Source organism: Mustela nivalis, assembly GCF_964662115.1.
Source record: "Mustela nivalis genome assembly, chromosome: 2".
NCBI classification, from domain to species: Eukaryota; Metazoa; Chordata; class Mammalia; order Carnivora; family Mustelidae; genus Mustela; species Mustela nivalis.
The window spans coordinates 140,125,633-140,247,528 of record NC_139021.1 but is presented as its reverse complement, the minus strand read 5'-3'; the positions used below and the strand labels follow the sequence as shown (position 1 = coordinate 140,247,528).

Below are 121,896 nucleotides of genomic sequence, written 5' to 3'. Positions count from 1 at the left end.
TAACGGAAAGTGGTGCACGGAATCTAAAACAAATCACTTGATGGAAGTTTGTTTCAAACTGTGCCGCCCGTGGATTCCTTTATCCTCCACTGTCCTGTCCTGTCTAGTCACTCCCAGTGCCCCTGGTTCCCTTAGCAGCCGAGTTTACCATCGTGATGTTTAATGCCATCTTGATGTCACTCAAAATAAAAACGACCAAGACAACAGCATTAATATAAAGATATATTCCATAAAAGAGTTTGGCAGTCAAAGAAAAGCATCACACTTCCTGAAAACACAAGCATTCTTCTTCCTCTAGTCTACAAAGAAAATTATAAAGAAATAAAACAAAAAACCAAAAAAAAAAAACAAAACAAAACAAAAAACAAACCCAGAAACAAAAATCGTAACATCATCCACAAACACCCACCAGTATACACCACACTAGCATGTACACTTCGGCAAGTCAGTGAAGGTAGCACTCAAGTCCCTGAACAAGGAGGACAGAACTGGTACGGGATCCAGAGAAGCGTTAGAGAGGAGCCCAGCCAAAGACGCACAGACACACCAGCCACCCCCGGCGGGGAAACCTTCGGTACATAAGACAGATTTCATTTCCAAGAGCAAGCCCCAAGATAGCCCTGCCAGGGAGGGGGGACATGATCACCACAGATCCCTGACTGGGGACAGTGGAGGGGGGAGTCACCACAAAAGTTAGCCAAAGAAGAACCATCCTGACCTTCTACCCAGCTGCAGGCTGGGGTCTCAGGCTCGACACAGGGGCCCGGCCACAGTTACGCTCTCCAGGGAGAGGCAAACACCAGGCCGGCCAGCGGCCCTTAGCATGTAGCCTCGATAGAAGCCCTGGTCACAGGTTCCAGGCTGGACGTCTCTGGCTGGGGCTCCCTGGCCTTGCAGTGGGGGGGGGGGGGGGGTAGGGAGAGTGGCAGGTGGGGTCAGGATTCAAGTTCCAGGTGATGGATTCAGTAGCACCAAGACCAGAAGACGGCGAGGCCTAGCTGGGGAAGGGAGTGGGTGCGTGTGAGCTGGGGTGCACAGAGGAAGGGAGAGCACGTGTGTGCACCTGGACTGTGAGGGATGAAAAGGAGAAGTTGAGGGGGTTGGTTCTTGAGACACACGAGGGAACTGAGAGGGATGGCTTCAGTCCCAGACATCGTGTAAGGCTGCTTGGAGGGAATGCCAGAGGAAATGAAGAAATGGTGTGAGAACATTCTTATCCCTATAAATAAACTATGTACACACTTTCAGAAAGGGAGAGCCGACTCTCAGAGGAACACCCTGCCCGTGGCCCGCTCCCCCCGTGTCATCAGGACCTGATACTGTGGAAACTGGAGGCAGGTCTTGTCCTGGAAGGGGCGGTCAAGGAGGCACTCCGTGGCACCTGTCCACACATGGCTCAGGCTTCCTTGGACATGGCAGAGGAACCCGCAAACACCCCCCAGCTTGTACAGACACACAGGCTCCGCTGGTACGGTCCCTTTGTTCCCCTTCCCCTCCCCAGTTCCAGGTGGCACCCTTCTGCGGCTGGTTGAAGCCTCGTCGTGTCTGCTGGGCTCCCACCCAGGTCCCACTCATAGCAGATGTGGCCGCCCTCCAGGCTGGCACTGACAACACGAGTGGGGAGGCCAGGGTGCCCTGCAGACACACTTAGTCTCCAGGAAAACTGAGTCAGGCCCTTTTCACAGCCATGGGAACCTTCTGTCCCTCAGAGTCCCTACCCCGCTTAAAGACATGGTCTCCGTCTCTGGGTAAACTCCGAGAGGGCGGGTCTCTGACAAAATTCCGTGCAGGTCAGAGGAGCTCCTTGGTCTTCAGCACCAGCAAACAGAAACAGGGAGGTCGCGTCACGCTGATGCCGAAGACGGGGTGCTGGCTCTGGCTGGGTGTGTCCACTTCTCTCCCTCTGGATGTCGGGTTGACAGCAGCGAAGGGCTCTGGCCTCCACGGCGTGGCTCAGCTCTGCTTGCTCACCTCTGCTCCTCAGAAGTGATGGCCTGCCTTCACCGCCTCAATGTCCGAGATCAAGGTCTTCGCCAGGAAGATGCCAAAAATCTGAAACCAAAGCCAGGGGAGGCTATCAGTGCTGGGGCCCGACAGGAGAGGGCGAGCACAGGGCAAGGTGCACAGGGCCCGCTCTGCAGACAGCGAGGATGCAGCACAGAGGATGTGCCCGCCAGTAAACAGGGAGGCCTGGGGTCTGTTTTGCTCTATCCCTGGGGCCTAAAAGTTTGGGGCAAACGGCCGGCAGCGGAGAAGGCCTGCCTCCAACAGGGCCATGCACGTCACATATCCTGCGCTGGGACACACTTTGTACCCACCGTTAACCCAAAAATAACAGTCACCTGACTGGTTCTGACGTAAAATAATAAATCTTGATGTTTCCTGTAAACCAGGATTCCATGATAAAAACAAGGTTCTCCCTGGTTTTAGCTGCGCTGCCATCCCACCGTGGTGACCAGCATCAACACTGTTATTTTTTTTACCAGGAACAGACCAATGTGAACTCGGAAATCTTGGAATTTTGCTTATTTCCCCTTTAAATTCCTGTTGTGGTTTATATCTTATGAGCCAGTTCTTCTCAAGTCTGAATGTTTTGCTCATTTGGCAAGTAAATTTGTTCTTTCCTTTTCTAGATGCTTCTGTGTCTAAGCTTCCCTTGCGATCACTCAACACACACTGGCAGGGTGAAGGAGGAAGGGGAGTGTGGATGGTCCGCAGCCCCTGGGCCGCATCAGGCACCCTCTTGATGGCAGCGTCAGAGCCGAACGATGCACCTTCCGCAAGGCGGTGATGGCCGTCCGAGAGGCTGCTTGGGGGCTGCCAGTTTCTCCTCCCAAGCCCTGGGCACCCCGGAGAACCAGTCTCTCTGACTGGCAGCGTTCTTGCCTCCCCTCCCCCTCCCCTGGGCAGCTGCTAGCTGCTAGCTGCCCAGAGTGTGTGACATCTGGTTCTGATGAACAGGTACGACCCGCAAGGACAAAGGAAGCCACAAAGGGCAGGGGGAGCAAACCTGCAGCAGGGAGATGGTGATGAAGACGCCGGCCACGATGTAAATATTGCGCGGAAGCCAGCCCTCCAGCGCCTGGATGCAGCCTTTTGTGAAGATGGACTCGTCCCACTTGCTCTTCAGCTAAAGGGAAACAGTACAGCGACCTGAGCCCAAGACATGCAGGGCATCCCCACCCCGGCTCCCCAGAGGGCTCCCCTGGCGGGCAGGGTGGAGCTCAGCAGAGGCCAGGGGGCCGGAAGTCGGGTGCCCAGGACGGACAGAACCCTCCAGGGGAACTGCCTCCACTTGCCGCAGTCTCTGCCTTCTCCCTGGGCAGTCTGCATCTTCTCCTCTGCCCAGAGGAAGGCTCCTGGCGGTGGTCTTTACCCACTCCTGGTGAGGCCTCCCCAGACTGAAAGAGGGACTAAATTCGGTACACCTCCAGAGCCCACATCTGAAGGACACAGAGGGCCCTCAAGGCTCCAAGGAGGAAGATGGGGCTTTAAAGAGAGAAACTAGAAGCATCTTCTGAGTCAGAGAAGTTGGCTGGGAAAAGAAGGGACAGTGGCTTCCCAGAGTGTGTGTCCCGTCCCCGCCCCTCCCCGCACAGCGAGGGAAGCTTGGCTCCAGGAGCCAGAGTCTCAGTCCTAAGCCAACAGGCACCTTCCAACCCTGACCCCTAGTGGAGGCTCAGGACGCACACCGGAGAACCGCCAGCACATAGAGCCCATCCTCACCCCTACGCACCATATACAGCCTCGCTCACGGCAATACTGGTGGAACAGTAATCCATTTTAGTGGGGTGAGGGGCTGCACTGTGTCCCCCTAAAACTCAGAATGTGACTGCACTTGGAGACAAGGTGTTTGAAGTGGGACTATAACCCATAACCCTAACCCTAATCCTAACCTGAATCATCCGGAGAGGTCTCTGAACAGCAGGACGCCAGCCACATACCCTAGCCCCTAACCCCTACCCCTAACGCTAACCCTAATTCTAAAGTTATCCCTCCAGACAGGTCTCTGAACTGCAGGATACTAGGCACATATCCTCACACTGTCCCCAGCCCTAACCCCCATTATGCTGGCCCTAAACCAAACCCAAACTCTAGATATGAGGGAAAAAAAGATGTGTTACATATCTATAACAGATTAGTACTGAGCCATAAAAAGAGTAAGGTCTTGCCATCTGCAACAGCGTGGCTGCAGCTACAGAGTATTATGCTAAGCAAAGTCAGTCAGTCAGAGAAAGAGAAATACTATATGGACAAAAAGGTAAACAAATTAAAATAAGGTCATCAGATAGGCCCCAATCCAATATAAAAAATGATCAGGACACCAAAAGACAGAGGGAGGACCATGTGGGGACACATACAGGAGAAGGCAGCCACCTACAAGCCCAGGGGAGGCCTCACACCAGCCCTGCCAGCACCCTGATGTCGGGCTTCTAACCTCGAGGTCTGAGGAGAGAAGTTTCCGCGTTTCAGCCACAGTCTGTGGTACTTGGTTATGACAGCCCTAGAATCTAACACAAGCAGCAATGAAAGGACGATGCTGGTACAGGCCCGTCCCTGGGTAATGGGTGGAGGTCCCTGCAGAAGGGCTTTGGGCCTCCCAAACCGGAGGCACACATCCCTGGCGTCCATGGCCAACAGAAAAGGTGCCCGTAGATTCCCCCAAGTTCCCTCCTTCAGAACAGCAGTCACTCACTCATACCACCAAAGGCCACCGAGCAGTGCCTGGGGGGAGGGGGACACTCACTTCTCTCCACCCTCACACCCCCTGTGGCCTGAAGTAACCCCTGGAGAACTGAGCCTTCCTCCCGCCCCAAGACCCATCTCCCTCCTCACTGCCACGCTGCCTCCATATGGCCTCTAAACCATGCCCTGTGCTCCTGCAGCTACACCCTGAGCTCCTACTGAACAGACACCCACGGAACTCCAAGGAGCCACTAAAAATAAAGCCTTTGTTCCCAAAACTTTCATCTGACCTCTTTCCACTAATGCAGCACCTGCCAGACTTTGTGACCGCAGTTCCCAGGCTGGGAATCACCCCCATCGCTATTCCCCGGAGTCCTGCTGCCAGCGGCTTCTACCCAGCTCGCTCCCAGCTTAGACGGCCCCTCCCCAAGTCTCACCCACTCCAATTTGCACTTGTGCTAAATCGGGAAGTTGGACCACAGGGAATAAACCTGACAAACTTAAAGTTGCACGCCTCGGGCACTCACCTGGGTCCTGACGTCATATCCACACTGTGTGTTCACAACTTTTTGCTGTAAGAAAAGCAGAAAAAAAATGGTCATTTTTGTTCTCTTGGGAAGCCAGTGGTAGAAGGTTCTAGAAAAGTCCCAACCAAACATCAGCAAACACCTGTACAAATTTCATTATAGCTCACACCCTTTAATCGCAATGCCAACTGACCTTTCACACTAGGACAAAGGTTGACCAACCGTATGTGTGAAGGAGACCCGTTTATGTAGCAACTATTCAACTCTGCTCTCGGAGCATGAAAGACACGGACAATACATAAATGAATGTGCATGGCCGCATTTCAGTAAAACTTCATTTACGGACACTGAAATTTAAATTTCAAATGATTTTCACCCATCACGAAATATTATTCTTCCTTTCACTTATTGTCAGCCATTTACAAAGGGCTGAAACTACTCTCGGCTCGCAGATCATACAAAAACAGAGAGGAGGCTGGATCTGGCCCATGGGTCACAGTTTGGCAGTGCCTGAGCGGGGAAAGTTCCACTCGCTCAGTATTTCATGGTCACGGTGGGGATATCAGGCGCTGGCTGTGTGGCCGCAGCAAACCAGAGCTTCCTGGTCTGGGAAGTGGGTCGTGTGACAGTGGCTCTGCCCTGCCGGCTCTGAGCCCTGGGGCCAAGTACTGGACACCTGCGAGCACACAGGAGCTGTAAAAGGCTCAGTTCTAGCAAATGTTCAGTGCTCCTTCACACATCACCCCAAGGGCCCTGGTTCTGGAACCCACAGATTCAGGCTATGGGCTGGGAATGAGAACAGGTGAAGAAGAAAAGCAAGATGCCTCCACTACTCCCAGATGATGAGTAACCCCCCCACCCCACCCCAGTTCTGTGCACGGGGCATTCTCTCCAGAGGGTGGTGAAGAGGGCGGCCCATGGCTCACCACATTTCTAGCATTTCGTCCAGGCACCCTAAGTGAGAGCCCCTCGAGGGAAGGACACGACTGGTTTTCTCCTGCCTCACCCAGAACACTAGAGCAAGGGCAGGTCATGCAAAATTGTGCCTGGGATTTACACACAGAGGACTTGGGAGCTGCAGACCCTGGCGTGGTGTGCAGAGGGAGCACAGAAGCAGCCCAGAACCCAGAACAGCTGCACGCCCCCCGGGCAGGCTGACTCACCGCGGGGTCTGGCACGCAACAGGAGAAGGGCACCCCACACTTCTCGCGGCTATAGCTGGCACCACTGCAGTTGAAGTAGATGTTGAGGTCCCAGTCTTCTGGCCCATATGCCCCGCAGCACTGGTTCTGGGGTCACAAAAGCCGAGAACTGTCAGGGGCTCTGGCTCTGAGCCAGGGCTGTGACCACCCCACCACAGGGCATTGGGGACACGAGGGGAAGCGCTGCTCCATGTACACACAGAGAAATCCAGCACCCACCCCACCCCCCCACTGACCTCCCACATGCACAGATGCTAAGCATGGTAACCTAGGCAGCCTTTAAGAGGGAAACCAGGAAACCTCATCTAAGATCCCACCCCCGCACCGGGGTACAGCATGCAGGACTGCCTCTGCAGTGTCCCCTGGCCTCCCCAGGGACACACCATTCAGGTCCAGACCCTCCTTCCCCTGGGGCTTCTCCTTCTTCCCCTCGCCTCAGCCCAAAGTGGATTCCTCACTCTCCGCGGAGACCCTCAGTATCTCTGATGCAGTTCTCTCGTATCCTCCAAGAGAACCCCTCCTTGTGGGCAGTGAGTGGGGCTTCCTCCCAGAGAAACATCTAAGCTGGCCTTACTTCCCTTAGGTGCCTCTTTACAAAAAACAGCTGCTAGACGTCTACTCCCAAGGCCAGAATCATGAGCAGGGTGAACAGTTAACACAATCATAGCTCAGTCCCCCTAACCTGGGGTCTCTGCACCCCCCACTGTCTGGTGTAGTTGCAAACAGAATCACCGCTCGTCTACAAACTTGTAAAACCAAACACTGAAAATGGCACAGGGATGTCAAGGGCCTCCTAGACCATGATCATAACAGATCAACCACCAGGGCTCCTGGCTGTCTTCTTTTATTTCTAAGATTAAAATCCCATGCCCCCCCACCCCTTACCCTGCTGCGGTTCCAGTTCTCTCATGACTCCCAAATATTTCAGCGTGAGGAATCTCCACAATTTACTGAATGCCTCTGGAGAGTGTATTTTCAAGAGGAAAGGACAGCACTGGAGAAGAGTGCCCTGTCCTCGAGGCTAGCGGGGGGCAGGAACACCCGGGCACGCCACGGCTCTGGGACAGCGGGGAACGGCGGGAAGGCTCAGTGAAGGCAGGAGGAAATGGCTGAGGTGGGATTTTCGAAGACAAATGCTGGTCACTATTATGACACAGGAAGTGTCTCTGGTCACATAAAGTGGGTTTTGCTGGGTCCCGGGATACACAACGTAAGGGTAAGCAAGTTTGAGTCAACATGAGAGTGAACCAGTTATTTTTAATGCGTGCTTGCTGTTTTCTCCTCAGAATCCAAGTGTTCCACGTGAAGTCCCTGGGGAAGCGAGGTTTTCCGGCAGCGCACAGACGGCCCACACGACGGCCTTGCCCCAGCTGGTGGCGGGGAACGGGCCCCCCCAGGGCAGGGACGGCAGTGGTCCAAGCCTCCAGGTGCAGCTGCACACAGAGAAGGCGGAGGCCAGATGGAGTCAAGGCCAAGGCCTGGGATGGCTTAGACAGCCCCCTGGGGACATATTCCAAGGAGGTCACATTCCTCCCCATCTGGGGAAGCTTCCTCCAGGCAGCTCTGCCCTCTTGAACAGGAAGGGGAAAAGGTCCCAGGGAGGAAGGGGACAGGAATAGCCTCAGACGGTGAGTCATGCACCGGGGAGGGGACGCTCTGCCCCTGGGTACCCAGAGTGCCTGGGGACCTGCGGCCGCCTGTGTGGCCAGGACCTGAGAAATCTGGGCCCCTGGAGGAGGGTGCCCGCGGGGGCAGCAAGACGGCCTGCCCCACGCAAATGGGGGAGGACACACTGCGAACACACCTACAGGGCCAGGCAACAGTCAACGGGCAGAGTCAAAGTGACCAGAAGCCAGAGCAGCCCCCCCACAGCCTCCCCGCCACCTGCCATGCGGAGGAGGGACACCCCGGGTTCTCCATTAGCAGAGGCCTGGGCAGCGTGCAAGGCCAGGGAAGCCCACGCTCTAGCCAGGAGGGCAGCACGGATGCAGTCCTTACCGCTTTCTGAAGGGAGTCAATGAGGTTCTGCAGGTCAATGTCGTCCCGGTAGGATCTGATGTTGCTCTCGAAGAACTCCCGGAACCGGTCCCTCACCCAGTCCTGGAAGAGGAAGGCCAGCACGGCCACGGCCAGCTCCAGGAAGAAGATGAGCACGATGGTACCGCAGAACTGCGTGGCGACAAGAACAGAGGTGAGAGTCATCACACCTCCGGCCTCCAGCCAGGCACAAAGCCTTGTCTGACCAGGGATCGATGCCTACTGCAAAGAGGGTGAGCTCCACCCCTGCGACACGAGTGCCGGAGCCCCTGGGAATCCCATGTGACTGGCTGGCAGCCCCACCCCCTCTGTAAATGGAGTGGTGCACCCCCACTCCCATCACAGCACCACTTGGAAGAGACGAGTGAAAGGACCAGAAAGCTCCAAGCCACTATGTCCCCCACTTCCTGTGAGGCAGCCTTCCTCCTCAACAAGGAAGCCCCATCCCAGGAAGGATGGGGCTAACCTACCCCACCAGGCCACCAGCTCCTCTAGGGCAGAGCCTGTGCCCCAGACACAACACCTGACCACTCTCCTCGCACACACAACTGTCCAAGTTGCTAGAAATCTACTGCCGCCCCCACTGTAGGTACAAGGAAACAGAGGCTCACTCCGGCACATGGCTTGCTTGAGGTCATGCAGCTCATGCGGGACATCTGAGTGCCCCTGTACGTGGCAAGACCTCTCCAGAAGCACAGTGCCATTGGCCACCACAGCAGTGGCCCTCTGCAAGGGCCCCCCGCAGCCGCACCCCTCCCATCCAGCAGACTTCCAGCCAGCAGTGCGTGAGTTCCCCTGCCCATTACCACCACTGGTCACCCTGTGCTCTAAGCTGGGAGGCCACGGTAGGCGAGGGTCTCAGGGTAAGACAAGGGGAAACACCTGCGCGGGTGCGCACACAGAGACACACACATACACACCAGGCCCTTCAAAACCTAACCTCCATTCACACAGAAGGAAGATACACTAAATATATTTTTAAAAGGAAAAAAAATGAGAAGAAGAAGAAAAAAAAAAACCACATGTTTTGCTTTTTAAATTAAGCCCAAGGAAGAGAAGGCTTGATCTAATAAATTCAACAAATAATATATTGCAAAACACGATTATGTGTTTTCCCCACCAGGTGCTATTTAATTTTAACTGAACGCATTTCAGCATGAATTTTTATCTAAATATAAAACTAAACCCTAAGTAACTGGCAGTTCTGCCAGGAAATTAAGGATTCTGTGTTGCACATCCCAACACACACCCCCTGGAGGAGGAGAACGGTTTCCTAACTTTACTGGCAACGTCTTTTGATCTTAGCCAAGAAGGGCAAAGGCGAGTAGCGAACAAACAATTCCTTCAGAACTTCGCAGGGAAGAGGCAAGGGAGGGGGACAGGAGCCAGCTGCTTAGCCATCGCTTCCCTCCAAAACCTGAACACCAGAGCGGCCCGACTTCTCCAGGGGTGAGCAGCCGGCTTAGCTGACTGTTTCCTGAAACCTTCCCAGTCGGTGGGCAGCCTCCTCCCCACACAGCTGGGGCCCAGGGGGCCCTGTAAGAGCTACAACCCTCTTCGGCCAGATAAGGGGTCAGCCTGCCCAGCAGAGTCCACACCCCCACCCGCCCCCGCATCTGCAGCTACTCACAAACTTGAGCAAACAGATGTTCTCCCGCAGGGCGCCCACGCAGCCCGCGAACCCCAGCGTGAACATCACCACGCCCACCATCAGGACCAGCACCACAGGGTCGATGCCATGCAGCCGGGTCACTTTGGTGAGGTCAGACAGCACCCCCTGAAAGAGGCAGAGAAAGCATCAGCTTTAGAGAGTCAAGGGAGTCAAGGGTGTCTTGGGGGGCAAGGGGGGACCTAGGTTATGTCCAGAGCTAAAGTAAGGACAGGGACCTGTATCCTGAGGCTCAGTCCTGTCCTTAACAGCCAGGCCAGAGCACAGAGCGTGGCCCCTGCCCACTTGCCCTCTTAGGGCGCCCTCTGCCCACAGATCCTTGCCAGACTCAGCTCCCAGGGCCCTTGCACGCAGCAATCCTGGGCTTCACCTTGGCTCTGAGTCCCTCCCAGGCTGACCCCATGCTTTTTTTGGAGACTGCAGGGTGCCTGTGCCAGGCCTAGAGTGCAGGGGCCCTGGGGAACCCTGTGGTCTCCGGTCAGGCACCTTAGGGCCAGAGGCTCGCCCTGGCCTCGGGCCATGTGACAGCTTACTCTGTACTCAGTTTGTAGAGAACCCCATGACCCTGAGCTGAAAACAGCTTTAGTATGCACACTGTTCTGGAAACACCCACCAAGGGCAGACGAAGCAGTGCTGTCCATAAAACCTTCTGTGATGATGGGAGGTGTTCTCTGTCTGCGCTGTGCCAAATGGTAGCCAATGGCCCCATGTCCTAATGAGCATCTGAGCTCATGTTTCATTTTAACTAACTTAAATACATATAGTCACATGTGGCTAGTAAGAACCAAAACTGACAGAAAAGTTCTACAGGATTCAAAGGAGGAAGGAGAAAGGAGCCACCAGCCAGGCCCCTAGGGACCCCTAGGGCCCCAGGGTAGCCAGGCCTCTGCTCAGGGCTCTGCCAGAGCTGCTGCTGTTCGGGAGATGGCCACATGGTGGCGATATGAGTCACAGTTTGCGCAGGCTTGTGGGGTTTGTCCACTGGACGAAGAGACATTGCACTCCAGCTCCTACCCTTTAGGGGACTCCAGGGTACCCTGAAAATACCCAAACCCCAAGGTGGGCCTTATTCAGCTCCGAAGACCATGGCAAGAAGGCCCATAGATCTAAGTGGTCCTGCCTCTATCTCCCAGAACCCAAGGCAGGTTCCACTGAAGGGATAAGAGGATTCAGGGCCTGGGTCTCAAGAGGATGCTTTAGTTCCCACCGTCTCCCTGCCTCCCCACCCCCCTGCCCCAGGCTCAGTGCACCTTACTCCACCTTTCTCCTCTTTCCCCTCTTCCGCTCTCTGGAGAGAGGGTCCTCCTAGGCTCTCACACCTCCCTGGCGTGCACCCACCAGCAGAGCAGAAGAGGGCCGCAGCTCCTAAGTCTAGTCCCCTCCTCAGAGCTTCCACCACGCCTTGTCCCGCCGCACAGAAAGAGGCCGGTCTCCCCCCCCCCCCCCCCCTCTCCTGTACAGGCTGGGCAAGGAGGCTCACAGGTGTGGAAGCCCCTGCCCTGACCCACAGGGTACCCAGGGGGATTTAACACAGCCCTGCTCCCAGTCTCAGGACAGAACTTTGGGAACAAACACGACTGTGTTCAGGGACCTGCTGGCTCCCAGAGGCACAGACAGGAGCAGAAGGTGGCCCCAGGCCCACCCCAGACTCCACCACAGACAAGCCCCCAGGTTGTCTGAGGCTTCTGGGAACAGCAGAGAGGGCTCTCCGCATTCATGGATCTCAAAAGCCCAGCCCAGCCCAGCCCAGCCCACCCGTGGCCCCTAGCAGTGACCCCACCACTGGGAAACAGAGCCAGTCCCAGGGCCCCAGGAGGTCTCATGATCAGCTCAGTAAACACTTCTCAGAGCCTCCTCTGCGACAACCATTATGGCTACAAACCTACAAACCATTGCCCCAGGCAAGATGCTTATCGGGGGAGTCTGGAGGAAGGAGCAATGAAAGCTGAAACACCTGGTCTGGGCTCCCTGATGCTTCCAGCCCAGCTAACAGTGACACCTACCTTTTCGCTCCATGCCCACAGTCCGACTCCAAGGAAGACAACTCCAGCCAGCTAAGCAGGGGAAGGGTGGAGGGAAGGGGAGAAGTGGGCAAGGAGGGAGAGAGGGAGAGAGTGAGTTAAAAAACCAGGACCATGAACACGCTCCATCGAGGAGCGTCCACACGACGAGTCAGGGATATTCCTGGCTCACGTCCATGGAGGCGGACCAGGGGCAAGGCAGGCCCTCAGCCCCTGCACATGACACGAACTCTACCCCAGAGCAAAGGGATGGCCAGGCGTTTGGGATAACTTACAGCTACCTTCCTAACATCTGGCCAAACTCCTACCCTAACGGCCCCCCATGCTCCAAAGAGCAGAGAGCCAGATCTCTGAGCAGAGTCTGCCCCCGACACTGGAGTCAGAGATATCGTGACAGCCCTGTCCTGTTTCTTCCACATTCCCAAAGCCCCTGAAATCTCTTCAGTGCAGGATCCGGTGTAAGGAAGACATAACCAACCCCCTATGACAGCCCCCCCATTCTGTTTTAAATGAAGAACTAACATGAACTAGCACCAGAAACACAGGCAGGGTGGGGGAGGGGGTCACATGTCAGATCATGGGTTCAGTGAACACTGGCCCAAGGCAGGAACTTTGGGGACCAATTCTAGAGATGAGAAGACTGAGGGAGGACCAGACAGGGGAAGTGGCCTGTCTGGGAGCTCACCCAACAGCCCTGTGAATGAGCCAGTCCAAGACACGCGCCAGCTTCACCCAGCTCCCCATGGGGCCCCTTCCCCGGATCTCTTTGGAGCAGATGGTCTGTGGGGCTGGGCTGTTGTCCCTGGCGGCCAACCATCTGGGAACGACAGTTCAGCTGGGTGCTTTCCAGCCTGAGAGTAACCTCCTTTGTCTCTCTTTTATGACCTGATTAAATCCCCTCCCAACGGATAGGGCCGGACTGCCGCTAAGCCCAAAGGGAGGCCGGCCTTGGGCCGTCAGTTCTGCCGCCCACTGTGGTCACCATAGCAGGTGGTACCACTCTTTCCTGGGTGCCAAGCCCAGCATTCAACACTTCTCGTGCTCAAAGGGCCCCTCTCAAACCCCATCACAGGTGTGTGGTACTATTACCCCCTTTATCAAACAGGAAAGCTCAGAGGTACAATGACTTGGTTTTCTGCCCAAAGGCACACAGGGAGCCAGTGGCAGAGTTCAAACCTAACCCGGGTGTCTCCGACCCTCCTGAGAGCACTTTATCCCACCACCCACGGGGGCTAGGAAGACAAGTAGCAGTCTGAGTCCCCACCGAGGGGGGCTAGGATGGGCACCTGTGGCATGGGAGTTCCGCAGAAGGGGCTTACGGGCTATGTGACTCTGAAGCCCACACCCCATATCCGCAGGTGGTGAGGGTCACTCTGTGTCCCACTCGGTGGCCAGGAAGTAGGGCTTCCCTGGGCGTCACTGTAAACATTACTGACCCCTCCCCACAAGGCAAAGGCCCCTTATTCTGGGGCCACTCTAGGCTAGAAGCCCCACGGAATCCACTCACCACGTGAGCAAGCCTGCGGCACTGCACCCAACAGGTTCAAGCGACAGCAGAAGTGCAGACACCTGTCTGGGCCCTGCTGGATGGGCAGAGGGTTCCAACACCAAGCAACTTAAAAGCAGCCCGTCATCCCTCACAGTTTAATGGCCACCGCCTCTTGCAAGACTGCATTTCGATGTATGTAAAAGGCCTTGGGCAATTCTTGCAGGCCTCAGAGGCTTTCCAGCAGGGAGCTCAAGGCAAACCACCAACAGCAATGCGACCCTCTCAGCTCCGGCCCCCTGGCCTCTAGTTGTTGCGAATCCCCTGGCTGCCAGAGGCTGACATTCAAAGGGCTGCCTATGGGAGTCCCAGAGAAAGGGCCAGAAGGAGACCCAAGAGTAAGCCAGACTCAAGACCAGAGTAGTGCTGAACACACAGCCCAAGTTGGCTGGACCTGGTTCCCGTCTCTACTTTGCATCTTCCTGGCGACCGGACTTTGTGCCAAGCCCAGGAACTCCTCTGTGCCTATGATTTCCTCTGCAAAACAGGGATGACCTTTCCTAGGTCATAGGAGGGTTGCAGAAATTGGAGGAAGTGTATCACAAGTGACATGCTTACCCCAGGACATGGAGCTGGTCCAGGGGAGCCCTGCCCTCCTGCAAGGGAGAGGGGGGAGCAGAGCAGAGACATCAAGGGGCCTTCCAGATGCCATCAGCATTTGCTGACTCTCTGCGCCGCACCCCCCAGTAATCCAGCCCTAGCCTTTGTCCTAAGACAGCAACTCTATATTCAACCTGACCCTGAGAGCCCAGGGGGCTGAGAGTGAGTCTCAAGACTTCTCTCCGGGCCAGGAAACCTCGCCCTTCAGGACTGTAGCCACTCTGAGCCCTACAGAGACAAGGGAAGGCCACTTTCAAACAGTCCCACATTCAAAGAGTAAAAACTAAGCCACTTCTCGCTAGGAGTCTGGAAGGTCTGGAGCCGGAAGGGACACTGGAGCCCAGCTTCCTCATTAGTGGGGAGCGGAGCCCAGGCCGGGTGGTGCCTCAGATGGGGTCACACAGCTATCACACGCCAGCTTTCCTCCTGCCGGAAGGGTGGCTCTGAGAATAAGAAGTGTGTGTGCCCTTTCCAGCACAGCCAGCAAACAGATGCTAGGGGCCCCGGAGAGGAGGGGTAAGACTACCCAGAGGGCTCTGGGGGCAGTTTCCACAGATGTCTCTGAGTTTCCAGATAACAGACAGCCGACCCCCACCAAGCCCCGCCCAGGAATGACTGTGTCAAGGCCTTCGAGAGGAAGGAAGGAGAAGGGCAGAGTCATCTGAGGGAAGTTAGAAGCAGCCCTCCAGGCAAGGGAGAGAAGGAACCCCAACTGAGCCTCAGCCCCACCTTCACCCCAGTCTCCACAGTCTCCACTGCCGGCACAGTTCAGTGAGGAACAGTGGGGCAAAACTGAAATACGAAGCCAGCATTGACATTTCTATAGAGGGCCAGATAGTAAACATTTTCAGCTTTGTGCTGATGTCTGTTTCAAGCACTCGACTCTGCTTTTATAGCAGAAAAGCAGCCACAGATAACATGTTAACGAATGGGCAGGGCTGTGTTCCAATAAAGCTGTACGTGCAAAACCTGGCCAAGAGCCAGCCAGGCTTGTGAGCCACAGTCTGATGAATGCTGCGCTGAACTTTCACACTAAAACCACGTAGACCTCGGGACCAAAGACATGATTTCCTTCAGCTTGGTCCCATGAACCCTGGGTATCCCTATAATTCAAGTCTCCAACCTGGTCATCTTTATGGGCCAGAACAGGTCATGATAAATAGCCTAAAACCATAAGAACAAAATCCCAAGTGATCCATCCCCACGATGGAATATTATAACTCTCAATGTGGCGGTGCCTGGAGGTGGGCCTCTGGGAGGTATTTAGGGCTGGATGTGATCACAAGGGTGGGACCTCCATGATTAGTATCCTTATTAAGAGGAAGAGAGACCAGACCTCTCTCTGCCACGTAGGACTCGGCAAGAAGGCAGCCATCTGCAAGCCAGGAAGAGAGCCTCACCAGAACCCAACCATGCTAGCACCCTGATCTCAGACTTTCAGCCTCCAGAAAAGTGAGAAATTACATTTTTGTTGTTTAAGTCAATGAGTTGATGGTATTTTGGTATGGCAGCCTGAGCTGACCAAAACAGGAGGATGTTTAAATGAGAAACTATATCTAGCATCTGATCAAAAATTACTAGACAGGGTGCCCGGCTGGTTCAGTAGGTAGAGTGTGGGACTCTTGATCTCAGGGCTGTGAGTTCAAGCCCCATGTTGGGTGTGGAGCCTACTTAAAATAAAAAATTTACCAGAAAAAATACAAAAATTTACTAGATTGGCAAGAAGGGAAATAAATGTGATCTATAACAAGGAAAAATATTCAGTAACTAGAAAAAGACACAAACATGACAGAGAAGGTGGAATTAGCTAAGACATGAAAACAGATCATTGTACACACCCTTGGGAATTTAAAAGGAAATATAAACATAATGAGGAAAGAAATAGAAAACAGAAGGTCAAATGGAACTATTACAAATAGAAAATACAACCGTGGAAATATAGAATTCACTAGATGGGTTTAACAGCAATTAGACACTATAGGAGAAAAGATCAGTCAACTTGAAGACAAAGCAAAAGAAACTATTTGAACTGAAGGGTAGGGATGGGGGAATTGAACAGAGCCTCAGTGACCCACGAAATAACAAGCAATCGGAGAAGAAAAAGGGAGAGATGTATATTTGAAGAAATATGTATATTTGAAGAAAAGGGAGAGGTGTATATTTGAAGAAATAATAGTCAAAGTAGTCTTAAATCTGATGAAAACTATAAACCCACAAACCCAAAGGCCCAATGATCCCCAAACAGAATAAACAAAGAAAACCATACCAGCCTGTATCATAAGAAAACTGCTGAAATCCAGTAATAAAGAGAAACTATGGAAGTGAGCCAGGAGGGGGAAGAAAGGACACATTACATGCAGAGTACACATACACCAGATATTTTAACCAAATGAAAGAAAATGTATCAAAATGTGTGAGATGCAGAAAAGAGTATCAAATACCCATCCTAGGAAAGAAGATCTAAAATCAATGATCTAATCTATGTTAAACAGCTAGAAAAATGGCAAAGTAATCCCAAAGTAGAAGTGAGGAAATAAAAATAGGAGCAGGGGCACCTGGGTGGCTCAGTTGGTTAAACCTCTGACTCTTGACTGAGGCTCCAGTCATGATCTCAGGGTGGTGAGATCAAGCCCTGTGTCAGGATCTGCACTCAATGGGGAGTGTGCCTAAGATTCTCTCTCTTCCTCTGCCCCACTCCCCTGATGGCACAGGCGCACTCTCTCTCTCTCTAAAAAAATTTAAAATAATAAAAATAATAGGAGCAGAAATCAATGAAACAGACTTAAGATAGATGGTGGTAACAACTGCAGGAGAATATGAATGGACCTAAGACCCCTGAACTGTGCATGGAAAAATGGCTACAATTCTAAATCGTTCTGTATGCTTTACTATAATTTTTCAAAAATAAAGTTTAAAAATACTTTTTAAAGTCTTTAAAGATATCAATGAAATTCAGAACAAAAGAACAACAGAAAAAGCACCATCTAAACTAAAAGAAGTCAGATCCAAGAGTCCATTCTAACATAGAGCGATGGGAGGCGGATGGATGGTTTTCCTGAGGATGGGGTGGGAGGGAATGACTACAGAGGGGCCCAGGACAGTTTCGGGAGTGATAGAAAGGTTTTATATGTTCACTGGGGTGCAGGGGTTCCATGGGAGTATACAGCTGTTAACTCACCGAACTACACACTGGAAGCGGGTAAGTATTATTCTATCAAATTTACACCTCAATAGAGGTGGTATTTTTAAAAGTGTTTCTGGGTGAAAAAAAAAAAAAGAGAGAGAGAGAAGAAGATGGGAAGATGGGAACCAAGATGGGAACAGAGGGTACTCCTGCGCACAAGACAAATCAGTAGACTGGGTCATGCCATCTATCTACTAGGGAAGGATGCAGTTACACACATCACTGGTTGGCTAGACTTGACCCCAATCCTGGGAGTGTATAATAGTCATGTGCACTTGGCAATGACCACCAGTGCACTGTGAACAGCTTCCATTGGAAAACCCTGCTGATGATCCTGGTTTCCCACATGCCCAAGTGAGAGCAGGAGCTGAAGCCCCGCAGGGAGTAGCACCAGGGTGTTCTAGTGGAATCCCTGATTAAGCAATCTTTGCCCTTGGCCTTGGAAAGTGCAACTATGGAAAAATACACATACACACACCCAGGAGATAAGGCGATCTATTTCCTATGAATTGGGGCAACCCTTCTAGAGAAGTAATTTTGACGGTATAAATGTGTCAGCCAGGTCAAAACAACATACACACTCTCTGACCCATTTAATCCCACTCCTGGGAATCTATCCCAGCAAATAATTTCCCTCCCTTGCCCAAAGGGAAGAATCTGTACTATACCAAACTAATCTCTGCATCCTTATCTAGGATAGTAAAAAAAATTGGAAACAACCGAAATGTCCAATATGGGAATTTCCAAAAATACAAGAAGAAGACTATGTGGCAACCTAGAACGTTCTACGCTAGCAGATGCTGACATGAAAACACAGAACTCATGACCACAAGGTTGCTCTCAAAAAGATGGGAAAGTGTCCTCGACTGCAGACAGGATGGAGCACGTGGACGGGACGGGGTAAAACTGGGGTGCCTTATGCAGTCTTCTAGAATTTCCATGCAACTACAAACGTTTGTTAAATAAAACTTGAAGAGAAACAGTTATCATTTCTCAGCAATGGAAGTGAAAATATTATTTTTATTTCACTACACACATTATTAAAGCCCTAGACTTTCTCTTTGTACTCATTACCCAGAGACAGAAGCAGAGAAACTGCGTTTGAGATCGGGCGGTCAAGCCTTGGGATGTGGTGTTACATGGAAAGAGTTCAGCTCAGATAAGGGCCATTCTAGATCAGAGTGATGCAGAGACCTGAGCTCAACACGGGATGTGGGGAGCCCCCTATCAAAGAAGGTACACCGTATAGGCCAAAGAAAATTAGATCCTCTATCCACAAAGGTGCTGGGGGCAGGGGGAGGGAGCTGACCTTTCACGCCTTCCCGGTCAGACTTGCTCTGCCTCTCAGACCTATCCCGGTCTGCCTGGGACAGGCCTGTCATTCGGGCAGAATTCTTAATAACCGCTCTTTCACTCTTAAAAGTTTCCTGACTTGTCGCCCTGCTCCTGGGAGGTCTTTGTGGCTTTGAAGGAAGGGACCCAAAGCCACGCTGGCCACAGAGTACAAACGCCTGTGGCTCCCCTTTCACCTACAGGCTGCCCCCTGGGCTCCAAAGCTAATTCCTGCACTCCCTGAGCAGCAAAACAGCGGCTCGGCTCAAACCTGCCCACGTCTCCGAGAAGGCCAGGGGCAGGGGGCTCTCCTGTCCACAGAACACAGGCTCATTGTCTGTGCCACAAGGGGCCTCAGTTCTTCACCGTTCATCCGCCTCTGAAATAGATCCAGGCAAGGGCTTCATCTGAACCTTCACAGGTCAAACTCGAAGCTGGTGGTGGGAAGCGATCCTGCGGTTGCAGACATCCTCTGAATCGTCCCCTCCAGGGGATTCACTCGGCTAGACCAGGAGGGCTCGAATTCTTGGTGGCACCAGGTGGGGCGAGAACAAAAAACAGGACCCCCCGCAGCCCTTCCTCTAGGGTATCCGTCTCCCAGCGGCCCGTCCTCTGCCAGTCAGAGGAGACAGCTTTCTAATCTGAATCGTGGGAAAGCAAAGACGGTACGGAACGAGCCGTCTGAACCATCTGTTCGAGGCCGGCTCAGTGGCACTCCGCATGGCCACAGTGTTGAGCAACAGTACCACCAAAACCGGAACTCTGTACCCCCTCAATACTGACTTCCCCTTCTCCCCTCCCCCTGCCCCTGGCAACCCCCCTCTCCTGTCCATCTCTGGGAACCGGACTACTCTCGGGACCGCCTCTAAGTGGGGCCACACAGGATCTGTCCTTCTGTGATGGGCTTATTTCACTTGCCATGAAATCCTTGGAGTTCACCCGTGCTGTAGCATGTGTGTCACAATTTCCTTCCTTTTTGAGGCGGAGAAAGATCCCGCTGCATGCACAGAGCGTGTTCTGTCTCTCTATTCATCTGTGGGTAGACACTTGAGCCGTTTCTGTCTCTTGGCTGTTATGAATAATGCTGCTGTGAACACAGGTAAGCAGACTACTCTCTGAGACCCTGCTTCTTCATTCTTCTGGGTCTATGCCCACAGTGGAATTGCTGGATCCTATGGTAATTCTATTTTTTGACATTCTGAGGAACCTCCATACTCTTTTCCAGAGTGGCTGCACCATTTTACATTCTCACCAACAGTGCCCGGGGATTCCAATTTCTCTACATCCTCGTCAACATCTGTTATTTTGGTGGGCGTTGTGTGTTTGCTTGTGTGTTTAATAATAGCCATCCCGATGGGAGCAAAATGGTATCTTCTTGCCATTTTGATCTGCATTTTCTTTTTTAAATTAATTATTTATTTGAGAGCACAAGCAGGGAGGAGGGGCAGACAGAGAGGGAAAAGCAGACCCCGGGCTGGATCCCAAGACCCTGGGACCATGAGCTGAGCCAAAGGCAGATGCTCAACTGACTAAGCCACCCAGGCACCCCTTGATTTACATTTTCTTAAGACAAAATGACACTCTGCACTTGAAACAGAGCTCACTAATAAACCAAAGAATGACTATGATTAAAAAAAAAAAAAGGCAAAGGGGCACCTGGCTGGCTCAGTTAGTGGAGCACACAGCTCTTGATCTCAGAGTCATGAGTTAAAGCCCCATGTTGGGCATGAAACCTACATACGTACATACATACATACATCGATAAATACATTTTTTTTTGATAAATACATTTTTTTAAGGAGAAAGTGCTTATGCCCTCACAACACTCCGTCATCTAGAAGTACTGTTTCCCCGATGAACCCTATGAAGCCCAGCTCCCTGCTCACCCCGTATAGACACCGACTGCGTCCCCATTTGTCCTCTCAAGAGAGTATTTAACAGTCCCTTGGGAAAATCTCAGCTGTGAACCGAGGGAGAGAGCTTTAAAAACCCTGGTAGAGTGTGCAGGTATTGGCTATGAAGTATGTCAGTATGCAAATAATTCTGAATGGGGCAAAGTGCTCAACACAGCCTTGTTTGTTCTCTGGGTCAGAGAAACGACAGGTTGCTGTCCGTGTATCTGAACCTGCTGCCAAGCCCAGGTCTGCCCGCAAAGCTGCAATGCCATCCCTCTGTTCACTGTCCCCTCGTCAAAACAAAACAAACACAAAAACTCTCTGTGCAAAATGATTATCTATGCTTTACTTCAAAATAACGGGTGGAATGGGGTGTGGGGAGGGAATATAAATTAAACAGGATCAGCTAGGAGTTGATCGATGTTGAAGCAAGGTGATGGGAACATGGGGGGGGGGCTGTTAGATCGTTTGATTTTGGTTATTTCTTCCATTTCAAAGAGAAAACTTCTCAGATGAAGTAAGGCTTGGCACATGACTGTATATGTTTCCAGCGACTCTGGGAGGCAGGAGGCAGGCCTGTGACATCAGCATTTCACCAAAACACGAAGCCTCCTCAGGACCACTCAGTGTGGGTGCAAGTCCAGCCCGGCACCTGGGTGTGGGCCTCCCACTGCACCTACCCTGTGTCTCCCAGAGGGCCCTGCACCCCGCTTCTCAGGCCTCACCACACACTTGAGCTCTGGTGCAGAAGAAGAGAGCAATCAGTGCCAAGGACCCAGAAGGGAGGCATCTGGGTTATTCTCCCCCCCAGCTCTCTTGTGCCTCATTTCCCTGACTGCTCCTTTTGTCCCTTCCTGCTTGGCCACCGGGCACACCAACTGAGAAACAGACTCTTGACCACACACTTGTCAATCCTGCAGAATGCAGTAACAAGGTAACACCCTTCACTCAAGCAAACTTGCTACCATTCCGGATCCAGGAGCTCCAGTATTCGAATCTGGTGCTGCCGAGTTGTTACTACTGGGCAAGTTGGGAAGCTTCCCAAGAGCAAAGAATCTGTTCTGAAAAGAATGTGAAAAAATGGAGATTAGTGGGCCCTCAGCCACAGCAGTGAGAAGTTTTGCTCTCGCTGCAAAATTCAGGATGACCTTCAGAGGACAGGCACAAGACCAAGTAAGCGGAGCCTGGGGGTGGGAGAGAACAACATGTCACCTGGGTGTCCAACTGTCCAAAGTGTCAGACTGCCTGCCAAGGCCAGGGGGCCCTCTGCCATACACTGGGCTGGTGGGCAGGGCCTCCAGGTGGGGCCAGGGAGGGAGCAGGGCAGGTCCAGTTAGCCATACACAGCACGAATGAGGCAGTCACAGGCCTCTCATTAGGAAAATCCCACAGGAACCACATCGACTGTCCTATATTGCCTTATTTCAAGGGAAATGATGAAGTTGCTGGTGACAGGTTATCCAGGCAAAGAAAAATATGTGGGGTGACTGGCCAAGCCACTGAAACCCACCCTGTTTCTCCAGAACAGAAACCCTCTAAAACTTTGAGATAAATCATCAGGAGTTGATGATGCTATATGAAATCAAAGGTAAAAGTTGAGAAGTCTTAGTGATCTGCCCTGTTTGCAAGAGTTCCGGTCCAAACAGGGCATTGTAACATCTGCAGTAGAAGCAAAATGTGGCATGAAGGCCGATCACTCTGTCCCTCCTTCTCTATGCACGCCGCCCCCAAATCCTGAAGCTGACCAGCAACGCTTTCTGTAGGTGCACGATCGCGTCCCCTCACCCACCCGCAAAGACTCAGTGTCTGCTTCTCCCTGGACCGGGCCCACTGGTGACACACACATGCTGTGCTACCTCCCCTGATGCCCTGACCATCTCCAGCCAGTGCCCGAGTTCTCTGATCTTCTTTAAGGCAAGAGTCCTTGAAAGAACCATCCTGAGTCACAGTCTCCACTGCCTCACATCCCGCCGGCCCCCCAGCCAACCCCAGGTGGGTTTCCATCCCCCCAACCAGGACACATAGCGGCTCTGACCAGGGTCACCAACAACCTCTACTTCTTCAAAGCCAATGCCAATTTTCTGTCCTCATCCTACGTTACTTCCCTGTGCATAGCTAACTGTTCCTCTCTACCTGGAAGGCTTCTGCAATACAGAGTCTCCTGGCCTCCCCTTAGCCCGCTTATTCACAGCCAACTCTGGAGCAGACTTTCCTCTTCAAGGAAGAGGTTGCTTCACCTCTAGCAACCCAGGACTCCATAGTCACACCTCTCCTCTTCTCAGTCAACACACTCCCCCTCCATGATCTCATCTAGCTGCCCCCACCCAACCTTCTCTGATGTGGCCAAGACTTTCATCTCTAGGATGGTCACAGACATGGGAGATGGACATGTTCATGTGGCCAAGAGACCATTCTAACACTTCTGTCCCAAAATTCTCAGGACATGGTACCAACACCCATCCCTTCACTTTCCAGAATCATTCCAAAACTCGTAACCTACCAAGACCAAGAATTACTAAAAGAAGTAGAAAATAATTCCACCTACTTACTGAGCATTGTAAGGTCCTACATGACCTGGTTCCTTCATGTCTCTGTCCTCACTTGTGTCCCCTCCCCCTGTACTCACTGAGCTCCAGCAACATGGTCTTCTCTTTGTCCCCTGCACATGCCAAGTGCATTTCTGCCTCAGGGCCTTTGCAGATGCTGCTCTTCCAGCCTGCAGCTTTCTTCCCAGACCCCTACTGGCTGTGTCTTCACGGGTACACTGGTCTCAGCCCTTAAGTCATCTCCTTGGAGTGCCCTCCCTTGACCTCCCTAGCCAAGAAGCTTCTCCCTCCCTGCTCTGTTGCTCAGGAGGTTAATGTCATTACTGGTTAAACACAAGCACCGTAAGGAAAGGGCTTTATTGCCCTTGTGCACTCTTACCTCCCAGAGCGCAGAAGAGCGCCTGGCCCATAGTCAAAGGGGCACAAAGTGCCCCGCTGCCAAGGTCTCATTGGGAGCATCCCCAGGGCAGGGAAGGCGGAAAGCAGACCTGCATGTGGGCCAGAGCTCCAAGTGTTTCTGAGCCTTCAAGGCTGGGGTAGGGGTCCATTAGCCTGGTTTCTGATCACACAAGCTATCTCCATCACAGTACTTAGCAGCCTATTGTATAGCATTAACTTGTCACTGGTTCTGCCTTGGCAGGGGCTCTTCGCCCTGCCCACCTTCTCCCCCAGAGCCTCACAGCAGGTCTTGCCAATTGGCAGTGCATGAAGAATGCGATCCACTGAATAAAGGACAAGGCAGGGGACGAAGGTTGCTCTCGGGGACTTACCCAGAAGACGATGTTGTAGCTGAAGAGCAGGTACTTGTACCAGCAGCTGACCTCGGCGTTAGAGTATCTATAATAGTGCATCTTCCGAGAAGCGGGACCTGTGGGCAGACAGGGGGTGGTAAGACGATACGTGTGGATGCAAAACCCCCAAAACTCCTCCCCCAGGAAGAGCCAAGGCGAGGCTCACACACAGACTTTAGAAGTCTCCAAATTGTTCCCGTGTTCCTGCACAAGTCCGGGCATCATTTTACTATCAGTGCCAGCTACAGACTGGGCAAGAATCACACTAAGTCAACTTTCTAAAAGCAGCCAAAAGAAGAAGAATTTTTTAAAGAATGGAGGATGCCAACTTTTATTTATTTTTTTAAAGATTTTATTTATTTGAGAGAGAGAGAGAACACAAGCACAGGAAGCAACAGGCAGAGAGAGGGTGAAGCAGGCTCCCCGCAGAGCAGGGAGTCCCGATGTGGGGCTTGATCCCAGGACCCCAGGATTATGACCTGAGCCGAAGGCAGATGCTCAACCGACTGAGCCAGCCAGGTACCCCTACTACTTTCCTTCTGGAACCCAACAGCAATCCAGGTGGGCCCTTATCCTCCACCACCCCCTGCTGCCGAAACAGAGGCTCTGTGGTGGGGAAGGGGGTGGGGGTCTCAAGTTGATCCCTGGGGGGCAGGCAGGACCTAGGGCTCCCAGGAGAATACTCACCCCAGCCTCTGTTCTCCTCCCACTTTCTGGGGCTGAGCGGGCGGTGGGGGTGCAGGGGGGAGGCAAAAACAGAAAAGGCTACTCAGGCCTTGAAGACATAACCCCACCCACAATTGCCAGGAAGAAACCAGCGGCTGCCACCTTGTCAAGAAAGGGCTGCTGCAAAATCCCTTCCTGGGAGTGGCCTCGGTGGACTGACCACGGGCTTGTAATGTTCTGAGCAAGTGATGCCAAGCAGGGACACGCAAACCCCACCCTTCTGGAATGGGTGCTGTGACCGCTCACCCTCCTGGCCACAGGGCGGCACTGACAGGCGCAGTAGCCTGGACCCACCATTCGCTCACCTCCTCCCTCAGAGGGTGATGGGAGAGTCTGGCCCATCCGGCCTCCAAAACCAGCCAGGAAGGGGACAGCGACCCAGAAGCCCCCGCCGCGCCCTCAGCACAGGACTTCCACACAAGTCCCCTTCAAGAAGGGAGTACGAATGCAATCCCAGGCACCAAGGGACACCATGGACACAGGACACACAAGAGGCCCCTGGGCAAGTTCCTGCCTTCTCAAGGCCTCAGCATCCTCAACAAACTGATCCCTAGCGTCCCTGGTGCTGAGGGACCCTGCTGGCAGCATCACATGCCTCCTTCCAAATACAGATCTGAGGGCTCTACCTCTGCAGGTCCTGAGAAGTAGGTGCAGGTTGAGGCCGAGAATTGGCATGTTTGATAAATTCCCCGGTGATTCTGACAAGCCTAACGTCCCAGGTATCAGCCCGGGCACCAAGGGCCGCCTGCAAAGGTAGAAGGACTGTGCTAGCCACAGCCCAGCACACAGACCAGAGGTAGGGTCGGGATGCCTGGCGGTAGGCAACTAACTAAAGGGAACCAACATTCACTCATTTGTGTTTCACACAAGACAAAACCCCCAAAGCACTGGGTTTTTCTCCAACTACAGGTGACTGGCTTCATGCATATAGAGAAAAAACATTTTTTAACTTAAAACTCAGGTAAGTTTAAGAGAGAGAACTGTCAGCTTGGCCAGAAATGGCCTAGAAGTCAAAAAAATGTTCTAAAAGGTAGAAACCCTGTTCCTTTTTATGGACAAGACAATCCTGCTTCTTGGAATCATCAAACACCGCCTCTTCTTCATGGTTCTTAGAGAAGCCTGGAAGGATGGCCATAACTTTCCCAAGGAACTGGACCCCACAGACTGGGGAAGGCTGCCCAGGCACGGTACCCCAAACTTCAAGAGTCCCAGAGAGTACTCCCTGGGCATCATTTAACCATGGTAAAGCTCTTAAAAGCTATGAAGCAAAGTCAGACTCCCTTCTTCCTCCACGGAGAAACCGGCTAGTTAGCACAAGTCTATCTGTTTTCCTCAGGACTGGCAACCTCATCCCTGCCCCCTGCTTGGAGCCTTTGAGAAATGATTACCCTAAGGTGATACGGGGACTCTCAACCTGGAGATCCCTGCTCTTCAGCTCTGGCCAATTAACTGTGGAGAACAGAGAAAGGTCACAGGAACCCCACGGGCTTGCAGGCTCTGGAGGGGGGAATTCTCCACAGGGCGCCTGGCCACCCTCACCATAGGTTTCACCCCCTTTCATGTGGCCCGGAAGGCCTCACCCCACAGACACAAAGCCACCCAAATAAGACTGCTTTCACAGACATAAGGGTCCATCCAAATCCACACCCAGAGAATCTCCACACCCAGGACATACCCTCCCAGCCCTCACTTCCTGGAAACTCAGACATCTGGAATTACACTAGCCAGGTCCACACCGGGGAAGGACCAGAAGCACCCTAAGCAACCGTGACGCAGTGTACCACACTCATATGTGTCCCCTACACACCTGCCATGCAAACCCAGAGCATTCACACCAGGCATCACACCATTGCTGTTGAACCAAGATAACCCTCTGGCCTCGGGGTGGGGCTGTCCCAGTGACAGCATTTCCCCATCCGACTCACAAATGAGGAAACTGGAGGGGAAACAGTTCAGTCTTTGTCCACCCCCTTGTTTATTCCTCGCTATGGGAAGATAAGGCACTCAACTAGCCACGCGGTGGGGAGAGCTCGCCCATTCCCCACCCCCGCCCCACTGTGAACCTGAGGAGCAGGGAGGAAAAGCTGCCTCTCACCCTTGCACTGCTCTCTATCCCACTGGCCGGAGGGTGGAGAGGCAGATCCTGAACTTCAATGTCACGGAAAGATCCTGTCTCCACACGGGTGCATCCCAGGGTATAAACTAAAGGAGGTAATGAGGGAAGGAGGTGATGGAAAGGTTTGGACAGTTTCCAAGTCCTGAAACTGTCTCAGTTCCCAAACTTATTAAAACAGAAGAAAGCATTTACATGACAAAGTATTTGTCAAAACATGTACATCTCAAAATAAAGGGGAAGGTTACAATCACGTCATAGTGTTGAGAGAGCTGGCTAGCAGTCTGAGAACTAACTAATAAGCCAAAATAAATCCAAATATTTAAGGTTGCAAGCATGCACAAAATAACAGAGCATTTCAGGAAATCTCCTTCGCTTTTGACCCAACAGGGAAAAAATACAAAGTATAAAAATATCAATATGAGGGGCGCCTGGGTGGCTCAGTGGGTTAAGCCTCTGCCTTCCGCTCAGGTCATGATCTCAGGGTCCTGGGATCGAGCCCCTCATCGGGTTCTCTGCACAGCAGGGATCCTGCTTCCCCCTCCCCTTCTGCCTGCCTCTCTGCCTACTTGTGATTTCTCTCTCTGTCAAATAAATAAAATCTTAAAATATATATATATGTATATATATATATCAATATGAAACAGATAAATAGTTTTCAGATTCTCATACAATTAAAAATAACATTAACATAAAAAGAAATACAAATGTTTTCAGCAGCTGCAGCAGTTATGACAAAGGGTAAAAATCTACAATATATAAAAATCTATACTTAAAAGACTCCAGTGTTAGACACAAGGACAAAGGCTATGTACATTATATGAAATGAATGGACACTATAACTATCTTGGCAAAATGCTCAACACCACTGAACGGGACACCAAAAGACAACACAGAAACACTATTTCATGTACCACCGTTTAGCAACAACACCGGCACTACTCCAGGCAAGCCCCTGGTGAGGGTGGCAAGTTCGTACCTGGTCGCTGGCAGCAGAGTTGACCATGACTACCCTTGGGCAAGCAATATGTTTAGAGATATTCAAAACCAAAAAAAAAAAAAAAGTCATACCCTTAATCCAATAAAGTCATGACTAAGAACTTGCCTCCAGAAAATAAACCAACAGAGGAAAAGGAATATGCATTAAGTATGAAATCTGAACATCATGGTTTGCAATTACGGAACAATTTGTAAGCATGTGGTTAAAGGCCAAAACGAAATATAAGAGTGTGGAAATGGCTACATGGGGCGGAGGATTCTCTAAAAACATTTCCACTGTTGTGCTCACCATTACCACCTCTGCATTATACATGCAAACTGGCCACTGCTGGTGGGGAAGGGTGGGCGGGCCTACCTCAGAGGTTACTGGCCTCCAAATGTGATGACTTTTACTGCCACTGTAGACCAGGCTTGTCTACTTTGGGATCATTTCAAGCTGTAAGAGTCCTTCTTTCTCCCTCTTGCTGTTTATTTATTTATTTTTAATATTTTGTTTATTTGAGAGAGAGAGCGCGCACACACGAGTGCATAGGGGGAGGGGCAGAGGGAGCGACTCTCAAGCAGACCCCACTGAGCATGGAGCCTGACAGCAGCTCGATCCCACAATCCTGACATCATGACCTGAGCTGAAACCAGGAGCTGGACACTTAACCGACTGAGTGAGCCAGGTGCCCGAGCTCTTCATTCATTTTCAATTTTAAAAAAAGCAGCACATGCTCAGCTGCAAAATATCTGAACAATTTAGAAGGGTGAAAAGTGAACTGGCAATGAGAAACCACTAAACACTGTTTTTCACATTTTCACCATGACCCATAGTAAGAAACACACTAACAAAATCAAGCCAGTGCCCACATACTCCCATGCACAACTGAGCCTCATGAAACCATCCCTCCCCCATTGGGTGCCTTGCGTTCTAGATTTGCTGTTCCGGTTTTTTTGTTTGTTTGTTTTTTGTATTTTGTTTTGTCTTCAAGATCATGCTTGCACATTACCTAAGAAGCAACCACTGTAAAAACTGTGTTGACAAAAAGAGCAGATCCTGGGCCATAGCCTGGGACCTTTTCAACTTCCAGCTGATCTTGGTATTTATACTGTGCACGATAGCTCTTAGAAACTTCTGTACACAACATACTTGCATTACTATTCCAGGGCTTTTCAGTTCTAGGTGTTACCTACCAACTTCCTACCCTAGAAGGCAAGGATGTAACTCTTTCTCTCTCTCTCTCTTTTTTTTTTAAAGATTTTATTTATTTGACAGAGAGAGAGCAGGGACACAAGCAGGGGGAGTGGGAGAGGGAGAGGCGGGCTCCCACTGAGCAGGGAGCCCGATGTGGGGCCTAATCCCAGAACGCTGGTGGGATCATGACCTGGGCCAAAGCCAAATGGTTATCAACTAAGCCACCCAGGCTCCCCAAGGATGTAACTCTCCTTACTCCCGTGGAAACTGCGTGTCCCCCTGATACTCCTTACTCTTCTCCTTTTCTGTATCTCTAATCCCAATTAAACTCCAGCAACGGCTGGAGTGATTTTCAGAGTTTACGTTATTATGATCTCTTCAGCCATCAGACTGAGCCATATAAACCATCATTACTGTTCCTACTTTTTGTTCTCTGGAATTAATAATCCTCTTATTTTTGTTTAATTTCCTATAAATTTATCAACATTCAACCCCAAATTCAATGCCAGTTGTTCAAGTCTCCTCTAAGTACATTCATTCACACCAGATGTTGTAGTTCTATTTCTTCTTCCAGAAGAAAACTCTCCTGGAGCTTACTGAGTTGGAGCTGGACTGGTGTGCAGAATTTCCTTTACTTCAATTTGGGATACAGCCCATGAGAGATGCAGTCTTGGCTCCACCAGGTGGAGAAACCCTTCTGTGCAAAAGGCAAGGTTTTGGGACCCTGTATGTCTGAAAGCATCTTATACTACCCTCATCCTTGAACAAAAGTTTGTGTACAGAGTTGGGAATCAATTTCACGGAGAATGACAAAGGCACCACTCCACCATCTTCTATATACCAGTGTAACGAGAAGCCATGAAACTACTCAGATTCCTGATCTGTGTGTTTGATGTGCTTCTTTCTCTCGAAAGTTGTAGGATCATCCCTCTCTCCCTGGAAAAAATTTCAGGGCGTTGGTCTGGGTTCATTTTCACCCACTTGGCTCAACAACTGATGAGCTCTTCCAATACGGAAACCAATATCCTTTAAGGAAATTTTTTTCTTGATCATTTTCCCCACTTGTATTGCTTTCTGTTCTCTCCTTCTGCAACTCCTATTGGTGGACACGGGAACCCTGCCTGATCCTTCTGCTCTATTATCCATCTCTTTACCTTTTTTTTTTTTTTAATCTGTTTCCTGGAAGACGCCTTCTACTTTTTCTTTTAATCATTCTGATACTTTTGTCCTTCCCTTAATTTTTAAACTTTTAACCATTTTGTTTTCAAAATATTCTTTTTTTAAATAGTATCCTGTTCTTACTTCATGGACATGAAATTTCTTTTATCTGAGAAAATGTCTAAGTTTTTTTCAAAATGTTCTTCTTCCTAAATAGGGATGTTTCTCTCAAGTTGCTTTTTTTTTTTCTATTTGTTTTCCTTCCTTTCACATTAGGCAGTTTCTTCAGTTGTTAGTAACCCTTGATAAACCCCATAATTAAGTAATCCCCATGAGGAAGGGTAAATGCCTAAAAACTAGCTGGAAATGCTGAGTTCTGGGGCTGGTGAGTTTCTGTTGTAGGCTGATCTGGCTGCCTTTGCTAGGAAATCCTAGCCGTCACCATCATTATCCCTTTCCTCCTAGACCAGTCAGGTTCCCCCAGTGAGGTCTCCTTTATTTTAATCTCCTCCCTGGAAGGGAAGGATCTGGATGTCAGGGTTCTAGAAGCCAAATGGAAGTAGAAAGCTGGGGAATGAATGTGATCTCCCACTTTTACCTCCAGGAACGCCTGGAGTCTCACCTTCTGAAGAAGGTTTTTCCTTCTTCAGAATAAATCTCCGATATCCAGCCAAAGGGAAAGGGTGTCACCAAGCATCATGGAGGAAGGAAAGTAATCTAGGTATCTAACCACATCAGCTACTCTCCAATAATTCTTATATTTAGCTACCTCGGATGCACCTCTGCCCCGCTAACCCCGAAGTAACAATGTAGTGACACCAACTTCTCTATTTTAAACTCGGTCACTCATGCATCTATTCCTGGCTGGCAAATTTTTTCTTGTTGTCTTCTCCCATTCCCCTGTCCTCAGAGACTCCTTCCTTTTTAAAAATTCCCTTTATCTTGGGGCTCCTGGGTGGCTCAGCTGGTTAAGCAGCCGACTCTTGGTTTCAACTCAGGTCATGATCTCAGGGTCCTGGGACTGAGCCCCATGACGGGCTTCGTGGTAAGCTGGGAGTCTGTTTGAGGATTCTCTTTCTCCCTCTGCCCCTGACCCCATATACTCACACTTGCTCTCTTTCCCTCTCTCAAATAAATAAATAAATCTTTAAAAAAATAAATAAAAATACAAACTCCCTCTATCTTAACTTCTGTGGGGTTCTGTAACAAAGTAAAATTAGGTGTGTCCACTCAATCCAACAATTTACCAAGATCTCTAAGAAGACTTCAAAATATTTTTAGTTGCCATCTTTTTCCAGAACAAAGCAAAAAACCAGAAAGCATGATTTATCACCATATAAAAGGAAGGGCAAAATAAGCTTGCAAATGTAGTTAAGATGACTGATCAACTGGCTTAAAATAGTGAAATTATCAGAGTGGGTCCAACGTAATTATGTGAGCCCTTAAAAGCAGAGCTTTCTATCAGCTGAGGGCAGAAGTAGCCAGGTTCCAAGTACAAGAAGGATGTGGTGCATTACTGCTAGATCTGGGCTCCAGGAGCCACGTGCACGTGGAGCAGGAGTTAAGGGTGGCCCTGGCTGACAGTCAGCAAGGAAGCAAGTTCTCAGTCCTACAGCAGTCAGGAACTAAGTTTTGCCAACAACCAACATGAGTTTGAAAGCAGATTACTCCCCAGAGTATCCAGAGAGGAATGTGACCCTGCTGACACCCAGACGTGGCCCATGTGAGGCCCTGAGCAGATATCCCAGCTGAACTACACTGTACCTAGACAGCACCATCCACCCATAATCTAGAACCCTCACCCCACCCTAGTCACCCTTGCCATCTCCTCTCCCACTCAACTCTCCAGTCGGCCTATCACCAAGGTTCTATCTTTCCATGTGGCTTTCGAGGCTCCCAGCACTGACACCTGGCAAAGTCACGAGCCCCTCCCAGGGAAGGGCAGCCCTACTCCCAAAGGAGCTGAGGGCCCTGTTGCACCCCCAGGTAGCATGCCTCAAGCCCTGGACATCCCTAGCACCCGAGAAGGGAGACCTCAGAGCCCACTGGGGGCTGGGGAACATTCTCAGCCCAAAGAAAGAGGCAGGCCTAAGGTGATGAGTCTAGGAAGGGAGAGGTGAATAGGGAAGAAGAAGAGGTTCCAGTGGGCGGGAGGGTCACAAAGGCAGGCCAGAGTAGGCTCTCTCATTGCCCACAGGAATGGTGTGGAATCAGCCCCAAGGCACAGCCACCTACTGAGAGGGGAAGAACTCAGATCCACAGGCTCTCTACTGCTCTCCGAGTCACGCTCAGAGTCAAAGTGTCTATGTCCCACTCTAGCCCATTCCCCTTATGACCCAACTCCTCACAGTTAGGGTCTGCCAGGAACAGTGTGAACTGGACACGGTGGCAGCAGCCACTCAGAAGTATCCAGAAGTTTTACTCTTCCTCTGGGGAAGACACTATAAAGCCACACAGGGGTGAGGGTGAGCCACCCGCACTTATCAAGGGGACAGCATGCCCCCGGCACACAGGTATGGGAAAAGTCTCTTGTTTTCAGAGACTGGAGACCCAGGGATGGCCTCCATGTCCACTCAATCCATGTGGAGGTCCAGGGAAGCCCAGGCTACCTGCTCTGAGCCCCAGCAGGCTCCCCAATGTGCCTGGGGTTCTAAGTGCTTGGTTTCCTGTATGAAACTCTGAACTTAGCAAACATAGCATTAGGAGTTTCCACCACCAAAACCCACAGCCCAAAACCTGCTGAGTCTAAGGCACACCAAGGGGCCTCCTTGTTGATCTTGGTGAGAGGAGAGACCTTTGTCTACCTCAGTGCTGTTACCGGGAAAGAAGCAGAGGGAGGGACGGAAGTGGGTCAGAGGAGGGAAGCAGAGAGGCAAGGGCTCAGCGGGAGCAATGCTGGGCCTAGAATGGAGGTCACCGAATCCAGTGATTTTCAAACTTACTATTTTTATTACTTTGTAAGCTACAGGAGGTTTTGTTCAAAGAAACTCTGACCCAGAAACCCAGCATGGAGACAGGCAGAGCAGGTCACGCATCTCAGGTGTCTGGGAGCAAAGGGGAGGCTCCACGAGGGGCACACTTGAAAATGATGGGCCTGGTCCAGGGGATCCCAAATTCCAAAGAACATCAGAATCACTCAAGGAGCTTTTTCCACAATGCACACGGAGACTAGTTCAATAGGACTGTGACAGACCTGGAAATTCACATTTTTAAGAGCTGTCCTTCATGGCAGTCAGTTTGAAGGGACCCTTGCTGGCCAATCCGCAAGAATCTGAGCCTCAGACTAACAATTACAGTAATGGATTTTAACTCACTGAATAAAATAAAAATCCGTGAGTCTGCTCAGATATATACTAATACATGGACAAATAAACAAGTGGAGAAGACAAAACTCTCCTTTACAGCAGAAGGCCAAATGATAAATGCAGAAGGAATTAATGGAATTAAAATATCACTGTTCGGGGCACCTGGGTGGCTCAGTGGGTTAAAGCCTCTGCTTTCGGCTCAGGTCATGATCTCAGGGTCCTGGGATCGAGCCCCAGTCAGGCTCTCTGCTCAGCAGGGAGCCTGCTTCCTCCTCTCTCTCTGCCTGTCTCTCTGCCTACTTGTGATCTCTGTCTGTCAAATAAATAAATAAAATCTTTAAAAAATAAAATAAAATAAAATATCACTGTTCAGCCACCATGACAGAAAGAATTATCAAGAATCTGGTGTCAGGAATCATCAGTGGGTTGGGTATTTTTGTTTTTGTTTGTTTGTTTGTTTTTGGTCTGTTACGGCGGCTACAACAAAGTCTGCTAAAACAGCCTGGGTAGCTTATAAAGAATGGAAATTTATTTCTCACAGTTGGGGAGGTCCAAGATCGAGGCACCAGCAAGGCCGAGTCAGGGCCCTCTTCCTGGTTCAAAGCTGGTACCTTTCTGCCGTGTTCCCCACACACTGGAAGGAGCAATGGAGCTCTGTGGTGTCTCTTTTAAGGGTGTTAATCTGATTCATAAGGGCTCCACCCTCCAGAACTAAGTACCTTCCAAAGGGCAGTCAAATGGGGCAGTAGATTTCAGTATGCGAATCTGGGGGACACAAACATTCAGACAGGAACGGGCTCTAAATTTAGTTGATGAAAGTTTGATGAGAAACAGCCTGTTTACATGATCTCAAAGGATCTCGCCATAGGACACTTATTAATTACAGAGAACATAATAGTAACTCAGCAGTGGAGAAACCCAGCAGATACCACCTTATTAACTAAGTCATCGCTGTTTCCATCATCAGTAATGAGTCAGGCCAACACGGGTCCCTCCTGAGGGGATGTACTGAGAAGACACCTCATTTCTGTGGTATTCCTGATGAAAATGCAGAATGTGAATCTCATCTTAAGGAAAAATCCAACAAATTCAAGTTAAAGGAGATTCTACAAAATAACTGGCCTCAAGTCAAAATGTAGAGCTTGTGGCCATTTTCCTTAAACAAACCATCCAACAAACAACAACAAATGCAAACACCACGTTAGGAACAAGAGCAAGCCTGGGGCCCAGAGAGAGATGGTGAGGCTGATTCACCAGGCGGCTTACCCACCGGCCCACCCCAGTGAGGCAGGGCCCAGTCACACTCAGCTGCTGCCCGCCAACTTCTCGGAAAGCTGGCTAAAGGAGACCTGGCACCTTCGTGTCTTCCCGGCGGCTATCCCCTCTGCCATGGAAGGTGACAATGGCGGCTCGCAGGAGGACGGGGAGCCCCTGCTGCCACGGTGCCCAGCACCCCATCAGCACGGCGGGTCTGTCTCTGAACCCCTAATGTCTACACCCAGAAGCTGGGTGTACACAAGATGGGGAGAATCCAGGCCCAGTTCACAGTGACATCTTCAACAGGGACAAGACTCCAGGAGGCCAGCACACTGAAACCTCCAGACCTCAGGGGGATCCACCTGGGCCCTCTGTCCACTCTGAAATTCTCAGCTAACGGCCTGGGGCACAGGCTCCCTCGACTGAAGAATACTTGTGGAGCAATCCCCGAGTGTGCCAACTCACTCAGCCAGTCCCTCCCAGGGAAAAGGCTTTCATGGTGGGTGACAAACACCACCAACTTGACTGCACATGTCTGGACACCTGCTGCGTGCAAGGCACCCACAATGAGGCTGTGGAGGCCAAGCACTCCCAGCGAGACCACTGCCTGACTCAGGGGACCGGGGACACACTTCCTTCTACAAAACGCGGAGTCAGGAAGGTGCTGGAGGGCAGGATCCTCCTGCACAGGAAGGAAGGAGGAGGCGGGAAGCTGGTCAGGAAATGCTTGACAGAGAGACTGCTTTAAATGTGAACAAGAGGAGCACTCCACATGGAGCCGGTCACCAGCGTGCCCTGAGATGGAGACACCACATGGCCGCCGCGACACAGAGGCCACCAACCATCTCACCCACAAGGCTCCCGGAGGCGATTATCAGCATGGCCCCGGGTGTGTCCCCTGCTCCAGGCCAGGCTCTGCCAACAGTGTCACTACACCCCAGCGTAGCTGGCCCCAGAGAGCTGAGACCGCGGGGGCCCTACTGGCCACAGACGCTCCAGATGATGAGCGGGCCCACTCTGGGGAGAAATCAGCTCTGCTCCAAGAACTGAGCCTTCCCCACCATGAGGGGCCACGGGGGGTGGGGGGGATAACAGGAGGTGTAAGGATTTGGTCTCATGCAGACCTGAAGTATTCTCTTTGTAGGCATTTGCCCCACCCCCGTCCTGCTCGGGCGCCAACACACACACACACACACACACACACACACACACACACACACACAAACTATGTAAGAGAACTGACAATTACACATATTGACTCCTTTTCTTCCAATTTTCCATGCCTGAAATGCATCAAGATTATGGTTCTAAAATGTTAAAAACCACTGTACCCAACATTGCACAGTCTGCTAGGATATCCTGTGTTTTAAGACAACCAACCCACTTCACCCCAAGGACAGCATTGGGAGCACCCCAGATTCCTGTTCCGGGGTGGGAGCTCTCCAAGGCCAGGGCAGAGCCTGGCTTCTGGCTCCCTCCCAGCAATGCAAACAGCCCTGGGGAGGGCAAGGGGTGGGGGGGCCTGGTCACAGAGCAAAGAAAATAAAACAAAGTTCCCAAACAAGCTAAGAAAAATGAAGCCTGCTCAAAAAACAAAAAATAAATAGAACTATGTGCACTGAAAACATAGGAATGGGGTGGAGGGAGAATTTTTTTTTTTTTTTTTTTAATGCAAATCAATGGTAGGTCCTATGGAAAAAAGGCTGAGAGTGGTCTGTCAGGAGATTAGCAGCTCAGTCCCTAAACAGAGTCCCAGCAGGCTAGCCCCCACCCCTGCAGCTGTGCGGGGAGCCAGGTCTTCTCCAGCCTGGCAGACTCATGCCCACAAACCCCCATCAGAATGCAGGAGGTGAGCAGGCAATCCTCCTGGTATCAGAGGAGCCGTAGCAAACTTTTCTCTGCTACAAAAGTAATGCACAGTCCCCTTTCTGAACGATTTCTTTGAACTTCAACATACACCATAATGTCGTTCTACAGAATGGTTTGTGTTTCTATGAGAAAACAACATTTACAACCTGATTCTGATCCTGTCGTCCAGCTGGGACAGATGGGGCAGGGCGAGAGGCACCAGATGGCTGAGGGAGGCTCCCTGCCACCCTTTCACAAAGGAGGGCTCCGTGCCCCAAAGCTGACCTAACCAGCAGGCTTGGGGGAGGTGCCTGCAGCTGCAGGCCCAGGGGCTTTCTCGGTCCCCAGCCTCACCTCACCCGTCGCCCCCAGCACCCAGGGAGAGCTGCTGGAAACTGCACACCCAAAGGGACAGGGGCTGTCAGAGCTCCCAGACCCGTCAACAGCTTTCAGGAGGGCAAGAGGACGAGGTCTGCAAAAACCACCGAACAGACTGAGGAAGGTGCTAGAGCAAAAGGCAGGCGGGCAGAACAAAGGTGTCTGAGCCAGGGCTTCTCAAACTTGAAAGTGTATGCAAATCACCTGGGAATTTTGTGAAAATGTCAATGCTGCATCTCAACAAGCTGGCAGGTGCTGCCAATGCTGACAGGCCGGTGGGCAGCGCGTTGAGCTGAGAGGAGCCGAGATGCCCAACAGAAAAGCCACAACCATGAGGGCAAGTCGTGGGAGGAAAGGCCACCCACCTTGACTGTGACTAGATTGACGGGGATGTCATCTGCTTTGCTGAAGTTTTGGACTTTGTTCAGTATTTCGATGCTTCCCACTGGATCCTTCCAGGTTATTTTTATTCCCATTTCACAGCTGTGGAAGCTACTCTAACCCAGTGACTGGAGAAGCTGAACTCTCTGCCTCTTGGGCATCTTCCAAGAAAGACTGCTGTGACTTCCGGCAGAAACACACAGCCTAGAGCAGTGACACAGAGGCCGGTCCTGGTGAGGCAGGCAGACAATGGGAGGAAAGCCACTGGGCCGCCAGGCACAGGAGGCCCAGGGGATGGCGGCTGGGTGGGGAAAGGCAGATAAAGGGCCAGAAACCAACCCTAAAGGGGCACCAGCAAAAGGATGGTTTTGCCTTCTGGAATCCACAACAGCATGGAGACAAAATCTAAACCTAGCAGGCCCCCCTATCCCGCCTCTCTGCCAACCCCCCTCCCTTCCAGGAAGAGGAGAGGGGATATTTAGGTACAAAGAGTGTCTTTATGTCAATGTTTCTGTTTTTACTTTTAACAGCCTGGTTTCACTTTAAGGGATGGTAAAATGCAGAGATTTACCTTCCTCCCCTGACCCTATGATTCAAAGAGGGAATGCAGCAGCCTTTTGGAGAGAAGAGTTACTCACTCACACCACACCCAGCCCCTGAGAACTGAAATTATAGATTGGCCTCAGGGTGGGTGAGTTTCCATTGTGAAAAACATCTGTGGAAGGGACCATCACCACCACCTCTTGAGAACCTAAGGAAGAAACACCTTCTGCCAATCCCATCTAATAACATTTCCTCCCCAAAAGATCTTGAGTTAGCAAGAGGGGCTTTCAAGATAGTGACCAACCATTAGAGTCAAAGAGCTCAGAGTCAGAGCTAAAATATTCCTGAAGTTCATCTTTGCACCCCTTCCATTTTCAGAGATGGGTGCCTATGGAAACGAATTGCCAAGGTCCCCGGGAAAGAGACAGTGGTGGAGCCGGGACTCAAACCCAGCCTTCCACCTCCACTTCCAGAGCACCGTGCTGGGGCAACCATGACCCTTCCCAACCACGTCTGGGTCCAACTACCTAAAAGTAGCACCTGTGTTTCAATGCATTTAAAAGTAAACTTAGCTTTTTGCTGTGTCTTATACATTTGCTGAAATGACGCAACTCCAAAGTACAACCCTTGTCCAGGGCTGGGACTCACTTCCTAATTTGTGAGACCTGGCTAATAAGGAAGGGAACGGAATCTGCCACCCCAAAATCTATCTCTCTGGCATAAAGATTACCTTGATCTAGTTATTTTTTAAAGACAGCAGGCAGGGGAGAAGTTCTGAGAACCAAGAAGTTACTGAAGGGAAATTTACATTGACAAGGAGAGTCTCCACTTGGAAGGCTGTCCCTTCTCAGTACCAGGAAGACTAGGATGAGACTAAATCATAAGAAACTCTTATCGAGGGAGCCAGAGCCCAACTTAAATCTGCATTAACAACCTTATCCCAGTTCCTGGTCTTCCCTCCCAGCCAAAGCATGCATTTAAGGTGATGGCTTAGGCCATTTCAGGCAGTTCCTCAAGTTCTCCTGGATCCGTCACATGTATGCAGGAGGTGTACCTGTTACTAAACTTCTGTTTGTTTTCCTCCTGTTAATCTGCCTTTTATATTACAGGAGCTCTCAGTGAAGAACCCAGTAAGGCAGAGGGAAAATTACTTTTCCTCCCCTACAGTGAGCCAGGCTGATCTCAAAGATGGATGGGTTTTGGATGGGTAACATAAAATGCTAAACACACAAAAAAATAGTGAAAGTTAGTCCTCATGCAAAACAACTCTATTTCAAAGGCAGGTGACTATTACAGATTCTGGCTGCGGTTTAGAAAGCAAAGCAAGAGACTTCTGGTTTGGGGCAGGCTCAACTCCAGAAAGAGTTACCCAAGTGTAGCGCTCAGCTCTACCGGCAACTCCACCCCATGGGTGAAATCGGTCCCCCAAGAGGAAGCTCATTACGCCCACCAAAAACCGGGGGAGGTGAGACAAAGGAGCAGGGGATGGGTTCCCTCAGCTGGGAGAAAGATTCCCACAACCATACTGAGATCAAAATAAAAAGAAACTTTCTCAGCCACCCCTGCCACTACTACATGCCAAGAGATCCTCTATGGACTTCACGCAGGAAGGCCAGGAGGTAAAGGAAGACCACACCTGGTGCTTGGGAGTAGCTTTGTCTGTCAAAGACCTAGAGGCTAGAGCTCCTTCGGTGCTGTGTGTTCTCTCCCCCTCCCTTCTCTCTCACCTCCTCCACCACCACAAACAGGTGGGACCTCTCCAGGTCCCCATTGCACAAGTCACCAGGATTCTGATCCAGTAAGAGGAGGCGACTGTCTCGAATCAAAGAGATCTTGGCAACCTTGGGGAGATGGGGAGACAGCTGGGAGACTAGAGAGCAGCCAGAGGACTAGCTCAGCGGGAAGATTCATGCACAAGTCACCAGGATTCTGATCCAGTAAGAGGGGGTGACTGTCTCTAATCAAAGAGATCTCAGCAACCCTGGGGAGATGGGGAGATAGCTGGGAGAATAGAGAGCAGCCGGGGACTGGCTCAGTGGGAAGATTCATGTCCTAAGGGCTTCCACTGGTGCTCTGCACCCGCCGTCTGCTGCCTGCTGCCTGCTGCCTGCTGCCCGCCCAGCCTGCTGCCCGCCTGAAATTCAAGAGTCCGGACGCGGCAGAACAAAGGAAAATGGCCGGGGCTCCGGCAGCGTGGAGGCTACAGGCCAGCCCCCCAGCAAGCAGGCCGTTCTGTAGCTGAGCGCTCCACGCAGGAACAGGGGACACTGGGCTGAGCACCAAGGTACAAAGGGAAGTGGAGCCTGCAAGGCTGACAGTATCCCAGGCACACACCTGGCTGCCACCCAAGGGCATAGCTGGCCCAGGAGAGCTCAGGCAGCACAGAGGCGGCAGGCAGGTGGCTGAGAGGACAGGCACATGCATTCCCACTCCTTGCCTGGCTGCTCTAAATTCTTGGGGGGAGGGGGGCGGTTCCAAGCACAGCATAGAGACTTGAGAGGGGCAGAAGGGAGATCCTGGTAGAGGTAACCACAAAAAGCAGGGCCCACCTAGATCTCCAAGAAGGGCGGGGGGCACACTGGGAGAGGGCAAAGTCCAGGCTGGGCAGCTCACCCAACATCAGGAAACACAACAGGGCCCTGGAGTGGCTAAGACCGGTCTCCCAAAAGACTTCTAGGAGCATAATGGGCTCCTGCTGCCACCAACAATAGCAGCACTGGGCGCCCCCTCCCCCCTTCCTTCTCCCTGCTCAAAAATCCACAATGGGAGGCAGCAGGAAACCAGGGCAGAGCCTGTGAATAGCTCCACTGTCAGTCCCCAGGCCCCACCTCCTCAGCCCTACAGGTCAGCCCTAGCTGCCACCCGGCCACAATAGGAACCTCTGTGCTGCCCTGGCCCCAAGGCCCACACAACGGAGCTGTGGGCATGGGAAGCTCTGGACTTCTCACAGGGGAAGCATGTGATGGCAATGGTAGGAGACATGGGGCAGGGGCACAGGCATCAAACCCACCAGTTCAGGGTCCTGTCAGCCCCCTTTCATCTGCCAGCCAGCCCTAAAAATCCCCCTGCTTCTGCCCTGCCCAGGCGACGAGCAGCCAGAGCCAGAGGGAAAGGCTGTGGTCACTTGCGAGGCACACAGTGACCACAGGGATGGAGAAACTGACAGAGGGCTCCCAGAAGTCCCAGGAGGATGCCAGGAGATGGCTCCCACAGGGACCCTCTCTCACATTCCTCCCTCCCTAACCCCAGCCCAACCCAGGAGGAAAATCTTAGTTGCCCTCAAACCCCCAGCTTCTGAAAGGAAGCGCCTGAGAAAACCCATCTATGATTTACACCAGGTGCCTTCCACCCAGGCTTTTAAAATCAGGGTGTCGGGGCGCCTGGGTGGCTCAGTAGGTTAAAGCCTCTGCCTTCGGCTCAGGTCATGGTCCCATGGTCCTGGGATCGAGCCCCGCATTGGGCTCTCTGCTCCCCTGGGAGTCTGCTTCCTCCTCTCTCTCTCTCTCTCTGCCTGCCTCTTTGCCTACTTGTGATCTCTGTCTGTCAAATTAAAAAAAAAAAAAAAATTTTTAAAAAATTTTAAAAATTTAAAATCAGGGTGGCAAGTCACACCCAAAGTGGCCTAAAGCAGCTGGGGCTGAAGAGCGGCCTGGAGACGGGGGATTCTAGAGCAACGAAAGGTCCAAGGAGGCCAGGACAGGAGGCTAACCCCCACACCAACACCCAAAACTGAAGAAGAAAGTGGATGCCCAGGCCCTGCTGGTTTCTCAGCCAAGACTTCCGGGTCACACCCCTGCCCAAGTCAAGCACGCTCCTGGGCCTCCTCAAACCTCCATCTGCAAAGCCTCTCCTCCCTCCCCAGCCCTCGTCTGGCTCCGGTCACCTCCTCTTACATCACACTTTTGGGTAAGCACAGGGCACATTCAAGAGCTGCAAACAACAGGTGCTTTGCGGAGACAGGCTAACCTGAGCTGAACCAAAACAAGATTGCGGTGGGAACCAGGCCACCAGCCCCCCCGATGGTGTGCTCCCTTCGGCTGGGGGCTCCGCCTGCAGAAATAAATACAAGATCCCTCCGGAAGAAAAGCTTGGAAACTTTCCTTCTCTCCCTTGGAATCAAAGCAACGTGCTTCTTTTCTCGTTAAGCACTGGATGCCTGGACTCCTCTCCCCAGCCATCTATTACAGGCCTATGAGCATGTGCAAGGCATTTCTGCAGCTTGGCTTCTAGAAACAAAATTGGTACTGAAAGCAACCTCAATGTCCATCAATAGAGGCTGACAAAGTGAATCACGGTTTACCACACAGCGGAAGAACGTGTTGCTCTTAAAAAGAATGGACTCAACTGTGAGCTGAAATGGAACAACCCCAAGATAAGCTTGAGAGTAAAAATCACTAAGTACAGCACAGAGTAATTAGTATACTAGCAAGAGGAGAAACAAGGGGAGTACAGAGAGGAGACGCGTGACTGAGCGCCCAGCATCTGGTGGTAGAGGCCTCAAGGGAGCAGACCTGAAGGGGTCAGGCATGGAAATGCTAATTTTCACTACGTATCTTTATGCGTTTTTTTAATCATGTATACATTTTTTAATTAAAACGTTAAACCTAAGGTACCTCGTTAGCACAGTAGGTAGCGCTCAATCTCATAAAAAGTTAAACCTAAACTGACATTTAAAATCATTTAAAATCCCTCGTGTTTAAAAATAAATAAAAAAATGAAATAAAATAAAATCCCTCAAGTTTGTGACTAAAGGCATTCACACAAATAATCGCATCTGTAACTCTCCAAATGCAGCTTCTGGTGTCTCCCTAAAACACCTAAACACGTGGAAGGGGGGAAATGGGGGGGCAGCTTCTGTCGTCAATAAAGAGTAACAACTCAGAGAGCTGCCTGCTCACCATTCTTCCCCAGGTCCCAAAATAGAAGTTTTCCCAGGAAGACCAAGAGCAGATTCTGCCAAAGGCAGAAAGGAAACTTGAAGTGATCTCACAAGGAGGACCCCCAGGAGGCAGGTCTACTCCCTGGCGAGACTGAAAGACCCCCAAGTTTCAGGCCATGTGTGCAGGTGTGGGGGAGGCTGAGCCTCGAGCATCCCAGGCCTCCAGCAGGGACGCTTCTCAGAGTCCTCCCCAGCCATCGGTGAGGCTCAAGATCCTAGTGGTATGAACCCATCCCAATTTTAGCAGCTAAAGAAAGCTATTTCAACAGATTTCTAGGCCTGGCCCAACTCCAAGCACAGGCTAAAAACAGTTTCTCTGAAATCCCAGCTTAAAAACCCCAATCCCTTAGCCACTAAACCCCATGTCTCTACCTTTCGGGAAATGGGAACTACAAAATGGAGTCAGTGAGATGGGTCTGTATATTTGTTCCTTACTAAAGGGATACATACATGTTGTTTAAAAGCCTCCCTTAACTGCATGTCAATAAACACTCTGCACTCAGAAGCACTGATGTATTTCCTCCAAGTGATCTTTCCCCTGAGGAGCAATATAATAACCATCCCAGCCTCTCCTGCTTCGGAGGGGTATGACACAATGCCTGTTACAACCGGGACTGGCCAGGGCATTTGGGCGAGACCATCTAAAAAACAGGGAGTGGTTCATGAATGGAGCTCTCCCTACCTCGCAGAAACAGGCCCCCACTTAGTGCCACCACCCCCAGGCCACCACAGTGAAGATCTCCTAATAACTTCAAGCTCACAGACTGCCCAGGCCACAGGGAAAGAAGGCTGGAAAGAGGAGGAATGTATGTTTGGCTCTCCTATGCCCTAAGATGCTCTCTGATGACTACTTGCTGTTCAACTGGTAGCCCCCCAATTAAAGAGCACAAATGAGATTTCATAACAGGGAGAATCAGGCTGACTTGGAGGCCTCAGACCTCAGCTGCTGGAAAGCAAGTCCCTGCCCCTCTCAGTGCACCTGGCACAACCCCTCTGCAGCTCTTGCCCAGAATCCTCGAACCCTCCATCAAACCAAGACCGGCTCCTCTCCAGCGATCTTCCTGCGTGAGTGGGCAAGGACCCCACCCCCAAGTAAGCACTGATCCTCCCACACACCAAATCCTGGGGCACCTCAGGGGCACCTGCCCCATGACCTCATCTGTTTTTCCACAAGGCAGCAGTTCAGGCTACCCTAACCCAGAGGGGCCTGAGCCACTCCTGCACCTGGGTACGTGCTACTCCCTCCTCCTTGCTCCCTGGGGAATGAAAACCCCACCACACCACATATCAACATGTATCTCAAAATTTATCTGTGTTTACACCATTACTTGTATTTCACAGGAAGCACCTAGGAGACAGGAGAGAGTGACCGTAGCCAGCAGACTGAGGGCACAGAGCCAGCTTCTGGCCTCCAGTCTTCAGGAGTGAGGAAGGCCCCCAACCCCCAACCAGCAGATTTTCTTCACACACGTTTCTGTCTCACAACAGCGGGTGGCCTCCTTCCTAAAAAGTTGGCTGTTGAGACAGGAGATGCCCCAGGAGTAGAAGACACACCAAACAAGGTCATCAGTGGGAACTGACCACGTAGAAAGGAGGGGCAGAGAGAAAACAAGGAGCATCGCGCCTGGTTGGCTGAATGCAGGGATGGGAAGGCCTTAAACAGGGGAAGGAGACTAGAGGGCTTCCACCAGAAGGCAGTCATGGCAGGGGAAGGAGACCCCCCCCCCCCCATCCAGTACCTCCCTGGGCCAGGCTCAGACAAATGAAGGAGTCCAGTCCCTAGGAGGAGGGAGATCCACAAAGCTGTTGGACTGGTTTGCCCAGGATGGAGAGAACAAGAAATACAAGGTATAGAAGCCAAGAAACAAGGGTCAAACAGGGAGGGTCCTCCAGCATCAAGGGGCTGTGGTCTGGCACCCAACAGATCCGGCAACAGAAGGCGAGGGTCGGGGGCTGCAGGGAATCCAGGCCCCAGGTCTACACTATTCCCAGGTTGCTGAGGGGCAGTCCAACAGGTGGAAAATAAGAAGCCAGGAGATGCCGAAAAGACAAGGACACAGGTTTCTGTAAACGGGGCAAGCCACCAATCCTGAGAAACAAGCGTGAACAGTGAGGAGCTCAGGAGAGTGTGAGAACCAGGCTGAACGCAGGCTGCTGTAAGCCTCGGAACCCTGACAGACGTCTCTCTCCCTGACCAGACTTAGCCAGGCTCTCTGGAGCCCTCCGCTCAGCTAGGCCTGACCTTGGGCTTCCACCTCTGGCCTTGCAGAGTCCAGTCTCAGCAAGAATCCTGCTGAGTTTGTTTGGCCAGAATCCCTCGCCCTCCATGTCTGACCAGCTCCTCATCTTCCAACAACCCTTGGATAACAGTGGATCACCCTAGCCTGCCTTTGACAGAATCCTGAGATCTGTCAGCAAAGGGTCCCCCTACCCTTTTCCATCCACCAACTCCCTCCATTCCACTCCTCAGCTATTAATCTCCACTTTCCAGGTTGTATCTGAAGTGGAGCCCAATCTCTCTTCCCCACTGCAAAACCCCAGAGCAGAAGTCTTATCTACTGCACTAAACTTACAGAAAGTCCGCTTTACTGCTTTAACAAGTGTCCGAATAATTATTTAATTGTTATTAAATAATTAAATATTAAATAATAATATTTAATTATTTCTTTAACAAAACGGAGCTCCCAAAAAGTGGGAACCACCTGGTCTGGACCTGGGGCTGGCCTCCCCACCAAGGCCCGGGGACAGAGCAATCTGCCTGGCCCTGGGGTAAAGGGCTGACATAAGACAGCCAATCTGCAGGCTGGCCAGACAAGGTGGAGGTCTCTTCATGACAACGCCCACTCAGCGGGCAAGCAGAGCCTCTCCCTAGAGCTGCCAGAGGCACAGAATGAGCCAAGTCCTGAGCACAGCGAAGGTGCCACAGACGGGGGATCACAAGGCTCCTGCTGCATAAAGTCACCGGCGGCATGAGCCGAGGCAGAAGGTGAGTGGGGCCCAGTCACCCCTCCTCAGGAAGACCAAATCTAAACACGAGGTGGCCCTTTCCCTTAATGCCATCTTCCAATGAGCCCAGCTTTGCTCAGGTACCCCAAAGGCCTTCTAAGGCTGTGAGCCCAAGACCTGGCCTTGGAACCGCACGTCCTCAGATATGTTGTGGCCCTCAGCGCTCCTAGGGTCAGGACTCAAACCTCCCGATGTAGATGAGTTTCAGGGGACACGCATTCAATTCCAGCAGTTGCTAAGGACTCTTTTGTAGGTGTAAGGACTAGGAATAATTCCTCAAAGCCTTTTTTTTAAAAGCTCTCTGGGCCCTGCAGGGTAGCTTGGCACAGGTCCCAGCAGCTGGTACACGTTGTCAGGGAAAACCCAGAGAGGTCATCAAACCTCTCCTCAGGCTCAAGTCCTGCCCGGCCCCTTGTCCTGGCCTGCCTCTCCCCAAACCTTAGCCCTGCAGGAAAGCCTGGACTCAGCTCTCCCAAATTCCAGAGAACACGCAGTCTCAGGCAGCACCATGAGCTCCCCTCTCATGAGGATCCCAGAGGCCACTTTAGAGCAAGTTGCCATGGCTCTGGGCCATAGAGCACAGGCTGGCAGAGTCCACTAAGAAAGGTGCCAGTTCCTTCAGTTATCCAGCTGATGGACACCAGGACTCCAGGCCTTCTCCCTGGCTTCTCAGGAAGGAAGGCAGAACAGACCTTGAGAAGGGAAGGGTTTAACCCCACCCTGCCCAGGCGCACTGAAGCTCAGCAGACCAGGCCTCCCAGAGGAAAACCACAGCACGGCAGAACCTGGCCCAGCCCCACCCCACCCCACCAAGCCCAAGAGTAGAGGAAGTGGGGTTCCCAGAATCAGCTGCTGGTGAACACTTTGTTGAGAGCTGTCAATGTGATGGCAGCGGTCCCAAACCAGAGCGTCAGGCCTAACGCCGGGACTTGGTCCTGCTTCTCGGACCTGAAATGTATACTTGAGCTTCACAGTAAACCCGTGAGAGACAGAAAGGGCAGATTCTTCTCTCATTACAGATGAGAACAATCAAGTCCAGGCAGGGGGGAAAAAAAAAATCAAAGACTTGTCCAGGTCCCTTGGGCTAGAAAGGGGGAACGACCTGAAAGCTGGCCTCCCCGCTGTCTACCCGACAAGGTGGACAATGTCATTCGTCTTCATGCTTGATCGGCAGAGGCACCGAACACTTCCCACCACCAGCCGGGACTGTGCTGTTCCAACACAGGCACCTGCCCTTCTGTGAACCAAAAAATGTGCTGTTTGGTAGAAAATGAATGTGGGGGCATAATGAATACCCCACATTGATTCAGAGAGGACACCACAATAATGGAAAGTAAGACAAACAAGAAACACTGGCATCCACCTAGGCCGAAGATTCACAAAGCACTAGTTTCCACAGTACCCCGGGAACTCTGGTGACCAGCCAAGAGTGAAGCCATTGCCGTATACCCCCATGACCTCTCCCCCTATTCCAGATGGGAAAGCGGAGAGGACCTGAAAAAGGAGGAATCAGGAATAAGCAGAGTAAGTTTACCCAGTACAGAAGCACCTGGGGTCTCACTACCTCCACTAGGGTTTCCTGGCCCTGTTGGAAGTCACCAGAGACAAAGCAGGTGACAAAGCCCAAAAGCCAGTTCCATAGCTTGGCTGGCTCTTTAATATGCCTCAAGGGGGGCTCGAGTGGAAAACTGCAATTAATGGAGCGGTTCTACCCCCTTTACAGCCAGACAACCATCCCAGTCCCACACTCAATCAATCTTGTTCTCCATGCGCTTCCAGCTTTTAGTGACCTCATTAACCTTTCCTACATGCCTACAAGCTCAGCCCCAGAGTCTCCGAAATGGAAGAAGAAGGGCAAGGCCTATAGGGGTGCCTCTACCTGTTCCTGCTTCTAGAAGAGATGGCTGCTCCACCAGACATCTATGGATAAAGCATGGGGAAGTCCAAGAACTTCAGGGCTGATGTGCCAGGGCAGTGAGGGGGAGCAGGAGCCCACTTCCCTCCCCATCGGCATTCATATCCCTCTTTAAAGGCCACCAGGACCCCGCAACAGGGGTCGTCATCCCAGTGCACAACCCTCAGCACTGGGCTAGGAGCTGAACATGTGCTTAATATGAATCCACAGCCTGGGACTCACCACGAGTCCTTGGGCCCATAAATGAATGCATGAATGAGCAAAAGAAGACCCATGGAACTCAGGTAACTTGCCCAGGGTCAGAGAGCGGGCTGCCTCTGCAGACTGCCCATTACTAACCCAACCCATAGTCTCGCTCACCCTCCCTCTGCCCTTCAAATACGGAACCCCAATTTATCATTAGCCTCAACAGTGTTTCTTCAACTCATGACCCATGTTTCTGATGACGCAGAAACGTGACACTCAGGCCTGGGCCTTGGGAAGAAGTCACAGAGCAGGAACGGTGGCAGGCAAAGGGTAGGGAGTCAGTGCTACTGACCAGATGTCTCCAGTCCTCTTCCTCACCCCACGCTCTAGTGGTCTGTAAGTCCACATGGCTGCTTCCGCCACTGAAATGCCGCTTCTGGGCAGGAGCCTTAAGAGCCAGGGTGAGACTGACAGCACTCTCTGTCCCTCTGTCCAAGGGTCTAGAATGTTCCAGTTAATCAGCATGGGTTCACAGTAGAACAACAGAAAGCACATATGCAATGGATATGGTGTGAGCAGTAAATAAACTGCTGCTGCTTTAAACCTCAGAGATTTGGGGATTGTTATGACAGCAAACCCTGATCTATCTAGACAGATAGAGGCCACAACTCACTCCCCAAGCCTCCCTGCCTGGCAGTGCTGGGCTTCCCATTCCCTGGCCCAAGGGAGGGGAAAAGCTACATCAGCAGTGCCTCACCAGGGGGTCAGGGATGCCGGCTGCATGCCCAGACAGATGAGATGCTTTCAGAAGCAGGGGATCAAAGGATCCTGCACTGAAGGACTTACCAGCTCCACTGTGGGCCAGCCTTGTGAAGCGTCCTAAACACCTTTCATACAAAGGCTCTGTTTACATTAGAAATGACGAAAGTAGCTCACATTGAGACCTAGAGCAAGCTACTCTGTGACCTCTCTACAACAGTGTCCTTCTCTATCATATGGGATGGATACATTATGTCGGTTCAAGAGTTAAATGAGTTAATGTGAGTAAAGCTTCCAGGATAGTGCTTGGTATACAGGTCCATAAAGAGTAAGTCTCAGGGCACCTGGGTGGCTCAGTTGGTTAAGCACCTGCCTTCAGCTCAGGTCATGATCCCAGGGTCCTGGGATCCAGCCCAGGATCAGGGTCCCTGCTCAGCAAAGAGCCTGCTTCTCCCTCTCCCTCTGCCTGCTGCTCTGCCTACTTGTGATCTCTCTGTCAAATAAATGAATAAAATCTTGTTTTAAAAAAGAGAGAGAGTAAGATTCAATAAACTCACTGTTAAAGCACTCTCAAACCTTCCATAGAATGGCTATAAACTTTCCATAACCTCCACTAGGTCATAATTGCAGCACAGGTTGCCCAGGACGGGCACAATGGTACTCTGTAGGCTCCACCAAACTGAAAACCATCACATCCCTGAGCTCACAGTGACCCAAGGTAGGCTTCAGGAAATGTCTCCAGAACCCAGGGCTCCAGAACTCCCTGGCCTCCACTATCACCATGACCTGCAGGGCAGGGCACAAGGTGTGCCCTCCCATTCTCAAACATGGGAAACCCTCACCTGTCCTCAGAGATTATCACAGCTACCTGGCTGGTAAAGGAAGGGAACTTCCCTGGGCAGCCAACCCTCTGCAGGCCCTTCTCCCTCATACCTTTTCTTCCTTGAGGCAGCTACCTTCAGAAGCACCAGTGGGTCTGCAGTCCTGCTTGCCTGGATGGCGCTGCTAAAGCTGAGATCAAGCCCAGATCAATAAAACATCCCAGAGCACCTAGTACCTAAGTCCAGCCTGGGTTCCAAGACCACAGGGAGCTTACGGGCCAGTGAGGGAGTCGTGAGCCTGGAACAGCACCTGCAAACAGCAGCTGGCCACTCTCGTATCCCACAGACTATCAATCATGCTTTGTTAAATGACCTAAAGGTCACATTTGATGGTCCAAGCAGTGCAGTTCAAAAACGCAAAGATGGAAACATCAAGAATTCTCCAGCTGAAGGTGGGACAACAAAAGATGATGAAGTTAAGAAGGGAGGGAAAAATCCCTCTAGCGGCCTGTCTCCCAGACCCTAGGGATCCTCAGACTGGGACAAAGTTTGGAGAGAACTGAGAGAGGAGCTAGAAGGGCCTATGAGACCAAGAGAGGAGAGGATGCATTCTGAGGGTGCCAGGGCCCAGGAGGATTCCTGGAAGGAAGGGTGACTCTGCCAACCACAGGGCTAGTTGGAAGTAAAAGGGATCTAGGGGTGCTGGGGGTGCTCCAAGAGCCCAGACGCCAGGTTTCCCTTCACAAATAGGGAAGAGTGGCCCAAGCACTCAGCCGGCATTAACTTCCCCTACTTTGAGGTCAAAGGGTAGGAGGAAGGCAACTTTTTAGGATTTGGCAGGCAGCTACACCCACTCCTATGAGCCCAAGCAACCCCCATCTGGGAAGGAAGACCTCTAGAGAGCAAACCACTGGAGAGAGCACACCAGCAGAGGCTCCCATGTAACACCCTGTACTCACCCCCCCTCCCCGCAAAACACCTGAAGCATGTCCCAGAGGTCCCAGGACTGAAGTCCCTACAAATACACACACACACACACATCCTACCCACTTGCAACACCACCGCTACACACACAAACTTCCTACCCACTGCATCATCACCCTTATACACACACACACCCACACAAACACACACCCTGCCGGCACCACCATCCCTCAATGCACACACACTTCCTACCACCCGCGCCAGCACTCCTCCTCGGCAGGAGGAGCGGCGCGAGATCAGACAACTCCGTAACCACAGACCCAACTCCACCGAAGCTCTAGTTAGGTCAAGAGCGGGGCTTTGCTCCCAAGCACAACCTCACACGACCCACACGAAGAAGCTGGCTCACCCACCACCTACTCAAACTCGGGTCGCCCCAAATCCGTGCAGGGCAGAGTGGGGCCCGTCCCTGGAGTGAACCACTCGGTGCACACCCACCCCCGGGCGGGGGAGGGGACGGCTCTCCCAGGTCTGCAGCACCCTCTACCCCTGGCCGGAGCTCTGGGGGGGCCGAGGGTCCGTGGCCGAGCCAAAAGGAGTGTCCCTCCCTGGGTTCGCTGTCGGGGACAGGGTGCAGAGCCCCTACAGGCTGCGGCGGCGGCGGTCCGGCCCCTCTCTCCCCGAGCTCTCCCACCCCGCGCGGACCTGGCACGCACCCGTCCGCGGACTTGGGCAGGACGCGGGCGACAGAACCCCCAGAGCCAGGCTGGTCGCCCGCCGCGGTTCCCACTCCGCCCGTGCCGGAGTTCGGCTCAGCGGGGTCCCGGCCAAGGCCTCCAGCCCCTCGCGAGCGATCTGGTCAGACAAAGCAAGCGCCGCCCGCGGGGCCGCCTACGGGGCAGAGGCGAGGAAGCCGGAGGGGCAGAGCCCGAACCTGGGGAGCAGTCCTAGTCCCCAGAGGGCGCTCGGCGGGGGGGAGGGGGTCTGCCTCAGACAATGAGGGGGACAGGGCCCGACGCTCCAGCGGGGGCTTCGCGCTCCACTCACCCGGGCGCGGCGGCGGCGGCTGCGGCGGCGGCGGCGACGGCGGCGGCGGCGGCTCGGCCCGGCTCGGCCGAGGAAGTTAGAGCAAGTTCGGAGGCGCAGGGTGGGAGGGCGCGACTCGGGCCGTCCGAGAGATGGGGGCGGGGCACGGAGGGGCGGGGCCGGGGGCCCGGAGAAAAAAGCGCCGCTTCCCTGCGCGGTACAGGCCACCCCGCGCGCCTTGGGCCCCGCCCCCTCCCCGCCCCCGCCCCACCCCCGGAAGGCCACGCCCTGGACCCGCCCCTCCCGCCTCCGGCTCGCCCCTCCCCCAAGCCGCCCGGCCTTTCCGCCCGCGCTGCCGCCGAGGCGGCGGCGGTGGGGCCTGGTAGTCAGCCCGCCTCTTTGTCTCGCTTTGGGGCCGCGGGGAGCGCTCGACGAAGGTGTGCTCCCCCGGGTCCCGACTGCCTTGCGGACGACTTGGCTGGTCCCCCCGAGCTTGCAAGAAACCCGAGTTGTGGGGGCCGAGGGGAGGCCACATCTCAAGGGGTACAGGGGTGACGGGTAGGGGTGAGCCAAGGATTAGAAAAATGGCCGTATTGAAAATAAGAGGCGGGGCCCCTGACTGGCTCAGTCGGTAGAGCAAGCGACTTTCGATCTTGGGGGGTCTTCAGTTAAATCCCCCGTTGTGCATAGAGCTTACTTAATAAAAAGACAGAGAGAGAGAAAATAGGTGCTCCTGCCTGGCCTGGCAGGGGAGGGGGGATGCTTCAAGAGAAGGGCAGTAAGTTAATATTTTGCACTTCTTTGCACACTGGGCAGCAAAGACCTGCTCCTTCTTGTCTTGGTGCTAAAAATACCAACCTTTCTTTGGACTGCCTGCTGAGATTTGTTCCTAAGATCTGTCCTGGGGAGATGGCTGAAAGCACTCTTGAGGAACGAGGGAGACTTCAAGTATAGCTAGCTTGCACAGGGGTGGTCAGGCAGCTGGCTAGGTACTGGCTGACCTCAGTGGTCTCCTCCCGCCTCTGAAATGAGACACAGGCGCACTCTGACTCTAAAACTCTTCCAGGGGGAAAAGAGCTGGGTGGGCCACAGAATAGTGGCCACATTCTAGTACAAGCAACCAACAGGTGGAGTCCTATGCAAGGAGAAGATCTTGCAATGCAGACTGTTGAGTCCATTCCCCGTTGTTTTTATTAAGGGGGAGGCAGCCTCCCTGTGACATCCCAGGCAGCTCCGGGACCTCCTGGTGAACCTGTCCATTCAGTCACCCATAAGCAGATAACTGAGTACTTGATCGAGTGCCTCATCTGTGCCAGGTCCTATATGATGCTGAGGATACAACAGTAAACAAGACTGCTGAAGCCTCTTGTTCCATAAAGCTTACTTTTAGTGGGGAAGACAATTACAAGTTGAGATAAATGCTGGAACAAAAGCAAGGGGCTTGGATAGAGAATAGGAGCCGCTTTCCACGGAGCTGGCAGAGAGAGTGTTTTTGAGAAGGAGACGCTGAAGTCAAATGGATAAGGAGACAGCCTGGGGGAAAGCCAGGCAAACACCTTCCAGGCTGCGAGCAGTATGTGTGGAGGCCCTGTAAAAGGTAAGCTTTGGGCGTGAGAAGGAGCTGCCAGAAAACAGTGCAGCTTGTAGAGCAAGCCTGTGAAGGAGGATCAGGATGAAGTGGGGAGATGGGCAGGGCATGCGAGACTGTTTGGGGATGGAGGCTTTTTATTAAACCATTGAAGGGTTTTATGCAGAAGACCAACATGTTCTGGTTGACTGCTGTGTGAAGAACACACTGGGTGGGGGCGCCTGGGGGGCTCACTGGGCTAAGCCTCTGCTTTCCGCTCAGGTCATGATCTCAGGGCCCTGGGATCAAGCCCCACATGGGGGGGGGGGGGTCTCTGCTCAGCAGGGAGCCTGCTTACCACCCCCCTCCCCGCCCTGCCTGCCTCTCTCTGCCTACTTGTGATCTCTGTCAAATAAATAAACAAAATCTTAAAAAAAAAAAAAAAAAAAACTGGGTGAGTGGTAGACAGAAAGAAAAGCAAAAAGACAATTAGACTGTTGTGGCAGCCCAGGCCAAAGATAATGTTGGTTTGGACCAAATTGTGACCACAGTAAGATGAGTAGTTGAGAGAAGCTATTTTGGACATGAACTCAACAGGACATATTGGTAGGATGGATGTCACAGGAGGAAAGGGATAACTTTTCAAATTTATGGCTAGAGGAAGCTGGTAGACAGGGTCTCATTGATTAGATAAGGTAACCTAGAAGAAAGGGACTAGAGCTCAGGAAGAAGCATCAAGAATTCTGCTTTAGCCGCGTTGACTTTGAGACCCAGTTCAATTGTTAGACTAGGAGATCAGAAGGGAGGCCTGGGCTGGGGGTGGGGCCTTGGGAGGCTCATCTTCCAGATAATAAAGGCTGTGGAAGGCTGAGGAAGTTACTTGAGTGAGCCGGTAGTGGCAGAAGAGAGGGTTCAAGAGGAATCCCAAGGAGCCAAAGGAGTCAGAGCAAGAAAGAAGACTGAGCAAGAAAGGCTGAGGAGGCAAGAGGAGAACCAGAGGCTGCTATATTCCAGAGACGGAGAAAGGAAAGACTTTCTAGAACAGAGTGGTCGGCTGTGTTAGATGCTACTTAGAGCTCAGACAAGATGAAGACAGGGAGCGATCCGTGGATTCTGGCAACATGAAGGACATTGGTGACTGTGAAAAGGATAGCATTCCTGGAGAAGTAGGGCGGGAGCCAGACCATGGCGGAACTATCATGTTTGGCCAGCTTGTCTAATAGGGAACAAGAAAACTGGGAGGGGTCTCAAAACGGATGTGGGCTCACAGGGGACTTTGGCCGAGATCGCTAGATGACCCTAATAGCTATTCTCCCCCTGGCTACATGGCTCCCCAGAATAAAAGCAAGTTGTCAGACTCCGTTGCGGCTAGGTGTGGTCATATGACTTAGTTCCGGCCATCCTGCAGTAAGGGGAGGCGTCCATGAACAGCGTCTGAGAACTAGCTGTAAAGGGCTGTGGTGCGCTCTCCGCATCTGCAGCTCTTCCCCGCTCACTGGAGAACGTGAATATGTGGCCTGAGCTCAAGGAACCATATTAGACCTCGAAGTGGACGGCGTATGCTGAGGATGTTAGTGCCACCAGTGAGACTACATCTGGGTTCCTAATGTTCAGGGAGCCACCACACCGGCTCTGGGATACCTACCTCTTGACTTTGTCTAGGAAAGAAAGAAATTTCTGTCTTGTTTAATCCTCTGTTTTCTGATGCGAGTAGCCATTTTTGGATTTAACTCTTGTTAGAATCCTGAGGGCTTTGTTGAAATATGGAAGTTACTACAGCAAGTTTATGGAGTGATAGGGATGATCCAGGATGGAAGGCAGGAGTGAGGACTCTGAAAAAGGGGAGAAGGGCATGGGCCCTAATGGAGAGGACACCTCTGATGAGGAACACCTCCACCGTTATTGAGGGGGAATGGAGGCAGAGATGTTTTCAGTGAAGTCGGCCTTGGAAAGGCAGTCATTCACACCTGATGATATCTGCTGAATTCTAGATGTGAAGGAGGTCCTGAGCTTAGAGCCAGGAGGAAGGAGAGAGTGAAGCCACCATGACAAGTCATGGACTAGCGGTGGAGCTCCTGCCAGCCTCAGCAGCCTCTGAGAGACCGCCCCCTTGTGGACAAGTTGGCCACGCTGCAGCAGGAGAGGAAGAGGATGAAGAAGGCACCCCCCCCCCTGCCGTGGCCCAGGTAGTTAAGGGACTACCTTTAGCTTGGGTCATGATCCTGGGGTCCCGCATCAAGCTCCTTGCTCAGCAGGGAGCCTGCTTCTCCCTCTGCCTGCCGTTCCCTCTGCTTGTGCTCTCGCTCACTCTCTCACGTGTGCCCTCTCTCTAGCAAATAAATAAATAAAATCTTAAAAAAAAAAAAAAAGAGGGTGAAGGAAATGCCCACAGAGCCCCCATGGCCTCCTCCAGCCCCCACCAGGCCTTACCTGACAGTTTCTTATGCCATTCCCAGCTTCCATATGAGACCCACCAGGCTTTACCTGACCCATTTTATAGCAATTTGTGTGGCTTTGGAGCCTCAGGGATACTCAAAGCAGAACAGGCCCATTTTATTTTCCTGGTTTAAAAAAATAAAAAGAATCAAGAGACCGACAGCCCCAGTTCCTAAAAGGGCTGGCTGTATTATAACCCGGGACTTAGTTTCCAGGCCAGCCCCTGGAACTGTAATTACCAAGAACACAGCTGAATTATATAGTGCAGACTACGAGCCTGAGATATGGATTGTGGGAACAAAAACCAGTGCAGGAAGGAAGAAAAAGCAGCTGAGAGTTTCTTCTCCTGTTCCTGAACCTGTAAATAAAATGTTAAATGGCAGAGCTTGGTCTTAATTGTCCCCTGACGTCCTCCTTACCCCTCTGGCTTGGTCGAGTTCCAGTTTTGGTCCCAGGGCTGCCTTTGATCTTCCTGGACTCCATGCTGAAACTCTGTGGACCGGCTGCGGGCAGGGAAGAGGGAGGAAGCAGCTTGAGCAGAAGCAGGGCTTGGTGTTGAAGTCTAAAGGTAAGCAGGGTGAGGTCCAGTCAGAGCTCCACAGTGCAGTACCGGGAACTGGGGATCACTCCTTCCTTCCTGAAACGTTCGTCGCCCTTGACTGGTAACACCGTGCTTCTGGCTCTGCCTCTACCTCCCCGGCAGCTCTTTCAGTCTCCTTGGTCCCTGTCCTCTTTCTCTTCCTGATCTTCTCCAAGTCTGTGTTCATCAGAATTCCGCCTTGGTCTTTTTCCCTTCATATCTCGCAGTCCCAGGCAAATTCCAATTTTTCAGAATTACATTTCCCAGCCTCCCTTGGAGCTGAGACTTGCCATGTGACCTGACTTGGCCAAGGAGACATCAGCAGGTGGCTGTGGGGATTTCTGGGAAAGTTTCACTTTCCTAACACAGGTGCTTCTGCTCTGTTCTTTTTGCTCTTCTGCCTGTCTGGAATGCATGTGGGAAGGAGAGCTGGAGCAGCCGTCTTATGACCAGAAGCTGGCTCTGAGGAGGACAGCTTCCTCAGTAAGGAGAACTCCAGAGCAGACCTACAGGGTAGACCTGGGACCTGAATGAGAAGCTTGTCCAGGAGGTGACATCCCCATGCCCTTCCAGCCCTGCCTGCCTGTGAGTCACCCATACCTCAATCACTTCAAATGAGAGAAGGTGATTTTGCCAAGAGGAAGCCCCCAGAGTGGCCAGATAAGACGTGAGAGGGAGGGAACAGATCAGAAAGGTTAAGTAAGACACAGACCCATGAGACTGCCTGCATTCAGCCCCCAGCTCTGTCCCTGGAAGTTTGGAAATAAGGGACGCACACAGAAAGTGAAAGTCACCTGACAGTATAAAAAGTGTTCCTTCTGGAATAATCTCATGTGAACTGACCTTCACAAAGCCATGCATTTATAAAACAAACGTGGGAAGTAGTCCCGGGGAGTGACGCAGCCCTAAGTGGTAGAACCAGAACCATCAGCTTTATGTCCAACCTTCCACCCAAGACTGTGCCCCCGGGGAGTCATAAACCCAGGGCTTTGGGGAGCTGTTGCCTCCCTGGGACGTCTATGCTCAGGCCCAGCCAGGAGTAATCCTGATAGGACCCTTCCTCCGCAACCCCAGAAAGGGGAGAGAGAGGTACCCCTGCACACCCCCTGAAGCAGAGCAGAGCATAGGTGGGTGCTGCAGGCATCATGGGTGCCTCTGGGTCCCTGTCACAGCTTTTTGCTGGTCCCATGAGAGAGCGAGAGCGAGTGCGGGGGGGGGGGGGGGCGCGGGAGGAGAGCTTGCTGTCCCTGGGGAGTTTTGCTGGGCAGTTCCTGCCATGTGCTCACACTGCCATCTAGGGGCAGTTGGCTGAAACGAGATTATCCAGCCACTGCCGGGTGTGTATGTTGGACCTGGCCAGGAGGGCTTCTCAATCCTTGTCTGACAACGGGGATGCCGCCTTCCTGGAGCTTTTGTTCTCTTGGCTCTCCTATTTACCTACCCAGGAAAGACCGCATATTGCACACCCAACTCCTTAAGAGTCTCCTGATAGCCCCATAAGTGTTGCTGCTCTTCCCAGACTGCACTGACTTCCCTGCCCCCTCACCTCTACAGGCTCTGTGAGGTCTCAGCCATTCCTGTATCTTTCCACGTCTTCTGTACACTGGCCATACTTCACATTTATTGACAGTCTTGCTCTCTCTCCTGAGCTGCCGCCCCTAGACTGTCTAGAATGACAATCTGACCCCGTCAGCCCTCTCCCCTAAATCATTAGAAGTTCTTTTCACTGAATGTTCTACAGAGACTGACCAGCTCTGGTCACTGTGACCACATCACAGTGACCGCCCTCACACTCACTGACCCGGCCTCCACCTCCAGTGTGGTGGCGACTGCACACACCAGCCTTCAGGATCAGGTTTAGAATCTGATTGCTCAGGAGGGAATTGCCCTTGGCAGAAGGAAGCAGCCTCCCCTCGGGCTCTGGCGCTCAATGTTCACCAAAGCCCCCGGACAACTGAAGAGTGACCCCAGCTCCTGCCTCCCCACCGGGTCAGTTGAGGCTTCCCTTGGAATGGCCTCGCAGTTCACCCCCTCCATACTATATACCCCATCCCGTTTCCCCCACTTCCTGCTCACAAGTCGCTGGATCCACTTCTGTTTCCGATGTGCCTGGCCTCCACACATGTCATCACCTCAGCTCAGAGCTCCTTCTGTCTATTCCCTTTGACTGTGTGAAGATGCAAGAAGTAGAAAACCCCTCAAGCTAGTCCCTTAGTCAGGCTCTTCAGAATAGGTCTCCACATCACTGGCTCCCCGAGCATCATTCCAACTCGGATCCTGATGTCTTGCTTTGTTTCTGCTGCTCAAGCTACTGCTGGCCAGCTGGCCCCCAGCTTGCCCAGGGCTCCTGCCTAGCCTCTGCCCACTACCTCCTCTGTCTTTGGCTTTTGCCCCCTTCCTTTCTCTGAGAGGCACATGCAGTTTCCCCAAATGAGTTGCTGGTTGCTTCAGTCAGCTGTCACCACCCACATCCTTTCTTGGGCAGAATTTTTGTGCCAGTCTTGTAGGTGCTTGGCCAGCCCATAAGGTCCTGATTTAGAGCCTACGATCCACCCCAGGTCCAGTCACTGTGTCCAGGGTGGACGGTTTGTGACACGGGGATCTGGTAAGGGGCCTCCCACAGGAGGTATAACATGCCAGCTTGCTGAGATTCCCCAAGAAAAGGCAGTGATGCGTGCCATATGGGCACATGTCTACCCTGTCTGCTGTTAGGGTTGCTGACTACAGATAATAAATTTAGATGCATGCATTCACATTTTGTGACCAGTCTTAGTATGAGTATGCAGATCCGGTTTTGTAATGACTGTATTCTTACTAGTCAATATTTAAAGGCTGTTAAAATATTTATGAGACTGAATCATTAGAATTAGGGAGAGCATAATTGATTATATGTAATGTTTCAGTTTTCGGGGAAATCTACTTTGTTAAGATAAAAATTCAATTTATTAGTTGTAGAAATAATACAGGCATACCTCATCTTGTGTTTTGCTTTGTGAGGCTTTGCATTTACTCCATTTTCTACGAATGGAAGCTTTGTGACCACCCTGCAAAGAGGAAGTCTCTTGGGGCCATTTTTCCAACAGCACTTGCACCCTCTGTGTTACATTTGGTAATTCTTGGGATATTTCAGAGTTTTTCATTATTAGTGTGATTGTTAGACTGATCTGTGATTGGTAATCTTTGATGGTACTATTGTCATTGTTTTGGGCACCATGAAACACTCCCATATAAGACAGAACATTCAGTTGATAAATGTTGTGTGCGTCCTAACTACTCCACTCATTGGCATTCCCCTGTATCTCTTCCTCTCCTCACTCTCTCTGTTCCCCGAGATACAACCACCTTGAAATTAGGCCAGGAACGCCTGGGTGGCTCAGTCGTTAAGTGTCTGCCTTCAGCTCAGGTCATGATCCCAGGGTCCTGGGATCGAGCTCCGCATTAGGCTCCCTGCTCTGCAAGAAGTCTGCTTCTCCCTCTCCAACTCCCTCTGCTTGTATTTCCTCTCTTGCCATGTCTCTCTCTGTCAAATAAATAAATAAAATATTTTTTTTTAAAAAGACAGAAATTAAACCAATTAATAACCCTACAATGGCCTCCAAGTGCTCAGGTGAAAGGAAGAGTCAATCAATGTAACAAACTTCATTGTCATCCTGTTCTAAGAAGGTGCCACAGCTGCCCCACCTTGATCAGTCTCAGCCGTAAGCACGGAGGCAAAACCCTCCACCAGCCAAAAGATTACAACTCACTGAAAGCTCAAATTTTGGTTCATGTTCTTTAACAATAAAAAATTTTTAAAAAATATTTTATTTATTTATTTGACAGACAGAGATCACAAGTAGGCAGAGGCAGGCAGAGAGAGGGAAGCAGGCTCCCTGCCAAGCAGAGAGCCCGATGCAGGGGCTTGATCCCAGGACCCTGAGATCATGACCTGAGTCAAAGGCAGAGGCTCAACCCACTGAGCCACCCAGGCTCCCCAGCAATAAGTATTTTTTGATTAAGATATGTACACTGGTTTGTTTAGACATAATGCTGTAGCACCCTTCATAGACATAAGTAATAAACCATAGTTTAAACATAATTTTATATGCACCAGGAAACCAAAAAATTCACTTGACTTGCTTTATTGTGATATTCGCTTTACTGTGGCAGTCTTGAACCAAACCTGCAGTATCTCTGAGGTATGTCCAAATGGGAATATGTAAAAGAAATGCTGTTTCCATTTTCCTCCATTGCACATTAGACAAGATGTGCACATTAGACAAGAGCTAGATGTGTTTCTCTTTGTGCACGGAGCCCCTTGGGCATTAAAGAACAGCTGTGGGGAGTCCCATGGGGTGCCGGGAGCCAGTCGAGGGAGCAGGACCTGTACTGTCTGTACATTGGGGGATAGGAGGGTGTCTGTCCTGGGCTGTGCCACCTGGCCCAGCTGGGACCAGTGGGAGGAGCTGGGCCGTGGATTGAGTTGAAGGGTTCACTGCTGGTGGCGCCCCCAGACCTCACCCCATGCAGCCCTGAAGTCGGCTCCATGGTTCTCTTGAGTCAAGAAGCCTGAGGAGGAGATGAGAGCCAGATAAATGCAGCTGAGACCTCTGCCTGGCAGAAGGTTCAGAAGCTCCTTGCTTCAAAGGGCAAGCTGCACTGCCTACGCTAGAAGCTGGCCATGTCTCCAGGCGCAGTTTCCCAACCCTCAAGCCCGAAGGCTGCTGGTCTCCTCCTCCCTCCCTGCATGAGCAGTGCTGGGGAAGGGCTTGGCAGCAGAACTGGCCTTCTCTCCCCTAAGCAAGACTAGCACAGTCAGGAAAGGTACAAGGAAGGCTGGGTGCCAACTAGGTCTACTGGCTCCAGAAAAGCAGCTCTCCCACATGTTTATCTGAATTTGCATTTCTCTTCAAGCTTCTGCCTATGCAGGCCAATGGGGCTTCCCCGACTCCTCAAACCATACGAATTTTGTACAGTTTGCTGTGGCCTGACTTTCACACCACACATATAGCCCTCTCTGAGAGGGTGAGGGCAAGGGCACAGAAACTTCTGGTCAGTAAACAAGCTGCTGAGGTTTACTAAGCATGTAGGGTACTATGTGCTTTTTCGGTACTTTGCAAAAATTTTTCAGTACATTGTTAAAAATGTTGAATTAGCCAAAATCTATAAAGAACTTAGCAAACTCAACACCCAAAGAACAAATAATCCAATCAAGAAATGGGCAGAAGACATGAACAGACATTTCTGCAAAGAAGACATCCAGATGGCCAATAGACACATGAAAGTGCTCTATATCACTGGGCATCAGGGAAATACAAATCAAAACCACAATGAGATATCACCTCACACCAGTCAGAATAAATAAAATTAACAAGTCAGGAAATGACAGATGCTGGCGAGGATGTGGAGAAAGGGGAACCCTCCTACACTGTTGGTGGGAATGCAAGCTGGTGCACTCTGGAAAACAGCATGGAGGTTCCTCAAAATGTTGAAAATGGAGCTACCCTACAACCCAGCAATCTCACTACTGGGTATTTACCCTAAAGATACAAACATAGTGATCCAAAGGGGCACATGCACCTGGATGTTTATAGAAGCAATGTCTACAATAGTCAAACTATGGAAAGAACCTAGATGTCCATCAACAGATGAATGGATAAAGAAGATGTGGTATATATACACGATGGAATATTATGCAGCCATCAGAAGAAATGAAATCTTACCATTTGCGACGATATGGATGGAACTAGAGGGTATCATGCTTAGCGAAGTAAGTCAATCGGAGAAAGACTCCCTTCTCTCCCCTGAGATCATATCATATGATCTCCCTGATATGAGGAAGTGGAGATGCAGCGTGAGGGGTTAAGGGGATAGGAGAAGAATAAGTGAAACAGGTTGGGATTGGGAGGGAGACAAGCCGTAAGTGACTCTTAATTTCACAAAACAAACTGAGGGTTGCTGGGGGAAGGGGGGTTGGGAGAGGGGGTCGGGGTTATGGACATTGGAGAGGGTATGTGCTATGGTGAGTGCTGTGAAGTGTGTAAACCTGGCAATTCACAGACCTGTACCCCTGGGGATAAAAATATATTATATGTTTATAAAAAATAAAAATTAAAAAAAATGTTGAATTAATCAATGCATTCACATGGAACAAATGAGAGTTTAAAAGGGACATTTTGCTCCCAACTGTATCCCTAGCCACCAGTATCCTATTCCCAGAGACAAATACTGTTACCAGTTTTTCTTTCTTTTTTTTTTTTAAGATTTTATTTATTTATTTGTCAGAGAGAGAGAGAGAGAGAGCATGCGCATAAACAGAGTAGCAGGCTCCTCTGCCAAGCAGGGAGCCCGATGTGGGACTCAATCCCAGGACGCTGGATCATGACCTGAGCTGAAGGCCGACACTTAACTGACTGAGCCACCCAGGCATCCCTGTTACCAGTTTTTCAAGTCTTATCCCATCAATATGATACAGCAGACACTGCTGGTTGAAACCGCAAATCCATTCTATTTTCTTTTTTTTTTAAGGATAGCGTCACCAGTGTTTAACAAATATAGAGCCATCCTTGAGAAAAACTATAGTTCCCAACCACACTTGCAGTTAAGCACAGGCCTGAGTCCTGCCTGAACAATGGGATGTAAGTAAAATTGATGTCCTCCTCTTTCAGGTTATATCTTTTTGGTTTTTTGTAAGCTTTATGTATTTAAGTAATCTCTGTACACAACATGGGGCTTGAGCTCACAACCCCAAGATCAAGAGTTCCATGCTCCTCTGACTGAGCCAGCCAGGAGCTCCCTTTATACTAATGGAAAGAAGTATGTTTAGTATTTGTCAAAATTCAACGTCATTTCATGATGAAAACTCTCAACCAATTAGGTATAGAAGGACTGTTCCTCACCATAAGAAAGGCCATATATGACAAGCTTGCCACTAACCTCATACTCAATGGTATAAAATTAAAGCCCTTTCCTCTAAGATCAAGAAGAAGACAAGACTCACCCACTCTCACCATTTCTATTCAACTTATTCCTGGAAGTCCTAGCCATAGCAATTAGGCAAGAAAAAGAAATAAGGCATCCAGATCAGAAAAGAAGTAAAATTATCTCTCCAGATGACATGGTATAAGAAACCATAAAAACTCCACCAAAAACTTCTAGGACTAATAAATGAATTCAGTAATGTCACAGGATGCAGTATCATGCAGAAAAGGAAAAAAACCCTCAAATTATTAAAATCATAAATAAGAGAAGGACCATTATTATGAACTTTTCAGAAATAAAAGGATGATAATAGAAAAAAGAAAGCAATCCCATTTATAGTAGCATCAAGAAACAATAAAATATTTAGGAATAAATTTAATCAAGGAGACAAAATCTCTCTACACTGAAAACTGTAAGACACTAATGACAGATCAAAGACAAAAATGCATGGAAAGATATCCCATGAATTAATATTGTGAAAATGTCCATGCTACACAAAACAATCTACAGGTTCAGTGTAATCCTTATCAAAACTTCAATGGCATTTTTTACAGATATAGATAAAACTACCCTAAAATTTGTATGGAACCACAAAAGACCCTGAATAACCAAAGAAATCCTAAGGAAAAAGAACAAAGCTAGAGGATCACACTTCCCGATTTCAAGCTATATTACAAAGTTATAATAATCAAAATAGGATAGAACTGGCACTAAAAAACAAGCATATAGATGAGTGGAATAGAGTAGAGAGCTGATGAAATGATTGTCTATGTGGGTTGTTTTTTTTTTAATAGATTTGTTTTATCAAGTTGAGGAAGTTCCCCTTTATTCCTATTTACTAGGTTTTGGGTTTTTTTTTTTTTTTTGAGAGTTTCTATAAGGAGTGGGTTTTGGATTTTGTCAAATGCTGTTTCTGCATCTGTTGATATGCTCATGTAATTTTTTTTTTCTTTAGCCTATCGTGATGAATTACATGAATTGATTTTTGAATGTTGAACTGCTTTCTACACCTATGATGAATCCCACTTGTTTATGATGTATAATTCTTGGTATACACTGTTGGATTTAATTTGCTAATTTTTTTTAACATTTTTACATTTATGTTTATGAAAGATATTCGACTGTACTTATCTTGTAATATATTTTCTGGTTTGGGTATTAGAATTCTGGCCTTGTAGAATGAGTTAGGTAGTATTCACTCTACTTCTACCTTCTGAAAGAGATTGTAGTGAATTGGTATAATTTCTTCTTTAAACGTTTGGTAGAAATTCAGCAGTGAACCCAGCTGAAACTTATGCTTTCTGTTTTGGAGGGTTATTAATGATCACTTGGTTTTTGCAATAAATATAAGCCTATTCAAATTGTCTGTTTCTTCTTGTGCGAGTGTTGGCAGATTATGTGTTAGGTGGAAATTGTTCATTTCATGTAGGTTGTCACATTTGTGGGTATAGAGATGTTCATAATATTCCTTTATTATCCTCTTAGTGTCCAAAGGGACTATATTAATGTCCATCCTTTCATTTCTGATGATAGGAATTGGTGTCCTCTCTCGTTTTTTACTTAGTCTGGTTGGTTACAGGCTTACCAATTTTAGGGATCATTTCAAAGAATCAGCTTGTTGGTTTAGTTAATTTTCTCTATTCATTTTTTGTTTTCGAGTTCCTTGATTTCTACTCTAATATTTATTTTTTTTCTTCTGCTCTCTTTGGATTTAATTTGCTCTTCCTGTTCTAGTTTCCTAAGGTCGAAGCTTAGATTAATTAATTTTACATCTTCTTTTCGGATATATGTATTCAGTGCTATAAAGTTCTTCTAATCACTGCCTTCACTGCATCTCACAAATTTTAATAAGTTGAGTTTTCACTTTCACTTAACTAAAAATATTTTCATATTTCTCTTGAGATTTCTTTGTTGGCCCATATGTTATTTAGAAGTGTGTTGTTTAATCTCCAAGTATTGTGGGATTTCCAGCTATTTTTGTGTTATTGATTTCTAGTTTAATTCCACTGTGGTCTGAGACCAGACATTGTATAATTTCTGTTCTTTCAGATTTGTGAAGTTGTGTTTTATGCCCCAGGCTGTGATCTCTCTTGGTGAATGCCCCATGTGAGCTAGGGGAGAATGCGTCTTTGCTGCTGTTTGATGAAGCAGTCTATAGATGCTCATTATATCCAATTGATTGATGATTATTGTTGAGTTCGATTATGTCCTTACTGGTTTTCTCCCTGCTGGTTCTGTCTATTTCTGACACACAGGTGTTGAAGTCTCCAGCTCTAATAGTGGATTCATCTATTCCTCCTGTGGTTCTGTCAGTGTTTGCCTCATGTATTTTGATGCTCCCTTGTTAGACACATACACACTAGGATATTTTGACTTTTTGGAGAGGAATGCTTGTATTGTATGTAATATCCGTCCTTATCCCCAATAACTCTCCTAGCTCTGAAGTCTACTATGTCTGAAACTAATATAGCTACTTTTGTTTTCTTTGGATCATGTTAGCATGATATATCTTTCTCCCTCTATTTATTTTTAACGTATATATATCTTTATATTTAAAGTGAGTCTCTTATAGAAAACATACAGTTGGGTCTTGTCTTTTCATGCACAGATATAGAGCCATCCTTGAGAAAATCTCTGTTCTTGATAGAGTTTGACCATTGCATTTAAAGTGGTTATTGACAGGAATGCCTGGCTGGCTCAGTCAGTTGGGCACCTAGCTCTTGGTTTCAGCTCAGATCATGATCTCAGGGTGGTGAGATGGAGCCCTGCCTTGGGCTCCACACTCAGCCCAGAGCCTGCTTGAGATTCTCACATTTCTCTTCCCCCCTGCCCTGCCCCCTGCTTGTGTGCATGTGCACGTGCTCTCTCTCAAATAAATAAATAAATAAAATCTTAAAAAATAAAGTGGTTATTGATATAGTTTGATTATTATCTATCATACTTGTTGCTTTTTTTTGTCCTTGTTCCTATTTTGAACTTCTACTTTTTTTGTCTTTTGTGATTTTTTAACTGATCATTTTATGATTCATTTTCTCTTTCCTAGTATATCAGTTATTCTTCCTTTTTTCACTTCTTTCAGTGATTGCCCTAGAGTTTGAAGTATACATTTGCAACTCATACAAGTCCCATTTCAAATAACTCTACACTATTTCATGAACACTGTGAGAACCTTATAATAACAAAATAATCCTAATTCCTCCCTCCCACCTGCTGCATCATTATTGTCATTCATTTTACTTATATATAAGCATAAATATAAGCATATATAATTGAATGTACTGTTACTATTATTTTGAACAAACCTATCTGTTAGATCAATTAAGAATAAGAAAAATGGTTTTATTTTACCTTCACTTATTCCTCTGATGCTTTTTTTTCCTTTCTGTAGATCTGAGTTTCTGATCTATGTCATTTTCCTTCTCTTAAAGCAGACATACTTGCAAAAAGTCCCCCAATTTATGTTTGTCTTAGAAAGTCTTTATTTCACCTTCATTTTTGAAGGATAATTTCACAGGTTACCAAATTTTAGGTTGATGGTATTTTTCCACATGAACCCCTGAAAAATTACACTCCACCCTCTTCTTGCTTGCAAGGTTTCTGAAGAGAAGTGGGGTGTAATTCTTATCTTTTTCTTTGATAGGTAAGGTATTTTCCTCTGATTTTTTCTTTCCTTTTGATGCTTTGCAATTTTAATAGGATATACGCAGTTGTAGGGTTTTTTGTTATTGTTTATGTGGTTTTTGTTTGCCATCCATCCTGCTCAGTATTCCTTGGGTTTCTTGATTCCGTGGTTTGGTGTCTGACAATAATTTGGGGGAAATTTTCAGTCATTATAGTTTGAAATAGTTATCATGTTTCTTCTCCTTCTTGTATACTTTCTCATTGTGCCTATGTTATACCTCATTTTTAGTTGTCCCCCAGTTCTTGGATATTCTGCTCCATTTCTTTCAGTCTCTTTTCTTTGCTTTTCAGTTTGGAAGGTTTCTCTCAAGATATCCTCAAGCTCAGTGATTCTTTCCTCAGCTGTGTCCAGTCTGCTAGTAAGCTCATCAGAGATATTCTTCATTTCTATTGCAGAATTTTATATCTCTAGTTTTTCTTTTTTAAACTTTCCTAAATGTTCATTTCTCTGCTTACATTGTCTATCTGTTCTTGCATGCTTTCTACTTTAACCATTAAAGCCTTAGCATATTTATCATAATTGTTCTAAATTCTCAGTCAGATGATTCCAACATCCCTATCGTATCTGAGTCTGATCCTGATGCCATTTTGTCTCTTCAGACCTGGACTTTTACCATTTAGTATACCTTGTAGCTTTTTCTTGATGGCTGGACAGGATGTAGTGGGTAAAAGAATTGTTGCAACAGCCCTTTAGTGATATGGTGATAAAATTTAGTAATGTGTGTGTGTTGACAGGGGACCGTGCTCTATAGTCCTGTGATGAAGTGTAAGGCTTTTATTGAGCCTGTGCCTCTGGCCTGTGAACGTCACAAATGCTACTTAATGCACCCGAACCCTCACCAACCCCCATAAATGACACAGGATGGCCACAGTTGGTTGTGGTTAGGCATTTCCCTTCTTGCCCATGGAAAGCGAGAGCCTGCTGGAGTTAGATATGGTCGTCCCTCCTTATTTGCAGGGGGTATGTTCCAAGACCCCCAGTGGATATCTGAAACCATGGATTGTACTGAACTCTATATATACTGTGTTTTTTCCTCTACATACATACTTAGGATAAAGCTCAATTTATAAATTAGGCACAGTAATAGATTAATAATAATAACTAATAATAAAATAGAATGATTATAACACCATACTGTAACAAAAGTTATATGAATGTAGCGTCTTTCTTTCAAAATATCTTACTGCCCTCTACTCACCCTTCTCGTGATGACATGAGATGATAAAATACCGACAGGATGAGATGAAGTAAGGTCACTGACATAGGCATGTGATGTAGCATTGGGTTACTGTTGACCATGTGATGATAGGTAACAAGGGGGATCATATGCTTCAGAATTGTGGTTGACCATGGGCAAATGAAACTGTAGAAAGCAAAATCACAGATAAGGAGGACTACTGTATTTCTCTTTCCTGGGTCAGTTAGGTTCTGATAAAATGGCATCAGGTTAGGCTCCAGTTAAATGGTTTTTCCCCAATAGTTTATTGGTCTTTGACTTTCTTTATGGTTGTCATGCCATCCAAGCTCTATTATTTATTCAGCACCAGGCTCTGTCATGATAGCTGGGGAAATTGGAGTGAAGAAGACCAACACATCCTTGCTTTCCTGGAATGTCCAATGCATTGATCCCGTGGAGGACAGAAAAACAACACAGAGGTCTGGGATGTAGGTTTGGTCCTGATGAAGAAACTGTGCGGCCTGTGACTATGCTGTACAGATGGAGAAATGGGCCTAGAAATGGAAGAGCCCAAGGTTTCATGGTGAATTGGTGGTCCAGTTCTGGAGGCTTAGTTAGAGCTCTTTTCTATCAAAAAAGCTCTTCCTGACCACCATTGGATCTTATAATATTGTCTCCACAGAACTGTTTTCTTTCCATAAAGTAAGGGGTAGGATCAAGATTGGAACTGATTTGGTCTGTGTTAGGGAATATTTAGAGTAGGAAACAAACCAGCCCATCCTGCTGGATGAACAGTGTTGATAAAGGTCTCATCTGCTAGGGGGAAGTTCTGTAGCCAGTTTCCCTATAGGCAGGGCCAGCAAGGCATTTCTTGACCTCTCCCACACCATTGCTAATTACGGCCAGACCAGCCCTGAGGGAGTACTTCTAGAATGAGATTTTTCCATCCAATCTTTGGTTACTTTGAAGCGACAAGGGCAGGTTAAATGCTTACTTCTTTTTTTTCCTCCCAGGTTTTAAAATGAACTGATTTCTTATCATCATCCAAAATTTTCTTTTTTTTTAGGGTCATTATGAACTTATGGTTTTAAATATATCTGACATGCTTTAATCCATCGCAATTACAATACTCAAATTGCCCCATCTTTAGCAAGAAAAGAGCTTTCTCCCTGCGGATCCCAGGTCCGTCCTTTCTACAAGCTTGCAGTAGTCTTCGACAGCTTGATTCACAAGATGTTCTAGGCTTCTCTTGTACACTTTCTTTCCCAAGCCTGCAATCAGCCGTTTGGAGTCCACTGGATATCAGAAGAGTACAGCCTGAGCTTGGCTGCCTCGTGGGAGAGTTTCTTCATGTTTCCCAGATGAACAACATGGAAATCAGGGCAGGGTTTCTCTTGCCTAACTCTGCAACAGATACTCTGTCCAGGGGTGCCTGGCTGGCTCAGTGGGAGGCGCATGCGACTCTTGATCTCAGGGTCATGAGATTGAACCCCACGTTGAGAGATTACTTAAATAAACAAACTTTAAAACAAAACAGAATAAAATAAATAAAACATGCTCTGTCCAGGGCTTAGACATAAAAAGGGAAAATTCCGTGGACTTCTCGGATTTCACAGTCATTTCTCAATTGAAGGCAGTGGTTTTCCACCTTGCCTCCATAGTGAAATCCCCAGGGAGCTTAAAAAAAAAAAAAATGCTGCCTGGGTCCATCCCAAGACATTCTAGGATGTGTCTTGAGCAATAGGATTTTTTACAGTGTAAACCAACCAGATGGTGCTCAACCCTGGTTGCAGATCGTTTATCATTCCATGTGTTTTTACACTTCACTATGTGTATATGGAGCTCTAAACAATACTGTTGCACGTGTCTTAAAAATGTACAAAAATTGCATCCTATTGAGTGTACCTTTGGGAAGCTGGTTTTTCACCATAGCACTGTTTGGATGTATCTGGAGTTGATACTTACACCTCTGGTGGGTTCACTGTAACTCCTGCCCCACTTCTCAGGGCTTTCCTCCCGCTCATCATCTTCCATCCCTCTCCTGCAAAATTCATTGCAGTTAGGTGCTCAGGCCCCAAATCTTGGAGTCATCCTTGACTTTCCCTTTCATCCCACATGCTGTTGTTCATGAGATCCTCTTAGCTCTGCCTCCAAACATACCTGGGATGTGACAGTTTCTCACCCCTCTTTTGGTAGCACCTGGTTCCACCCACGGTCATCTCACCTGGATTTGTGCAACAGCATCCTAAGTGGTCTCCCTGGTGGAAACTTTGATCCTCTACAATCATTATCTCAAAGCATTCCGGATAATAAAAATCAGATCACGTTACTCCTCTTCTCAAAACCTTCCAATGGATACCTATCTCTCTCAGTAAAATTCAGAAGTTCTCACCAGGAGTCGCCATGCATTTCTACCATCTCCACACCTTCTGATCTCATCTTCCTCCTTTCCTCCCTTACTCATGTTGCTCTTGCTTTCTTATTGTCCCTTGAACATAACAATCCCATCCCCACCACTGGGCCTTTGTATGTTGGTGCTGTCTCCTCTGCCTGGAATGTTCTCTCACCAATATTCATAAGACTGTGAAAATTAATAAAAAGAAACTTCATTAGAGTGGGCAAGCTAGAAGAGGGAGCCCTAGCTCTCAATGTCAATTACAGATGAAAGGGTCAGTAACAAAATCACAACAGGAAAGAATCATCAATTTCAATCTTTAGATAAGCTATTTAGCTGATCTCCTGCTAGCTGAAGTAGTCTCAGCCTGCTACTTCTCCGCCATCTTGACTCCTCCTCCAAAATTGCCTAGAATCATCAATTTCAAGCCCAAACAGGAAAATATGTATATTCTGTCTCCTATAAGAAATTGACAACTCCTTGCAACTCAGCCAGTGAGAAACATTGTCACCCTGAAGCCTTGCTTTTCTCTGATGTACTTTGGTTCAAAAGAACTCCTCCCAGCTTCTTTCTTGTTCTCCATAAAATAACATTCCACTCTTTTGTTGCGCTTGCCTATGGGTTTTGCCACAGCTTGTGTGTCATGAATTGCAGTTCTCTGCTACTCCTGAATAAATCCATTTTTGTTGATTAAAACATACTTATTTTTGAGGTTAAGAAGACCTGCTTTCTTATTTCTGTTAGGTGTCACATTTTATGAAAGAGGTCCCCTCTGGCCAACTCTCCCCAGTAATACATACATCCCATCACTCCCTGTGCTCTTACTAAATTATGGGAAGAGCTGACTCCTACTTTCAACTAGTTTATTGGGTTGGCCTGGACCACCATTACGTAATACAGAAGAGTAACAAGGTATACCCGGGAAAAAGCATGTCCTTGAATGGATTACCCACTCACCCCCAGATTCAGGGATCCCTCCCACAATCATGCTCTATGGTAATTGCTTTAAAAACAAACTAACCTCAAAAGAGACCCTTATCCTTCCTCTTCCTCCCAAACATAAACTCGCAAATATATACCTGCCTACTTGCCCCATGGGACATAAGCAAAATAGAATAGAGGAGAGATCGCTCGGGCTACGGAGTAGTATTCATTCAGTCTGGACCCTCTGATCCAATCTACCCTCTTCACACACAACCTCCTACACACTCTTCCCCAGAGCTCACCTTCTCTACCAGCCCCCCAGCTCTCTATCACCACAAATATGCCTGGCTCTGAGAAAACGGGCACTGCTTTCCAGCACCCCCCCACCCCCGCCGTAAAATAGTTTTATTTTTAAATAGCCATTCATGTGAAAAGGGCACTCCTTTTGAGAAATCCAGGTATGGGGCAAGAAGACAAATCACGTAAGCAAAACCGACTGGACTCCTCCCTGTTCTCCCACACCTACTATTTACCTTTCCTCTGGCTAGATCTTGGTTCAGGGACTTGATTTCTGCCTGAAATGACATCTTTATCCAAATCTCCACCTTGAAAATTCAGTTCCGGCCCAACTTCCCCCACATCCACGTCCAAACTATCCCTGACCCTTGCCCCCAGAAGACTATTTTTCAAACTCATCAGGGTTTATCAGGAGCCCCCTGGTTCTGGGTAAGTTCTCCTAAAGGTATGAGTGCTGGTCTTGCAAACTTGACATTGAACTCTTTGTGGATGGTTCTCAACCTTGGAATTTTGGAATCATCCTGTAGGTTTAAGAAATATTGTTGCCTGGGTCCTAGCTCACAGATTCTGATTTAATGAGCCTGGGGGTGTGAACAGGCATCAAAATTTTTTTAAACCTTCCTAGGTGGTCTTACTATGTATCCAAATTAAGAACCATGGGCTTTCCAGCAAGGACTCTTGCTTGGAATCGCTTGGTAGTTTGCATTATGATGGATTATCAATTCCTTTTCAAAAAAAGAAAAGGTAACTTGCTAATTAATGCTTGTTAAAGGCTGCTTAAACTTCAATGTCCAAAGCCCACAGACACTAATGTCTTTGATTTGTAGGGTGTTTTAGATTCTTGCTTCTCGGAGTGTGAGCCATGGACCAAGAGAATGCCAATTCCATCAGGAGCTTGTTAGAAATGCAGAAACCCTGGCCCCAGCCCAGTCTTGAGAACTGTGAAACTTTGAGCACAAGCAATTTTGTCCTCCCCACCAACTAGGTGACTTGAACAAACACTAGCATAGTTTCTAGCAGATCAAGACTGTTTCCCTGTGACAACCCAGCCCTCCTTAAGTCCCTGCCTGGGAAAACCCAACATGCCAAAAGAATTTACCATTTGTTAGAGCCAAACACCTGACCATAGCCTTCTGACCTCCCTTTCCATAGAGCATTTACTTAAAAAAGAAAAAAAAAGTTACAATTGTAAACAGTTTCTCTGTCCCTTTAAGGTGTCTGTGCATCTCCTGAAGCCCAGGAGTGTCTGTCCCAAGGACCTGAGAGTCACCCCTTTGAAGCACAACCCTCAAGACAGATAGGGCTCCCTCTCCCAGTCTCTGTGGGTGGGCAGAAGTTAATAAGCTAGCCAGTTAGCAGACACAGATAGGCTCATCACCTTGACCAATCCCCACCACCCACTTTCAGTAATTTTCCACTTCTGTAATTCTGCTGAAGGCATCACTTTTCTCCCGCCCCCCTCCTTCATCACCCTTTAAAATTCCAGTTACCTCTGCACAGAGCTCGGTTGAGGTCAGTCCCATATGGAGGCCTCTCCCCTACTGCAGTGGTCACCGAATAAATCTGTCTTTCCTGCCTTTAACGAGCATGTCCGGCTTTTCTACAACTGTCTCCATTTTAACAAGATTCTTAGGCATTCTGCATGTACATTAAAATTTGAGAAGTGCTGTTTTATATTCATCATTCCCTCAAATGACTTCTAATAAACAGCCCTAAATGGTAGACAGGAGTTACGATGCCCATTTTACTAGTGAAGGAGCTGAAGGTCAGAGCTCTGCTAGGTCACGCGGTTAAACGGGAACTGGAAACCACTTCATGACTCAGTCACCGCGTGGCGCTAATGGAAGAGAAGGACACGCTGCACGTAAGGGCTCAGCAGTGACACCATAGGGGAAGAAGGAAGGCCTGTCTTCGTGCACCCTCCCCGTCATGTCCCTGCAGGCTCTACTCCTCTATAGTTGCAAGAGAACCGCTTTGGAAGCATGCCTTGTCTAGGCACCAGGGAATTCTGATCGGAGTTCTCCTACCTGTGGCTGGAGTCCCGGGAGCATGGCTGCTGGGGGATGAGTCACTACACTGACACTGCTCAAGGACAGAAGAGGGTTGCTTTGAAGCCACAGAAGCCTCGTTTTTCGCAGACTTGTAGGCACACGGTGCTGCTGGCTCCGCACGAAGTTAGAGCCCGGCGTGGCTGTAGTCCCGCACCAGTGGCTCCACGCTCTCCACGCTCACTGCTAATGCTCTCCGAGCTCCAGCTCTGACTGTCCCCATTCTTGCTTTCCTGGCTCAACATGACTCCCCTCCTCCTGGCCTGTCTGCTTGCTCCCTGGCCCCATCTTCACAGAACTCCCATCCCCTACCCCTCAACCCCCGCTTTTGTTGATCTCAAACTTGCACACATGACAAAAATTCAAATGTAATAAATCATTGAATTAAATTATATTTCATCCTCTCTGTCCCTTCTCCTCATTCCCCTCAAATTAGACTGAAAGACTATCAGTAGGAGAGCAGCTACCAATTTTAAACACCTGTCATTCCCCCCAGGGAAGACAGTGAAACCACTAACAGGAATGACAGGATGAATTTCTCTGGTCATTTGCAAACCTCTTAGAGCATGAGAAGTAGAGGAGCTCCCCCCTCACTACCCCTTACCTCATATACATGGAGAATACTGATTTTTCATGCTCAATGTCTTTGACACCAATGATTTAAATTCAGCCATCATTATGGTAAATATTTTTATTGTTAGCTTTATCAGAAAAACTTGTATTATAGGCAATTTCTGATACATAATTTTATTAGAGCCAGAGATGATCACTTCTAAAAAAAAAAAACACCTCTGAGGTTAGAATGGAAGACAATGAAAAAACAGATTTCACTTTATAATTTACTTTTAGTAAGCCATCTGGAGCCTGCCAATTCCTTTGCATGATTATTAATTTAACATTGTATAACAGGTCATTAATAGAAAACACACATGCCCCGAACTCCTGAATCTTCAAGTCAAATCATTAACTTTTCTTAGATTTTTGAAAACATGAAAATAAAAGTCATTTCTGATAACAGCACTCACACACCATGTACACTGTCAGGAGGTGCAGCAGTCAAGGCTAAGCCTCGAATTTTCCAGGTTTTAGCTGAAATTACCCTTACTGATTTCTTAGATTCTTATCAGTCTCGTCTGGGGGCTAGTTTGCCTTTGGCGGCCTAAAGAGAGCACAGTATTTTAAAATACATTTATGATCTCTACTGACAATACGGCATGAGTGGGGTTTTTAACTCTGTGGACATGAGTGGAGACACAACACATCCCAGGACGCAGCTAAGTGCCCCTAGTTATCCCTGAGCGGGGCAGTTTCATGTGATCACTTTGACTTTGCAGCTGAAGTCTGGGGTTGGATCTTCCTAGCAGCTTCCAGAACAGAAACTGGGTTCACTTTGTCTCCAAATTCTTTTTCTCGATGCTCAAGAAGAATGCCCTAAAAGGAAACAAGAGGAAACATCAGTCCTCACTGAGTCACTCATTCATGGGATAGACACAGAGGCAGAGAGGGCATCAGGGGCCAGAGATATGGGTCAGGCCTGGCTCTGCTCCTGAGGGGTTCAGTTCTGGTGGCAAAACGGGAACAGGGAGGTTACATCACCAAGGGTGAGCTGTGGTACTGTGGGAGGAGGAAATCAGGAGTGACATCTACGTGGAGGGATATAATGGGGTGACCAGGGAAGGCTTCACAGAGGATAAAGCATGGAAGGCAGTCACGTGTCTACGGGTAGAGGTGAAGTTAAACAGCACACCAGGCAGAGAGAGCTGACACAGAATGAGCTTCCAGAGAAAAGCCTCGAGGTGTGCAAGTGGAGCTCAGAAGTCAGACGGTGACCATCTGAAAAGGAGACATAACCTCTCTTGACTTCAGTTTTCCTAAGAATGCAGATGCCGCTCCTGATATTGTGAAGTAAAATTCCCTAAGACAGAGGATACACCAAAGTTCCTGGAAGTGGTAAAAAGCACGGGATAGTGTGTTTGAGATCGGTATCGAGAAATCCTTGTGAAAGAGTTCCTCAACCCAGGACATCAGGGAACTCGTATTAACAAAACAAATAAATATACAAACATTATTAATATGTTTGCTGCACCATTACTTATAAAGACTTTTTAAAAAACCCCAAAAGTCCCACCACACTGAGGTGACTACAGGAAAGCCGATCAGGAAACTGTATTTACATGTCTAATAAAGCAGTATGCAGACATTAAAAATACTGAGGAAGAATGACACGGGAGATGTTCGTGATACACTGTTAAGTGAAAGAAGAATATCTAGTAAGAGATTTTCTTAAAGAAAAAGGGGGGGTGTGCTTCTCAGCTTAGCTCTGTTCTAGTGGGTTGTAGGCAGAGGCTAAGCTTATGGAATGACTCTCCTCACCTTCTACTGTTGCGTTTTCAAAATTTTCTATGTTGAAAACTCATTACTTCTTTAAAGCAAAGATGTTTTAAAGATAATTATTATAAAGGACATCCCCATTGAGGGGCAGCTAGCTCAGGGGGACTGTGGAAACACTGTGCTCTAGAAACCTGGAGGCAAGTCCTGAAGTCAGCCAGGCCAGCCCACCTGCCACCAGAAAGGAAGAAGGCCGCGCTCCAGGGAGCACCAACAAAGTCAAACAACACACCTAGCAACACCGGGAATGTGCCAGCCCGTTTTGGGGAGCCTGTGAGCAGCACATGAGTCACTGGCAGGCAAGAGAAGACTGCCAGGTGAGCTTTGCCCTGCCCCGGAGGCTGGGGGAAGGCAGAGCTGGAGGGAGGAGGAAGGAATCCCAGTGCGCCAGAGCCAGAGGAGGCTGGGCCACTGATCTTCTCCAGAAGTGGCCTGCCCAAGTGCAAGGGTCTCTGGAAGGGGTCTTTGGGAACCACTGCTGAGGAGAGGCTCTGGGCAGGGGAAGGGCGCGGTCCATGGGAGCAGGATGTGTCTGAGTTCCTGAGTTCCATTTCCATTGTACCACTTAGCAGCTGTGTATCTCTTGGAAGAGTTATTCTGTCTCATGCATAATTCATCTCCTTACATGTAGATGGGAATAAAAGTCCCTAACATCACAGACTAGTTGTGAGGAAGATAGGAGATGGTACACCGGAGGAATCAGAACAAGGCAGGCACTCTCTGGCAGCCGTGATCACCAAGACATTTTGATATATTTACCAGAAAGGAGGCAAATAGGTTCATATTATATCAGACATCAATCCATGCGAGATTCTAATACAGACAAGCAACAGCAGTTACCAAGGTTTAAAAGGAAGAGAACAGAAGTAGAGCTTAAAATGGAAAGATATCTATTCCTCCCAAATTGAGAGAAGTATGCAATTATTAATGTTAACAGTGAGATCCGCCAATACAAACAATACCGTCTTGTTACCGAGGAGGCCAAGTGTTAATGTCACGTCCCAATTTGGCAGAGATAGGACCCGCAGTCAGGCCATCAGTCTCGAGGTCCTCCTGCTGGGCTCTGCAAACTGCATCCACTTCACCTCACCCCTGCTCTGCATCCAACAGGCACCTGCTGGTGCTGCCTTCCAGCACAGGGGAGCCCTCGGCTCAAGGCTGCCCACAGTCTGACACGGAGCAGTCACCCCCGCCTCCTGGGCCCAAAGGGTCCCTGTGCTGACTCTGTGGCCTCAGAGCCAGTGCCCAGAGCAGCCTGTCTGCAGAGAAGTCTGTCACCTCTCCGGGACAGTACCCCACAGGGAAAAGTGCTGTCTCCCCCATATCTCCTTGCTGCTCCCCCTAATTCAGGCTGTTTTTCTTCTTTCTCTCCTCCTCCTTTTCTCTACTGTCCATTCCTGAAGACCTGTGAGAATACGTTCTTAATAGATTAAAAACAATGCTTTTGTTCAAGTGCTAAAGACGGAACTGGACATCAGGAAACGTGGACGCAGGCGTGTGCTCACTCACAGCCCTCAGTCCCAAGTTACTGGCCCGCGGAACTCCCAGACCATCTCAGGACATTACTGTGATGAGTGAGGAGATTCGAGTGTGAGGTGGCTTGTGAGCAGATGTGTGATAAACGGTAACTCCCCTCCCTTCCCTTTCCTCACACTCCCTGGCTTTGTGGAAGAAAGGCTGTAAGACTCTAAATAGGGAACGCCCTCCCATATTGGGGTCCTGCACCAACAGACAACAGACACCCACAGATCCACACGTGAACAAGAGGAGTTTACCTGCTTTCCTGATCCCACCACAAAAACTCCCCCAAGGATGAAGCCTTCGCCTTCCAGGTTTCCAGAAAAGCCTCCGTTCCGGGCCCGGAAGAAGTTGTACCAGACACCCAGACGGACAAACCCCATAAACATCATCTTCCGTCTCTGGGGACCGTAGAACCTTTTCTGCAGGATCAAGAAAGGCAGAGCCCCTTTGAGAAGCATGTATGCCTGCCTTCCCCAAGGAGGAAAGGTTCCCAACAGGCATTCATTCTCAAGGACCCAAAGCTTGCTGCTTCATGTCCTCCCCCCAACCACACACGGCTCCCATTCAGGAGCACTCTCAGCTGCCCGGGGAAAGAACCCTGCCAGTCCAGCTTCTGACCCCAGGGCAGGCCCATGTTGCAGAAACAGCTATGTAGCTTTCCACTCTGCCTCTAACCCCTTGCTGGAGACTGGAGACACGTAAGGCTCTTGTGCCTGACAGGGTGCTAACAGTCTGACATCCTGCACAGGGGACAGCAGAGGGGAAAGGAATATGGCTGCAATGAAGGAAGGGACAGGGGCTTGTGCTGGTCCCCGCTGCATGATGCTACAACCCAGTGGGGCTTCAGTAATTTTCCAGGCTCCCGTGCTCAGGTCACAGTTTAGGAAGGGCTCAAGTAATAACTGAGAAGACACCTGTCAAACATCCCATCACGCTGTGCCCAGAGGGCTGCATGAGCTCCTCCAAATTCAGGGCAGCTGAAAGGGAGGCCAGCCTCCAGCTCCAGGCCAGACATGCCCTGGGCCATCGAGCTTTCCACACCTGAGCACAGTCCCCACCAGTCTGTGTCAACAAGCTCACAGGAGATGCACCTTTTCATCCAGGAAGATCTCTCCTTTGAAATAAGGCTGGAAGTCCTGCACTTCGGTCCTGATTTGTTCCTTCACCACTGCATACAGGGGGACTCCCAGCTCGTCCAGCTTAGGCTTCAGGGAGGAGAGGTCTGCAGCCTCCTGCAGAAGAAGGGAACATCAGGGGCACAAACTCCTGTGGTTCTACAGCCAGCCAACACCCGCTCCCCTGCAGACCCAGAGCTGGGCTGGCACTGAATGTGGAAGAGCAAAAGCAACAAGATGCCCGGAACAATGAAGGCCTGTGGAACCCAGCAGAAGCCTGGCCCAACTGGGCCCGAGGCCTCAGTTAGAGGGTGTCAGGTCTCCTTCTCAGCCCAGGCTTCTTGTTCTCTCCAGGGTGGGAAGGGGAAGCAAGGCTCCTATTATGGGTGTCCGAACCATGGCCGGGGAGCATCCGGTAACTGAGAGATTGCCACCAAACATGGCCGTCCGTAGCCACGACGCCCCTCCCCTGCACCCGACCAAACCAGCACAGCCTATGAGGCAAACTTCATTCAGACCATGTGAACAGCTGCTCCCATGCCTTCACTCAGCTTGCTCCCCACCCTCCAACAACCTTCCTTTTTCTCCCGCTCAAATCCCACCCTACCAGAAAGGGGTCCCTGTTCTGTAAGTTCTCCCTGGCTTGTCTAGCCTAGAATAAAGTCCCAATTCTCTGTGCATATCCAGTCTTTCTGCTTGGAGACTTTTTGGGAACCGAGTCTGTGTTTGACCACCAAGCTGAGCATGGTCACTTAAGTTCCCAAGTGTGTGTCATAGTTAGATGCCATGTTTTCCATTTCTTGTACCCTTTCATGCCCAGCACACGGCTGGATACACAGAAGGTACCAGATACCAGGTGGAAAGATTTGAAGGTGAAGGTGGATGGTGGGGACAATGCAGCTGGACTGACAAATACAGACACCCCTCACTCTCATGAATTACATGCTGAATGGAGAAAGGAAACTACTTCGTTGTTCAGAAAAAATTCTTCACAACTAGTGTCAGAATTAAAGAAACAATAGCCCACTTGGCTCTAATACAAATATGTTGCCGTATGGTAGCAACTACATGTAACTTTCTGTTTATTTGCTGGAACACACAAAAAGGACAGCTAAGGAAACAGAATCCATTATGAAGCCCTAGTCAAGAGCTTCAGTGAGGGGCAAACTTTGCCCTACGGCAGAGAGGACTAAAGGTCTGCTGTGGCCTAAGACCACCCGTGTGTGAGATAAAAGGATTTACTCCTTCTTCCTGGGCTCTGTACTCTGGCGTGTCACTGCACAAAGCCATGAAGTGGAGACTCAGTCCTATACCTCTGGTCTGGGCCACTAAAATAACATAGACTGCCATCCAACGTATGTTTCTCACAAAACGCTCTGCCAGGCAGGGACCAGGGCACAGATAAGCAGGCTGTAATTAGGGAGGGCGATTGCTCTTGGGATCTTGTGGCTTTAACTGGCCTTGGAAATCCAGTCACAACAGGCTTCCATGTTGGTATTTGAAGGCATCACAGCCTTTGAACCAAAAGCCCTGAATTTTTAGGCCTTACTTCCCATGGTAGGCAGAATAATACCCTCTCAGGATATCCACATCCTAATCCTGGGAAGCTATGAATGTTTTGTCACAGGGTCAGTGGGCATTAAGGCAGCAGATGGTTGCTAACCAGCTGACCTTAAAGGACAGGATCTTGTATGATCTGGGTGGCTCCAACCGCAGGGGTCCTTTCAGTGACATGGTGATGCAATGTGAGAAAGACTGGACCAGCCATCACTGGCTATAAAAATGGAGGACAGGGCCATGAGCCAAGGAGTACAGATGGCCACTAGCAGCGAAGAGGACGGGAAATCACTATCTCCTAGAGCCTCTGGAAGAAGGAATGCAGCCCTGCTGACACTTTGATTTTAGCCCAGCGAGACCAACTTCAGAATTCCCACCTCTAAAATTGCAAGCTAATACATCTGTGTTGTTTAAAGCCACCAAGTCTGTGATAATTTGTTACAGCAACAACAGGATATTAACACACCTCCCCACAGCAGTGTGACTTTGTCACAACCTGTCCCTCTACTTCTTCCTCCGTTAAACAAGTTGTATTTTATAGGGATGTGTGGGGGAGACCACAGGCACTGAAATGCCCTGAATGTGAGCACATTCTCTGTCAGCCCAGCCACACAAGCAGGAGAGAGAGTTCAAGGCTGAAAGGATGGTCCCAGGCTTATGGAGGACAACCAGAGGAAGGAGGATGACCGCGTGCACAGGGCCAACGCCACCACGTGAGAAGCAATACTCTCTCATTCCCAGCTCTCCCTTAGGCAAGGCAGATCTCAGAAGCTAGGTCTTCTGCCACTGACTGTGAACAGGACAAGTCACCAAACTCCTCTGGCCTTCACCTATCTGTAAAGTGACAAAGCTGGACTCTGCTTTCCCTTGATAAGCATCCTCACTTATGCAACAGGTGATCATGGCCTCCTGTTGAGGAGCCAACCTGGAGGCCACCTGGTCATGGAACTCCAAATTTCACCAACTGCATTCACACCAGTGACATCACTGAAACCCCACTGTGCTGTCAATGCCAAGACACACAATGCAGCAATCGAGGAACCACGTGCAAATCTGTGGCTCTTGACTGTCCCCCAGGGACTCCAGGTGGGCGACCCAAGAAAAGGGGGACAGTCTACAAGTGTGACTTTGCACTTCCCACCCCCGCCACACGTGAGGGCTGCCCGTGGCTGAAGCAGTACCCATCTAGACACTGCACTTCAATAATCAGGTGCCTGTGTTGAGCACCAGGTACAAAGAATTGGACCGATCCCCACCCGACTGAACGGGAAGATGGCCCCAGACACAGACAATCCATGAAAGCACAAGGGCCCGAGAGCACCTAACGAGAGTCAAGTGTGTTTGCTAACCCAAGGTTATGGTGAGTTGTTAAATGCATACACACAGGGAATAAATCAAAAGAAATACCTAGAGCAAATAACAGTGATAATCAAAGATCAGAGTAGGCCTACAGCCCTTAGTCCTGGCTAGAAATGCATTGGCCCCACTTGCTAGAATCCTTTTCTCTGTACAGATCCTTGATGTACTCACCTCTCGGCAGAGGAAACATCCTGGCCTGCGCACAGCCATTATCACGGCTCCGTTCTTTTCCCAGAGCTCCTTTGCTTTGAAAGTCCTTGGTTCTGGGGAGAAAAGGCAAGTCAGTACGCTCTCCTCCCAGCCCAGCTTGGTCGCAGCCATGAGACAGCTCATAAATGACACCAGCCTAACAGAGGACTTGGAAACAGAAAACAGGAAACACAGACAGGAACAAATCACCCTTCAGAGGAAGGACCCCACTGTAATCAAAATCTATTGGCAAAAGTGAACATCCCAAACTGGAACATTTCTAGAAAAATGGCAAATTCCTTTGCTGGTAGCAGTGGATACTGTAATGATCCTTTAGGTCAAAACCTGAAAGAGATCTTGCACTTTGATAAAAAACAAACAAACCCTAATTCTTCTTTTTTCTTTTCTTTTTTTAAGTATTGAATGGGAATAGGTCAACAGAAATTTTTATGAAAAAAAATTTTTTTTTAAGATTTTTAGTAATCTCTAAGTCACTCCACCAACGGAGCCAGTCAGGTGTCCCAAATTGATTTTTTTTTTTTTTTAAAGGTAGGCTCCAAGCCCAGCATGGAGCCCAACACAGGGCTTGAACTCACAACCCTGAAATCAAGACCTGAGCTGAGATCAAGTGTCGAACGCTTAATTGACTAAGTGACCCTAGATGCCACCTTATGAAAAAAAATTTTAACCTAAATATATTAACTGCATGATTATTCACAGGAGAGGGTAGAAGATGGCCAGCAAGGAAATGCCTCAGGGCAGTACGGTTGTGTAGCTCAAGCCTGGCCGTGGTCAGATAGGGCCTACGTCCAGTGGGGTAGCGTCAGGCACGTGCCAGCTCCTCCCTAGACCTGTTTCCTCAGTCAAAAGTGTAAACATCCAGCAGCTCCACTGAGGCTGCAGGGGGCATCAAAAGGTGGGTAGCAAAGTGCCCGCCGCACTTTGTCTGCGAACAGAGTTCACACTGAGGGCTCAGCAGTAGCAGCTCTTCCTGTCCTAGCATGTCTCAGAGGAATCCGTGTCCCCGTGGGATGTTCTGTGGGGAAAAGGAGCAGGCTAAGGTCTGTAATCAAATGAGACTGAGGAACTCTAGGTTGAATACAGCCAAGCAGGGCTCTCCCCAAGGACTTCTTAGTCTCCACGAAGGTGACCTATACTGTAAGTCTGCAGTCACAGTGCCTGCCTGCCCTTGACAAGCTTCCTCACTCACAGAACAGCTGACCATGGCCTCCTGCTGAGGGGCCAACCTGGAGACCACCCGGTCCGTGAGCCCCAAGTTTCACCAAATCATGCCAACTGCATCCACACCACGGGCATCACCAAGCTGCCAATGGCAAGAGCACCACAGTGAGGCAGTCAAGGAACCACGTGCAAATCTGTGGCTCTCAGCTGTCCCCCAGGGACTCCAGGTGGGCGCCCCAAGAAGAGAGAGACAGGTAGGTCCAGTCTACAAGTGCAACCTTGCACTCCCCACCTCCATCCTGTGTGTGCTGCGCCACAGGTGAAGGCTGTCCATGGGTATACCAGTAACCATCCAGACACTGCATTTCAATAAACAGGAGCTTGTGCTGAGCACCAGGAACACAGAATTGAATACACAGTGTTTCTCAAATGTACCAGGAGCTCTTTTCTGTGAAGATCCAGGAGACAACATCAGAAAGTGAAAAATGTTTTTGACCAGAAAAAGCTAAAATGTAAAACATGGTATGCAAGAAGATCCCAACTGCATATTATGTACACATGGAAAGGAATGTACAAAAATAAAAATGAGTGCTGTGTCAGGGTAATGGGCTTATCAGTAATTCTAAAAAGTTATTAAACTTTCCTAATGTTGTTATAATGCCTTTTCAATTAAAAAAAGAGAGAGAGAGAAAGTAAGAGCACCCTTTTATACGGAAAAAAAATGTGTAAGTCTGCATCCCAGCACCCTGGAAAAGTACGGAGGCTGATGGGGTCGTGGCTTACCCTTCTCCAGGGTTTTCAGGTCTATGTCCTCCAGATACTCCAGCGTCGCTTTTTGGGACTTGGACAGAAACACGTCTGTGTTGGCCAGGAGCAGGGCCAAGGCAGCTGCTCCCAGGGCCCCCGCGCCAATGGACCACATTCCCATGGTGAAGAAACTCGGATCCTGGAGGAAAGACATTTCTGGAGATTGAGAGGAAGGAAGAAGATGTTATTGCTCCCACTTTGAGAGAGCTGGAATCTGGTCCCCATTCAAGCCTCTGGCTGGGCAGCGAACCCAGAGGCAGAGGAGGGGAACAGCGGTGTCAGAGACGGGACGGGAGGACTGGAGCGGAAGACGGGAGCGGATAATGAGAGCGGACGACAGCCACTGAGCACCCGCTGCCACAAGAGCTTGGGAAAACAACAGACACCTAGAGGTTCCTGCCCCGGGAGCTCACTCATGGGTCAGGAGCAAGAACAGAGAAATGAACAGCCCTCTGAAATGTCTCTCTTGCCGTTCTTCTCTTATGCCCAAGGCCTTGGCCCCCCAGCTCTGTGGGGGTGTCCATGCTGAGCCCCCTGGAGACAGCCTCCTTTCCTTTTCCCCTCCCTGTCAATGGCTGCTCTTCCTTCATAGTCTGGGAGTGTCCACTATCACCTCCCTGTGGAGAGGCAGCCTTCTCTTCTTTCATCAAAAAATACTCAGAACACCAATCACACTGTTTTGTTACCTTATTCTTCTTCCTCTTCAGTTTGTGACTCAGAAACAGAGACCATACCATTTGCCCGGCCCCCAGGCAGTACCCAGCGGGGCTTCACTCACAGTAGCGTCACTCATGTTAGAATCTCAGTACTTTCTCTCAACTGCAAACAGCTTTGTATTTCATTCATTATACAAATAAAACAGTCTCAGAGTGAAAATAAAACAAAAATTTAAAAAAGAAGCAATACATAAAACCAGAGTCAATGAGAAAATAAATAGCCCCTGAAAATCTAGCAGCCTAGTGAATGACACAGATGAACAGAGATGGCTGCTAGTAAACACCCGTATCTAATATGACATTCTGCCCCATGTCACTAGCACTACACACGTCTGCTGGATGAAGAGAAGTGGACAGGGAGAGCAGGCATTATGTATAAAAAGAGCATTGTGCTAGGTGTCTGTCTGCCTCACAGGGGCTGGCCAAAGAGGTTTGTCACAGGTCTCTGCAACTGCAGTGGAGTCCCACACAGGTCCTGTAGAACCCAGCCTTGTTCCCAGCTCATTCCTGGGGGCTTCCCTAAGGCTTCCTCTAATTGGGTCTCTGGGACTGGAGCAGGTATCCCATCCAGCTGCCTACTCCTGACAACTACTTAAAATACTCTGTTTCCACAGCCCTCCAGTCATCCTAGGGTCTTTACTGGGGCCTTCCTTCTAGGTACCAGCAGGACTCTGGGCAGAGATCACCAGGTACAGACCCAGGGTGTATGTGTGTGGTCCACCAACCAAAGACTTCTGTCTCCCCTCCAGCACTTGGCCGGGGAGAGGATTTTCAAACGATTAAACAAAGACCCAGAAAGCCACATGCCACTACCAGAGCTGGGGCTTTGAGGGATCTACTGCCATAAAGTGGGGTTGCCAGTAATTTGGTGGTGAGGACTTTGGGAAAGGAGGGTAGACCAGGCTTGTGTTGGGGTAGGGAGGAGGAATGACCAAATGAAAAGAGCATTGCAGAAAAAGGAATCTGGCATCTGCATGCTAGGGAAGGGAGAAATGAAGGGGAGAGGCCTGGGTGTGTGTGTGTGTATATGTGTGTGTGTTGGGGGCGGGGTGTGCTACAGCCCCTCAGCACCTCTGATGGGAGGGGCTGGAGCTGGGAGAGAGGAGTTCTCACTGCGGCCTCCTGGAGGAGGCCTCCGCAGCACAGGCATCACACAGAAGGGAAGATCTCATGCCTCAGGACTAAGCAATCATCAACTGCATTTTAATCAGACCAGGCATGCAGTTCACAACCACATGGAATTTTGAAAAGCATTGTCTCAAAGCAAAGAATCCAGGATTTTGTGCTTGGTTAGCCATATAAGCCACAGAATAAAGGCCAGTGATGAGGGCAGGCTGGGCTGGGAGAGCTGCGACCTCCAGCTTCCCTTCTCACAACTCATTGTGGGGGTCAGCAGGCCTCAAAGTGAGCCCATTTCCACGCTTCTTCCTGGAATGTCTGTCCTATCCCATCTGTTCCATTCTTCAGGACTTGGGACGTCTCCCCAAGAAGGTTTCCTGGATGCTCTGCCTACCGTCGCTCGCTACCATTCCCAAGAGATACTTCGTACCCATAACACTTCCTGTGTGCTCCACACAAGATGTGGACCTACCTACCTTTGACACAGCGACCTTTGACTCTGAACAGCCATGCCCACGCAGCACAGTACCTGCTTGGTACACAGTGAGCTCTCCAAAACACTGCACACAAATGAATTCAATAGAACTGAATGATGAGGATGATGACTCATGGAGAAGCCAAGTTCTTGGACCAAGCAGGAAAGAACCTTTCAGCCCATGGGCTGGCTTCCAGTTCTTTTACGAGGCAAAGTTACACATTACTCGATTATAATTCATAGAACAATTAGGGGCATTCACAGAACAACCACAGCTCTCACCTGTGTGCTATAAACAGGAGATTCCCTAGAGCCTGGAACAATTTCTGCACCTCTACACACATCCAAACACCCCTGGACTTCTGACATGTGTGTATGATTCAGGAGCAGATGGCGTGGTCTCTGATCACAGATCTGATAACATTTCTGCAGCAGCACACAAAGGATAGCTTACGTCTATCCTACAAAAGGACTCGCTTCAACTCCTGAAACTTGAATGCACTGCAGGACGCCCAGAGAGCCTTATATTCAGCTCCACATCCTCCTAACACACCACTGCTGCTCTTAGAGACCAATGGCTCCATCTTCCCACCAACAGCCAGTTAGCCTGTTTGCTCATGACTGCAAGGGAACAGGACTCACCTAGACTCAACATTTATTTCTAATCATTTACTCAGCACTGACCTGCTCAATCAATGGCGATTTGGGAGGACATACAGCTAAATGGAACACAATCCTCAAGGACACACAGGCCTAGTACACAGGTAACAGAAATTCAAATGGAAAGGGGAGGCAACTTGCTCCAAGTATAAACATGAAGCTATGGGGATGAGAGCCAGTTCCATCTGTTCTGGGAAGCCAGAGAAGCCCAGAAGGATGTGGCATTGGGGCTGGCATGGGACTTAGAGGGCAGAATGGAAGGGCTAGGCCCCACCTGGGCTGAATAAGCCTGGGAGAGACCGGGCTGGCTGGGGATGGACATCAGTGCTCAAGGCACTGGGAGAATGAAACTTCTATGTCCCAAAGACCCCTCACCCCCCACCTCAAGTTCAAGAGCCAGAATACAAGATGCGGGTATTGTTTACCACCCCACCCCCACCTGGAGATGTGCCCCAGAAAGTGTGAGCAGAGATCTACCCCTTTGAGGAGCATGGGCCTCATTCTCAAGTCCAGCAGCACTAAGATGTGAGAGCAATATTAGCTGCAGAGGTAAGTCAGGCCTCTCTGGGATTCTACACCAGGGAGCCTCTAGCAGCTGGCACTTCTGCTGGGGTTAGCAGTGAAAATTTACCCCTGGAAACACCTAGAGAATGTGTAGGTCCAGCCTCTCAGCCAAGCCTCCCTGAGCTACAAAGCATTCCCATCCTGGCAGATCTCAGAGCATGTACCACTGCAACTCACTGCATAGTGAGAAAGACTGGGGCTCTGGGATCACAGCCATTCCCAGGACAAAAGGAGGGAAGGGAGGGAGACCCTACTCTCTCAATAGAACAATGGGCCTCTAGGGCTATGGGATAGTCCTAAATGCTAAACCAGCATTTATTTGGTGTCACTTGACACTCAAGGCCTAATTTCATTCACCCAACAGTGTTTGATGCAGATATTAACCTCATTTTACAGCGGACAATTCAGAAAAGTTCAGGACCTTCTCCAGTGTCACTGAGCCTGCAGGGAGCAGTACTGAACTTGGACCCAGGTCACGATGACTCTAAAGCTGCAGTCATCTACTGTCATACCTTGCCTCCCCACACATTCATTTGTGGGTTTCTGGGGGACAAGGGGTATGATTCCCCTTTGTCTTAATGAGCACTTAAAAAAAAGATTAACTTTTTTTTTTGGTCATCAAATACAGCCAAACGATTAAAGGAAATTTACCATATGACAGATGTCCCTTCTCTGTCCTCCCCTTCCTATCCTCACCCATTAAGAAAAAGGTGGTTTATGTTATGCCTGAGTTTTCGCGTCTGAGAGACCACCAAGGAGCCAAGCACCGATGCAATCGCACGAGGGTTTATTTGACAAGCTTAAGCTGGGCCCAAGTATACCGACACAGTGGAGTAGGAACTTGGACCCCGAGCCAGATTACAGTCAGAGTTTTTAAAGGCAGAGTAGGGGTGGACTCGGCAGTGGGTGAGGACAAAGGGGGTTATGAATGATGTAAGTCTCTAAGGAATTTTGGAAGCGACGTCTCCAGGACCTTGGGGGGCTAGCTGTTGTCTGAGGAAAACGTTATTCATTACCTATAATAAAAATCTTCTTGTGAGACCCTTCAGATGTAGATCAGATCCCAAGATCATATACTTGGGAATCATTCTCGACACTATCTTGGAGGTTTAGAGATAAAGTTTCCTAAAGGAATTGTTAAAGTAGACTTACAGGATTCTGGTCGGACCCGTCGGGGTAGAGGGTCGGTCAGGCTAGGATTGTCCTTAGCAAAATCTCAAGGTGAGGGCAGTTAAGTCCCCAGGGGAGAGCCACTCTGTCTGTTTCAAGGGCTTGTCAATAGGTGAGGAATTTTAATGATTTTCTTCTCCCTCTGTTTCCCACATCAGCTAAACTTTAGGTGGGATGGCCTTAATTTTCTCAGCCTCCACAGTTTACAGAAGCCTGCCCCCGCCTGATACAGCTACAACACTGGGTTCCTACGGTGGGACTTATCTGGTCTCTGCCTTTTCCACGGAAGAAGGTGAAGCATGTTAACGGCACAGATGAACAACAGCTGTGGCCGCTCAGAGTGGCAGCTCTGTTGAGGGGGAAAGCGTGCTGGTCAGGGGGACAAGACGCAGCTGGGCTCCCTAGGCAAAGCTGGGGACATCCCCTCTCCCAGTCTCATTTTCCTCCACTCCAAAATGACGGGGCTGGACGAGGTGAATGCAAAGGTTCCTTAAAGCACCCCGGTGCCATCATGTGGGTCTATCAAAAACAGCTCACTTTGGAGTCTGCACATTCTTGGGTCCCCATCAGAACTCTCCCCCCATCCATTTCAGTTTCCAAAGTGCTTCTTCCCTGTAGCCTAGAGCACCATGAGCCACTCCCCGCCTGGTCCCGGATCCCCAGCCTCTGTAGTTCAAACCTGGGAGCAAGGGCACTCACCATCCACAGCGACCACACTCCGGTTTCTGCTGACAAAGAGGCCAACCCTGCAGGAGCAGGCGGGAATCAAGCTGCCGGGGAGGGCTGGAGGCGGGGCTCTGGAGTCCCGCCTATGGCCTCAAGCTCACTCTCTCACACCATGGGCAGGACCAGGCCACCCAGAAACCCCGGGGGCTCCTTCAGCTGTTAATACTCAATCTCCAGAAAACATCAGAATGGAGAGCTGCCAAGGCCCCCAGCCCTTCAAATAGCTGAACAAAGTTTGAGTCATTCGCAGTCATGCAGATTGTAACATTTATCAAGTGCCAACAGACCTACCCTGCCATCCGGTGCAGACGAGTGAAGTGAAGGCCTTAACACCGCCCACGTGTCCCACTAGCTGAGATCAAAGAGAGACGCCCCTTTCTCCATGGCTCCTTCTGTGGACTTCTCCTTGCCCCATCTATCACCCCACACCCAAGAAGTCAGCAGACTAAAAGTACTAGCTCTCTGTTCTTTACCACCACCACCACCACCACCACCACCACCACCGGCCGGCCCTGCTTTCTGGTTCTTCCACTCAGTGGCTCCTCTCACCCCACCCCTTCCTGGGCAACCTCACCTACTTCCAGTGCTTCACTCTCACCCCTTGGTATTGACTTCCAGGTTCTGACTGCTGTTCCTGACTCTAAGTTAGCACTTGGAGGTTCTGGAGGTCATCTCTGTGGCACCACGTCCAACACTGACCTCTGCTAGAGTCATGGTTTCTTCTGGAGTTCCCCAGCCGACACAGGCATCTGGCCGACTGCTCAAGCCAGAGCTGAGAGTGGCAGCCCACTCCTTCTCCCCTGCTGCCCACCTCTAGTCATTCAGGAAGTTCTGTCCACCTGCGGAACGTGTTTGCCCCTGTCCTCTCCTCAGCCTCACTGCGCCGTCCAGGCCCAGGCCCCTGTTACTCTGTGCTGGTCCACTCTGCTAAGCACAGAACAAGTTGGGCAGGAGCCAGGTCCTCTCCAGCTCTCTCCATGCTGCAGCCAGAGTGACAGGGGAATACCCTGGCCCGCTCACATCCTTGCCTGGTCCTGGGCTCTCCAAACTCCTTGGCATGGTTGATGGGGCCCATCACAGCGAAGCCACAGGCCACCATTTTGACCACTCCAGGCACAAGGACCATAACAAGTCTTGTTAGGCCTTTGAACTGTTGCTCTGCTCTTTCCTTTGCCCAGGATGCCCCTCCCTGCCATGCAAACGATGTGAAGTCCAGGCACAAATAACACTCTGTCTCCCAAGTGCCTTCCTGAAAGCCCCAACTATCAACTGTTCCCTTACCTCTGATTATACAGTGCATGTTTATGTGTGTTTGGATATGCACACATAGCTTTGCACATCACACAAGCAAACGGACTGTATTTTAGTTACTGACGTGTCTGTGCACACACTATGGTGGAGCAATCTGAGGGCAGCGGCTGCTGTCTTATTCACTGCTACACCCCCAGCACTTAATACCGATCCTGCTCATCAGTGGGCCGTCGATGTCCATTGAAATTGTCTGAATATTTATTCTTTAAACTCCCTGTTGCAACTGATTTGGAGGTGCCCAATTTCAGCTCAGTACTAGAAAGTAATGTTGGACAGGGCTGGCTTGACCTTGAATCAAACACTCAAGCGTGGGGTTTAGGTGATCTTGGGTTGGGTGCTAGCCACAATGCCCAACGGGCAAGGCAATCTGACATGAGCTGTGAAAACATTCTGTACCAACAGAGAAAGGAACTAGCAAATTTCAGGTTGTCCCAGTTCTGACATCCAAAGATCCTGAAGTACCACCTGGCTTCAAGTGCAGGGTTTGGACGTTCCAGAAAGCCACCTGTGGCCAGTGCTCTCCTTTGGGATGTGCACAGGCTCATTCCCTGCTTCCCCAGGCCTAATTCCAGCCTGTCAAGGAGCTGCCTCTGGCCAGGAACTGATAAAGCCTTCCTAAAACAAAGTATCAGCACTGGGTGGGATAACTCATCCCTGAAACAAGTATAGACAGCATCAGAGTCTACACACAGAGGGTATATCTGCCCAGCCCAGCCCCACCCAGGGAAGCCTCCCTCCCCAGAATGAGCTGGCTTGGGACAGGCTGAAAGGAAGAGAGGGGTGCTAAGGAAGGCAAAGGAAACTAAGAATGCGCATGGGCCTCCTCACCTCCAGCCCTCAGTGAACGAGGCCGGAAGGGATGTTTCATCCTCCTTCTTTGCTCTCCTGTCCCTTCTCCTTCCCTCAGAGCTCTGGTTAGCCCCTCCTTCACTGATCAGTAAGGATACTAAGGCCCAGAGAAGGGGCTAGATAGTCCAAGGTCACATGGGGGTAGGGCTGGTCAGTGGCTGTGCATGGACTCATGTCTGGGTCTCCCAACCCCCAATCCGTGGTTATTTACCCTGCAGAAGCTGGAACAGTGTGGGGTAGGGGTGGGGGAATCAGGGTTCAGGAAGTCTGGGGGTGGGGGGTGGTTCCTGAAGTCAGCTCAATGACCTAAAGAATGTTGAAAGCAAAACTGCTCCTGAACAGGGCCTGGGAAATCTGTGGCTAGAGAGAGCACCAGTCTTTCCCAGTCCCAGCGCTTTGCAAGCAGTTTACAATGCAAAGCCAAATGTTTTTGTAAGGGTCACACTGCCTATTCTCAGAGGCCATTCTGCACCTCTCCTCCCCAAAGTAACAAGGTCCTATCAATCCTGGATGAGAGAAGGCTAGACTTAAAAATGCCAGTTTAGGGCACCTGGGTGGCTCAGTGGGTTAAGCCGCTGCCTTCGGCTCAGGTCATGATCTCAGAGTCCTGGGATCGAGTCCCGCTTCGGGCTCTCTGCTCAGCAAGGAGCCTGCTTCCTTCTCTCTCTCTCTGCCTGCCTCTATGTCTACTTGTGATCTCTCTCTGTCAAATAAATAAATAAAATCTTAAAAAAAAAAAGTGCCAGTTTAGCAGCCTAGTGACATGGGCACACAAGGCCCCATGAGCAGTAGAGGATGCATTCCCACCCACCCTTGTCATCAAAGACCATGGACCTAGCCACTTGCAGTGAGATTTCACCTACTTGCCTACTTGCCTCAATCTCCAACTTTCTGTTCTGTTCCTTGGGGTGACCGTCTGCCCAGCTCCAGCCCAGCTGTCTTCTCAGATGCCAGAGTCAGGAAGTTCTGAACAGATGCTGAAAGCAAAAGAAGAAGACATAATCAGCGGAGCACCTGGGTGGCTCAGTGGGTTAAGCCTCTGCCTTTGGCTCAGGTCATGATCTCAGGGTCCTGGGATGGAGCCCCTCGTCAGGCTCTCTGCTCAGCAGGGAGCCTGCTTCCTCCTCTCTCTCTGCCTGCCTCTCTGCCTACTTGTGATCTCTGTCTGTCAAATAAATAAATAACATCTTTAAAAAATAAAAAAGAAGAAGACATAATCAGCTACCGGGAAACTCTGAGACAAACACAAATCCTCTGATCAGGGATTGAAGCTACAGAGCACCCCCAACATATGTGACTATTCTGTCCCTGACTTGCATAACCGGCCTCCTGACTGGGCTCAGAAGACTAGCTCCATCAAGTTATACAGGTATGGATGGGAAGGCATGAGAGATACCACAAAAACCCCTAGGTTTCTATTCTGAGAGGTCATCTTGTCCTTCAGGATCTCCTTCCTAAAAAGAAGGGAACTTTGAGGGGTACCAGGAAGAATATATAAGAGAAGAGCAACATACAACACAATAAAATATTGCGGAATACTTTTATTTCTTAGAATTGCAGAATCTTCTTTGCGGGGCTCAGATTCACTTGTTCCTTAAGGGTACGTCATTTGAAGAATACAGAACACTGAAAACTTCTCCAGCTGTGCCACGCCAGGTATATTACTACAGACCTGCCTCCTGGGCATAACTCTGGGTCTGGAGGGAACGCTGGCTGGTCTCGGGCCCCTCTGGCCTAGCTGTTCGTTCACTCTACAATGTATCTTCCATGCGGTGCCTGTCACCACAGTCTTCTATACTCACAGCACCAGGGAAGGCAAAGTGCACTGTTCAGTTGAAACCTCCCTGTGCCAAAGGCCACTGAGCGCAGAGGTGGTTTCCCCCAGCCTCTGTACAGTAGTTGCCACACAAGCCTCAGGAGAGGGAAGCTTGGGAGTCTCTCAGCTCAACATTCCACAAAGAGGCAAGAATTTGGCAGCAGGAAAGCTGCCTTATATCTATGATACTGACAGAGCCTGGGGTTTCAAGTCCCAAAATTCTGGTCCTAATCAAATTTTCTGAGAACCAATTATGTGACACAAGCTGATAAGACAATCATCAGAAATGTCTTCTGTACCCCTAGGGAACAATGCATAAGATCTCAATGCAATAGCATGCCCTTATAGAGCAGGAGGATAGGGGAAAAGCCACACCAAGAAGTAAAATCTACATCAAATTCCTACAGTTTGTAGAACCTGTGAATGATTCCCGAATTACCTTCTGCAGAGTTGTAACAATCCAAATATTAAATGTACAGATGGTGCAGAGTACCTGGGTGGTGCAGACAGTTAAGCAACCAACCCTTAGTTTCAGCTCAGGCCCTGATCTCAGGGTGGTGGGACAGACCCTGTGGGGGCTCCTGGCTAAGTCTGTTCGGGACTCTCTCTCCTTACACCCCTGCCCCCTCTTTCTAAAAAATAAATTAATATTTTTAAAAATGTACAGATGGTGCTTTGTAGCCTACCTTACAAAGAGCGACATAAATATGAGGTCTAATCCTTACTCATTTCTAGATTAGTCAATGATTGCCCCTAAAATGTAGTTTGTACACAAAATGGAGGGTTTCTGACGACTGGGTTATGTTCCAAGGAGTCAGGGTTTGCATTCTGAATCCCAATTCTTGGACTCCAGGGGTGGGCTAGAGCAGGAGCACCCAAGCAGGTTCCTGGACAATGCTTTTGAAAATAAATCCTAGGTGATTCTTTTTTTTTTTTTTTTTTCTCAATCATCTACCAATTTCAATGGAAAATACATTGAAATTAAAAAAAAAAAAAAAAAAACCCGTAAAGTGAAGTCTAGGTAATTGAGCTGTGGAAACAGCACGGTCTGGAAGGAAAAAAGGCCCAGAGTCAGCCGGGTCTGAACCCCAGCCCAGCTTCGACTCTCTGGGTGTACTCCCTCCCCAAAGCCCACATCAGGCTGGGCCTTCACCATTTTTTTCTCCCTCTCCTTCACCTCCCCGCCCTGCAGCAAGTCGTCAGATCCGTGCCTTGTTCATCTTTTCATTCCCAGACTTCAGCACAGGGATTTTAAATGCGCACTTGGACTCTTTCCAGTTCTGTCGGGCGTGTGCAAATTTTACGGGAAGGCGGGAGCAGGTGTCTGAGATTCAGAGGAAACCATGGCCCCATAAAGCGCATGAGCCTATGCAAGCGCAGAGCCCGGGAGCCAGGTCCCTCAACCTCTGTCGGTTCACCTACGGCGGTTCCGCCCGGTTAACCCCCGGCAGCCCCCGGGCTCGCCTCAGGCTCGGGCCCGGCCCGGCCCGGCGGAAACTGACGCTCGCCTCAGTTCTCGGTCCCAACAATTCCGGCAGGTCATGGTCATCCGCCTCATTCAAAGCCCGGGAAAGCCCGGGAACAGGGACGGGGACGGGGATGGGGAGGCGGCTGGTTCTCCGCCAGTCAGGTCGGCGCGGGCTCCGGCCGCAGCCCCGGGTCTTCGGACCTCCAACGCCGGGATCTCTAGCGGACCGCGGCGTGCCGGGCCGGGAGGGACGCCGTCCGCCGCGGCTGTGGTGGGGGCTGTCAGGGGCCTCGCAGGTGCGGCCGCGCCCCGTCTGCTCGGAGGGAGCTTCCAGCCCGCTTTGGAGCCGCCCGAGGGGCCACCCGCGCACCGCCGACCGGGTGTCGCGAACCCGGCCCTGCCTCAGTTTCCTCACCTGCGCCGCGACGGGCCCACCCCCGCGGACATCACGTGAGCGCGCGCAGCTAGCACCGCTTTCCCCCGCCCGCCTGCTTCGGGGCCGGGCTCCGGAAGGCTACCCCGCCAAGCCTTCCCCCGCCCTAGGGATCCAAGGGGTGTCCCCCTCGCCTGCGCTTCTCGGCGCATGCGCCACCGCGCCTCTCCCATGTGACCAGCCCCTCTCTTCTGGTAGGATCTCGGACTCTACGGCCCCCTCCCTCTTCCGGCGGTGCCCCGCCCCCTATGGGAGGAGCCCCGGCTCTGCGGCCGTCCCACTTCTGTGGTAATGTGCCCGGTGCCGACCTCATCTTCGATGCTATGCGACTCTCGGGTAGCTCCCACCTGCTGTTCCTCGTTCTCTACCAAGCTAGCTAAGCGTTAGCTTAGCTCAGTCCTTCGTGAGTGGTGACCCTAGGCCCCTGACTCCATTGGTTAGGGGCACTGCCTGGAGCAAAAGGAGAGACTCTGGACTGCCTTACTTGGATCTGAAAGCACCTGCCCCTGAGCGGTGGGTCAAAGATAGCTTTCAGCTCAGCGATTTTTTGAGCGTTTTTTTTTTTAATTTTAAGATTTTATTTATTTATTTGACAGACAGAAATCACAAGTAGGCAGAGAGGCAGGCAGAGAGAGAGAAAGGGAAGCAGGTTCCCTGCAGCGGAGAGAGCCCGATGCGGGCGGGGCCGGATCCCAAGACCCTGGGACCCTGACCAGAGCCGAAGGCAGAGGCTTTAACCCACTGAGCCTCCCAGATACCCCGAGCGTTTGGCTTTTTGTTGTTGTTGTTGTTGTTGTTGTTGTTGTTGTTTTTAATGGACTTTTTTTTTTTTTCCTTTTTGGCATAGGGATGAGGAATCTTTACGACCAACGCATTCCGATGACTGCCCTTTCAGGCTTTAGGGACAAATCCAGAATTGCTAGCCCTTGACCCCATCTCACATTCTCTTTCCCCCAAAATCCCAACCATTGGGCAGAGGATAGTGCCTGATGGCCTGGAGCACCAGCTCCTGGCATGTTTCCCCACTCCTGCTGGAGTCCAAGTAGCATGGTCTAGTTTGGCCCACACTTACTCATCCATTCACTCATTCTTTTACTCCTTATATATTAAGTGTCCACACTGTTTTATGGAAGTAGGCCGTTGGGAGAACACCTTTTCAGAGACAGGAAGAACTGACTCACAATACAACACTTAAAAGTATCACTAGGACAATGGGGTGATCAGTTACAGTGTTGAATGGTGTAGCAAAGCAGGGCTGACATGCCCACCTGTCAGGGGTGGCCATCTGCCTGAATGCCTTCCCGCCACTTCACCTGGGAATCACCTACTGGTGTACAAAGTTGAAAAGCTTCCCCGATTGATCTCCCTGATCTCCCACTCAGTCTCTAGGTTCTTAGTAAGCTTATGGACCTAAAGGGTCTATTCAAGAGGTCTCTCCTTGACCCAGACTGTGAGTTCTTTTGTTCATCTATGGGACCCCAGAGTCCGGCCCAGGGCCAGCACCAGGACATAAATGGGAAGTGTTATGAAAAAGAGGGTGTTTCTAGACTGGGGGCGAGAAAGATCAGTTTAGGTGAGCATGCAGGCTTCTTGCAGGAGTAGGCAGATGTTTGATTTGAAGGCCCAGAAATATTTGGTATAATTTGGTACAAGGTGAGTATAGTCATAAGAAGGCAATTTACCCCCAGATGAACTTTCTTACTCCTGCCTCATTCCTCCTCACCCCATGAGGGGGTGGGGAAGAAGGTTCATTTTCTCCATCCTGAAATAGGATGTTTGGTCAAAAGTAAGGAAGGTTACAAGGAAGAAGGGCCACTCAGAACAAAACAGGAAGCCATTTCCTTTGGGTATAGGTCTCCAGAGACCGGCCATTAATGACAGAACCATTCAGAGGTCACGGGTAGCAGAATCCCAAAGTGGGAAGCTCCCTCAAGTTTCAGCTGAGATATAATTACCAAATGCAAAAAGCCATGATTATATTTACACTTCTGTAGCATTCCAAAAGCTCTGAACTTCAAAAACCAGGCTAGATCTGATAGCTAATTAACACACTCCTCACACTCTTGATTTGTCCGAGAAGGTACAGGCTGAACTCATTAAAAAGCAGTCATCAGACTAGAAGAATAAGTTATGGGCAAGTAGGCACAGGAAAGGAAACTAACAAAGCTCAAGGATTAAAAACAAAAACACCAATCTGCCAAGTTTTAAAGAGAAAAGCATCTAAAAAATTAAAATAAAGAGAAAAGCCATTCTAGCTTTGTAAAGACCCTAAAATAACCTAGATTTTGAATTTAAGTCAGTCGACATTCAGATTGACTGGCTTTGTGACAACTTCTATAACTTTGGCATGCTATACTCTTGACAGGGGCTAAGAGAGTGTTTTGTCCTTCAAAAACCCCACAGGGCAGGCAGAAAACTTTGCTAGCAAGAGGCAGATGTGGGTAAAGACTTGTGACTCTTAGACCATCGCAGCTACTTCTAGATTCAGCTAGCTTCATCTGCTCACTCAGCAGTGATCCATGCCAGCAGTATAACACATTTTTTTAAACTGATTGGTCCTGCCGTATATCTGGGCTCAGTGAGAACAGTTTATGAAGCAGCTAGCATTAAAGTGAAAATAAAATAAAAATGTTGCTTGACTTCATCAGGCCCAGATTCTCATTCTGTGATACACGAAAGTGTAATCAAGATCTAGAAATTCATGAACCACAACAATGTGCACACATCAGCTGCAAATATCTTTTTTCTTGATGATATCCCTGATTCCCACTCTTCCTAATTTTTAAAAAGTATATAAAGATGCCCTACTTCCACAGTGTGCCTCACAGCCAAGCTTTTAGGGTCTTTTACAAGGAGTCCTCAATAGACATAACCAATGGCTTACCAGGTGAATCAATTACTAGGGGCTGAATCACTGTGTCCCCAATAAGTCTGCCTCAAGAGTCCCCGCTCATCATCATTTGCTCTATCCTTTGACATTTACTGAGGCTTCATTTGGCTAGAAACTTTGATTGGCAAGAAACAGAAAGTCCAGTTGAAATTGTCTTGAGCTGAACCATAATGTCACCAGTGATCCAGGTTCTTTTGCTCCACTGCTTTGTTATCCCTGTGTTGGTTTCATTTTAGGGCTGATTCCTCTTGTGATCATAGGATGACTTTCAAAATCCAGCAAGAGGAGGGGCAGTTAGATCCAGGAATGAACAAAGCCCAGAGCCTCACTCTACCTGGCCAATTGCTGTGGCAGGGGTACGACTGCACTCTCATTGGTCTAATCTGGGTTAGTTTCCATCTCATGCATCATGGTGTGCATGCTTAAAAGGAACCCTAGAAGTGAAATAAAGGTGCTAAGGTGTTCCAAAGCAGTCTCACAGGCAAAGTCTAACTCTTCTATCATTTTTGGACTCAGAGTCACTGACGTTTGCATGGTCACACAATATTATCCTTTCGCCGTTAGGAACACTGGTGATGGAACATTTCTTAAAGAGTGCTCCACCGTTGTCTTCTGCTCAAAGTTGGCAAGAAGTTTTGATAAACAGATGTTTGACATCTTAATGATAGTCTTTCAAAACACAGGAATTGATGACATTACCTCTCATTGCTTTGGAATTTATTTTATCTATTTCAAGAGATTTGGCAAATTTTCCATTGCATTGCAGTCCTTTTGCATGCATCTTAGTAGCAAAACAGAATAGATTTTATTTGTATGTGGGTTTGGGTGTGGGGGTGAGGATAGATTTCATTCTTAGTTTTATAAACCTCTTGATTATTGCTTTGCAAGAAAATAGAAAAATGAAGTAATTTCTGTGATGACAAATCTCCTTTGCTAATACCAAATTTATGTTCCACTGCTATCTATATGAATTTCTTCATTCACAATAACTTTTTCATTTGAGTGCCAAATCATAATGTAATCTTTTGGAAGATTTTTATACAGCAATTAAGCTTAACTCATGGAGCATAAAAAATGTGCACTTGTAACTGAATGCAACTTAACTAATACAGAATTCAAATTTTATAAGGAAACATAAATGTCTGAGAGTAGTTATGAAAGATACATGAAAGAACAATGAGGCAAAATTTGCCTTACCAAATATCAAAATATACCAGAAAGTCATTGTAATGCAAATGAATACGGCAATTGTCTAAAAACTCTGCTTTAGCTGTAGTTTCTCAATCATGGTATGAATTTACTTCTCCTTTTTTTTTTTTTTTCTTTTGCTTGAACTTAAAATTGGTAGAGCCAGAGAGTAACAATGGTATTTAGGATAAGGAAACTAAGGCTGGTCACATGGGCAACCAATCAGGTTCACATGATTGAGTCTCAACAAAAACTGTGGTCACCAAGGCCGGGGTGAGCTTCTCCAGTCGCTAATACTCTGTGTGTGTTTGTCACACATCACTGCTGGGAAGGTCATGACCTCACAGAGGACAACTGGAAGCTCTGGGTTTGGGATTTATTTAAACTCCGCCCTCTGAATCTCTTTTTTAGGCTAATTTTGATCTGTATCCCTTCCCTATTAAAAAAAAAAAATGATAACCATGAATATAACGGCTTCCAGTGAGTTTATGAATTCCTCTGGTGAATTACCAACCCAAGCATGGTCTCAGGGTCTCTGAACTTGCAGTTGGTGTCAGAAGTCAAGGTAGTCTGTGGATCGTGCTCCCTTAAGCTCACTATCCTTGATAAGTTTGAGGACATCTGGGTTATACCAGCATGGTGAAACCAGTTAAGAACTTTTCTATTGATTCAACCTATTAAATTCTATGTTTCTGAAACAATACTCATTTCAACTAAGTTTTAAGATCTATTTATTTAAAGTCGTTCCCTAATAATTTTTGGAAATCTCTGCTTTATATAGTTATAGCCCATTTCTCAATCCAGAGCTCAATTTCCTTGTCACTTTTTTTTTTTTAAAGATTTTATTTATTTATTTGACAGAGATCACAAGTAGGCAGAGAGGCAGGCAGGGGGTGGGAGCAGGCTCCCTACCAAGCAGAGAGTCCAATGCGGGGCTTGATCCCAGGACCCCGAAATCATGACCCGAGCCCAAGGCAGAGGCTTAACCCACTGAGCCACCCAGGCACCCCCTCACTTTTTTTTCTTGAATTAAAAAATTATCCTCGGTTTTAGTAAAATATAAATTTTTATTCAGCTATGGTTGAGGTAAACTTATTTCAAGTGTTCAATTTGAAGAGTTGTGACAAATGTATGCAGTCATGGACCCACAGCTCTGCAATCATGATACAGAATGTGTCTATTTCCCACAAGAGTTCTCTTATACCTCTTGGTGGCCAGTTGTCCTCCCCAGGCTCCTGGCCCCAGGAAACCACTGATCTATTTTTTTGTCACGACAGTTTTGCTTTTCTGTAGAATCTCATGTAAATGGAATCATGCAGTATGTAGTATTTTACTTCTGGCTTCTTTCACTTAAGATAATGGTTTTTAGATTCAGCTATATGATGTTATGTGTCTGTATGCCATTCTTTTTTGTCACTGACCAGAATTCCATTGTATAGATAAGCCAAAATTTATTTATCTGTTCACCAGTTGATAGATATATTTGGGTTACTTCTAGTTTTTTGGCCGTTGTGAATAAAGGTCCTATGAGCATCTGTATACAACCTTTGTTTGGATATACGCTATCATTTCTCTTGGATCACTATCTAGAAGTGGTCATATGGTAAGTGTATGTTCAACTTTATAAGACACTCAGACTGTGCTCCAAAGTGTCAGTATGATTTTCATTCCCACCAGCAACAAGTAAGAGTTCCAAGGCTCCACATCATCCTTAAGATATTGTATTGTCAGTTGCCTACTGTGATTTCGTCCACTGCTAGCACACTTGCCATTCGACCTTAAAGCCTCTCTGGGCTTTAGTGCATGTGGTCCATTCTCTACAAAGATCCTGCAGGAACCCAGAAATGGAGAAGACTTAGACCCTTCACTGTGCTGGGTGTTTCTAATCCCAGCTCTTCTGTTAGTTTTGGAAATTCCAACATCCCCATGCACTTGGCTCCTCCAGCCTTTCCTCCTCTCCACATATTGGCTTTTTCTTCTTCCCAAAGGGATGTGTCAATAGGTGAGGACCTTCCCCCCTCTGCTGGCTGGAAACAAAAACCCTACTCCTCTCTCTCTGTTTCCAACATCCTACCTCCTCAGATTCCCTGTCCGGGGTGAACAGGAAGGAATTACTGTCATTCAGTGGGTCTCTATCCCTGTTTCTGTCTCAGTTCGGTTCTGTCTCTCTCTGTCTACACCTGGCTATGTAGGTCTGTATCAACACGCTCACATGGTATGTGCCTACAACAAGGTCTACAAGGAAATATTGCAAATTGGTAATAATGGTTACATTTTGGTAAAGGATAAAACATGAGAGAGAGAGAGTCTACACTTTTTAATATGTAGACTTGTGATTGGCAACAATGTGTTGGCACTTTAAAGCTATGTCATTATATAGAAAATAACTACAATGCTAAGAAATATAAGTGTCTTCGCACTCCACATCTTGGGCACATATGTTCTAGGAGATCGCTATAGCTCTTCCCAGCTCTGCCTACTTCTCATCTAATTACAAGCTATTGTTTTAAAAACCATCTCCATTTTCAGCACAGAGGAGAATGTCCTCAGAGCTCCCAGACAAAGAGAGACCAGCCTAGGGAGTTCCCTTCATGAAGGGGCTTCCCAAGATGCTCTGTTTCATTCTAAAAATGTTTAGAGGGAAAAGCATCCCTGAGAGCTTAGAAATGCCACACAGTCCACAGTGTCTCTTTTCCTAGTGCCACCTTCAGTATAGCGTATGTCTCAGACAGAAGAACTGTCTTTGGGATAAAACAAACAAACAAACAACAACAACAACAAAAAACACAACATTTTGTCCCAATCCACAAATACCCTGCTTTGGACAATAATACGCTACCACCAGCCAGTCCTTCTGAGAGAAGATGAAAGTCTCCTCCCTGCCTCCAGTCACGTCGCCTCATGGACTCTGGTCAATCTCTCAAGGTGTCAAGAACATGCCCGCGTTGGCAGACTGTCAGGACACCCAGGGATCTGTTCGGATGCTCTTTCTGCATCTCAGGGGTGGTAGTGAGCTTCCAGTCTATGACAGGGCTTGCTGGGGCCCCTTCCTGAAAAAGCAAGTGGGGGTGGGTATTCACACTCTCCTCAGCCTCACCAGAGGAAACATCAGCTCAAGGCTTTTTCCTGGCAAGGTCTCCTCTTTGGTAACTCAGTGTCTCCTCCCCACAGGCTGGTGCCTTTTGCCCCCTGTGAGGGAATATCTACTCTCCATCCTTGGCCCTAGGTGCTCAGGTCCACAGGGAAAGCTGTGGCTTCTCTCTGGTCAGATGCCATGGACATTCAGGGAGACCAGGAATCAGACTGGCTATGCACCAGGCTCCTGGCGGGGGTCTCTGTGGGTCCTGTGGCCCCGTCCTGGAGTGCCCATGCTTTGTGAAGAGGACTTCACATGGCTTCACCTCATGTGTCATCTGCTCTTCAGTCCGACTGCCATTTGACGTGTTTCCAAACATTAAAAGATCTTCGCACACATGCTGTTTCCCCAGCCTTGACTGCCCTTCCTGCTGCTTTTCTGCTGTTGTACTCCTCTTCATCCTTCAGTGCCCAGGACAGATATCATCTTCATTTTGTGCTGCTTTTCTGGTCAGCCTGAGTTAGTTCCCCTCCTCTGAGCTCCCATGGTTAGTTCCTTCTTCTGCTACCGCAGCCCCTCCCTCTCTCTGCCTCCCCCACCTGGTTAGCATATGCTCTTCAGAGCCAGGCTTCCAGACCAGGGCTTGGGACGGTTATTAAAAAGAATGGCTTGGCTCTCCGAGACAGCAATTCTGATTATAGAAATGAACCCAGCCAGGAAAGTTTCAATGGATCAGTCAGGGTTCATGACAGTTTTCTCTAAAGAGGACTCTATAATTAGTCATTTAAGTCACTTCGGCACCACAACCAGCAGGCACACCTTTGCTAAAGAATTAATCATGTAACAAACATCCACCATCCCACTGAGTCATTGTGCTGGAGGGGCAGGTTCCAATATTTAGGAACATTCCTGCAAGCCTGATCCTTGGCCAGACCCTTCAACCGTGCTTCCTGGGAAAGAGAAGCAGACCTTCCTTTCATAGGAAAATATATGGATTTGAAGTGTTTTTCCCTGGAGGCACAGTATACATGACTGAATTTGAAGGATGTTTTTCTGCACAACTGGCATAAAATTTTCCATATTTTCCAACAAGTCAATGCATGGCTCATCTAGCAAATGATTTATATTAATAGATACCCATTATCTGCAGAAAGGGTTTCTGGGATGATGTTGTGCCTGAAGTTCTTAATTATGCTACAGAATGCCAGGTCTCTCTGCAAGGCCCAGATCTAGGAATGTTCTCACTCCTTCGTGTGGTGCAGCTTTAGGAATTTGTTGAATGTCAGAATATGAGTTTTGAATGTTTAAATTTCCTAAAATAAACGTGCCCTGCAGCATCTGAAGTGTTCATTTCAGTGTGTTCACTCTTGAAGAGGTTCTGCGTTTTTTGGTTTTTGTTTTAAATAAAGCAGTAATAAAACATGCAGCCAAACTCACTGTGTGTTAAACCTGGGAGTCAAGCAGGGTCTGAAAAAGATATCTGCACAGCCACATGCATGGCAGCATTTTTCACAAGAGCCTAGAGGTGGAAGCAACCTAAAGGTCCACCGGTGGGTAAAGAGATAAACATAATGTGGTATATACATGAACCAGAATATTCTTCAGTCTTAAAATGGGAGGAAATCCCGTCACATGCTACAGTGTGGATGGACCTTGATGAGATTGTACAAAGTGAAATAAGCCAGTCATGGGAAGACAAATGTCGTATGACTCCATTTATATGAGGTATGCAAAGCAGTCAGACTTCTAGAAACAGAAAGTAAAGTGGCGGGCACAGAAGGGGTGGGTGTGGGGGGCTGTTTAATGGGTATGGAGTTTCGCTTTTACAAGACAAAAGAAGTTGTGAAGATCAGTTGTGCAATGAATGATGTGAGTATCCTTGGCATATTGAACTGTGTGCTTAAAGATGGTTGAGATGGTAAATTTTAGGTTTTGCGATTTTTTTTTTTTAACCACAATAAAAAAAAAAAAAAAAAAAAAAGGAATGACAACAAGACCAAAATAAACTCGGGAGGCTATTCAGGATCACCTGGTCCATCCTACTGTTTTGCAGATGACAGAGAGATCTGCCCAAGGTCTTCAACCATTTCGTCAAGGTGACCTGACTCGTAGCTGGCTGCTGGTCGTGCTCCCGGAGCCTGTTTTCCCAGCAGCTCTATTGAGTTCCCTTCCTCCTCCATCAGGGAGAGGAGGAACCACCCAAGGTCCGGTGATGCCAAGAAGGCCTGCAAGGCACTAAATTCTCGTCCCTATCACCCTGTTTCCTCTCATACCTGGTTCCTCTCATACCACCATCAGCCTGCTGGGTGGCTCATTTTTACTGGGTACGAGTAAAGGTCACTCTGGAGACAAGTCATGTGCCCCTCTGGGTCGTGAAGATGATGGAAGCCCAGAGAATTGCCAAAGAATGGCAGAGTGAGCATCCCCAGTACCTGGAAAGCTTTTCCTGGGCCCTGGAATCTGGAGCCACACTCCCAGGGCCAACACTGCCCTCGCTCATATCAGAGATTTTTCTGGCCTATGCACTGGGTTGTTCATTGGCTTGAGTTTGCATGCACCTTTCTTCTCAGGCTCAAGGAGACTCTATGGCATCCTTCAGACCTCCAAAGTGGTCTCACTATGGAGCTTTAGCGTCGTTCAGTGTGACACTCTGCTAGGTATTCAAGGCCATCCCTGACCTGACCCTAATGTACTTTTCCAGTCATATCTCACGGGAAGCTGACATTGCGTCATGACTTTAGCTAGGGACTGGGGTCAGGGTTGAATTCCAGTTTTAACAGCCTTTCTCGTTGAGACCTTTTCACTTATCTCACTAAACCTCTCAAAGAACAAAGATGGTCGTTATTTATGTGCGGAAGATACCATGAGATAATGCATTCCAAACCTGAGTCCAGAACCTTACAGTGGAAGCAGTCTTTGAAGCCCTTGGAACTAGAATTCTTGTCGGTGGCCCAGGTGTCCTCTGTTGCAACAGACTCGGCTGATTTATCAGATCTAGACACTGTGCATTCTGACCTCTGCCTCTGTCTTATCTGCTCTTCATTCTTTCTAGAACATCTTCCCCAAATCTGACCAAGGCCCAGAGGAATGCCACCTCCTTCTTGAAGCCTTCACTGACCTTCCCAGGAGCAAAGTAATTGTTCTAGTGGTTAACTTGTATGGCTCTGCGCTATAATTAGCCATAAGGAAACCGTGTTACCCTGTGTTACAGGGTCTTGCTAAATGCAAGTGCCAGTACCTGAGATAAGTGCTGAGCCTTCCTCTTGGCACTTTGGAAAGTTTTCTGAGCAAATTCCACAGTTCCTCTCTTCACAGGAATTCTGTGAGACCTCAAGGAGGCACCTTTGTGACCCAGTTTGTCAGCTACCGCAAGCCTTAGGGAAGAAAGAGGCTTTCTTGAGTATATTGCATGGAAACTTCTAGTAGGCTGCAGGCCGTGTTCTGATTTATTCAGCAAATGGAACCCTGGGTGGTGGGGTTGGCTTCCCTCTGCACCACCTTGAAGGTGACCTCTGTCCCTCTGTTTCCTACCTGTGTTTAGATCCAAAGGTCTAGGCTAATTTTCCTTTCCTACCTTCACAGTAACTTCTCCTGCTTTGGGTTCTCCTGGGACTTGGGGTTTCTCTCTTGGAACACGATTCCAGCCAGCTTTGAGTAATTATTATTTGGCATGTGATTTGCTCCTTGATTGGATTAGAAGCTCTTCGGAGGCAAGTATTATGTTGGACCAGTTTCTCTATGTGTGCAGAGCCAAGCATGGTACTAGCTCATGTTTGGTACCCAACAGTCTTGTGTTAACTGTTATCACAGTGAAGACAATAGCTACCAATTGCCATATACTCATGACCTGTCTGACCCCGTTCTGCATCTCACACCCATGACCTCAGGAATCCTCCGTCAGTTCTGCAAAGAAAGCATTACCATTCTCTTAGAGACAAGGATTAGGGTCTCCTAGGTGGCTCAGTTGCTTAAGGATCTGCCTTTAGATCAGGTTATGATCTCAGTGTCCTGGGATCAAGTCCTGCAAAATGGGGGGGGGGGGTCTGCCTCTCTCTCTCTCTCTGCCACTTCCCCTGCTTATGTTCTCTCTCTCTTAAAAAAAATAAAAACTTTTTTTTCTCTTTTTTTAAAGACAAGGACTAGAAAGTTTCAGTGATTTGGTTAAGGAAAATGTGGAGATGGGATTATGATTCTCTCCACATGAATGGAGAGATGCATGGATGGCCAAGTGAAACACATACATACATCATTGAACTGCAAAATTTTCACCTCACACCTGAAACCACCTATGCAAGCCTGAGGACAGCTGGCTTCCCCCAGGCATTGTGACATGGGCTGCGTGTTTGGGGGCTATCATTTGTCCAGACCCAGGCTGGGGCTGCCACATTCCTAAGCTGCCACACTGGGCAAGATGGTCTGCACAGTGGCTCCCGAGCCGCCTCTTGCTTCATCTTCACAGTTGGCCTCAGTTTAATCTGTAAAATCCAGAGGGGGGAGCCTTCTCCCCTAGCACATGCTTGCACCAGAAAGGTGCTCAACAAAGAGCCATTCTTATCTGCAGGTTGCCCCTCATGTAAAGTCTACGTCTATTTTCTAAGTGAGAAATACAGAGGCTGAAGCAGGGATATTTTACACAAAGTTAACCGGTAAGTAGACGTCTATGAAAGCAAACACAAAAAGGAAACCTGTCTGCCCTCTATCAAAGGTCTGTTCGTCCGTGCCTGGTTCTTTGGATAAGCAGGCACGTGGCTGATCAGACTCCCCACTTCTCACAGGACAGTCTGTGAAGTGCTGGTGACACCATATGGTTGTGAGAGGAAACACAGTCTGGGGCTTTGGTCACCACTGAGCGAGCCGGGAGTGAGGCAAGGGGTGGGGAAGGGGCCTCCCAGCACTAACACCACGACAGGTTAAGGTTTAAAATAACGTGTATTTAGGACCACACTGGCAGGAAGGGCAACAGCAGCTGTTACCACAGAGGATTTCCCGTGTGCCAGGCACACCACAGTGTGCGCTGTCTGCAAACGAGCTCCTTTCACTGTCGCCGGCGCTAGAGGCTGGCTTCTGGACAATGAGCCCTCCGAAGGACCATGCCTCGTAGGAGAGAATTAGAAGTTTAGCTACTGGTGGTTATATTAGTGATCATAATACTGGCCGTGAGCAACGGATAATGGCCACCGCAAAGGCTATTCTAACAATTCTAATCGGAAGGGCAGCATTATGCCAAGAGAGCAGTTTTCAGTGGGTCCTTCTCCTATTTCAGTGGGCTAATGGTGTATTTAGATTAGGTAACCAGCGAAGCTGAAGAATGTGGTCATGTCTCCCAGCTCCCTCCACGGGACCGACTTGCGCACAAAGTTGCAGGTAGAGAAGCTGAAACCCAGAGGAAGAGGATGTGCAGAGCCTCTGACGAGGACCGAGAGGTTCCAGAGACCACACGGAGGGAGACCCAACAGTGTGACGTTGAACGCACTTAGTCTGCCCAGCGGAGAAATGGGACCCCTGACAGTCTCAACCACCAGGTAGATTAGTTTTCCTCCCAGGGGAAGGACTGGTGGAGAAAGTAGCCAGAAGAACAGTTGTTTCATTTTGGAGAGTGGTGCAGAAGAATCCTGTCGAGTCACAAAGACTGGGGAATGAAGCATCCCATCTCACAGTCACGGAGAAGGCTAAGGCTATAAATGTGTATTTTAGACTTTCCAAAGCAAAGAAATTGAGCTACTTTGACTCATATGGATATATTTTATTTCCCCAGTGGAAAAACTGCTTTATTTCTTTTTAATTTTAAAGCCCTCATAATCATTATAAAGAAGTTTAAGTGATACAGTAAAGTATGAACAACATAAAAATTCGGCAGTGATCCTATCACTCAAATGAGCATCTTTCCATATAGTTCTCTGTGCACAGACATGTGCACACATACGTAAACGTATGTCCTGAGATAATATATTTGCTATGTCCTCACATATCTCGCTATGTTATTGCTTTTAGTGGCAGCGTTATAGTCATAGCAGAATGTTTTCATGATGAATTCCAGTAATACCGCTTGTTCGTACTATCTACCTATCTGAAATACACAAGACATAAAATACCAAATCAAAGTTCTTTTTGTAATCTGCAATTAAAATTGTCAGCCTATGTTTATATGTGTTTGCTTTTGTTCTGTGAAGTTATTCAGGAAATGTTCCTATCTTTGTTTTAAGAAAAGGTTAGATGCTAAGCATAGTGGAACCTGGGATACAATATCGCAAGATTCTGGAGTTCGCTCTGTCAGGTATGTAAAACAACAGGCTTAGAGGAGAACGTGGGCAGGCAGGGCTTGGAAAAGTTCCCTAAACCTGGAGCCCAAGCCCCTCCAGAGCACCTCTGTCAGCTCCTCCATCCTCTGATACTGCCCCCCTGTGGTGGCGATGGGCAATCAAGCTAGAGCCGGGCAACTTCCAGTCATGTCTTTTCCTTCTCTTTCCCTTCACTGGGATACTAGAACGACACTACTTAGGCAGGACAAAGATATACTAGAAGACAGGAAAGCTTTATTTTTAGTTATGTGGATTCTGAGTCTTGGAAAATAGTTTTGGAATAAGGTAAATAACCCCATCCCTTTTACAGCACCTTTGCAAACCCCTTATCTTTCTTCCACCTCTCTCTCTCTCTCTCACACACACACACACACACACATACACATACGTTCATACACATATACATACCAAAATCATATGATCACTCACACATAATACCACGTTCCGCCCCCCCGCCCCATTTGTGAGCGTTCTCATTGCTTTGGGTTATTTACTCCTAGAAACATGTTCTGCCGCACAACTTTGTACATACATCTTTCTACATTTTGATACATTAACAAGCACTTTGTCCTGCCTCATTTCCTTTGTTGGAGCAGAGGGCCTGCAGGAGGCACAAAGTGGCAAGACTTTCTTTTCCCTGCCTCTACCACAATGCCCCAATGCCTCAGGGCTCTGCCTGGGGACTATAGCCCTTGGAGGAAGCCACGCAGGTGGCAGGGAGCAATGACTGCTTGGCCACCTGCATCTTCAAACCACTTTTCAGAGAGCAAAGGGAGCAAGTTCACTGAGCAGGAGAGACACTGCATGGTATTGGATATATGTTCACATGACCTATCACTAGGGATGACACAAGTAATCTAGGGAGGAATCTGAACTAATATGCAGAATAAGATCACTGAAATACGGGTAATCACTCTTTTAAAGATCTTACTTATTTATTTGACAGAGATCATGAGTAGGCAGAGAAAGAGGGGGAATCAGGCTCCCCGCCAAGCAGAAAGCCCAATGTGGGGCTTGATCCCAGGACCCTGGGATCATGACCTGAGCCAAAGGCAGAGGTTTAGCCCACTGAGCCACCCTGGCGCCCCTGGGTAATCACTCTTAGTGAATAGTTTTCAGAGCCCATATGGAGCTGGGAACACATGGCAAATAGCTTCTGTCTATTGAGCACTTGTATGTGTTGTTGCCTCCTGGAAAGCCCAAAACAACTTTACATGGAAAATCCTACAAGTGTGCTAATTTTAGGGGAGGAAGATATCTGGGGCACAGAGAGGTAAGTAACTTGCTTACAGCCACGTGGCTAGTAAGTGCCAAGGCTTGGATTTGTATGCAGGTCTTCTTAAACCCAAAATTCTGATTCTTAATCATTGTTATGCTTCTTTCCAATTAAGAAACGAATTATTTGAGGGAAAAAATCAAAGAGAAATTGACCAATCTCACTATCAATTCTTTTCTTGTTTTGTTTTGTTTTTTCCCCAATCATCATTGAGCTAAGGGACTATAAGCTTCTCATTTCTTCATTAGATACCCATATAGGCATTTACTTTTTCCTCTGAAGTTTCTGAAGTATTTGATTCACATTTAGGCCTGATATTTTGTTATATTTCTTATCAATAATCTATTAAGAAACGCTTTCTTAGATGATTACACCATTATTCTTTTTTTCTTTTCTTTTTTGGTTAAGTAGGCTCTTTGCCCAACATGGGGCTTGAACGCATGACCTTGGGATCATGAGTCGATGCTCTACTAACTGAGCCAGCCAGGTGCCTTTTACAATTATTCTTCATGTCTAAGGACTATCACTTAAGCACAGCAAAGAAGTTATGGTTAACTATAAAATAACCACTTTGAATCAGAGTCAGGGGATATGAGGAGCAACTAGGTTTTGATTAACAACCTCCAGGGAACTTAACTCTCATGATGAAACTTCCTGGTGAAATGTGGCTGGGTTCTTCTGTCTCTTCTCAGTGGCATCTGTTCCTTGGTCTTACTACCTCCAAGAACTGCCTCTGCTGTAGAAGCAATTTGGTAACATCCCCTCTCAGCTGCTGACTTGTTCTGAAGGCTAAAACACTTTGGGAACTTCGTCTCTTTCTAAAGGGAAGCCTTGGGAGTCATTCTTTGGGTACTTCCTCCTGACTGACCTTATTCTGTGGCACCATGACTTTCGTTTTTGTTTGCTGAGATGTATCTTCTTTGTTAATCTTAGTCTGGAGTTCTCTCTTGTGAAAACTTTTTTAAAAAGTTTTTTATGTATGTTCCAGTTAGTTAACATAGAATGAATTTTAGTTTAAGGTGTACAGTGTAGTGATTCAATATTTCCATACATCACCCAGTGCTCATCACAGCAAGTGCCTTCCTTAATCCCCATCACCTATTTGACCATCTCCCTCCCACCTCCCCTCTGGTAACCACCATGTTCTCTACATGTTAATTATGTTAAGAATGTTTCTTGGTTTCTCTTTCTTTCTTTCCTTTTACCCTTTGCATGTTTTGTTTCTTAAATTCCACATATCAGTGAAATCATATAGTATTTGTTTTTCTCTGACTGACTTATTTGGCTTAACATAATACTCTCTAGCTCCATCCATGTTGTTGCAAATGGCAAGATTTCATTCTATTTCATGGCTGAGTAATATTCAATAGTGTGTACATACAACCTCTTCTTTAGCCTTTCATCAGTTGATGGACAATTGGGCTATCCATAATTTGATAATTGTAGATCTTGTGGAAAATCTTAAAAAGATTGTCTTTGAAGTATGAAGGGTAAGTAAATTAAACTTGAAGTGGAGAAAATCTTTATCCCTTCGTAGCCCTCTAGAAAGGGGTCATAGAATACTCAGGAAGATCTCCCTCTAAAGCTTAACTTGGGTAACACACTACAGAGTTTGCACTACAAGATGACATCTATGGGAATACATTTTTTGGGAAAGGTATTTTCCATGGAAGAGACAATGCTGAGCACTTCTTCCGGAGGGGCTATAGGCAGATGGCATTGTGAGTTCAGTGACAGCTCAGTGTTCTTCCAAACGACTCCTGATTCCCAAGACATTTGTCTTGGCTATCTTTCTTTAAAGATTTTTTTTTCCTTTGGTTAATGTTTGCCAGGGAACTTCACTGAGTTGGATCCTCTCCATAGATTTGCAGACAGCATATGCTGGGGAGAACTGCCCTGACTCAAAGTATTCATTACTTGTTTCTCTTCTAAAGGATTGCTTGGAAGATTTTTATCCAGACCATTCTTATACTTGAAACTTTAAATCTCCAGATGGTATTATTTGACCAAACATATATATTACTATTTGTGGTGACATTTGCTGAGAAAGTTGTTCTTTATTTAGGGTTTTTTACTTAGTAGCTTTACCCATTTCAAGGGTATTTTTTTTCTTTGATATTTTGTTTTGAAGGGATCTGGAGATGGACACTAATTTGTCTGAAGTCATGTTCTCGGGACTATCATCCTGCAGAACCACTTTGGTAAACTTGTTGCTCCTGGAGAGTAACCCCAAGAAACTCTGCCTAGGGGCTTACACTTATATACACTGGTTTAATTCCTTCTGATTTCAAGATTTACTTAGTTTTATCATTTCTCAGTGATTCAACAAATCATCCTTCTTTTGAAGTTTTGTTCTAAACATCTTGATCTTTGGGCATTATTTTTCTGTATGAATTTTCTGAATATCTTCTTTTCTGGCCAATCCTATTGGTGGAAACTTCTCTTTCTAATGCTATTTTCTCTGTAATTATATCCTAAATAGAACTCCTCTTTCAGACCAGAATTTTGGGGTTAATTTCCTTCCGGATATCTGATAACCGGATTTAATTGCTCCTGAATAGACTTGTGAGAGATCGTATTTTTGTTATCATCTTTTCTACATGAGAGCCTCCCCAAGGGAGTGGCTTGGGGAATTGGTCACAGTCAAATTTGCTCATTGATGAGAAATCCATTGATGTCACTTAAAGAATGTGCCCCAGTCTATGTTTCTTAAAAAAAAAAAAAAAAGGAACTGCATGCACACACACATGCACACAAACACACTACTTTAAAAAAGGTTTTGTTTTTTTTTTTAAAGTAGGCTCCATGTCCAACATGGGGCTTGAACTCATGACCCTGAGATAAAAAGTTGCATGCTCTACCAACTGAGCCAACAAGGCACCCCACATGCACTACTTTCTGAAGAGCCTCGTCTTGAATATATTTCTCCAGGACCTCGGGCCTCCAAGGGACCCTACTGGGCTAATTATTTTGTGGTTAATTTTATTCATGGACTCTCCTTATTCAGCAACTAAATTTTGAGGAGTCTCATAAACACTGACTTTAAGTACAATGTCAGGATTATGACAGTGATGAATATTGAGGAATTTTTCCTGGGCTCACTTTTCTCATAAAATTGCTTTCTATTGGTCATTATCCATGGAGGTTTTTCCTTGGTCAGGCTCATTTGTTGAATTTCTCTCTCCTGGCAATAATTCTTGCAAAATCTCTTCTCAGCTATTTGCATCCATGTAGTTAGTTTCTCCAGACAAAATGATCTGGAGCTATTTCATCCTGGCCCATTCTGGTTCTGGAATATGTCCCCAGGGGTAACTTTTTGAGGGGAGGGATGGGGAATGATCGCAGTCTGGCTAAAATAGCCATGGGTTTCATCATTAGGGGCAATGAGTTCTCTGAATTTCTTCCTTCTTGGCATTATATGTGGATTTTTCTTTTCTGGTGCTTCACATGGAGGCATTTTTGCCCCAATAACCTGTATATATGAACTGTACATCTTTTGATATTTTTTGTTCATTCCATTTCATTTTGCCTAAACTTATCTATATGTGTGATATTTTCAGACAATGATGTCTTTGTATCTTGTCATTTTATTCCTGAAGGTTGTCCTTTGGACAATAATAACCAAAGAATTGTTTCCTTTTCTAATTGTTTCTTTGGGATGGCTATCTTTTGACCATGACTCTAGAGGACAGCAGATCCAAGAAACCCCATCTGGTGCCCGCATGACTTCTGACCTGGCTTCCAAAGGTCTGCTTTCTGGGAACACTAACTAAAATTTTCTTCTTTCTGTGACATTCAGACTTGCCTTTTGTTGAAAGACATCGTAAGATGTTTCTTCTTGATGAACAGAGCTCAAACACGAAAGCAGAAAGACCAAGAGGACTTTCCCTTTACTAATATGAGACATGTAGTATGACTCAGCTATGAGCCTCCTTGAGGAATTTTTGGCTCAAGCATTGGACTATCATCACACAAATCATAAATTTTAATCTGGCCGTGAAAATCATTCACCAGTTTTTCTTCATTGACAAGCATCTTCTTAAAGCCACATCGTTGGTTAATAGAAGCTATTTCACTTTCATATTCTGAACATATCTGGTTGAGAGAGCATAGCTTTTGTATTTGTTCCTCAAAAGTCATCCTTCTTATTTTCTTTCTAAAGATAGAAAAAGGATATTTACTTCTCCATAGGATAGTATTCCACCTTTTGAAAAAATTTATAATCTCTATAAAAGTGTAAGAATGATATCAATCAGTACTAATTTCTCAAAAGAATGTTTTTACTGGAAGATATTCTGTCACTGGGAAAAACTTTAATTTATGGACTTTATGACTTTCATGGTTATAAAGCATCTCAAAAGGATCTAAGATGAAATTTTGAAGTATCCTGTTTGGGACTGCAAATGCTTAGAGCATCGGTTAATTTGGGCTGATAATCAAGACAATAAAATATGCATGAGCAGGCTTAAATGCTTCTGGATAACAGTGATCATTTGAAAGCTCTTTGAAGATTTCATTTCATCTAAGAGGTAAGAAAAAGACTGTAATTGACTTGGAGCAAAATGTCCATGGACAGGGGAATTAAACTTCCTTTATCAATAAGTGCAACTCAACACAGCCTAGCAGTCCAGTGTGTGAGTTCTTGACAGACAGACCTGAATGCCATCTCCCAGTTTGCTGACCTTGGGCCAATCATCCATCTCTGAGCCCTACTTGTTTCCTCAGCCATAACATGGGGATTATTAAAGTGCCCAACTCGGGAGTGCTCAGAGTGCTGAATGTGATAATGTAGTCAAGCACTTAGCATAGTGCCTGGCACATATTAAATATCCATTGTAAGTCAGATAATAGTCTTGGAAACAAATATAGTGCTTTTTTTTTTTTTTTTTTTAGATTTTATTTATTTATTTGACAGAGAGAAATCACAGGTAAGCAGAGAGGCAGGCAGAGAGAGGAGGAAGCAGGCTTCCCGCAGAGCAGAGAGCCCGATGCGGGGCTCGATCCCAGGACCCTGAGATCATGACCTGAGCCGAAAGCAGAGGCTTTAACCCACTGAGCCACCCAGGCGCCCCAATATAGTGCTTTTTAAACTGTATGTTTCATTCTATTTATTTATTTATTTGACAGAGAAAGAGAGACAGCAAGAGAGGGAACACAAGTAGGGGGAGAGAGAGAGGGAGAAGCAGATTCCCCACGAGCAGGGAGTCCGATGCAGTGCTGGATCATGACCTGAGCTGAAGGAAGACCTTAATGACTGAGCCACCCAGGTGTCTGTCCCATATGTTGCATTCTTTTTTTTTTTTTAATTAAAAAAAAGATTTTCTTTATTTATTTGAGAGAGAGAGTGTGAGAGAGAACATGAGAAGGGAGAAGGTCAGGGGGAGAAGCAGACTCCCCATGGAGCTGGGAGCTCAATGCAGGACTTGATCCCAGGACTCCAGGATCATGACCTGAGCTGAAGGCAATTGCCCAACAAACTGAGCCACCCAGGTGCCCCTATTTCGTTCTTTAACCACATGTGGAAGAATAAATTTGAAGTGTAAGTGGGAATTTGTATATTCCCTTTAGAAAGCATAGAAAGTCTGAGTGAAATCATATGGTATTTGTCTTTCTCTGACTGACTTATTTTGCTTAGGATAATGCACTCTCAGTCTATCCATGTTGCATCCAAAATGCAAGATTTTATTCTTTTTATGTCTGAGTAATATTCCATTGTGTATACACACACACACACACACACACACATATGTATGTATGTATATCTTCTTTATTCATTCATCTATCATGTATGGAATTTAAGAAACAAAACAAATGAGTCAAGGGGGAAAAAAGAGAGAGACAGACAAACCAGGAAATAGACTCTGAACTGTAGAGAACAAACTGGAGGTTTCCAGAGGGGAGGTGGGTGTGGGGGATAGGTGTAATCAATGATGGGGATTAAGGAGGGTGATGCATGGAAATGTTTAATCACTCTATTATACATCTGAAACTAATATTACACTATATGTTAACTACACTGGAATTAAAATAAAAACCTAAAAAAAGGGGCACCTGGGTGGCTCAGTGGATTAAAGCCTCTGCCTTTGGCTCAGGTCATGATCTTAGGGTCCTGGGATAGAGCCCTGCATTGGGCTCTCTGCTCAGCAGGGAGCCTGCTTCCCTTCCTCTCTCTCTCTGCCTGCCTCTCTGCCTACTTGTGATCTCTGTCAAATAAATAATATCTTTAAAAAAAAACTTAAAAAAAAAAGAGAAAGTATAGAAAGTCCTACTGAATGCATATCTTTTGGGTACAGAAGCAATCCATCCTAAACCTTTCCTCTCTGGGAATGGTCCTGATTTTAAAGTCACTTCAAAATTAGGCATTATTTTGGAGTAAGTTTACTCAGCCTCTTCATTTCTCCCTAAACAAATAAAAGCTGGAATTCAACCTAGACTTCTCCTTCCCACTCACGGTGGATTCCTCCTCCCCAGCACCTCCCAGATACGGCCCTTTTCTGCACCCTGAGCCTCTCAGCCATTCCTCCACACACCACTGACGCTCTAGTGAGTCCTCATTGCTGCCTCCAAGCCTGTGCACGTGTCCTTCTCCTGCTGTCAAACTGCTGCTGGTGCTGTCCCACCTGCTGTCCCCTCCACCACCGGCTCTCCTTGCACTGCACTTACTGTGGTCACTGAGCCTCTCCTGCACTCAGCACTGAATCTCTTACTGCTCCTGCCCATCAGGAGAGGGAGGCCAGTGAAAAAAGCTGCCAACCACAAGAGCTAGAAGATGAAGAAAACGTGATTGCCCTTCTTCAGGTCCACCTTTAGTTGCTCACTAAAAACAAAGCCAGCTTGGCCAGAGGTGGGATACGTAATATCATCTTAGCGAGAGAGGCGAGAAAGACCATATGGTAAGCGAAGGCACTGAACCTTTTCTAGAGAATATGTCCATCAGAAAGGGGCAGCATAAGCACTGGCAGTGACCTCCAGGCACTGCCCTGGGGGAGGAGGGAAGAACTTGGCCATTTTCCTTTGCCATTCAGTCCTTGAGCAAACCTGGCTTTTGGTAAAGCCTACAAGACACTGGTCACCACCATGACTTGGTTTGTCCTGGGCTGTGGAGAAGAGCCATCTCTACTGGGGGAGGGATGAGTCAGGCTGCAAGTCCCATACCCTTAACCAGATGATCTCTGAGGCTGCTCTTCTGAGGGTGGTGCTGGGGAGTGAGTTCAGGCTCTTACTCTCGAACCAAACAACTGGGAGTTTGAACACTGGCTCTCCTTTCTAGCCAGGTGGGCCCAGGCAGGTTAACTGATGTCTTTGTCCTTCAGATTCTTCATTGGTAAAATGGGGATAATAACCATATGTATTTGCAAAACATATGTCTGATAAACGGTCAGATTCCAGAATATATATAAAGAACTCTACTATTTTTCACGTATTAGATTGGCAGAAAATAAAAGTAAAATAACTAGCTCAGTGTGCCAAGAGGATAAAGAACAGCCACTTTCAAATGGGAGTGTAAATGAGTCTAGCTTTCCAGCTGACAATCTGGCAAAAGTGATTGCAATTAAAGATAAAAAAATAAATTTTTCTTTTCAAAATAAATAAAAACTACAGTACATTCTTTGGGATAATTGGGGGTGTTTGAAAATGAAGTGTACATAAGGCAAGAATTTTATCAACTTTTAAAAAATTAACTTTTTTTTTTTGAGAGAGGGAGAGAGAAAGAGAGTAAGCATGAGCAGGAGAGGGGGAGAGGGAGAGAGGGGATACAGCAAAGTCTGAGTGATGTGAGTTTTCATCATCCTCACCGGCATTCAGTGTTGGTATTTTCTTTTAAGGACTTATTTATTTCTTAGAGAGAGAGCTTGAGAGAGCAGGGGGGAAGGCAGGGGGAGAGAGAGAATTCCAAGCAGACTCCCTGCTGAGCGCAGAGCCTGATGCAGAGCTCAATCCCACAACCCGGAGATCACCACCAGAACGAAAATCAAGAGAGACATTCCATTAACTGAGCCGCACAGGCGCCCCCACTGTCACTATTTTTTAACTCCAGCTATCCTGACAGATGTATAGTGATGCATCCTTGTGATTTAAATTTGCATTTCTGTAATGGTTAATGGGGTTGAACATATTTTCATGTGCTTATTTATCTTATGTATATACTCTTCCATGAAATGTCTGTTCGTGTCTTTTATCCCCAAAATGCCAATATCTTTTGATTTAGCAATCCATAGACAGATCAGCAGAGACCTCCTAAGATCTGTGCACAAGAAGTGCACTGGAACAACTTTTCAGTAACAAAATAACAGCAAACAAAAAGCCAAGCTTGGCAACAGTGCAACAAAACATTAGTAAGATGGATTACATTTTCACCGCCCAGGGATGTGACCAAAGGCTGGGGCCAAAGAATGTTAAAAGGCAAAAGTATGGAATCCCTTAAAGTCGACAGAAGTTATGACTTCCCTCACACAGGCTGTGATGTCCAAGAGATAACCGCTCTCAGGTAGAGGACTGGCTGCCCAGATTTCACCTTTCTCCTGGGATGCTGCAGGTACCACCGGGGCCCTCTACAAAGCTCTCTTGGCTTCTTTGTGTGGGTTTTTGGATCTTTTGGCTTTTTCCAGCAACTCTGGAAAGTGTGGCTGAATGCCTTCCCACCAGGTGCAAATTAGAAGGACCTCAGTACCTTCCCAGAGTGCTTCACTCAAAGATTAAGTGGGTCAAGGCCACTGAGAGTTTCCCAGATTGGCCCTTTGTGATAAAGTCAGACTCCATTTTTTGGTGTCTGTCTGCTGACAGCTTGTAGATGTCAACTCTCCCTCCTCCCCACATCTGGGCAAGCTGATAAACTCAGGTGCTCCCAACAGTGCTCTCACTGTTGGCACAGTGAGAGTTCCAAGCCAGGCAAGCCTCTCCCCAAGGATGGGCGCTCCTACCTGGGTCCACCCCTGATGGAAATACAAACCCTAAGCCAGTGTCCTTTCCTTGCAACCTCAAGCCATTTTCAAGCCAGCTTGGGAAACCCAAGTGCCTCATCGTGGAAGTAATAACCATTTAATACCCTCTTGGTGTGTGGCCATAACACTCTCCCTTTGAGCTTTACTGTTATTGGAGCTGCTTTAAAATACCTGTTATCAGTGACACAGATACACTCTAGGACATGTATAAACACTCTAGGCCTGACTGGAGGGTTCACCTAAAACTGACACATGAACATGTGAGATTGATGTGTTTCCACTGTCTAATCTCAAAAAATTTGAAATTCTTATGAGTTTATTTTATCCTATCAGTAGTTCAAATGCTTACATGAGTAAGAGTTATCAAGGCCACCAGAACAGAACTTTAGCTGGAGAGTCCGTTCCTGTAAGACACCTCCTTCCACAACAAGCATCATGAAAATCATCCACCTTTTGATAACTTAAGAAGGAGATTTGGAACCAGGATGCATTTGAGTAGCAATTTCATGCTGAAGAGCCTGGGAATTTATTTCTTGGGGAGTTTTGACACAGTTGCCAGTCTGGCCAGAAGACTCTGGAGAGGGACTCTATTGAGGCATTCCTGGAATCATATTGGAAGTACCTGGCAGAGATTCCTGCTTCAAGGCATCCTTCTCAAGGGGTTTTGTGTTCTCTTGTATGAATGCGGTCTTCTTTGTGGAACTAGCTACAGATGTCAGTGGCTAAACAAAACAAAAAAGTGAAAGAGTCATTAGCAGAGACTAAAGAACACAACACTGCCATTTTCATGCCCAAGACTATTAACTAAATCGTAACAGATCAGCTCTAGCAAAGCATAAGGCAAATCAGGAACAAGATAATTCACCAATAATTTTACTGCCTGCCAGAACAAAATTCAACACCATTTAAAGGAAAACTACATAATCTGGACTCCCTACAAAGTATCATCTACAATGTTCAGCACATTAGTAATAATTCCTAGACCCGTGAACCATATTCTAGAAAAGAAGGATAAAATAGAGAACCCAGGAGTTCCTGGGTGGCTCAGTGGCTTAAGCCACTGCCTTTGGCTCAGGTCATGATCTCGGGGTCCTGGGATCGAGCCCCACATCAGGCTCTCTGCTCAGCGGGGAGCCTGCTTACCCCTCTATCTCTGCCTGCCTCTCTGCCTATTTGTGATCTCTCTCTGTCAAATAAATAAATAAAATCTTAAAAAAAAAATAGAGAACCCAAAATGACAAAGATCATGGAATTGATGGACAAGGACTTAAACCAGCCATGACAAAATATTTTCAAACATTTAAAAGAGAAAAAATGGGCACAACGAGTGAAAAGTTAAGGTAGATAAGCAGAGAAAATGGAAATTACAGAAAGGAACCAGATAGAAATCCTAAAATTGAACTGTGCAATATTCGAAATGAAAAAATTCACTGAATCCCTGAGTGGGATACTGGGCACTGCAGGAGAAGAGGTCAGTAAACCTGAAGTCGGATCAAAATAAATGATCTAAACTGAAACAGAGAAAAAAGACCGAAAAAATATATTCAGTCTCAATGAGCTGTAAGAGGATATCCCGCAGTCTAGCAGCTATGTGATTGTAGTAGTTGGTGAGGGAGGAATCTTTGGAGCCTACACTCTCCCAGCTACTTCTACCTCCATCTTTGTGCCCTGTCCAGTGGATACCGTGTCCAGTGGATCCTGCGGGGCACTGCAGAGAGGTCTGTGGAGCAATTGCCCATGTGATCAGCAAGACCCTTCTAACTATAGGCAATAAATATATGTGCTGACTCCGTAAGAATGTGTTTGTAAAACATTCATATGGCTACAGCTTTATAAACAAAGGGACTGTTTTCAAACTTAGGATCATGGCTTACTTACTCAAAACTGCCTCAACTTAATAAAGAGAAACCAACACAATGGCAACTTTTGCTAGCTTTCTTTGAGGTCTGACTCACATGTTGCCTCCTCTGAACATCTCTTCCTGAGTGCTATAATTGGATATGATCTCTACCCCACACAGTGCTGTTTCTACTCCTCTTTCTGACACATCCCCTGGACCAGTGGTATTCAATCAGGGGTACTCAAAGGCTTTCTAAGCCAAATGCAAGCAATGATGGTTTTAAGATATGAAGGGAAATTTTGCAAAGCTTTGAGTATGGACATAAAAACCCATCAGCAGGCCTGCTGAAATTTTATGCAACCCATCCTGGGCCTACGTGAGACCAGGTTTAATAACACTAGTGACTCAAAATCTGAAAATGACCAGGAGCAAGGAAAAGTTTGTAATTTGCCTTGAGCCAAAAAAAAAATAAGAACTTAGAATCTCATCTTATTTGAGGGACCTCCACTTCTTTATCTTCTACCCAGTTCTTCCCATTTTTTACTATAAGAGTAGTTCTCCCTAGCCAGGCAAGTTTGTTTTAAGATCCCTGTTGGGCATCTCTGTTTCCTTCTTTAAAAAAAAAAAAAAAAAAAAAAAAAAAAGATCAATTTCCATAATCACAATTTGCATATGAGTTCTTTCATAGAAGTGAGAACTTGCTCCTAGTCTAGGTATCCTGCTGGCTTTTATTCCCATCTTCCCTGACAACGGCCTTTGTCTCACACTTGGCAAGGGAACAGCATACCTTTTACTCATCTAAATCTTGCAAAGGAATATTGCTACAGGGTGTAAAACATCCTGGGCACAACTCATTTGGACAATTCCAAACATTAATGTGACCAAAGTTTTCTTCAATAAAGGCATCATGAAACCAGGGTGGAGTTTTGGACGTCTTTCCCTGCCTTATATATATTGATATTTCTGTTAACAGGGAAGCATGGTGTTAGGAAAGGGTGACAAGGGAGGCAAGGAGATCACAACCTCCTTGTCATGCCCTCCCCTCTTCCAACTCTCAGCACCTGTTCCAAAGAATGAAATATTCCTGAGTGAATTCACTTTGTCACTTTAGACTAGTGAAAAACAGTAGTACAAAACCACCTTTCCTTTGACCTCTTTTACCAATAAAACATCCAGACTTAAACAACAAATATGAATTAATTAGGAGGAGAGCCGAGCATATTAGGGTGAGTATACATAAGTTAAACAGTTTCATGTCTCTTCATCAAAGGTGGCTTTGGAAACTAGCAAAAGCCAGCGGATTGTATGAAACTGCGTGGGAGATTTTAATGCACAGGATATTTAATGCACAGGATATAGTGATAGTTGGAAAGATGTCAGATATTTAAGCCCCGTGA

General features: G+C 48.3%; 3 protein-coding genes and 2 long non-coding RNA genes across 19 annotated transcripts in view; 2 read left to right on the top strand and 3 right to left on the bottom strand.

Annotated features, from left to right (window-relative positions):
• Positions 1-209: 209 nt before the first annotated feature.
• Positions 210-58,486, bottom strand: TSPAN14 (tetraspanin 14). Of its 7 annotated transcripts, none has more exons than XM_082720143.1 (10): positions 58,157-58,486; positions 55,920-56,062; positions 24,016-24,113; positions 12,125-12,175; positions 10,083-10,229; positions 8,414-8,584; positions 6,377-6,502; positions 5,214-5,258; positions 3,011-3,130; positions 210-2,052 (listed from the first exon to the last, which is right to left on the bottom strand). In XM_082720143.1, the coding sequence occupies exons 1-10, from the start codon at positions 58,207-58,209 to the stop codon at positions 1,981-1,983; spliced, it is 1,026 nt and encodes a 341-aa protein (XP_082576269.1). In that variant the 5' UTR covers positions 58,210-58,486; the 3' UTR covers positions 210-1,980. The 7 variants fall into 7 exon arrangements, with proteins under 7 accessions (XP_082576269.1, XP_082576271.1, XP_082576270.1 ...); XM_082720145.1 differs by having other exon boundaries at positions 55,920-56,003; XM_082720144.1 differs by having other exon boundaries at positions 55,920-56,485; positions 58,157-58,456.
• LOC309859467 lies at positions 15,621-18,472 on the top strand. Its single transcript, XR_014308720.1, has 2 exons — positions 15,621-15,740; positions 18,168-18,472. It is a non-coding gene; the product is annotated as an uncharacterized lncRNA (long non-coding RNA).
• Positions 56,452-87,870, top strand: LOC309859466. 2 transcript variants are annotated; one of them, XR_014308718.1, is made up of 3 exons: positions 56,452-56,665; positions 86,669-86,755; positions 87,612-87,870. It is a non-coding gene; the product is annotated as an uncharacterized lncRNA (long non-coding RNA). The 2 variants fall into 2 exon arrangements; XR_014308719.1 differs by lacking the exon at positions 56,452-56,665 and having other exon boundaries at positions 86,225-86,755.
• On the bottom strand, positions 74,240-95,163 carry PRXL2A (peroxiredoxin like 2A). Of its 8 annotated transcripts, none has more exons than XM_082720155.1 (7): positions 94,971-95,163; positions 92,143-92,248; positions 83,658-83,820; positions 81,675-81,766; positions 78,564-78,704; positions 77,727-77,891; positions 74,240-74,994 (listed from the first exon to the last, which is right to left on the bottom strand). In XM_082720155.1, the coding sequence occupies exons 3-7, from the start codon at positions 83,800-83,802 to the stop codon at positions 74,881-74,883; spliced, it is 657 nt and encodes a 218-aa protein (XP_082576281.1). In that variant the 5' UTR covers positions 83,803-83,820; positions 92,143-92,248; positions 94,971-95,163; the 3' UTR covers positions 74,240-74,880. The 8 variants fall into 8 exon arrangements, with proteins under 8 accessions (XP_082576281.1, XP_082576280.1, XP_082576278.1 ...); XM_082720154.1 differs by having other exon boundaries at positions 92,147-92,248; XM_082720152.1 differs by having other exon boundaries at positions 83,658-83,837; positions 92,147-92,248; positions 94,971-95,160.
• Positions 95,164-119,161: 23,998 nt separating this feature from the next.
• DYDC2 (DPY30 domain containing 2) overlaps positions 119,162-121,896 on the bottom strand; it is an 8,750-nt gene continuing 6,015 nt past the window's right edge. The window contains exon 5 of the mRNA XM_082720139.1: positions 119,162-119,381. Within this exon, the coding sequence (XP_082576265.1) occupies positions 119,247-119,381 (135 nt within the window). The 3' untranslated portion in view covers positions 119,162-119,246. The remainder of the gene's footprint in view (positions 119,382-121,896) is intronic.

Coding starts and splice junctions, on each gene's coding strand:
- TSPAN14 (XM_082720143.1), bottom strand. CDS start 58,209: ATGACATGTGTGGAGGCCAGGCACATCGGAAACAGAAGTGGATCCAGC. Junction 10,230..12,124: donor TGTGGGCATGGAGCGAAAAG/GTAGGTGTCACT, acceptor TGCCTCTTTCAG/GGGGTGCTGTCTGACCTCAC. Junction 5,259..6,376: donor GTTGCGTGCCAGACCCCGCG/GTGAGTCAGCCT, acceptor CTTTTCTTACAG/CAAAAAGTTGTGAACACACA.
- PRXL2A (XM_082720152.1), bottom strand. CDS start 83,835: ATGTCTTTCCTCCAGGATCCGAGTTTCTTCACCATGGGAATGTGGTCC. Junction 77,892..78,563: donor AGATCTTCCTGGATGAAAAG/GTGCATCTCCTG, acceptor TTGATCCTGCAG/AAAAGGTTCTACGGTCCCCA. Junction 74,995..77,726: donor TGGTGGGATCAGGAAAGCAG/GTAAACTCCTCT, acceptor GTTTCCTTTTAG/GGCATTCTTCTTGAGCATCG.